Consider the following 144,179-nt stretch of genomic DNA (forward strand, 5'->3'; position numbering starts at 1 on the left):
TATCATTGTCATAAAATAAAAGTAAAAAATCATCATTTGTTTAAATTGTTTAATTCGTCTCATAATAACAAATAAGTTATGTGCCAATTATGTATTTTGACATTTTTAATGAGTTATGGGCAATATCTAAATTGAGGAAGCATAAATGCTTTTATATTTCTTTGTTAGAGTTTTTTTTTTATATTTAATATTGTATGTGTGTGTGTGTGGGGGGGGGGGGGGGGGTGTGGTGGGTGGGGAGGAGGGGGTTATGTGGTTCATTTCAAATAAACATAAATAAGTTGCTATTTTTAAAATAAAAAATTCTATTTCGTAATATAATCATAAAATAACAATGTATTTTGAAAGTACATTGTCAAACGTTGGATTATACTTGCGTAGACCCGTTTTGCGCATTGTTAACTATATGTTGCTGTTTCCGGTGTCACAGGTAAAAAAGGTTTAAATGTACTTTGTGGCGATGAAGGTCGTTCAACTAATAAAACAAAAAATATTGTCTACAAAGAGGTCCTTCAACGACTATATATATTTACCAACCTCAGTGTATTTTATACACATTTCAATAATATCAATAATCCTAATTTTTTTATAATTATTCTGCAATATCTATATACATTTATATTTTATTTATGCGTTTCTGCGTTTAACGCGGGTCGTAATCTAGTTTTGTCTTTGATAAAAAAAAATAAAAGGGTTATTTCGAGAAAAGAGATAGACAAGCAGGAAAAAAAACGCAAGGCAGCAGCAAATAGCTGTTGGGATCGATGGAGCCAGCAGCGCCGCCGTGGGTGGCTGCAGATGGCAGTGGTTGCGGCGGCGGCTGGCAGAGGTCATTGGTGGCCGGGATGATCAGAAACGACCGCATAACTCTCCAATTTCAGTTTTGAAACCAAATTGTGAAGGTAACATCTAAACCCTAGTAAAGATTGTGAAATTGTTGGAGTTTTTGTGATGCATTCACAGTTTGGTAAAGATTTGTATCTTAAAACGTCACTAGAAACTTGAATTATTGGAAGAATATTATATACGGCATTGACTTAATATTTAAATTGACAGATTTGACTTTTCTGTGGTCAAGCTTTAATTTGGATTTTTTTACGTTGTGTTAAAGTAATGGTTGTAAGATGATCATTTGTTGGGATTTTAGCTAAAACAAGACATAGAACTAAGTTAGAAGAAAGCTGAGTTGAGACTTGAGATAGTGTTTAGTGACCTAATTTTGTCAATTCCGGGTTAAATTGGGGAATGGTGATTAAATTGAATTAGATAATGTTAGTTAATAAAAATGGAAATATTATATATATACATATGCTAAAACTATGGAATGATGTTAAATCAAGTAAAAAATCAACCAAATGATAGCTGGAACAAGGTTTTGATTACATAGGGAACATATTGGAGGGGCTATACGACCTTGTAATATATTATTATCAGATATTGATGACTGTTGATAGGAAAGTGGGTTGAGGCATACTTGTTGGGTATTTTATAAACTGATATATAATTAATTAATTAATATTGATGTTACATATTACTTATATATACATACTGATTACTAGACAAAATGTTTATTTTGATGACTATAAATATAATTCAAGAATGATCTAATCTCTTCTCCAATCTCTCTATATGTAGTCAGACTAGTAACTGTATGGCTGTGTAACTAACCCATGAGCTACATTCTAACAACTTACTTCTGTTGACTTTGGACTCCAGCTTTGACTTTTGTTTGACTAATTTGTTTACTTTTCTTCTGGTATATGTATATACTATATAGTAGAGTATTGTTAAAAACAACCAACTTAGTATTGAATTGTGAAATATTATGCAAATTTAGGATATATGGTATACTACTTCTAGCTTAATTAAGAAGGACAACTGGGGATTGTTTATACTTTATACTTTATAGTTATGGCAAGAGTGTATGTACTATGTAGTGAGGGGTATATATGTTTGAAATTGAACTTGCTTATATAGTTTTGTCTTGACTTCAAAGTCGTTGAATGAAAACTTTCAAGGTAGCTCTTCATTCAATGTTGTATTCCTATAACACTATTAGTTACCAAAATGTAAACATATCTAGAATGTAAGACAAGAGAATAAAAAGAATAGCATCAATTATATTCCAAACCATGTTACAGGTCATTTTTTTTTAACTCGAGTGGGTGATTTTTTCTATGTGAACCTCATAATAGTTGAAAAACACCATGTCTTGTATACACCACACTTTAATAAAATAATCAAATAAACAAACCGAATGTTTCCTGTAATTTAGGGAACCCAAGTGTCAGAGATATAACATAAACTTTGGGGGCTACTTTGTGGACTTTAAGAATCATATGTGAGGTCTACCGTGAAACTATTTAGAACTATTATGTACTATTGACCTGCTAACATATTCACAAGTTCGTGTATCATTTCCCACTTAAATATGTTGAAATAATAATGTAGTTTTTTAAACTCACAAGTTCATGTATCATTCTTGACTTCAATATATAAAAATAATAATAAAGTTTTTAAATAATGTGATTCAGGAGATTGTAAGTATTAGATTACACTTTGAATAAGTTTTAAAATAAAAAAAATATATTTTAGGTATTTCTGTAAATCATTAAATTTCAAAATCAAGTTTATAATCTTTAATTATGATAAGTCTTAAAACCATCATATATATCGTTTTTGTGGGCAAATGCATTTACGTGTGACATGGGGAATAGATTTAGCCAAAAATCACTTTCATTGACTGAGAGAATTAAAAAGAAAAATAGTCCATGTCCAAAGTAATACAATTTTGTGGATACAAATCAAACATTGATTTCCATGTCTTGTTTTGGTCAAAGGAAAAGTAAATATAGATAGACTATAAGCATGCAGTCTTGTCTTGTGGATACAAATTTTTAATTGACTTCCAAGTCTCCCATGACAATAACTTGTTTGACACATCACATGCATGGGCTACATAGTCATCATATTTGTAACTTGTAAATTTTCTGTTATAAATTAAAATTTATTTTCATATAAACTCCACAAAATGCAATGTCAAGTCTTGTACCCTTCTCCAGCATACTATTAAGAAAATAAAAAAAAAATGTAAAACCTCCATAAAGACATCACCTGACAAGGAAAATAAGAATCACATGGCAAGACTCTGCCTGAACATTGTAATTTATATAACATGGTGTTTTATCAAGTTTTATATATATTGATCTCAAAGGATTACCCAGAAGGGTATAAATACAATAAACAAGGAAAGCTATAAAAACGCAGACAATCATGCTATACAGAATGTAGATAAGCATAAAAGATATTATCCGAATGTAAATAGATTTCCTTTACTTGACACATTAACCTTGTTACATCAAATAATAACAAAAAGAACTTATTCTGCTATATCTAGTTTTTTAAATCGTTCAACCTAAAAGTCAACTTTATAATTTAGAACAATAATTTACAAAATTTTATAAACTATTTTCGATTTCTCAAACACATAAATGCTTGTTTGTCAATATATAGGTTTCAATTCATAAATTGTTAAAGACTTGTGACCAAGTAATTACGTGTGCTATGGGGAATAAACTTGAACCAAAACCACTTATTTTGATTAACAGAAAATTAAAAGTGAACCTGGACCAAAAGAATACAAGTTTGTGGATACAAATTGTCCATTGACTTCCATGTTGACTTCAAAGTCTTATGTATCATTTTCTTGTGAACAAATTCCCAAGTAAATGTATCATTTCTACTTAAATATATTAAAACAATAATATTGTTTTTCAATTCACAAATTTGTGTATTTTAATCTATAAACATAATAAAATAGTTTTTATAAATAATGTGATTCAAGAGATTGGAAAATATTAGCTCATGAGCAAAAAATAAAATTTGGTGGATACAAATTAAACATTGATTTCCATGCCTATTTTGGGGGAAAAGTAAATATAGACAAAGACCAAAAGCATGTGGATAAACTTGTTTCATCACATTTTCTAGAACGCTTGAATACTGTAGTAATGAATGATATACTGCTTAGTTTGCAACTTATAATATTGTTGTGATGAATTAAAATTATTATTTTCATATAATAAAATAAGACGAATAAACAAACTGAATATTGCATGTAATTTAGGAGGCCAAGGTCTGATACCAGTATTTTCAAAAAATAATAATAAAACTAAATGAACTTTCTTATGTATCATAAAGTGTGAACATATTGATTAGTAATCTTAAACACTGTTTTTTTTTATTTAGACTTAATAATAATATCAAAATAATAACATGATTTCTAAATAATGTGATTTAGAAGCTTGTTAGCATTAGATTTCCACTCATTTGACATGTTCAACCCATCTAACAGTTTCATATTTAGCCACGGTTTTAAATTCCCAGCTTATAATTGTAACTATCACTTAAAAATATTTATAATGTATCTATGATTTATTGAAATGGAAATGCATATTTGTCAAATACTGCATTTTATTCAATTCTGCTAATTTGTTAAAAGATTGTGGTGAAATAGAATTGCATGTGCTGTGTGGAATAGTCTTGTCCCGTAAACCACTTTTTGTGATCGAGATAAAGGGCGTGTTTGGCACGGAGCTTTTGGAAACGTTTGGGAGCTTCTAGCTTTTGGATTTTGATAAAACACTCTAGTTTAAACAAAAAGCTTCGTTTGGCAGTACGAGCGTTTAGCTTTTAGTTTTAACAAAACGCTCCGATTCTAAAAGCTACTTCATGTAGCGTTTAACAAACCGCTCCTGAGCTTTTGAAATCAATTTTCATAACTACCCTCAAAAATATATTTATATATTTATTTATTTTTAATCAATTGTCCTTTTATGTAATTTTATATATTTCAAAAGCTTCCAGCTACTTTTGCCAAACATTCATATAACAAATAAAAGCTACAGCTTCCCGCTACCAGCTACCTGCTAACAGCTACTTTTACCAAACACGCCCAAAGAAAACTTGCATAAGCATATAAGTTTGTGGTTACAAATTTTTAATTGACTTCCAAGTCTTCCAATATTGCAACAAGTTATTCTTCATTAATTTATGGCTTTATAAATGTACTAGTTACTTCATCATAAGAACCCATCACTTCATCATCACAACTCATCTGCTTGCTTCAATTTTCTTCTAAACCAAAATTAAGTTAGGGTTGATAATGGGGAGTTGGAGGGGTTTGGGTTTCCATCTCATTTTCGTATGTGTGTTTTTGTTTGCAGCCACATATTCTTGTTTGGGGGTTGGAAATGTTAGTGTCATTTGCTCTGAGCAAGAGCGAGTTGCTCTCCTCAAGTTCAAACAGAGTGTTGAAGATCCTTTTGGAATGTTGTCATCATGGGTTGGAAATGAGTGTTGCATGTGGGAACGAATCCAGTGTGATGGTGTCACTGGAAATGTTCAACGCCTTCATCTCAAAGGAGATGACTATTGCCTCTTAGTCGGTAAAAAGGTGAGCTCTTCTTTGGCAGAGTTGAGGCATCTCAAATACCTCGACTTGAGTCAGAATTATTTCCAAAGAAGTCGGATCCCTGAGTTTATTGGATCCTTGAAACACCTGAGTTACCTGAATCTCTCTTATGCTGGTTTTGAAGGTATCATTCCTCCTCACATTGGAAATCTTTCTAATTTAAAGGTTCTTGATCTCAGTTCAAACTATTATGAAAACTTTCTGAAGGCAGATGATATGGCGTGGGCTTTTAGCCTTTCGTCACTCGAGCTTCTCTACTTGAGTGCAGTGGATCTTAGTGGAGCACAAAACTGGGACATGATGCTTCACATGATTCCCTCCTTAAAAGAGTTAAGTTTGTCACATTGTAGACTTTCCAATGTTAATCTTGGTCCTTTTCTTAATTCCAGTAGAATACTTCCTAATATAAAACACCTCGATCTTGGCTACAATTCTTTCAAAGGTCCACTCCCTGGCCTTCTTCAAAACATGACATCCCTAACATTCCTCAGTCTTTCTGGATTTAATCATAGTTTGGCATGGAACTTTCCAAAACTACTAAGCATGATCCCTTCTTTGTCAGAGCTTCATTTGTCAGGTTGTGGGCTGGATAAGACGCATCTATCTTCTCCACATCTTAATTACAGTACACTTTCTAACATCCAGCACCTCGATCTTAGCAATAATCCACTTGGAGGTATATTTCCATCTGTATTGACAAACATGAGCTCCCTAGAAGTCCTTGACCTTTCATATAACATGTTGAATTCATCTCTTCCTACTATGCCTAAACTTCTAGAGCTTCATCTTTCTGGTAACAAGTTTAAGCAGATTGAGGATGTTGGAATCTGGAGACAGTGCCACCTGAAACAATTGCGTGTGACAAATAATGTGTTCCGTATGGAAATGACTGACCCACCAACAAACGCATCAGAATGCTCCATATATGCTTTGGAGTTGCTGAAATTAAGTGGGAGTTTAAAAGGTAGAATTCCAGAAACACTTGGAGGACTGGCAAACTTAAGAGACCTTGATCTATCATACAACAAACTGACTGGTTCAATCCCTGAATCTGTAACAGGATTAAGATTTTTACAAGTACTATATCTATATGAAAACCAGTTGACTGGTCCCATTCCAGAATTCCTTGGGAATCTTACCCAACTTGCCCTTTCTTCTAACCAATTGAATGGTTCAATTCCAGAATCCCTTGGAAAATTAGCATCTTTAACAGATTTGGATCTAGGATCTAATTTGTTGGATGGGACCATTCCAGTTTCAATTGGGCAACTTGCCAAACTACGTACTCTCTCTATCTCTAACAATTCTTTAGAAGGAGCGGTTACCGAAGCCCATTTTGCTAATCTTTCAGTGTTGAAGCTCTTGGATGCTTCTTCTAACAGTAAGCTGACATTCAATGTTTCACATGGGGGGATACCTCCATTCCAGTTGAGATATCTTTATCTCAGCTCTTGCAATATCGGGAATGGATTTCCGCAGTGGCTTCGACATCAGAGGAAACTTAAGAGGTTAGAGTTGTCCAATGCTACACTTTCGGGGCCGCTGCCCACATGGCTGCGGAAGATGCCCATCATCAATTTCTTAGATCTCTCTCACAACAAACTCAGCGGATCTTTGAAAAACCTTCCTAATGCGAAAAATGATGATGTATATGGGTTTTTTGTTCTATTACTTCTGGAATATAACCTTTTCAGTGGGTCAATTCCAAGGTCATTATGCAGAAGAACAGATTTGGAAGTGCTTGATCTTTCAAGAAACATGTTAAGTGGGAAAATTCCCAACTGTATGGGGAATCTGCAGGGTTTGGTTATCATGAGTATAAGCTCAAATCAGCTCTCTGGTGCCATTCCTAGCTCAATTGCTCTTTTTTCATCATTATTTTGGTTAAATTTGAACAAAAATAACTTTACTGGTGAAGTTCCTCCAGAATTAGGGAATCTACAAGGTTTGGAAGTCTTAGATTTGGGTGACAATAAATTATATGGAAATATACCCAATTGGATAGGGGAAAAACTTACATCTTTGGTAGTTTTGAGTTTACACAAAAACAACTTCACTGGTAGAATTCCTCCATCTCTTTGCAAAAATTCAAATCTTCAAATTTTGGATCTTGCATACAACAACTTAACTGGAACCATCCCTCGTTGTGTAGGAAACTTAAATGGCATGGTTGTGAGTCATCGGATGAATGAGAGTTATTTTGATCTCGATGATGATAAGAATGTGATTCAGGTCATGAAAGGTGTTGATCTTGAATATACAACAACTTGGGATATAGTGTTTAACATGGACCTTTCAAGCAATAAACTTGTGGGAGAAATACCGGTTGAGCTAACTGCACTTTCTTTGTTGGTGGGTCTGAATCTGTCTAATAATCATCTCAGAGGGGGTATTCCAGAGAGCATTGGAAAGATGAAGAAGTTGGAAACTCTTGATTTCTCAAAAAACAAGTTGAGCGGGAGCATCCCTCCAAGCATGGCAGCTTTGACTTTTTTGAGCCATTTGAATTTGTCACACAACAACTTGTCAGGACAAATTCCAACAGGAAATCAACTGCAGACGCTTATTGATGATCCATCAATATATGCTGGGAACAAACATCTATGTGGACCTCCATTGCAAAACACTTCCTCAAATCATCAAGATCCAACAACAACAACAAGCAAGAAGAAACACAAAGCAGCTGATGAGAAGATGGAGGTATGGTTGTTTTATGTGGATATAATGAGTGGTTTTGGAACAGGGTTTTGGGGTGTTATTGGAGTTCTGATGTTCAAGAAGCAGTGGAGACACAAACTTTTCATGTTTGCTGAGGAAACCATGGATAAGATATACGTTGCAGTTGTGGTAAGAGTTGCCAAGTTCAAGAGAGGAAGAGAATAGCTGCATAGATCATGTGGAATGCAAGTAGTTCTTGAATGCATGTTATCAGTGATAGTTTTGCTTTTGAGATATGCTTATTCTAATGTATTACTATTTGGATTTTGTATTTGTATGGCCTTTGTGATATCAGTGTTGTTTAGAGGTGCTAATTTACAAAATTTCCTTTGGATTTGGTATTTATACATGATCAAGTTGTAGATTTAGATTACTATGTATTTGAGTTGTAGATTTTTTTTTCTTTTTAATTCTCGACCTTCTGCTGCTGCTCTCACTCCCAACATGCTGTTGCATCCCTCGGTTTTCATCTGCATTGGTCCAAGTAAGTAAGAACCATGTAATTGACTCATTATTTATTTTCTTCATTTGTAAAATTTCTAGTTTTTCATGTATAGAAAGAGGATGTTTGGGTGAAAGGTGGAGTTTTTTTTTGTTGGATTTGGTATTTAGATAAGACTATGGTCTAGTATGAATCTGCAATGGTAGTGATCTTGGTTGATTGTTTGATTGTATTCTCATGAGTCTGCAACTTATGAGATTAGATTAGGGTTAATCTCATATTTTTGTGTTTGTTTGTATGGTGTTCAGTCTATTCAGACAATCACTCTGACTAACATGAAGTTGTATTGTATGTATTTGCTGCATTAAACTGGTGGTCCATTTTGCCCTTCCTGAAGAGTAAGTTGGTTTTGGATAGGATAGGATAACTATGTTTTTCTCATCATCATCTATGTATGTAATCCTCCACAAGGCATATCATCATTGACAATAGATGTAAAGAGGGTCATAAAGTCACTTCTGATACTATATTATTTCTAAGTTTATGATATTTTGTCGGTTTTTTTGATTTTGGATTTTTCTTGACCCATCCCCCTTTCTACTTATGTGTTTTAAGTTTTTCATATATTGTATCATGCGTAACCTTTTTCTTTACTTTATACATTTTGTTTCTTAATTTAGATCATTTTGAGTTCATCATCGCATGGCTCTTCATGATTGCTCCTCTCCTCCATTAAACCATGTTAATTACTGGTGAGTTTTGTTGTGTACTTTGAATTGCTTCAAGTGGATAAAATATTTTGCCTGAACCATATAATTTTAAAACACATTGTCTAATATATACCACAGCCTGATTAAATAATAAACACAAACAAATAAATAAAATGAATGTTGCATTCAGTTAAAGTAGCCCAACGTTTAAGGTTTAATACAGTGTGAAAAAATAATAATAGAACAAATATGTGAACTTTGGGGGCTACTTTATCGACTTCAAATTCATATGTGAGGTCTACCGTGAAAGTAAATAGATTTGACTAGTTATCCTCAAAAAAGCATTTTTGTTCCAAAACAATAAAAGAATTTGTTGCAATTTTGGTGGTTATTTTGATGTTTTATAGCCATTTTGGTCATGTTCCAAGTAAAGTTACCATCTTACCCTTTATCTAAAAATATTGTAAGTTCATATATATTAAAATACCTTTGAGCATTCTTTTAATTAAATTTGTTGGCAATTTTGTTTATATTTTTAATGGAACAATAAATTATTAAATTTGTCTATTGTATCAGGTGAAAATTACCAATTGTGTTTGGAATCTGCATGAGATTAAGCTCAAATCAGCTCTCTAGTAGCATTCCATGTTCAATTGCTCGTAATTCATTATTATATTGCTTAAATTATGAACAACAATAGCTTTATCGGTAAACTTCCTCGGGAATTAGGGAATCTACAAGTTTTGGAAGTCATAGATTTGGGTGACAATAAACTCGGTGGAAATATTCCCAAATGTATCGGGAAAAAACTTACATATTTGGTAGTTTTGAGGTTCAAAAAAAACAACTTCACTGGTAGAATTCCTTGATCTCTTTGCAAAGATGGGATCTTGATTTCAATGTACAACGTCCAAAAGCTTACCTTGAACTTGGGTGGGTAATAAATTCAATTATGGATAATATTCTGTTCTTCCCTTTCTGAAATAAATTCGTGATTTTTCTTCACGAAAATCATTTGATTTTGGAATAACTAACAAATTAGCAAATGGGTGCTGTTTTACAAGAAGCAATTGGTCATTACAAGGCCCTTATGACCCAACATCATGAAGAACTAGGTATGTATTGTATACTAATTCTTGTAAGAAAAGCATGGTGGTTGTTTTGTGAATCCAACCATGAAGTTTGAAGATTTCCATTTTTCAATCAATAATTGGTACTATATTCATACTTTATGAAGGTGCTTCAACGCCCATGATTACATCTACTTCAAGGTCCTTGTGAGTTTTTATGTTCTTTCGATCTTTTACTCAGATTATACATAAACCGCCATACTGGTGTTTATGGGTAATGTATTTTTAGGTTGATGTTAATATATATATATATATATATATATATATATATATATATATATATATATATATATATATATATATATCATGTGTAAACCTTAATATGCTCAATAATTTGCAATTATTGATGAAATAATCAAGAATCGACCCAAAATCATGCATTGATCGGTGATATTCTACACCATGTTTAGCTATGGTCGTTAATTTTATAATTGACCCAAAATCATGCATTGATTGGCTTGATTCTTTGTTTTGCAGCTTGTCGATCTGTGTGTGAATGCTAACTCAGGTGATGCCTTCATTTGATTCAACTTAGTGTGTTTAGTCTTAAAGAGAAATATTATATACTCCCTCTGTTTTAATGAAATTGTTTTAGGTTATGTATCTTTCATCTTATGACTTATATTTCATCTCACATCTGTTTTAAGGTTGCTAGAAGTTACATTTCTGGTATAAAGGGTGTCCCTCGTTGTACTTGCATACTTTGTTAGTCGGTATTAGATACACACCATATATAGGTTATGTTGTAATTTAGTTGCTATCTACAGTCAAAGTCAAACCATTCTTGTTCCATTCATATATGTTTTTTTACAATTAAGTTTCATCACGTGCATTGTAGCAATTATTCTAATAAACGTTTATGGGTTGTTTTCTTTAATGCTTTCTGATCTCGAAGTGGTGGTTCGATGGACTCACAAAGTGGGAAACGAAAGGAAGAACAAACGAAGAGACCGATAAGGGTAACAAAGTGGGCGTGATAAACTCATTAGGACATCGCTTTATTTATATAAGGGGGTGTCCAATCTTGGGGAACAAGGGTTGACCGTGGACCAGAGTCAATTGCCACATCAGCTGTGACTAGGCAGCCACCTCACCGTTTTTTTTTACTGATTTGTCATAGAAACTTTTTATTACAGGTCAAGGGACCATTTCAATTGGTCAATGTATATGTCGTTCCCTTAATGTACAAAAAAGATTAATTGGGTGACCTTTTAAAACAAACTTGACAAGTTCGTTAGGATAAGATGACATTTTCCCTTTTCCTATTAACAAATCCACAAGTTCGTGTATCTCATTTCCGACTTAGATATATCAAAATCATAATATCGGTATTTAAATTTACAATTTCGTGTATCATTTCAAGAGATTGTAAGTATTAGATTACACTTTGGATAAGTTTCAACGTGCTCCCAACTTGTTTGTTTCATTGTCACTTTAGCCCAACCAATTTATCGTTTTATTTTAAAAAGTTTGTCATCTTATTATTTATTTATTTATATATTTTGCATATGAAGGGAACCAACTTGTGTTTTACCGCTAATTTATGTAACAAACCCATTATAATCGGTTAGTTTGTTATTTGCCTTTTTTATTTGGCTAGAAAGTGTTGACATGTAGCTTCGTCATTCTAATTTCTTCCCATCTGTCAAACTTTCATCTACATATCAATCATATGGCGGTTGGTTTAGTGATAAACCGATAACAATTAAAAAGTCTTCCCATATGTGGAGATAAAGGCAAGAGAAAGGCGCGCACAAACAACACATACACATTGCTCAGTTTCATCCCCTGCCTCCCCATTACCAAAACTCTAGTGCATACAAAGAAGATCAATGGAGAAGTACTTAGGAAACAAGTACACAGGAGACGCATGTGTTTATACACATCTCTTTCCTTTTCAATTTCAGTTATTTCTAACATTTTTCTCAATTTCTCGACGCCTTCCTTCGATTGTGTGTTTTGTCCGTTTAGTTTCTCATCGAACATAATAACTCTATTTCTATTTTAGGTATAAACAAATTGAGATTTTCTATTAGGGATTTTGATCATCAAATTTTACAGAAATGTTTTTCGTTTCATGTTTTAGAGTCCCATGGAAATTTAACTTGAAGTTCGATATATAAAAAGAATCGCTTGATATAAATTATGTGTTCTTTCTGCTTGTCAGTTTTCAAGATGAATTTGGGAATGGTTTCTGGTCGGTGGTCAACCAACTTCAGGAAAATTGATTATCATGTTCAGAACCGTCAGAGCTCCTCCCATGTGTGTTACTTGAAGGAGGTTAATGTTGTCCAAACACGGTGGCGATGGCGATTGAGTTGAGTTACACACAACGGTGATAAACAACCCCTACAAAGAATCTGAATCTGGTAACTCCACCCTATACTAGGCTTTTGTAATCGTAGGAGGTGGTGGTTAGATCAGAGGGCGACATCAATGGGGGTTGTTGGAGATGATAACAAGGAGACATTGTTTTTTGAGAAGATTGATCACAAGCAAAGCAATTTCGAGTAGTTGATGATCTACAACGAGTATTTTGGTCTCAGAGTGTGTGAGAATGGTTGTTGACAGTGCAGAGGACATATCTGGTCATCACAATAGCAAAATAAAGTTCTTACATCGTCGGAACATTTGGTGTCAGCGTTGCTACCTGCAGTGGCAGCCAGGATACAAAGAATCATTGTGGTTCTCGTGTAAAGAACAATATGCAGAGGAGTAAGATGTTGGTGATTTTAGTTTCACCATTCATTTTATGTAACTTGAATTATCATGTGAGCTAAGGGGCATCTTAATTTGTTTTCTAATATGTGTACGGGTTGGTACGGAGTGCACGCATGTATAAGATCAACTTAATAGCCGGTTCGACGACTAGTCGGGGGTCTAGAGGCAGCGCCCCTGGGTCCGGGGTTTCCAAAGGGGCAACACCCCTTTGGCGGGGTCTAGGGGCAGCGCCCCTAGCGGGATCCAAGGGGCATAGCCCTTGGCTGGTGTCCCGCTAGTGTGATATTTCGATTCTTGAGAGTGATTATGGTAAACCTAACGAAACTCGTTAGTTTTGGTAACCCTAAATCCTCATTAAAATCCGGATTACCCTAACTTCCTTCCAAAGGAATTTATAGCGGCCCAACCCTAATGAAACCCTAATATCGTTTATTATATAAACGACTCTTCTTTTCAGAAAAATGGGACGATCTTAAGCTCTCGTTTTCATCATACTTTCAAAAATTCTCTAGCATACTGGCTTACGATTTCTGTGCCTAGAATCGTAAGTGTCCACTATGATTATCCTAGGATGAATTTCTTGTAACCTAGGCATAGGGTAGAAATATCAGTTCGGAAAGTGATATTACGATCCAAGTTGGTATCCAGATCTCCACCATAAACCCTAAATTTCCCAACATTCAAACTGATATTTACTATTCTTGGAGATGGGTGACTTAATCCGCGAGATGACCACCAAGTTTGCAAAGCTGGAGAAGTTCGAAGGCGTCGACTTCAGGAGCTGGAAGAAGAAGATGCACTTCATGCTGACAACTCTGAAAGCAGCATACGTGCTGGTACTCCAAGACCAGCAGAGCCAGAGGAAGGTGTTGTTGAGACTATTGAAGAGATAAGAAGGAGATAGAAGTGGGACAACAATGACTACATCTGTAAAGGTCACATTCTTAACGGTATGTCTGATGCTTTATTTGATATCCATAGTGAAGCCTTGTGTGCCAAGGAGTTGTGGGGCACCCTTGAGTTGAAGTATATCACCGAGGATTCTTCTAGCAAGAAGTTTCTGGTAAGTAACTTTAACAATTATAAGATGGACGACTCAAGGTCTGTTACTGAACAATTCAATGAACTCCTTGCCATATACAGTTACTTTAAACTGCACCATATGAATATGGATGAGTCCATTGTTGTGTCAACCATCATTGACAAACTGCATCCATCCTGGAAAGACTTCAAACACAACTTGAAACTGATGGGTTTATACAAACAATCCTATGTGTGCATGCAACCCTAGAGTTGGATCTATGTTTTCACTATTAGTTATACAACTTTATGAACACAAAAAGAAAACTGGCATGCTACTATTATTTTTGAAATCCATATAAAAGAATAGAATACATACCTTTTGTTGTTATATAGTAATAACAACTAGTTCCTTGAATTTCCTTAGCTCTTAAAAGCAAGTACCACAATTATAGTACCTCTAATGGCTCACAAACACACTAGGTGAAAGGATGAATATTGTTGAGAGGAGAAAAGGGTATCTTGCCCTAGATTTCGTCCCATTTAGGGTTTCCCAAAGCTTGGACGAAATCTTAGTGCCTTAGGGTGCTATTTATACTTAAGGCTAACTAGGGTTTCCAGGTGTAAACCCTAATCCCTTAGCTTAGGGCCTAAGCAAGTCCATGGACTCCTTTCCTTAAGCCCTTGGACGACAACTCCTAGATCCTTCTAGTATTTTCGTTCAAGCCTTAATAAAGGTGATCCAATGGCCCAAAGCCTCAACTATTGAATAATTACAAAATGGCCCCTACACTTTCAGTCAGTTCCTTTAATCCCAAAATTAATTCCTAATTAATTTCTGATTAAATACTAATTAATAATATGATTCCAAATTAATATATTAATCATATAATATATTAACAAATCATATTTATACCCTAATTTATTATTCTTAACAATAAACCAGCCTCTCTCCTCAACAATCATCTTGTCTAGTCACCGGTGTGAAGGCAACCCAAAAGGACCATGCACCATCGGGTCAAGTACATACCAAAATAGTTATGGACTTAGACACTAATCCAACAGTCTCCCACTTGGATAAGTCTAATAACTATTCTGCATATGACTTCAGATCCTGGTCTGCAATCGTAGCTTTCAAAAGCCGCTGTCAACTCTGATCTTATCAGAAGCATGTCCTTTAGATAAGGGATCATATATTCCTCCATTCTAGATATCGTATAGACTGAGACATGGATTTAAACCATTCCTTTCTATACTGTTCCCCGATTTATGACAAATGATAACAGACTACAATTGAACACATCAAATTAGTCTCAGTTTGGCCAAGCGCTTATGTGCCATCACTAAATCATCGAGGGGCCACAGATATCGCTTTCATCCTACTTTGGATAAAAGGAACGGATAAACTTTGATTCAGTGCTTGCTTGCACTCACTTACCGAATCACACACAACAATATGTTTTATAACACCAAGTTACTGGTGCGTTTACATATTATCAATGTGTATCCGACTCGCAAGATACAACTCACACATCTCGGTTTCAAGAATATAAGATGTTATCGTCTCACCAATCACTCATGATACAATTCATGAAGTGATCCAAGTGAGCGTGGGTTTAATCCAATGCTCAAATCATATTCATAAGCACTCATGAACATTGCAGCACACATTTGCTTATGTCTAATACACTTTAGACAATCCACACACCAATTCACGACAGTCTTCATTCATACCTACTTCCAAAATATGAACCACTGTGGTCCGTTCGAATAATTTGAATATTCTGAAATAATTAATTATTCAGGAAGTCAAAACATGCAAAGTGAAACACAAGAATAATACTAATCCCATATGGCCCCAAACTCTGGGTATAAATAAAAACATTTTATTTAATCACCATATTGATTACTCATTATTTGTTGTTTCGGGTAATCAACTTCTTTCTTGAATTATTACTACACTTGTCCCATGCTCTTAGCATGCACACAATGTTTACTTATGGTCCTTACTTTGTGAAACAGATCAAATGAACACATTTCCAATCATACTCATTTCACAACTCCCAATCCTTATCACAAATGTAAGAATATCAAATTCTTGCCACTTATAGAATATGCTAGATTCTAACATTTTATGCAATGATCCTTTCGTAAAATTATATCTCAAAATCATCAAGACTTGGCCAATCTCTATGATGTCTCTCACTCAAAGTACATTCCTTTGAACATCCTTCTTGCATAAAAGTTTCTAATCTAGACATAGATTCTCAATATTCAACTCCCAATATGGAAACATTTCCATATTTGCCATATGACAACTCATTCTTAATAGAATCTTATCTATTCATAATAATGTCGATATGGTCCATCCAATACCATACTTCCAGCTACTCACAAGCGACCAATTCTCAGCGAGCTTTGGATCGTCCTTTGATAGTTGTTTAATTATCTTAGTCAAAATGGATTCTTGTCCTTTTTCCCTCTTAATGCGCTAGACATTTGGAAAATTTTAGAATGGTCAAATATTATAGCATTTGCAATCGATCCTATACCCGAAGCGTATGAGACACGATGCATAATGTCTTACATAAAGATACGATACTTTATTAATCTGCTGCCATAATATCTTATGTGTCACGTTCTTATAATTCGAATTATGAAGAGGGATGCCATAATCATAATCGAAATTTTGAGAACGCACTATGTATCGTTGACTAAATTTATTAACATTCCACAATCTAAGCCTTTAGATTTGAAATGAAGCATAATATTCTCTCCCTTAATTATAGCAAAACAACTATTCAACCCTTACGACTTTGCAAAGTATAACTCTTGTTTTCTATAACTAATATTGTTAACTTGCAATACTTGCCTTAATAATCATACAATCACAACATTTATGCTCCCACTATCATGATGATTATTATCATATAAGCATAACACTTATGCTCCCACTAGCTTTGACGTGTATTCAGAAACCAACTTAACTTCCAGAAAAACAATACCTATTGAATTTCTTAAGTTCATATTTATAATACCTAATGCTTTGATAATCCTTTATCTAAGCTTCTTAATCTTATACACCTTTGCCTTAGATAGCTCATATGTGTGTCTAAACAATTCAGACTAATTGCCAAATCTCACAATTCAAATCATGGAAAGGGATACCGTAACCATAATCGAATTTAAGAATGCAATTTTCATAATCACTATCTTCTTAAAATCTCTCTTAGTGAAAGCATTTCCTCACAGTCATTTTCATGAAGGAGGGAATCTTATGACACTTAGATTTTAATGGTGTATATGTTCCTATCCATGCGAATTTGTCAATACCAAAGTTTGCGCAAATCCAAACTCATATGAACCGAACTTTCTCAATCTTGATTTCTTGCCTTATGGTAACACGAGTGCCCATCATGTCTTCCAAGTAGTTAAGCAACTCACCCTTTCCTATCAATGTACTTTTCATTGATCAAGGTGCTTGCCTTTTATGCGTATAATTGAGAACTCATAGAACTCACATGCATAATTAACTCAATTGGAATGGCATAGAAACAAAATAATGTCAACACGATAGGTTATAAACCTCAAATTGTGTGCTAGTGATGACCGATAAGGTTTATTCTTGATTTGTTCTTGAGACCTTTCAAGACCATTGAGACTCCCACTGACTCCTTGACATATAAGATTCTCTTGTCAATAAACATTTCTCGACAAACAAATATTCAAGAGTTAGTGTAGCTTTTATCAAGACAAAACACTTCACAAAATTGGTCCTAGTTGGTCTTTGTCTTCTCCAAGACATCACAACTTTCCAATTTCAAATGTGCAAGAATAAGAAAACCTTTTCAAATTCCACATTTGATGAATGTTATAAACCTTCTTAAGACTTGTCACTCAATGTCACAATCTTAACTCTAAGACTTGTTTTTGGAACGAAGTATGATTGACTTCTTGATTTAACCATTTCTTCAATTCTTGATTCCTCTTCTCAGACATACAATTGTACTAAGATTCATTTAGAGGATCAATTGAGATACGGTTCTTAATCATAAAGACCTATCATAAAACATAATAAAAGGTACTCTCCCTTCTTCTTAGAATAGAGAAACTTTTATCTTTCTGCCTACTTGATTCTTCTTATCCGTTCTGCTATTGATTGAAACTCTTTCAATCAATTCAGAATTACACTTAATCTTATAAGTATAATCATATTTACTAAACCTTTAGTAAATCATGACGAATATCTTTGTCACTCTTGTGGTGGACTTGATCAACACACAACTATGTGTACTTGATCTCATAGTCCTTCACTTGACACTTTGTCAACGAATTAGTCTAATTTCCAAATATGAAATTTCTCATTAATCATGCAACCAAGTTGCATGATTCCAAGTTTCTGTCCAATTGAAACTTGGGCGATGAGAAACTCTCCCTATTTGGTAAATTCTTGACATTTCCACAAATAACATAATCCATTATTGCTAATAACTGAAACATTCAAACATCAATTTTTCATACACGCCATTGCAAGGATAAATAAATAATATAAAATCAAAATTTATTTTATTGCGGAAAAATTTGTCCTTACAATGCAATTCAATTGAAAACTATGTTAATACATATTTCATAGCAATCTATTCTAACTCCAAGTAGTAGCTCAAAATTCTAATCTTCAAGCAATGCAATCGAAATCCATTTCTTCACGATTAGATTCAGCTCGCGTCTTCCCTTAAGCTTCCTCTATTTTCTTCAATTCTATAAAACATCAAAATGTAATCTTATCACATCATGTATTAAGAATCTAGAATAAGAACTTAAAAGAGTTAGTTAATGGATTTCTAACTACACTAAAAATTCACAAAACTATCAAAAAAAAACATATACATATGACAATTCACTTGCAATAACATACTATGAAATGCTAAGGTACAACCTTAAGATGCATCGTAAATAAGTTTTATAACATAAATCATATTTATATCACAATTGTCTAACATATTCACATAATACTTGCACTTGCATCAAAAATCATTTGGCTACAAATATAAATTATGAAAACCAACTGTACAGCCTTACAAATGGCAAATGTACAACTTGAAGATGCATCAGAAAATCTGTTTACTACAAATATAATGCATGAAAACCAAATATATAGCCTCACAATGCACGATTTATGCATCATGTACTTGTATAATCACATATCTGCAATATACTAACAATACCAAGGCTACCGATGCATCAAAACCACAATGCTACTTATGAAATGCTCTAAATATCGGATATAACTTATACATCTACGAAAATCAGAAAGGCAACACCTTCGATTTATGTTTTTTCGTACTTTTTATGAATAAGTCGTAAACAAACATACCCTAAACATGATAAATGATGATTATAACACCAAAATAGTAAAGATCTTACCATGTTTTCAGGAGAGTACATACGATCGTCTATAGCTTCCTCTAAGAGACTTGAGAGAGTTTCCCAAACAAAAGTGAAGAAAAATGAGGGTTCTAAAAAAAATTTAGGAATTTATATTCTTAAAAAGAGAAAATTGCAGATGGTCGCAGATGGACATGGTTAATCTACGAACATACAACTTACAATGCACGCCTATGCTTTAAGCGCTTATATATTCAAAGATGAGAAGACAAAATCGCAGATTACCCTAATCCATCTGCGATTTTAGTGGCTATCTTACATACTTATAAAGCTTGCATTTTCCCTTGAATCTCATGCATTTGAAACCCCCCACAATAATTTGCTAAAACCTCATGCATTTGAAACCCCGAAACCTTTTCACCTTCTTAATAATTAATCACACATAATCAATGGTAATTCATATGAGATAATAATTTGCTAAAACCTCATGCATTTGTATGGTATTAGAACATGTTTGAGTTTTTGGGTTTTAGACTTTAGTAAATGGGTAATCCGTTTGATACGTTGGATTTGAACCTATCTTATTTGAATTACCCAAACTCTTATTTTCCTTATTCAAATGTTACATCAATGCCAAACAAAAGATAAATTAATAATATATGCTCATGCATGTTTTGTACAAGCCCCAATCAAAATACAAAATATCATGATCATACAATTAAGTGTGTCTTTTATTCCATTTTTGGCTTTATAACAAAAGTTTGTTTATGTGTCGAAGAAAGAAAACTTGAAGATGAATATTTAGGTTGGATGTTTATATAAGATTTGTTTTAAATATATAATAAGCAACGATTATAAATAATAAAATCAAATTACATGGATATGTCATATTATCCATCCAAGTCTTTTTTGAAATGCAAATTGTCTATCTTATCACTTTATTATTTAGTGTATGTTTCAAATTTTAATAATAATATTAAGTGTTTCTTAAAAGTCTTATTTAACTTATTATTAATAATAAGTGGTTTAAAATTAATGAATAACAAATTTAAATGATAATAACATCAAATTATAAACTACATTTAGCTATAAATAAATTGTATTTTAAATGAACATCATTATTGAAATTAAAAAATGATCGCATAAGTAAAAATATAACTAATCAATAATAATAATTGTTAAAAATAATATTAAATAGATAATTATATTTAATTATATTAATAAGGAATGTGGGTTGATGTCAATTAATATTATTGTTCAAAATAATTATATATATATATATATATATATATATATATATATATATATATATTAGTGTAAAAATATTATCTCAAAGTTAATGTCAATAACATAACCATTTTAAACATATATCTTTTAATATTTTAACAATATATTTTTAAACTTCGTTGCGCAACGCACGAGAATTCGTCTAGTTTTTATAATTATAGGTTATTTTTAGCTATTTTCTGCAAAGGGATTAGAAATTTTGTTATATCTATAATTCAAAACCACCGATTAATTTTAACATAGTCCGTTTTAGCAATCTCTAAATATTATTAAAAGAGAACCTTTATTAAAAGAGAACCTTTAATTCACCAATGAAGCAATCAAGGCCCTTGATTGTATTTCAATCATAGGATTTTCACCATTAGATCAAATTGATGACATCATCTTCTCAAAATAGAATTCAAACATCTAATTATAGAATCTTTAAATTTACCAATTACATTTCAAACACAATTACATTAAATTATGGAATCCTTAATTATAGAATCTACTCATATTTAATTATAGAATCTATTCATACTTTCGAAAATATATTTCACAATTCAAGCATAATTACATTTAATTGTAGAATCTTTAAATTCAGCAATTATGTTATCAATTAAAGCATATCATTCTATTTATATATGAGACATCGGTTTCTCCATAAATCTGGCCAAAAACATGAATAACCGCCTCCATCTTTCTCCTCTATTTTTCTCTTAAACCAGAATTCCCTAATCCTCTTCTTCTTCATGTCAATGGTTGTGCTTCAATTGATGTTTTGTGTGTTCATAACAGAATGTAGCACCATAAGGTGGTTCCTTTTTCTCATGGATTCTTAGAATTTGCGTATTGCCTCTTCCTTGCATCTCCAATTATCACACCTCTGTTTTGGCTTCACACAAATCTCTACAAACTAAAGCAAGCATCTCCTTCAAGACATCTTTTGACGATCTATGTCATCATTAACCCTAATTAATATTGTTCATAATTTAATTCCATTATTTATAGTTTTTGGCTTCAAAATTTAAACCTGATTAGTTTTTTCTTTAAAAAAAAAAACTCATTAAATAAGCATATCAATAATTATGTTATCTTTAATATATATTAAAACAAAAATCTTATGATATCATCTGAAACAATCTAGGTCATTGATTGCATTTCAATCTTATGTTTTCCACCCTTAGATCAAATTGGTGACATCATCTTCCCTAAATGGAATGTATTTAATTCTAATAAAAGCTTTCCAATTGTCAAACAAAATTAACTTAAATCCATTGAAATAGAATGTATTTAATTTTAATAAATTTCCCCTATTTTAAATCTTGAATTTTCGGTTATAAAGGTTTTAAAATAGTCAACTTTAAAAACATATTACTGAAAACCATTTCAATTAAGACATTAAATATCAACCATTAATATAAATCTGTTTATATTAGCAAACCATTAATATAAAATCCATTTTTATTAGGAAACCATTAATTTCTAAATATTATTAAAAGAGAACCTTTAATTCACCAATGAAGCAATCAAGGCCATTGATTGTATTTCAATCATATGATTTTCACCATTAGATCAAATTGATGACATCATCTTCTCAAAATAGAATTTAAACATCTAATTATAGAATCTTTAAATTTATCAATTACATTTCATACACAATTACATTAAATTATGGTATCTTTAATTATAGAATCTACTCATATTTAATTATAGAATCTATTCATACTTTCGAAAATATATTTCATAATTCGGGCATAATTACATTTAATTGTAGAATCTTTAAAATCAATAATTATGTTATCAATTAAAGCATATCATTCTATTTATATATGAGACATCGGTTTCTCCATAAATCTGGCCAAAAACATGAATAATGTAACAGCCCAAAATCTCAAGTATTGTTAAATTGCATTTTAGGGTATTTTAAAGGAGGGACTCGGCGAGTTGGAGCCAGACTCGCCGAGTAGGGTCGCAGATTTGGTCGCGGGTTCGCGACTGGACTCGACGAGTCCAGGTATGGACTCGGCGAGTCGACGCTGTTCAGCAGAAAACCCTAGCGGTTTCGTATTGGGTCGTATTTAAGGGTTGCATGTCGTCATTTCACGTCTTTTGGCCGATTGTGGAGAACCCTAGACGACTGTGGCATTTGGAGCAAAACTTGAAGGCCATTATTGACTTTGAAGGAATTGTGGTGCAAGAAGAGGGAGGATTTTGGCCAAAGGAAGAGCAAGGGGGTCGAGTTCTGAGGTTTGGGGACACAGAGAGTATGTTTTCAGGTAAGGTTTCGGATCATTCCTGTTATTTTGATGTGTACTTGAATTTAGGGTTTATGAAACCCATTTAGAGATTTGATGGAGTATTGTGTTGTTATACAAAGGTTTCTACCCTAGTAATAGGATGATTAGAGGTCCAGAAGTCCCCATGAGTGTGTATCTCGGGAAAAACGTACCTCAGGAAGCAGTTGGATCGACTGCATGGCGTGGACTCGCCGAGTCGGATGATCAGACTCGGCGAGTAGCTTGAAGATTCACTGGGACTCGCCGAGTTGTTCTTCAGACTCGGCGAGTAGCTTGAAGATCTACTGGAACTCGTCGAGTCGTTCTTCAGACTCGGCGAGTGGTGTCAGGATGCTTATACTCGTCGAGTTACCCTTTGCACTCGACGAGTCCAGTCAGGATTGACCGTTGACCTGTATATATATTAGAGGGGTCAGTTGCCTTGTTTGATAAGATCATTAACTAAGGCTGTGGTATTATAGGGAACCTGCGGAACTAGCGGATTGTGTGCGAGTAGCTCGAAGAGGTTATAGCCTGCGTACTACGAGGTGAGTCTTCTCACTATACCTCACCCGGAAGGGTTTGATTGTGTGACCGGAAGGTCAAGTATGTTATGTGTTATGGTTATATGCTATGAATGGAAAGTTAGCTGCTACGTGTGATATACATGCTTATATATGGGCCGGAAGGCAAGGTATTATGTGACAGAAAGGTCAGGTATGTTGTGTGTTATGTTTATATGCTATGAATGGGAAGTTAGCTGCTACGTGTGATATACATGCTTATATATGGGCCGGAAGGCAAGGTATTATGTGACAGAAAGGTCAGGTATGATATGTGATATATGTGCTTTATGTGTTAGAGTATTTGTATTATGTGTTATATATGTGTACGGGCCGGAAGGCGATTATCTTGTGGACCGAAAGGTCCGGGCCGGAAGGCAATGTTATGTGGATCGAAAGATCCGGGCCGGAAGGCGATATTATGTGGATCGAAAGATCCGGGCCGGAAGGCGATACTATGTGGATCGAAAGATCCGGGCCGGAAGGCAATGTTATGTGGACCGAACGGTCCGGGCCGGATGGCGTATGTGCGTAAGGTATATTGGGGAACTCACTAAGCTTCGTGCTTACGTTGTTTATGTTACGTTGTTTCAGGTTCTTACAGTAACGCGGGATGGCAACGGTTCGATTGTACACACCGAAGAAAGAGTTGAGTTTTGGAGGATCCTGGTCTTCTTTTATAATGAAAATGAAACTACGTTTTGTAATTTGAATGTGAATAAGATTTTAAACAAGTGTTTTTAATATTAAAGTGATTAATTAAATGAAAATTTTATTTTTGGAAATTTGGGTGTTACAAATAACCGCCTACATATTTCTCCTCTATTTTTCTCTTAAACCAGAATTCCCTAATCCTCTTCTTCTTCTTCTTCTTCTTCTTCATGTCAATGGTTGTGCTCCAATTGATGTTTTGTGTGTTCATTACAGAATGTAGCACCATAAGGTGATTCCTTTCTCATGGATTCTTAGAATTTGCGTATTGCCTCTTCCTTGCATCTCCAATTATCACACCTCTTTTTTGGCTTCACACAAATCTCTACAAACTAAAGCAAGCATCTCCTTCAAAACACCTTTTGACGATCTATGTCATCATTAACCCTAATTAATATCGTTCATAATTTAATTCCATTATTTATAGTTTTTGGCTTCAAAATTTAAACCCGATTAGTATCAAGAAATGAGAAATTGCAACTAACTTCTAAAAACTATCAAGAATGTATAATATATGATGATAATAATGCTTAAAAACACCGAGTTTGGTCTGATTTGAAAAAAGTAATTTTATATGAAAGTAGGATTGCAGTAATACTAAAAGAACCTATATGTTTTTTATCTGATGCAAAAGTGGTCGAAACATACTTCTAAATTGGTAAGAAATAGCAATGACCTTTTAATTCATTTTGAATAACCATTTAATAGATATATTTGAAAGATATGAATACTCAGTAGTTAAGACCATAGACCTTACTCAAACGTCCGCAAATGTCTTGAAGTAAGCATTCATTTTTCAATTATTTTATCATTGTCATAAAATAAAAGTAAAAAATCATCATTTGTTTAAATTGTTTAATTCGTCTCATAATAACAAGTAAGTTCTGTGCCAATTATGTATTTTGATATTTTTAATGAGTTATGGGCAATATCTAAATTGAGGAAGCATAAATGTTTTTATATTTCTTTGTTAGAGTTTTTTTTTTTTTTTTTTTTTTTTTTTTTATATTTAATATTGTATGTGTGTGTGTGGGGGGGTGGGGGTGGGTGGGTGGGTGGGGAGGAGGGGGTTATGTGGTTCATTTCAAATAAACATAAATAAGTTGCTATTTTTAAAATAAAAAATTCTATTTCGCAATATAACCATAAAAGAACAATGTATTTTGAAAGTACATTGTCAAACGTTGGATTATACTTGCGTAGACCCGTTTTGCGCATTGTTAACTATATGTTGCTGTTTCCGGTGTCACAGGTAAAAAAGGTTTGAAGGTACTTTGTGGCGATGAAGGTCGCTCAACTAATAAAACAAAAAATATTGTCTATAAAGAGGTCCTTCAACGATTATATATATTTACCAACCTCAGTGTATTTTATACACATTTCAATAATATCAATAATCCTAATTTTTTTATAATTATTCTGCAATATCTATATACATTTATATTTTATTTATGCATTTCCCGTGTTTAACGCGGGTATAATCTAGTTTTGTCTTTAATAAAAAAAAATAAAAGGGTTATTTCGAGAAAAGAGATAGACAAGCCGGAAAAAAAAACGCAAGGCAGCAGCAAATAGCTGTTGGGATCGATGGAGCCAGCAGCGCCGCCGTGGGTGGCTGCAGATGGCAGTGGTTGCGGCGGCGGCCGGCAGAGGTCATTGGTGGCTGGGATGATCAGAAACGACCGCATAACTCTCCAATTTCAGTTTTGAAACCAAATTGTGAAGGTAACATCTAAACCCTAGTAAAGATTGTGAAATTGTTGGAGTTATTGTGATGCATTCACAGCTTGGTATAGATTTGTATCTTAAAACGTCACTAGAAACTTGAATTATTGGAAGAATATTATATACGGCATTGACTTAATATTTAAATTGACAGATTTGACTTTTCTGTGGTCAAGCTTTAATTTGGATTTTTTTTACGTTGTGTTAAAGTAATGGTTGTAAGATGATCATTTGTTGGGGTTTTAGCTAAAACAAGACATAGAACTAAGTTAGAAGAAAGCTGAGTTGAGACTTGAGATAGTGTTTAGGGACCTAATTTTGTCAATTCTGGGTTAAATTGGGGAATGGTGATTAAATTGAATTAGATAATGTTAGTTAATAAAAATGAAAATATTATATATATATATATATATATATATATATATACATATGCTAAAACTATGGAATGATGTTAAATCAAGTAAAAAATCAACCAAATGATAGCTGGAACAAGGTTTTGATTACATAGGGAACATATTGGAGGGGCTATACGACCTTGTAATATATTATTATCAGATATTGATGACTGCTGATAGGAAAGTGGGTTGAGGCATACTTGTTGGGTATTTTATAAACTGATATATAATTAATTAATTAATATTGATGTTACATATTACTTATATATACATCCCGATTACTAGACAAAATGTTTATTTTGATGACTATAAATATAATTCAAGAATGATCTAATCTCTTCTCCAATCTCTCTATATGTAGTCAGACTAGTAACTGTATGGCTGTGTAACTAACCCATGAGCTACATTCTAACAACTTACTTCTGTTGACTTTGGACTCCAGCTTTGACTTTTGTTTGACTAATTTGTTTACTTTTCTTCTGGTATATGTATATACTATATAGTAGAGTATTGTTAAAAACAACCAACTTAGTATTGAATTGTGGAATATTATGCAAATTTAGGATATATGGTATACTACTTCTAGCTTAATTAAGAAGGACAACTGGGGATTGTTTATACTTTATACTTTATAGTTATGGCAAGAGTGTATGTACTATGTAGTGAGGGGTATATATGTTTGAAATTGAACTTGCTTATATAGTTTTGTCTTGACTTCAAAGTCGTTGAATGAAAACTTTCAAGGTAGCTCTTCATTCAATGTTGTATTCCTATAACACTATTAGTTACCAAAATGTAAACATATCTAGAATGTAAGACAAGAGAATAAAAAGAATAGCATCAATTAGTAGAAATGCCGTATATAATTATAATGTTGCTGCTCGAGATGAGATTGAATTCAATACCTAGACAATGCCTCTGTAGTACATACATTAAGTTTCAATTTGGTTTAGGAAAGGGATCGGGCTTGAATTGAGATACACTTTCAGATGGATTAGTCTACAATCATAAGTCTTTATTGGAATGTCTTTGAGTATTCTTTTTGTTTTATTAATTAAGTAGCTTATATTATAAAACAGAGCAACAAATTAAATTTGTCAATTAATTTATCAGGTGAAAACATTGCAAATAGGCATCTGGCGAATGTCAAAGATTTGGTCATAGCTTCAAGAATGCAAAATCCATTTTAATTGGAAAGGTAATTTCTTGCAAGATATTATTACTCTTTTTAAATCTGCTGACTAGTGGGCTTTCAAAAGTTCTACATGTTGTTAATTACTTACTTTAATGTAGGTTATACATGCATTTTAGCTATCCAAAACATTCTCATTTTGTAGGTTTTTTTTTATCATTATATTAATGTTGGTTGAACCCACAGAGCATGAAAAAGATTTTATGTATTCATTACCTCTTGTGTTATGATGCTTTCCTTGTTTCTTTAATTTTACTTTTTTCTTGCAGGGTAACCCCTTTTTAATTTTATTATGTGTTTTGAGGGTTTTATTGTATATATAGATAAGGACTAACCTTGCCCTTTACTTTATTTGATTTGTTTCTTTAGGTCATTGAAGATGCATCATATATTATACTCATAACCATGTTACAGGTCAGTTTTTTCTAACTCAAGTGGGTGAGTTATCTATGTGAACCTTGTAATAGTTGAAAAACACCATGTCTTATATACACCACACTTTAATAAAATAATCAAATAAACAAACCGAATGTTTCCTGTAATTTAGGGAACCCAAGTGTCAAAGATATAACATAAACTTTGGGGGCTACTTTGTGGACTTTAAGAATCATATGTGAGGTCTACTACTATTTAGAACTATTATGTACTATTGGCCTGCTAACATGTTCACAAATTCGTGTATCATTTCCCACTTAAATATATTGAAATAATAATGTAGTTTTTTAAATTCACAAGTTCCTGTATCATTCCTGACTTTAATACATAAAAATAGCAATATAGTTTTAAAATAATGTGATTCAGGAGATTGTAAGTATTAGATTACACTTTGAATAAGTTTTAAAATAAAAAAAATATATTTTAGGTATTTCTGTAAATCATTAAATTTCAAAATCAAGTTTATAATCTTTAATTATGATAAGTCTTAAAACCATCATATATATCGTTTTTGTGGGCAAATGCATTTACGTGTGACATGGGGAATAGATTTAGCCAAAAATCACTTTCATTGACTGAGAGAATTAAAAAGAAAAATAGTCCATGTCCAAAGTAATAAAATTTTGTGGATCAAGTAATACAATTTTGTGGATACAAATCAAACATTGATTTCCATGTCTTGTTTTGGTCAAAGGAAAAGTAAATATAGATAGACTAAGCATGTAGTCTTGTGGATACAAATTTTTAATTGACTTCCAAGTCTCCCATGACAATAACTTGTTTGAGACATCACATGCATGGGCTACATAGTCATCATATTTGTAACTTGTAAATTTTCTGTTATAAATTAAAATTTATTTTCATATAAACTCCACAAAAAAAAATGTAAAACCTCACAAGGAAAATAAGAATCACATGGCAAGACTCTGCCTGAACATTGTAATTTATATAACATGGTGTTTTATCAGGTTTTATATATATTGATCTCAAAGGATTACCCAGAAGGGTATAAATACAATAAACAAGGAAAGCTATAAAAACGCAGACAATCATGCTATACAGTATGTAGATAAGCATAAAAGATATTATCCGAATGTAAATAGATTTCCTTTACTTGACACATTAACCTTGTTACATCAAATAATAATAAAAAGAACTTATTCTGCTATATCTAGTTTTTTAAATCGTTAAACCTAAAAGTCAACTTTATAATTTAGAACAATAATTTACAAAATTTTATAAACTATTTTCGATTTCTCAAACACATAAATGCTTGTTTGTCAATACTGTGTTAAGACTTGTGACCAAATAATTACATGTGCTATGCGGAATATACTTTGGACCAAAACCACTTATTTTGATTAAGAGAAAATTAAAAATGAACCAGGCCCAAAAGAATACAATTTCGTGGATACAAATTGTCCATTGACTTCCATGTTGGCTTCAAAGTATGTGTATCATTTCCGACTTAAATATATTAAAACAATACTATAGTTTTTAAACTCACAAGTTCGTGTATTTTAATATATAAAAATAATGATATTTTTTTTTAATAATGTGATTCAAGAGATTGTATGTATTAGCTCATGAACAAAACAATACAATTTTGTGAATACAAAATCATGTGGATACAAAATTTCCATTGACTTCCAAGTCTTCCATCACAATAACTTGTTTCATCACAACTTTTCTTGACCACCAGAGTACTGTAGCAGTGAATGATGTACTGCTTAGTTTGCAACTTGTAATTTTATTTATTGTCATATACACTCCACGAAGTGCAATGTCAAGTTTTGTCCCCTTCTCTAGCATACTGTTAAGAACATGCTAAAAAACCAAAAATTAAAATAGGTTTCCTTTACTTGACACATTAACCTTGTTACATCAAATAATACTAAAAACAACTCATTCTGTTGTATCTAGTTTTTTAAATCGTTAAAACTAAGAATCAACTTTATAACATAGAACAATGATTTAAAAAAAATTATAAACTATCTTTGATTTCTCAAACACATAAATGCTTGTTTGTCAATATATAGGTTTCAATTCATAAATTGTTAAAGACTTGTGACCAAGTAATTACGTGTGCTATGGGGAATAAACTTGAACCAAAACCACTTATTTTGATTAACATAAAATTAAAAGTGAACCTGGACCAAAACAATACAAGTTTGTGGATACAAATTGTCCATTGACTTCCATGTTGACTTCAAAGTCTTATGTATCATTTTCTTGTGAACAAATTCCCAAGTGAATGTATCATTTCTACTTAAATATATTAAAACAATAATATTGTTTTTCAATTCACAAGTTTGTGTATTTTAATCTGTAAACATAATAATATAGTTTTTATAAATAATGTGATTCAAGAGATTGGAAAATATTAGCTCATGAGCAAAAAATAAAATTTGGTGGATACAAATTAAACATTGATTTCCATGCCTATTTTGGCGGAAAAGTAAATATAGACAAAGACCAAAAGCATGTGGATAAACTTGTTTCATCACATTTTCTAGAACGCTTGAATACTGTAGTAATGAATGATATACTGCTTAGTTTGCAACTTATAATATTGTTGTGATGAATTAAAATTATTATTTTCATATAATAAAATAAGACGAATAAACAAACTGAATATTGCATGTAATTTAGGAGGCCAAGGTCTGATACCAGTATTTTCAAAAAATAATAATAAAACTAAATGAACTTTCTTATGTATCATAAAGTGTGAACATATTGATTAGTAATCTTAAACACTGGTTTTTTTTTTTTATTTAGACTTAATAATAATATCAAAATAATAACATGATTTCTAAAAAATGTGATTTAGAAGCTTGTTAGCATTAGATTTCCACTCATTTGACATGTTCAACCCATCTCACAGTTTCATATTTAGCCACGGTTTTAAATTCCCAGCTTATAATTGTAACTATCACTTAAAAATATTTATAATGTATCTATGATTTATTGAAATGGAAATGCGTATTTGTCAAATACTGCATTTTATTCAATTCTAATTTGTTAAAAGATTGTGGTGAAATAGAATTGCATGTGCTGTGTGGAATAGTCTTGTCCCGTAAACCACTTTTTGTGATCGAGATAAAGGGCGTGTTTGGCACGGAGCTTTTGGAAACGTTTGGGAGCTTCTAGCTTTTGGCTTTTGATAAAACAGTCTAGTTTAAACAAAAAGCTTCGTTTGACTGTACGAGTGTTTAGCTTTTAGTTTTAACAAAACGCTCCGACTCTAAAAGCTACTTCATGTAGCGTTTAACAAACCGCTCCTGAGCTTTTGAAATCAATTTCCATAATTACCCTAAAAAATATATTTATATATTTATTTATTTTTAATCAATTGTCATTTTATGTAATTTTATATATTTCAAAAGCTTCCAGCTACTTTTGCCAAACATTCATATAACAAATAAAAGCTACAGCTTCCCGCTACCAGCTACCTGCTACACGCTTCCAGTTACCCACTACCAGTTAACCGCTAGCCGCTACCCGCTTCCAGCTAACAGCTACTTTTACCAAACACGCCCAAAGAAAACTTGCATAAGCATATAAGTTTGTGGTTACAAATTTTTAATTGACTTCCAAGTCTTCCAATATTGCAACAAGTTATTCTTCATTAATTTATGGCTTTATAAATGTACTAGTTACTTCATCATAAGAACCCATCACTTCATCATCACAACTCATCTGCTTGCTTCAATTTTCTTCTAAACTAAAATTAAGTTAGGGTTGATAATGGGGAATTGGAGGGGTTTGGGTTTCCATCTCATTTTCGTATGTGTGTTTTTGTTTGCAGCCACATATTCTTGTTTGGGGTTGGAAATGTTAGTGTCATTTGCTCTGAGCAAGAGCGAGTTGCTCTCCTCAAGTTCAAACAGAGTGTTGAAGATCCTTTTGGAATGTTGTCATCATGGGTTGGAAATGAGTGTTGCATGTGGGAACGAATCCAGTGTGATGGTGTCACTGGAAATGTTCAACGCCTTCATCTCAAAGGAGATGACTATTGCCTCTTAGTCGGTAAAAAGGTGAGCTCTTCTTTGGCAGAGTTGAGGCATCTCAAATACCTCGACTTGAGTCAGAATTATTTTCAAGGAAGTCGGATCCCTGAGTTCATTGGATCATTGAAACAGCTGACCTACCTCAATCTCTCTGATGCTAATTTTGATGGTATTATTCCTCCTCACATTGGAAATCTTTCTAATTTAAAGGTTCTTGATCTCAGTTCAAACTATTATGAAAACTTTCTGAAGGCAGATGATATGGCGTGGGCTTTTAGCCTTTCGTCACTCGAGCTTCTCTACTTGAGTGCAGTGGATCTTAGTGGAGCACAAAACTGGGACATGATGCTTCACATGATTCCCTCCTTAAAAGAGTTAAGTTTGTCACATTGTAGACTTTCCAATGTTAATCTTGGTCCTTTTCCTAATTCCAGTAGAATACTTCCTAATATAAAACACCTCGATCTTGGCTACAATTCTTTCAAAGGTCCACTCCCTGGCCTTCTTCAAAACATGACATCCCTAACATTCCTCAGTCTTTCTGGATTTAATCTTAGTTTGGCATGGAACTTTCCAAACCTACTAAGCATGATCCCTTCTTTGTCAGAGCTTCATTTGTCAGGTTGTAGGCTGGATAAGATGCATCTATCTTCTCCACATCTTAATTACAGTACACTTTCTAACATCCAGCACCTCGATCTTAGCAATAATCCACTTGGAGGTATATTTCCATCTGTATTGACAAACATGAGCTCCCTAGAAGTCCTTGACCTTTCAGATACCATGTTGAATTCATCGCTTCCTATTATGCCTAAACTTCTAGAGCTTCATCTTTCTTCTAACAAGTTTAAAGAGATTGAGGATGTTGGAATCTGGAGACAGTGCCACCTGAAACAATTGCGTGTGACAAATAATTTGTTCCGTATGGAAATGACTGACCCACCAAAAAACGCATCAGAATGCTCCCAATATTTTTTGGAGTTGCTGGAATTAAGTCAGAGTTTAAATGGTAGAATTCCAGAAACACTTGGAAGACTGGTGAATTTAAGACACCTTGATCTATCGTACAACAAAGTGACTGGTTCAATCCCTGAATCTGTAAGAGGATTAAGATTTTTACAAGTACTTGATCTATCTGAAAACCAGTTGACTGGTCCCATTCTAGAATTCCTTGGGAATCTTACCCAACTTGCCCTTTCTTCTAACCAATTGAATGGTTCAATTCCAGAATCCCTTGGAAAATTAGTAGCTTTAACAAAATTGTATCTACGTTCTAATTTATTAGACGGGACTATTCCAGTTTCGATTGGGCAACTTGCCAAACTCAGTCATCTCTTTATCTCTAACAATTCTTTAGAAGGAGCGGTTACCGAAGCCCATTTTGCTAATCTTTCAGTGTTGAAGGAATTGGATGCTTCTTCTAATACTAAGCTGACATTCAATGTTTCACGTGGGTGGATACCTCCATTCCAGTTGATATATCTTTCTCTCAGCTCTTGCAATATCGGGAATGGATTTCCGCAGTGGCTTCAACATCAGAGGAAACTTAAGAGGTTAGAGTTGTCCAATGCTACACTTTCGGGGCCGCTGCCCACATGGCTGCGGAAGATGCCCATCATTAATTTCTTAGATCTCTCTCATAACAAACTCAGTGGATCTTTGAAAAACCTTCCTAATGCAGGAAATGGTGATGTATATGGGCCTTTTCCTGCATTACTTCTGGAATATAACCTTTTCAATGGGTCGATTCCAAGGTCATTATGCAGAAGAACAGATTTGGAAGGGCTTGATCTTTCAAGAAACATGTTAAGTGGGAAAATTCCCAACTGTATGGGGAATCTGCAGGGTTTGGCTATCATGAGTATAAGCTCAAATCAGCTCTCTGGTGCCATTCCTAGCTCAATTGCTCTTATTTCATCATTATTTTGGTTAAATTTGAACAAAAATAACTTTACTGGTGAAGTTCCTCCAGAATTAGGGAATCTACAAGGTTTGCGAGTCTTTGATTTGGGTGACAATAAATTATATGGAAATATACCCAATTGGATAGGGAAAAAACTTACATCTTTGGTAGTTCTGAGTTTAGACAAAAACAACTTCACTGGTAGAATTCCTCCATCTCTTTGCAAAAGTTCAAATCTTCAAATTTTGGATCTTGCATACAACAACTTAACCGGAACCATCCCTCCGTGTGTAGGAAACTTAAATGGCATGGTTGTGAGTCACTCGATATATGAGCATTATCCAGATTTCGATTCTGATAAGAATGTGATTCAGGTCATGAAAGGTGTTGATCTTGAATATACAACAACTTGGAGTATGGTTTATAACATGGACCTTTCAAGCAATAAACTTGTGGGAGAAATACCTGTTGAGCTCACTGCACTTTCCATGTTGGTGGGTCTGAATCTGTCTAATAATCATCTGAGAGGGGGTATTCCAGAGAGCATTGGAAAGATGATGAAGTTGGAAACTCTTGATTTCTCAAAAAACGAGTTGAGCGGGAGGATCCCTTCAAGCATGGCGGCTTTGACTTTTTTGAGCCATTTGAATTTGTCACACAACAACTTGTCGGGTCAAATTCCAACAGGAAATCAACTGTAGACGCTTATTGATGATCCATCAATATATGCTGGGAACAAACATCTATGTGGACCTCCATTGCAAAACACTTGCTCAAATCATCAAGATTCAACAACAACAAGCAAGAAGAAACACAAAGCAGCTGATGAGAAGATGGAGGTATGGTTGTTTTATGTGGATATAATGAGTGGTTTTGGAACAGGGTTTTGGGGTGTTATTGGAGTTCTGATGTTCAAGAAGCAGTGGAGACACAAACTTTTCATGTTTGCTGAGGAAACCATGGATAAGATATACGTTGCAGTTGTGGTAAGAGTTGCCAAGTTCAAGAGAGGAAGAGAATAGCTGCATAGATCATGTGGAATGCAAGTAGTTCTTGAATGCATGTTATCAGTGATGGTTTTGCTTTTGAGATATGCTTATTCTAATGTATTACTATTTGGATTTTGTATTTGTATGGCCTTTGTGATATGAGTGTTGTTTAGAGGTGCTAATTTACAAAATTTCTTTTGGATTTGGTATTTATACATGATCAAGTTGTAGATTTAGATTACTATGTATTTGAGTTGTAGATCTTTTTTTTATTTTTAATTCTCGACCTTCTTCTGCTGCTCTCACTCCCAACATGCTGTTGCATCCCTCAGTTTTCATCTGCATTGGTCCAAGTAAGTAATTGACTCATTATTTATTTTCTTCATTTGTAAAATTTCTAGTTTTTCATGTATAGAAAGAGGATGTTTGGGTGAAAGGTGGAGTTTTTTTTTTGTTGGATTTGGTATTTAGATAAGACTATGGTCTAGTATGAATCTGCAATGGTAGTGATCTTGGTTGATTGTTTGATTATATTCTCATGAGTCTGCAAGTTATGAGATTAGATTAGGGTTAATCTCATATTTTTGTGTTTGTTTGTATGGTGTTCAGTCTAATTAAACAATCACTCTGATTGACATGAAGTTGTATTGTTGGTATTTGTTACAGAAAACTGTTGGTTTTGGATAGGATAGGATAGCTATGTTATGTAATCCTCAACAAGGCATATCATCATTGACAATAGATGTAAGTCACTTCTGATACTATATTATTTCTAAGTTTATGATATTTTGTCAGTTTTTTTGATTTTGGATTTTTCTTGACCCATTCCCCTTTCTACTTATGTGTTTTAAGTTTTTCATATATTGTTATCATGCGTAACCTTGTTCTCTACTTTATAAAATTTGTTTCTTAATTTAGATCATTTTGAGTACATCATCGCATGGCTCTTCATGATTGCTCCTCTCCTCCATTAAACCATGTTAATTACTGGTGAGTTTTGTTGTGTATTTTGAATTGCTTCAAGTGGATAAAATATTTTGCCTGAACCATATAATTTGAAAACACGTTGTTTAATATATACGACAGCCTGATTAAATAATAAACACAAACAAATAAATAAAATGAATGTTGCATTCAGTTAAAGTAGCCCAACGTTTAAGGTTTAATACAGTGTGAAAAAAATAATAATAGAACAAATATGTGAACTTTGGGGGCTACTTTATGGACTTTAAATTCATATGTGAGGTCTACCGTGAAAGTAATTAGACTTCTTATGAATAGATTTGACTAGTTATCCTCAAAAAAGCATTTTTGTTCCAAAACAATAAAAGAATTTGTTGCAATTTTGGTAGTTATTTTGATGTTTTATAGCAATTTTGGTCATGTTCCAAGTAAAGTTACCATCTTACCGTTTATCTAAAAATATTGTAAGTTCATATATATTAAAATGCCTTTAAACATTCTTTTTATTAAATTTGTTTGCAGTTTTGGTTATATTTTTAATGGAACAATAAATTATTAAATTTGTCTATTGTATCAGGTGAAAATTACCAATTGTGTTTGGAATCTACCATGAGATTAAGCTCAAATCAACTCTCTAGTATCATTCCGTGTTCAATTGCTCGTAGTTCATTATTATATTGTTTAAACTAGGTGTGAGACCCGTGTATTACATAAGTTTATTAAAAATAAAAATTTAATATCAATATTTAATCATTAAATATTTTATAAAGTAATACTTTTACATAACATAATATAATCTTTTGTAATATTTATAAAAGAAATCAAATATTCTTTAAAGCATTTATTAGACTTTATTATCAAATTAATAGAATGATTCTCTTTCTTTATATGAAATTTAATTTTAAAAAAATGAAAATTCCTAAAAAATAACAAGTGGAAAATAATAATTCTAAAACTCCCATAAAATTACAAGTGGCAAAACTCTTGAGAATTTGACAAGTGGCAAAAAAACCTTCATTTATTAGAGAGGATTATGAACAACAATAGCTTTATTGGTAAACTTCCTTGGGAATTAGGGAATCTACAAGTTTTGGAAGTCATAGATTTGGGTGACAATAAACTCGGTTGATATATTCTCAAATGTATCGGGAAAAAACTTACATATTTGGTAGTTTTGAAGTTCACCAAAAACAACTTCACCGGTAGAATTCCTTGATCTCTTTGCAAAGATGGGATCTTGATTTCAATGTACAACGTCCAAAAGCTTACCTTGAACATGGGTGGGTAATAAATTCAATTATGGATAACATTCTGTTCTTCCCTTTCTGAAGTAAATTCGTGATTTTTCTTCACGAAAATCATTTGATTTTGGAATAACTAACAAATTAGCAAATGGGTGCTGTTTTACAAGAAGCAATCGGTCATTACAAGGCCCTTATGACCCAATTAACATCATGAAGAACTAGGTTAGTATTGTATACTAATTCTTGTAAAAAAAAAAGCATGGTGGTTGTTTTGTGAATCCAACCATGAAGTTTGAAAATTTCCATTTTTCAATCAATAATTGGTACTATATTCATCTTTATGAAGGTGCTTCAACGCCGATGATTACATCTACTTCAAGGTCCTTGCGAGTTTTTATGTTCTGTCGATCTTTTACTCAGATACATAAACCGACATACTGGTGTTTATCGGTAATGGATTTTTAGGTTGATGTTAATTGTATCATGTGTAAACCATAATATGCTCAATAACTTGCAATTATTGATGAAATAATCAAGAATTGACCCAAAATCATGCATTGATTGGTGATATTCTACACCATGTTTATCTATAGTCGTTAATTTTATAATTGACCCAAAATCATGCATTGATTGGCTTGATTCTTTGTTTTGCAGCTTCTCTATATGTGTGTGAATGCTAACTCAGGTGATGCCTTCATTTGATCAAGTTAGTGTGTTTAGTCTTAAAGAGAAATATTATATACTCCCTCTATTTTAATGAAATTGTTTTAGGTTATGTATCTTTCATCTCACATCTGTTTTAAGGTTGCTAGAAGTTACATTTCTGGTATAAAAGGGTGTCCCTGGTTGTACTTGCATACTTTGTTAGTTAGTATTAGATACATACCATATATAGGTTATGTTGTAATTTAGTTGCTACCTACAGTCAAAGTCAAACCATTCTTTTTCCATTCATATATGTTTTTTTTACAATTAAGTTTCATCACGTGCATTGTAGCAATTATTCTAATAAACGTTTATGGGTTGTGTTCTTTAATGCTTGCAGATCTCGAAGTGGTGGTTCGATGGACTCACAAAGTGGGAAACGAAAGGAAGAACAAACGAAGAGACCGATAAGGGTAACAAAGTGGGTGTGATAAACTCATTAGGACATTGCTTTATTTATATAAGGGGGACCAGTAACGATGTGTCCAATCTTGGGGACCAAGGGTTGACTGTGGACCAGAGTCAATTGCCACATAAGCTGAGACTAGGCAGCCACCTCACCGGTTTTTTACTTCTTTGTTATGGAAACTTTTTATTATAGGTCAAGGGACCATTTCATCCGGTCAATTTATATGTCGTTCCCTTAATGTACAAAAAAGATTAATTGGGTGACCTTTTAAAACAAACTTGACAAGTTCGTTAGGATAACATGACATTTTCGCTTTTCCTATTAACAAATCCACATGTTCGTGTATCTCATTTCCGACTTAGATATATCGAAATCATAATATCGGTATTTAAATTTATAATTTCGTGTATCATTTCAAGAGATTGTAAGTATTAGATTACACTTTGGATAAGTTTCAACGTGCTCCCAACCTGTTTGTTTCTTTTTCACTTTAGCCCAACCAATTTATCACTTTTATTTTAAAAAGTTTGTCATCTTATTATTATTATTTTTTGCATATGAAGGGAACCAACTTGTGTTTTACCGGCTAATTAAGGTAACAAACCCATTATAACCGGTTAGGTTTGTTACTTGGCTTTTTTATTTGGCTAGAAGGTGTTGACATGTAGCTTCGTCATTCTAATTTCTTCCCATCTGTCAAACTTTCATCTACATATCAATCATATGGCGGTTGGTTTAGTGATAAACTGATAACAATTATAAAGTCTTCCCATATGTGGAGATAAAGGCAAGAGAAAGGCGCGCACACACACACACATACACATTGCTCAGTTTCATCCCCTGCCTCCCCCATTACCAAAACTCTAGTGCATACAGAGAAGATCAATGGAGAAGTACTTAGGAAACGCGTACAGAGGAGGCGCATGTGTTCATACACATCTCCTTCCTTTTCAATTTCAGTTATTTCTAACATTTTCCTCAATTTCTCGATGCCTTCCTTCGATTGTGTGTTTTGTCCGTTTAGTTTCTCATCGAACATAATCACTCTATTTCTATTTTAGGTATAAACAAATTGAGATTTTCTATTAGGGATTTTGATCATCAAATTTTACAAAAAAAATTTTCGTTCCATGTTTTAGAGTCCCATGGAAATTTGACTTGAAGTTCAATATATAAAAAGAATCGCTTGATATAAATTTTGTGTTCTTTTTGCTCGTTAGTTTTCAGGAAGAATTTGGGAATGGTTTCTGGTCAGTGGTCAACCAACTTCAGGAAAATTGATTATCATGTTCAGAACCGTCAAAGCTCCTCCCATGTGTGTTACCTGAAGGAGGTCAATGTTGTCCAAACACGGTGGCGATTGAGTTGAGTTACACACAACGGTGATAAACGACCCCTACAAAGAATCTGGTAACTCCACCTTATACTAGGCTTTTGTAATCGTAGGAGGCGGCGGTTAGATCAGAAGGCGACATCGATGGGGGTTGTTGGAGATGATAACAAGGAGACATTGATTTTTGAGAAGATTGATCACAAGAAAAGCAATTTCGAGTAGTTGATGATCTACAACGAGTATTTTGGTCTCAGAGTGTGTGAGAACGGTTGTTGACAGTGCAGAGGACATATCTGGTCATCAGAACAGCAAAATAAAGTTCTTACATCGTCGGAACATTTGGTGTCAGCGTTTCTACCTGCAGTGGCAGCCAGGATACAAAGAATCATTGTGGTGCTCGTGTAAAGAACAATATGTAGAGGAGTAAGATGTTGGTGATTTTAGTGTCACCATGTCATTTTGTGTAACTTGAATTAGCATGTGAGCTAAGGGGCTTCTTAATTTGTTTTCTAATATGTGTACGGGTTGGTACGGAGTGCACGCATGTATAAGATCAAATTAGTAGCCGGTTCGATGACTAGTCGGGGGTCTGGGGGCAGTGCCCTTGGGTCCGGGGTTTCCAAAGGGGCAGCGCCCCTTTGGTGGGGTCTAGGGGCAGCACCCCTGGGGTCCCGCTAGTGTGATATTTCGATTCTTGAGGGTGATTATGGTAAAACTAACGAAACTCGTTAGTTTTGGTAACCCTAAATCCCCATTAAAATCTGGATTACCCTAACTTGCTTCTAAAGGAATCCATAGCGGCCCAACCCTAATGAAACCCTAATATCGTTTATTATATAAACGACTCTTCTTTTCAGAAAAATAGGACGATCTTAAGCACTCGTTTTCATCATACTTTCAAAAATCCTCTAGCATATTGGCTTACAATTTCTTTGCCTAGAATCGTAAGTGTCCACTATGATTATCCTAGGATGAATTTCTTGTAACTCAGGCATAGGGTAGAAATATCAGTTCGGAAAGTGATATTACGATCCAAGTTGGTATCCAGATCTCCACCATAAACCCTAAATTTCCCAACATTCAAACTAATATTTACTATTCTTGGAGATGGGTGACTCAAACCACTAAGTTTGCAAAGCTGGAGAAGTTCGAAGGTGTCGACTTCAGGAGGTGGAAGAAGAAGATGCACTTCATGCTGACTACTCTGAAAGCAGCATATATGCTGACTACTCCAAGACCAGCGGAGCCAGAGGAAGGTGTTGTTGAGACTATTGAAGAGATAAGAAGAGACAGAAGTGGGACAACAATGACTACACCTGCAAACATCACATTCTGAACGGTATGTATGATGCTTTATTTGATATCCATAGTGAAGCCTTGTGTGCCAAGGAGTTATGGGACACCCTTGAGTTGAAGTATATCATCGAGGATGCTTCTAGCAAGAAGTTTCTGGTCAGTGACTTTAACAATTATAAGATGGATGACTCAAGGTCTGTTACTGAACAATTCAATGAACTCCTTGGCTTATACGGTCGGTTTAAACTGCACCGTATGAATATGTATGAGTCCATTGTTGTGTTAACCATCATTGACAAACTGCATCCATCCTGGAAAGACTTCAAACACAAGTTGAAAAATCAAAAGGAGGAACTGTCTTTGGTTCAACTTGCTAGTCACATTCGTATTGAAGAATCTCTTCGTGCGAAGGAAAGTGACAAATCTGAAAAACCCAAAGGAAAAATTGAGCCTGGACAACCCTCGGTTCATATGGTTGAAAACAAACCAAGGAACCAGAACCACAAAGGACATGACATACGTAAGGAGGAACATGTCCCAAGCAACTCCAACAAAAAGAGAAAGGATCTGCTTTGTTGGAGGTGCAATCAGGCTGGGCATTGCAAGCATGGCTGTCGTGTGAATTTGGGCAACAATGGTGCTGGAAACAGTGGAGTTAATGGGAAAGTGAACGGGTCTTCGGCCAAAGTTAAAGGAGGTCAGTTTTTGACTAACTTTGATAATTCTAATCAAAATTATGTTTATTATGTTTTCATTTATCCCTGAATCATTCTATGTGCAGGATGATGATGTTGCTTGGTGGATCGACTCCGGAGCAAAGAACCATGTATGCAAGGATAAACGGATGTTTGAATCATCAACTCCGCTTGAAGATGGGTTGGTGTTGAAAATGGGAGACGATTCTTTTATTCCTATTTGTGGTTTAGATGTCGTGTGTCTTGAATTTACGTCTGGAAATACAATTAAGTTATTTGATGTTTTGTTTGTTCCCAAGATTCACATGAATCTTGTTAGTTCTAGTTGTTTGAATTCTGCTGATTTTAAACAAGTTATTGAGTCGGATAAGTTTGTTTTGTCTAAGGGTGGAATGTTTATTTGCTTTGGATATTTAAATAATATAATGTTTCGTTTAAATCTTGTTGACAAATCATTACCTGTTCAAAATTTTGCATTTTTGTATCTTTTGTTTCTAATGTTGATAAATCTATGTTTTGGCATGTAAGATTAGGTTATGTCAACTTTAGAAGGATGCATGAGATGTCAAAAGATGGATTAATTCTAGCCTTTGATATGGCATCTAATAAATGTAAAACATGCATGCTTACAAAAGTGACAAAACATCCCTTTCCTAGTGTCACTAGAAATCCAGCTATTTTGGAACTTATACACAATGACCTGTGTGATTTTCACTCCACTCCTTCTTTGGGAAAGTACTTTGTGATCAAATGAACACATTTCCAATCATACTCATTTCACAACTCCCAATCCTTATCACAAGTGTAAGAATATCAATTTCTTGCCACTTATAGAATATGCTAGATTCTAACATTTTATGCAATGATCCTTTCGTAAAGTCATAGCTCAAAATCATCAAGACTTGGCCAATATCTATGATGTCTCTCACTCAAAGTACATTCCTTTAAACATCCTTCTTGCATAAAAGTTTCTAATCTAGACATAGATTCTCAATATTCAGCTCCCAATATGGAACCATTTCCATATTTGCCATATGACAACTCATTCTTAATAGAATCTTATCTATTCATAATAATGTCGATATGGTCCATCCAATATCATATTTCCAACTACTCACAAGCGACCAATCCTCAACGAGCTTTGGATCGTCCTTTGATAGTTGTTTAATTATCTTAGTCAAAACGAATTCTTGTCCTTTTTCCCTCTTAATGCGTTAGACATTTGGAAAATTTTAGAATGGTCAAATATTAGAGCATTTTCAATCGATCCTATACCCGAAGTGTATGAGACACGATGCATAATGTCTTACATAAAGATACGATACTTTATCAATCTTCTGCCATAATATGTTATGTGTCACGTTCTTATAATTCGAATTATGAAGAGGGATGCCATAATCATAATCGAAATTTTGAGAACGCACTATGTATCGTTGACTAAATTTATTAACATTCCACAATCTAAGCCTTTAGATTTGAAATGAAGCATAATATTCTCTCCCTTAATTATAGCAAAACAATTATTCAACCCTTACGACTTTGCAAAGTATAACTCTTGTTTTCTATAATTAATATTGCTAATTTGCAATACTTGCTTGAATAATCATACAAGCACAACATTTATGCTCCCACTATCATGATGATTATTATCATATAAGCATAACACTTATGCTCCCACTAGCTTTGACATGTATTCAGAAACCAACTTAACTTCCAGAAAAACAATACCTATTAAATTTCTTAAGTTCATATTTCTAATACCTAATGCTTTGATAATCCTTTATCTAAGCTTCTTAATCTTATACACCTTTGCCTTAGATAGCTCATATGTGTGTCTAAACAATTCAGACGAATTGCCAAATCTCACAATTCGAATCATGGAAAGGGATACCGTAACCATAATCGAATTTAAGAATGCAATTTTCACAATCACTATCTTCTTAAAATCTCTCTTAGTGAAAGCATTTCCTCACAGTCATTTTCATGAAGGAGGGAATCTTATGACACTTAGATTTTAATGGTGTATGTGTTCCTATCTATGCGAATTTGTCAAAACCAAAGTTTGCGACAAATCCAAACTCATATGAACCGAACTTTCTCAATCTTGATTTCTTGCCTTATGGTAACACGAGTGCCCACCATGTCTTCCAAGTAGTTAAGCAACTCACCCTTTCCTATCAATGTACTTTTCATTGATCAAGGTGCTTGCCTTTTATGTGTTCAATTTAGAACTCATAGAACTCACATGCATAATTAACTCAATTGGAATGGCACAGAAACAAAATAATGTCAACACGATAGGTTATAAACCTCAAATTGTGTGCTAGTGATGATCGATAAGGTTTATTCTTGATTTGTTCTTGAGACCTTTCAAGACCATTGAGACTCCCACTGGCTCCTTGACATGTAAGATTCTCTTGTCAATAAACATTTCTCGACAAACAAATATTCAAGAGTTGGTGTAGCTTTTATCAAGACAAAACACTTCACAAAATTGGTCCTAGTTGGTCTTTGTCTTCTTCAAGACATCACAACTTTCCAATTTCAAATGTGCAAGAATAAGAAAACCTTTTCAAATTCCACATTTGATGAATGTTATAAACCTTCTTAAGACTTGTCACTCAATGTCACAATCTTAACTCTAAGACTTGTTTTTGGAACGAAGTATGATTGACTTCTTGATTTAACCATTTCTTCAATTCTTGATTCCTCTTCTCAGACATACAATTGTACTAAGATTCATTTAGAGGATCAATTGAGATACAATTCTTAATCATAAAGACCTATCATAAAACATAATAAAAGGTACTCTCCCTTCTTCTTAGAATAGAGAAACTTTTATCTTTCTGCCTACTTGATTCTTCTGCTATTTATTGAAACTCTTTCAATCAATTCAGAATTACACTTAATCTTATAAGTATAATCATATTTACTAAACCTTTAGTAAATCATGATGAATATCTTTGTCACTCTTGTGGCGGACTTGATCAACACACAACTTTGTGTACTTGATCTCATAGTCCTTCACTTGACACTTTGTCAACGAATTAGTCTAATTTCCAAATATGAAATTTTTCATTCATCATGCAACCAAGTTGCATGATTCCAAGTTTCTGTCCAATTGAAACTTGGGCGATGAGAAACTCTCCCTATTTGGTAAATTCTTGACATTTCCACAAATAACATAATCCATTATTGCTAATAACTGAAACATTCAAACATCAATTTTTCATACACGCCATTGCAAGGATAAATAAATAATATAAAATCAAAATTTATTTTATTGCGGAAAAATTTGTCCTTACAATGCAATTCAATTGGAAACTATGTTAATACATATTTCATAGCAATCTATTCTAACTCCAAGTAGTAGCTCAAAATTCTAATCTTCAAGTAATGCGATCGAAATCCATTTCTTCACGATTAGATTCAGCTCGCGTCTTCCCTTAAGCTTCCTTTCTTTTCTTCGATTCTATAAAACATTTCATTTATAAATATAGTATGATAGTATGATATAATATGATATAGATATAGATACTTATTTTGATTTATTTTGATTAAGAGAAAATTAAAAAGGAACCACGACCAAAAGAATACACGATCGTTGATACAAATTGTCCATTGACTTCCATGTTGACTTTAAAGTCATGCGGGGCATACAAAGAAACTACTTGGATCTCTTATGTATCATTTTCCTGTGAACAAATTCACGAGTTCTGTGTATCATTTCCGACTTAAATCTATTAAAATAATAATATATCTTTTCTAAATTCATACAAGTTTATGCATTTCAATATATAAAAATAATACTATAGTTTTTAAATAATGTGATTCAAGAGATTATTGCAAGTATTAGATTACGATATAGTTTTTTCATCCACATGAAAAGAAAAATAGCCTATGGCCAAAAAAAAAAATTTGTGGATACAAATCAAACGTCAACTTCCATGTATATTACGTTTGTCATTGGAAAAATAAATATAGATAAAGGCCAAATGCATATGGATACAAAATTCCCATTGACTTTCAAGTCTCCCATCACAATGTTTGATTGATGTACTCATTAGTTTGTAACTTGTAACTTTAGTGTGATAAATTAAAATTATTGTTTTCATATTATAAAATAAGACAAATAAAATAACCAAATGAGACAAATAAACAAAGTGAATGTTGCATGTGATTTGGAGAGACTGATGTCTCAAATGTGAGGTCTACATTGAACATCTTGGTTAAATATCTTGAAATTTTTTTTAGAGTAAATTACAGAAATGGTCACTGCTATTTTTTAATCAACAACAGTGTTTTCAATTGTAACCCACCGCCATTATGATTTGATTTGGTTTTGGTTAGGCTATGCTCCCTAACAAATATTAAGTGATTAAATTGCCCCTAACATATTATTAATTTTTTTTTCTAAATTATTCTTTTTATTTTTTATTTTAGGGTAAATTACAGAAAGAGTACCTGTGGTTATACAATAATTTTGGATTGGGTCCTTGAAAGATTTTTATTGCTGATTTGATCCCTAGGGTTTTAATTTATTTTGAATCAAGTCCCAATCATTAGCATTGTTTATTTTCTTCCGTTAAATACTTTTAAATTACTATTTCACCCTTGATGTATTATTCACAAACCCATGTCTGCCCACCAGCCCTTTTAGATCTCTTGTCGTCGGTTTCTCACACCCATAACAAAAAACAAGGGTATTCATTTATTTGGAATTTTTGTTCATGAAAGGAAAAATGTTTCATTTATAAGTTTACTAGACGAATTCACGTACGTTGCACAACATATATATTGTTAAAATATTGAAAAATATATGTTTAAAATGGTTATGTTGTTAACATTAACTTTGACATAATATTTTGAACAATATTATTCATTGACATCAACCCACATTCCTCATTAATAAAATTAAATACAATTACCAATTTAATATTATTTTTAACAACTGTTATGATTGGTTAATTTAAATTTTTTACTTAAGTGATTATTTTCTAATTTAAATAATGATGTTCATTTAAAATACAATTTATTTGTTGTTAACGTTATGTAATTTATAAATTGATGTTATTAGCATTTAAAATTATTGTTCTTTAGTTTTAAACCACTTATTACTATTATTAAGTTAAAGAATATTTTTAAGAAACACTTAATACTACTATTAAAATGTTAAACACACACTAAATAATAAATTAATAAGATAGACAATTTGCATTCAAAAGAGACCTACATGGATAATATGACATATCCATGATTTTTATAATTTGATTTTATTATTTATAATTATTGTTATTAGTTTTAAAACCACTTATTATTAATAATAAATAAAAGAAAACTTTTAAAAGACACTTATTATTATAATTAAAATGTTAAACATGTACTAAAATATAAAGTAATAAGATAGACAATTTGCATTTTAAAAGAGACTTACATGGATACTATGGATAATATTGCATATCCACGATTTTTAATTAATTATTACTTTGAAACAACACAAACATACAAACATATATACAATATTTAATTAAATATTATCTATATAACTTTCTATAACATATGATCGATAACATGAATCTAATCTAATTTACATTAAAGTTTCAACCACAACATGACTGTTTTAAAAGAATACTTAAACCAAGAAAAATATAAAATAAGAATTAATATATAACAAACTTACAAACTAAATCTTTAAAATAATAACATGGCTCGAAAAATGGTCCAAAGCCTTGAAACCAACACAAAACCTTTAAACTTATTTTCTTTGTAAATTATGCATGTGATTTGTATTTGTGTGTCTACTCAAATAGAATGACATTTTTATAGTAGACTGTATCTCATAGGTTTAACTGTGATGATAGTGGTCCGGTCGATTTATTTTATGTTTTCTTTCATCCATTGTTTAGACTTTATTGGGTCTATAGGATTTTCTGAGCAAACTTTTTTAAGTAAACTTTCAATTTTTGAAAAAATTTCTTGGTTAAGTAAAAAATTTGAACTCTTCCTCATTCTCCCACATTTTAAAAGACAAGGTTTCTTCAATTTTTCTTTGAGAGATGTTGACAGGTTCTGGTTTTTTAAATTTTGTATTATTTTTCATTGATTCTAAAAATCCATGTTTTCCACTTCTATAAGCGTTTGTGATTTTATCAACAATGATTTGAACACCATTGTTGTGGAAAGTAACTCTTTTGAAATTTTGTACAAATGGTCTATACAAAAGCATAAGTTATTTTCTAGGATGAAATTTATTCCACATTCTTGTTGGTATATAGAGGGGATATGGAATATTTCTCCAGCAAGTCTTATCTGTAAATCAACACATTTTTTGTTGATAATTACAGTTTCTTTTGCTATAGAAACCTTTATAGGTTTTGGAGTGTTAATCCAATGTTCTTTTGGAATAACATATTTACTTGCGATACAAAGACTGGCTCCTATATCAATATAACAATTTAAATCAATTTGTTTGTATCCGACGAATCTAAATTGTAACGACGTAAATTTTCAAAACAATTTTTCATTTTTCAAACAACATAATTATCATTTAAACATTCTCAAATCTCATGTTCAACAATTGTCATCAAATAAAAACATATCCCACGATCACAAATAAGGTCTTCTGTCTGTGTGTACGGATCATGTCGGCGCCTTCCCGCGATCGTCACTAGTACCTGAAACACATAACACATAACACTGTAAGCATAAATGCTTAGTGAGTTCCCCAAAATACCACATATAACACATATTAGCCACTCGAGGCTATAACTCTGTTTGACCCCCTGGTCAATATGTCTCAGTGGGACCCTCCAGTCCTATAACTCAGTGGGCCCTCTGGCCCTAACTCTGTGGACCTTCTGGTCCTAACTCTGTAAACTCTGGATCATACATAACACAAATCATATAAAATCATATCATATAGATAGCATACAAGATACTCTGTCACATAGCTCTAATTACCACTCTAGGTAAAGTACAGTGAGAAGACTCACCTCAGGTAACTCGGTAAATCTTGAACTCGGTAATACTGGTCTAGCCTCCCCTTAATTACATGGAATCATTACTCTAATCAATACAACTCTCAAGGCTAGACTAATCCCTCTCTAAGTTCTCCTAGAAGGTTAAAAGACCATTTTACCCCTCTCATGGCTCAAAGACCCAAACATTGACTAAACCCTAAAAGTCAACAAAAGTCAACTCTCCGGGTTACGCTGCGCGTGCCAAACCTGTAAGCTGGGTGTACCCGGCCACCTCACAGAATCGGGGAACGTGACCCCCTACGTTGCGCATACTGGGATTACGCCCCGCGTAAGTCCCAGTTTCATACTCCTTTGATTTTGGGTCTTAAACGGTTAAGACACACGTCTAACTTTCAGATCTGACTGTCCCTAAGCCTCTTAATCCATAAAGTCGGTGACTTTAAGCCTTTCCATGGCTGTAAAAGTCACCAACACCCAAATCATTCCATTTCCAATACTTTAAAGCCCATAACTCAAGCATGACTCCATAATGACGACCAAGTTGGGATTTTTATGGATCTGCAACACATATATCACTGAAATGGGACAGATCTAGGTCCATGAAGTCCCTTTTGCTCATAAAGTCTCCACCTTTGGAACTTAAACCCTAATAGATAAAGATATAGATATAGATATTAATATAGATACTTATTTTGATTAAGAGAAAATTAAAAAGGAACAAAGACCAAAAGAATACACGATCGTTGATACAAATTGTCCATTGACTTCCATGTTGACTTTAAAGTCATGCGGGGCATACAAAGAAACTACTTGGATCTCTTATGTATCATTTTCCTGTGAACAAATTCACGAGTTCTGTGTATCATTTCCGACTTAAATCTATTAAAATAATAATATATCTTTTCTAAATTCATACAGGTTTATGCATTTCAATATATAAAAATAATACTATAGTTTTTAAATATTGTGATTCAAGAGATTATTGCAAGTATTAGATTACGATATAGTTTTTTCATCCACATGAAAAGAAAAATAGCCAATGGCCAAAAAAAAAAAATTAATTTTGTGGATACAAATCAAACGTCAACTTCCATGTATATTACGTTTGTCATTGGAAAAATAAATATAGATAAAGGCCAAATGCATATGGATACAAAATTCCCATTGACTTTCAAGTCTCCCATCACAATGTTTGATTGATGTACTCATTAGTTTGTAACTTGTAACTTTAGTGTGATAAATTAAAATTATTGTTTTCATATTATAAAATAAGACAAATAAAACAACCAAATGAGACAAATAAACAAAGTGAATGTTGCATGTGATTTGGAGAGACTGATGTCTCAAATGTGAGGTCTACGTTGAACATCTTGGTTAAATATCTTGAACAATTTTTTAGAGTAAATTACAAAAATGGTCACTGCTATTTTTTAATCAACTAAAGTGTTTTCAATTGTAACCAACCGCCGTTATGATTTGATTTGGTTTTGGTTAGGCTATGCTCCCTAACAAATATTATATGATTAAATTGTCCGTAACATATTATTAATTTTTTTTCTAAATTATTCTTTTTATTTTTTATTTTAGGGTAAATTACAGAAATAGTACGTGTGGTTATACAATAATTTTGGATTGGGTCCTTGAAAGATTTTTATTGCTGATTTGATCCCTAGGGTTTTAATTTATTTTGAATCAAGTCCCAATCATTAACATTGTTTATTTTCTTCCGTTAAATACTTTTAAATTACTATGTCACCCTTGATGTCCGCCCACCAGCCCTTTTAGATCTCTTGTCGTCGGTTTCTCACACCCATCATCACATTGTCTGTCACTACAACATCGACCCTCTGTCGTCACTCACCACCCCACTCAACCCCTAACCTAAGCACCCTTACCAGGTAGTTCTATTCCTTCTGTTCCCTCTCGTTCTTCTCTATTTGCGGATATCTGGAGGTAGAAGACGAACGCGTCGAAGCCATTAAAGTTGTTGTGGTTTTTTGTAAATCAATTTATGATTTTTTTTTTTTGGTTTCTTGTTCATTGATATCTAGGGTGCGCAATCGATTTCTGGATTTCTTGTTCAGGAATTATTTTTTTTTTGGTTAAACGAGTGTACTTGCGTTTTTTATTCATCGATTTGCACAGCCCAAAAACCCCATTCCCCAATCCAGGTTCTAAAATTTCGACCACAGCGGATGGTGCGCCAAAGCTCGTATCAGGAAGGAACAAAAAACAAGGGTATTCATTTATTTGGAATTTTTGTTCATGAAATGCATATGGGTCTTTTGTTAATTAATGGTTTGTATTAGAAAGTAACACAAAAAGAGTGACGCCGGAACCTTTTGAAGATTTATGGACTGCATGTAAGATTAATATTGATGGATTTCCTGGAGAAGATGAAGTTGTGGTCTTGTGGGTGGTTTCCCGGAGAAGAAGATGGTGAGGGGTGGGTTGGGTAGAGGAGTAATGGGGTTAATATTTGGTTTATAGAATCGATTTGAAGGTTGTCATGAATGTGCAGGTTTTTGAAAGGCTAATATGTAGGTCTGATGCTTGGCAATTGGTATCAATTTGCATATTTTATAAGGGATATTATTGAGCTTTTCATTTGGAATTGATTTGCAGGTCCAATGCTTGGGATCGATTTGCATTTATCCGGTGGATATGAAGATGTGGAGGAGAGGTAAGGCTATATAAGTAAATTCACATACTTTTAACATTTATGAACTAAACGGTGTTAATAATAGGTGACTTAACTCAAAATGAATTGAAAACCTAGGAATGAAATCAGCACTAAAAATCTTTTAGGGACCTAATCCAAAATTTTCATATAACTGCAGGGACGATTTCTGTAATTTATCCTTTATTTTAAAAAGAGTTGGCCGGCCAAATTTTCATCTGAGTTGTGGATACAAATTCTCCATTGACTCAGTCTTCCAATATTGCAACAAGTTATTCTTCATTTATGTCTTTATAAATGTACTCGTTACTTGATCATAATAATCCATTCTTACATCATCACAACTCATCTTTCAGTTTAAACTTTCTTCTAAACTAAAATTGAGTTAGGGTTCATAATGGAAAAGCGGAGGGGTTTGGGGCTCCATCTCATTTTCGTATGTGTTTTTTTGTTTGCAACCACATATACTTGTTTGGGGATTGGAAATGTTAGTGTCATCTGCTCTGAGCACGAGCGACTTGCTCTTCTCAACTTCAAACACAGTATCCAAGATCCTTTTGAAATGTTGTCATCATGGGTTGGAAATGAGTGTTGCATGTGGGAAGGAATCCAGTGTGATGCTGTCACTGGAAATGTTCAACGCCTTAAACTTAATGCAGATTCCTACTACGACTTCTTTACTCGTAATAAGGTGAGCTCTTCTTTGGCAGAGTTGAGGCATCTCAAATACCTTGACTTGAGTGGGAATGGTTTTTTTCTAGGAAGTCAGATCCCTGAGTTCATTGGATCCTTTAAACAGCTGACCTACCTCAATCTATTTGATGCTGGTTTTGAAGGTATTATTCCTCCTCAAATTGGAAATCTTTCTAATTTAAAGGTTCTTAATCTTCGTTCAAACTTTTTAAAGGCAGATGATATGGCATGGGTTTCTCGCCTTCCGTCACTCGAGCTTCTCGACTTGAGTTCAGTGGATCTTAGTGGAGCACAAAACTGGGATCAAACTTTGCTTCACATGACTCCCTTGTTGAAAGAGTTAAGTTTGTCGAATTGTCTACTTTCCAATGTTGAACTTGGTGCTTTTCTTAATTTGAGTAGAATACTTCCCAACATCAAACACCTCGATCTTGGCTTCAATTCTTTCGAAGGTCCACTCCCCACCTTTTTTCAAAACATGACCTCCCTCACATTCCTCGATCTTTCTGGATTTAATGTTAGTTTGGCATGGAACTTTCCAGACCTACTAAGCATGATCCCTTCTTTGTCAGAGCTTCATTTGTCAGTTTGTGGGCTGGATAAGATGCATCTATCTTCTCCACATCTTAATTACAGTACACTTTCTAACATCCAAGACCTCGATCTTAGCTTTAATCCACTTGGAGGCATATTTCTGTCCTTTTTGACTAACATGAGCTCCCTAAGAGTCCTTGACCTTTCGGATACCATGTTGAATTCATCCCTTCCTATTATGCCTAAACTTCTAGAGCTTCATCTTTCTTATAACAAGTTTAAGCAGATTGAGCATGTTGGAATCTGGAGACAGTGCCACCTGCAACAGTTGAGAGTGACAAATAATGAATTTGGTATGGAAATGATTGACTCACCAAAAAACGCATCAGAATGCTCCCAGGATTCTTTGGCGAATTTAAGAGTTCTTGATCTATCGTACAACAGACTGGTTGGTTCAATCCCTGAATCTCTGAGTAGATTAAGATTTTTAGATGTGCTAGATCTATCTCAAAATCACTTGACTGGTCCTGTTCCAGAGTTCCCTGGTAACCTTACCAAACTTGACCTTTCTTCTAACCAATTGACTGGTTCAATTCCAAAGTCCCTTGGAACATTATCAGCTTTAACAGATTTGAATCTAAGTTCTAATTTGTTAAATGGGTCTATTCCTCTTTCAATAGGGAAACTTGCCAAACTCCGTTCTCTTGTTCTCTCCAACAATTCTTTAGAAGGAGTAGTTACCGAAGCCCATTTCTCCAACCTTTCCATGTTGAAGGACTTGGATACTTCTTTTAACACTAAGTTGACATTCAATGTTTCACACCGGTGGATACCTCCATTCCAGTTAAAATCTCTTAATCTCAGTTCTTGCAATATCAATAATGGATTCCCGCAGTGGCTTCGTAATCAACGGAAACTTCAAATCTTAGTGTTGTCAAATGCTACACTTTCAGGACCTCTGCCCGCATGGTTGCGGAAGATGCCCATCATTCCTGTCTTAGATCTCTCTCACAACAAATTCAGCGGACCTCTGACAAACCTTCCCAATGGTGGAAATGATAAAGTGTATACATATTCTCCTGAGCCTGCATTACTTCTCGAATATAACCTTTTCAATGGGTCGATTCCAAGGTCATTGTGCAGAAGAACATATTTAGTAGGACTTGATCTTTCCAAAAATATGTTAAGTGGGAAAATTCCCAACTGTTTGGGGAATCTGAAGGATTTGACTAACATGATATTAAGCTCAAATCGGCTCTCCGGTGTCATTCCAAGTTCAATATGTCTTAATTCATCGTTATTTTGGTTAAGTTTGAATGACAATAACTTTATTGGTGAACTTCCACGAGAATTGGCAAATCTACAACTTTTGCAAGTCTTAGATTTGGGTGATAATAAGTTCTCTGGAAATATACCAAAATGGATTGGAGAAAAATTTATAGATTTGGTAGTTTTGAGGTTACACAAAAACAACTTCACCGGTAGAATTCGTCGATCTCTGTGCAAAATTTCAACTCTTCAAATTTTGGATCTTGCATACAACAAATTAACAGGGACCATCCCCCGTTGTGTAGGAAAGTTAAATGGCATGGTTGAGAGTCACTCAATACCTTTGTATCATTCCGCTTCCGATTATGATAAGAATGTGATTCAGGGCATGAAAGGTGTTGATCTTGAATATACAACAATTTGGGGTATGGTTTATAACATGGATCTTTCAAGCAATAAGCTTGTGGGAGAAATACCGGTCGAGCTAACTGCACTTTCTAAGTTAGTGGGTCTCAATTTGTCTAATAATCATCTCAGTGGGGAGATTCCACACAACATTGGAAAGATGACAGAGTTATTTTCTCTTCAAGCATGGCAGCTTTGCACTTTTTGAGCCATTTGAATTTGTCATACAACAACTTGTCGGGTCAAATTCCAATAGGAAATCAACTGCAAACGCTTAATGATCCTTCAATATATGCTGGGAACAAACATCTATGTGGGCCTCCATTGCCAAACACTTGCTCAAATCATCAAGATCCAACAACAACAAGAAGCAAGAAGAAACACAAAGCAACTGATGAGTGGATGAAGGTATGGTTGTTTTACGGGGACATAATGAGTGGTTTTGTAACAGGGTTTTGGGGTGTTATTGGAGTTCTGTTGTTCAAGAAGCAGTGGAGACAGAAGCTTTTCATGTTTGCTGAGGTAATGGTAGACAAGATATATGTTGCAGTCATGGTAAGAGTTTCCAAAATCAGGAGAGGAAGAGAAGCTGCATAGATCCTCTGGAATGCAAGTAGGTCTCCAGTATATATTATCAATGATTGTTTTTCTTTTTAGAAATGCTATTGTGCTTATTATTATATAATAGTTTTTTGTATGACTTTTGTAATATATATGGTGTTGTTTAGAGGTGGCAATTTACAAAATTTATATTGTATTGGGTATTTATACATGATCAAGTTGTAGATTAGACTACTATGGATTTGAGTTGTAGGATTTTTTTTTTCCTTTTAATTCTGCTATCTTGCTTCCGACCTTCTGTTGCTGCTCTTGCCCTTGACATGCTGTTGATCCATCAACTTTCATCCACATTGGTCCAGATAAGTAAGAACCAAGTAATCTACTCATTATTTATTTCTTCATTTGTAAATTTTCTAGTTTTTCTAGTGAAGAAGGATGTGTGGGTGAAAGGTGGAAATTTTTTGTTGGATTTGGTATTTATAAAAGATTAAGGTCTGCTTGTATGAATACACAATGGTAGTGGTCTTGGTTGATTATTTGGTTCTACTGCTCTCGTGAGTTTGCATGAAAGTTATGAGATTAGATGAAAGGTTAATCAGTATGTAAAATGTCATCCTTTTTTTGTTTGTATGCATCTAGCTCTTTTTCCTTACAAATTTTCCATGTATCTGTAATTTCTGATTTTTAACATCATTGTAATATTTCATCTCTTTTTTTTTTTGTCCTACATGATTGATACGAACATGTAGGAGTTTGTGCATGAACGATTCTTAAAAAAGAAGAGGTAGATTTTATAACATTTAGTCAAATATATTTCCGCAAATATCCTTGTACATTTCCTCTGAATTTAAATTGTCTGTGCAGTGAAAACAAACCCGAACATATTGCTTGAGTTTTTTTTTCATCACGTATTTTTTTGATTTGACAAAGATAGTTGTGTTATTACCATTTCATCGGGTGTTCAAGCCCTTGATGTGTATTTGAGCAATTTCTTGATGTTCCTTTTTAGTTTGTCAATGTGCATAGATTGACATGACTCATGAGTCCATGTCAATGATATAATGAATATTTGATTGAAAACTTGTTTTATTAGAGAATGGACATTTAGTTTGTCAATGTACACAGGCTTCATATCCTTTTTGTTCACTTCTTTTAGATGTAAGTAATGAGTCATTGAAGCATGCATAGTCTTTTGTTTGATAGAGTTGTTGTTCATCTCTACTATCTTGCTTCCTTGTTTCTTTTGAACCATCTCATCATTTTACTCAATTTTCTCGTCACTTATGATGCATATTTATCATCTTTTGAGGCATAAAGTGAGTTACTTTTGAATGCTCCCCCTTTAATCATCCTTCTTCCTTGTAAACAGTTTCTGTTCAAAATTTTACAAAGACAATTGCTTCTTCAATAGTAGCAAATTTGTATTGTCCTGTAAAGATCTTAATGCTACTCACTACTAGTTTTCAAGAATCAATATCATGAAAAGTGTTGATCAAGAAAATGGAAGAAGTTGGTATATAGTTTGAACATGTACCTTTCAAGCAATAAACTTGTGGGAGAAATATTGGTTGAGCTAACTGTACTTTCTATGTTTATAATATAGCTTAAGATAACATTTTATATTATCTTTTTATTAATTTATTATCGAGGGAACCAAGCTATTTGTCAAAATTTGCATTTTTACAAATAAATAAAGTTGTAGCGTTTTTTTTCGTAAATGGAATAAACATACAATTATTGAAGTAAATATAGAAACATGTTATATATATATATATATATATATATATATATATATATATATATATATATATATATATATATATATATATATATATATATATATATATATATATATATATATATATTAAGAAACATGAATGTTGTAATATTTTCTTGGAAAAAATAAATCGACCGGTAGTCTTAATTACAAGATGAGGGTGAAAGTGGGAGATATGCATACGGAAATGTCATTTAATGATAAACACAATCATTGTGTACGATTTCAGGATTGAAGGTCCTGCTGAAAGCTTCTACCAACCTTTGGCTGTTCCAATGGTCACTATCTCTGTGCGGCAATACTTTTTCAGTTTTCCAACGATGAAAACTGGATCAGTGTCCCCAGTGACAGTCAGTGTCTTGTCTCTCACGCCGAAAGTTATGGACTCAACCCCTGTATGTATATATTTCAAAACCAGCTTTAGTCAAACATATGGTTTCACATGAAAATACAAGGAAAACAAAACAAACATAATATATTATTAACCTGAAAGGCTGGAAACTGCCTTCATAACTTTCCGTTTTCCTTTATCATCGTGTACATCCACTTTGACAACCACTTTCTGCAATTGAATACAAAGTAATAACAACCAACCATGAAAGTCAATCTCCAGAATGAATTTAAACGAGGCTAAAAAGAGTAAGTTTGGTTTTATTTTTGCAGCATGGTTTTAGGCTTTCTTCTGCAGATATAGACAACATATCCATGTTCTCATCTGTAATAGCTAGCTAGGTTCAGCAGCAATTTTATTTTATCTTTCCTAATTTCTTACTTCATTTTTTGGACCATAGGTATATATATGATTCCACGAGTCAACAATCTTTTCAATGAAATATCCCATTGAAAATGTAGAGAATTAATTCACAAAAGTATTATATATGCTGGAATGATATTTTACAAGAATCATTTCTTTTATTTATTTATTTATTTTTAAGTATTTATGCAGTTTCTGTAAAAAAAATCAATTTTCAGGAAAGTAATTTAACAATTTTTATAATTATCTAAAATGATTAATGAAACAGATAAGATAATTACTTATGCAGTTCCTGTGACAAATTCTGAATCCCACAACCGAAACTCCCCCTAAAGAGGTAAATGACGGTAGAAGAAACTGCCGACAGGAAATTAATAAGCCTTAAAACAAAAATAGCAAAACAATCATACAAAGAGAAAAAACCACTACAGTAGAAGGCAAAGTAGGGGGAAATTCCATAATGGTGAAGTAAGGGAATACTGAGAGTAATAATCACATTTACCTAATCATAATGGTAGAATCAGGAGGAAAGTGGGAGACAGATGGAAATACTATTTTGTAGACTTTGGTTTTCAAAAACACACATTACCACTGACTATCAAATGAGAACATGCAAAAGAAGAAGTTTCAGAAAGTGAGTTAAGTCCACAGACCTGTGTGTAGTAAGGCCGCCATAAGATCTCAATCGAAGACTTTGAATCATGTTGTCGGATTGTAAATGTGTTTGAACCATCTTCATTTTCCTTGTCCCAAAATAATTCCGAGCAATCTGTTGTTTTCACCTCATCACCTTTACTTCCCCAAGGAAGAAGCTCACCTCCAACATAACTGTTAGCTGCTAAACCACTCAGATGCCCTCCGTCTATGGAAAATGATATCATATTGTATGAAGAATTTAACAATGATGTGTGCCTCAGTGAACTAAAGGAAACATATCCTATGATTGACACACTTCCATCATATTTAGGATCTGCTGGTGCTTCACTAGACCCTTGCCAAAGCACGGAGAGAATATCTTCATCTACCTCCTGCCTGATGATTATATTTATACGCGGATGACTTGCTTTGGTAACAATGCATATTAAGAACCCAGAAAAGTCATTGTACCAATCATATGGAAGACTCAATGTAAATTTTGTTCCCTTAAACAGCCTAGCAACAAACCCCCTTGGAATCATCTTATATCCAAGATTGACACTGATAAAGCGATCTTCAAGAGCATTTCCCTGCCATGGAAAACACGTTCAATTATTCTGCTTTTTGGGTTTTATATAAAGAGTGAAATTCCAAACGTAAAGGTAAAGTAAACCTGGAGCATGGAGTCTAGTAATATGTCACCAACAAGTGGACCAAGTTTGTTGCCCCCACACAATGAGACTTTCCACAACCACTTACAGTTTGAAATATCTCCGAAGCTTTCAAGTGAGAAACAATAATCCGCTATAACAACAGCTATACTTGATGGCAGATCCCACAATTCTACAAGTAATTGGCACCATGACACGTCCAGCCATTTGAGCTGAGGAAGTCGCCATCGACTAAAACTTAGTCGTGAAAAATGATTTCCTTTTAGATTGAGTTCTTCCAAGTTGGGAAACTCCCAAACAGCAGACTCAATGTCTTTATCTCCCAGATTGCAGTACCGGAGATTTAACTTTCTTAACCCTCTGGGAAAAAACCGTAACACTGTATTGTTGTTGCGAGGTAAACAAGGCTCCTCTAAACAACATTCTTCTACATCAATCAGGTCCTCTACTGGGTTTCTAATTTTTGTGTCACCACACGTCCAACAAGTAACGACAAAGTTTGAAGAATACTTTTTGTAGGATGCAACTTCTTTCCCACTAATATTCGAATGAAGATGCAGTAGACCGTTCATTTTCTGTTGGATCCCCAAGAGCTTAAAAAGTTTGGGGCAATCTGATAATGAAAGGGTCTCGAGTTTCCTTAGTCGCTTAATTGGTGGAAATATCTTAAGACCAGAACAAAACTCTATACATAGGAAAATGAGCCTTTCCAAGTTTCCAATCGATGGATGAATCTTTTTTAAACGCTGGCATCCACGAAGAATGAGTCTTTCAAGATTTGGAATTCTATCAAAATCTGGTGTCATGATTAGTTTATTCAATCTAACAAGTTCCAAGATCTTCAGATTTGGAAGATGCTGTTCCATACAAGTGCAAACAAGTCAAAGTATATCAAGGTAATAAGAGCTTAAAGTAAATTAAAAAATATATACACGTGAAACAAGCCAAAACATATGAAATATATACTAAAAAAATTATACTATTTGCAAAAGTTTGGGCTTCGGCCGGCCCCTATTAAAAATGGGTACTGATGCATACACAACAAAAAATTTCCATACAAAAACATTCGACAACTCCATAAAACATAAATTGTTGTGTATGGAGAAAAATTGTTGGGTGCGAATCACTTCCCATTAAAAATATATAAAACTGGGACTAAAACATCCGACAAGCTATTTATTTGGTTTCACCCGAAAATCAAAGAACAACACAATCCAAATACCCAGTTTAACAAATGAACTGGACAGGTTATAGTTGACCTGAATCATGAACACTTCTAACTTGACGAAGGGAGATTCGTACCTTACATAATGTGGATCTTTTTTAACAAGCCTTTGATATGTTTTGGTCGTGTTTATCACCACCACAAATGAAGAGGGTTATCTTTTATATTTAATTAAGATTAGTATTTCCTTAATAGTTATCAATTTAATTTTGGTAAGTAGGGTTCGACAAACATTATAAGTATGACGGAATTGAAGAATCGATTGTTGGAACGCTTTCGACCATCTAATGACGGAACTATGATACAACTGGTCGTTTCGGTCATGTTTATCAGCGCCCAAATAAAGAGGGTTATATATATATATATATATATATATATATATATATATATATATATATATATATATATATATATATGGGTAAAGTGAATATACCTAACAACCTTATATAAGCTTAGGTACCTAACTCCATAATACTACATCGGTTTGTATCATATTTACATTGTAATTTCGTAAGGTTCTTAAACTTCAACCCCATAACTTGATTACTTCCAAAATCTTTGGACTTTCAAGAATATATCTTTCTTTTACATCACGTTTTTTCTATCGAATACCACCTGATGGGCTTCATATACTACCGCTACAAATGAAAAGATATAGGAGAAATATAATGATGAATTTCCAAAATTTTTTGAAGTAAATCAAGTTTAGGGATGAATTTTAAGAACTTTGGATGATTGCAATGACAATTTAATGCAAAATAACGTAGTTTGATGAGGTTAGGTACTTAAGCTTATATAAGATTATTAGGTATATTCACTTTACCCTATATATATATATATATATATATATATATATATATATATATATATATATATATATATAGAGAGAGAGAGAGAGAGAGAGAGAGAGGAAGGATCATTTGAGAACCTATAGTTTCCCGAGAACCCGAGAATTAAAAGTGGACCACTAGATCAAAAAACTGAACGGTCAAGATCAAAGATGGCAATATGGTAAATAAACATAGCTTCAACGGTATATGTGGTTTTTTAACAAAAAATTATAGGGGTAAATTAGGTGTATAGATTTTCTGAATTCCTAAAATCAAAACTACTAATTTATCATCACCATCCATACCTGTCGCCACCTCCTTTCCTTCTCCAGCAACGATGCCTGCTCCTCCTTCTCCTTCGCCGGAGACGATTGATGCTTCGCCGGATCTAGATACTCATGCCACTCATTCACCTTCCGATAGCAGCTCCGCCAGAGATCTCTCTTTTTCTTCCTGTTGTTTAGCCTTGAGAAAATCGACGCTAAATCCTCCATCTCCGCCTCACATTTTCTCATCCTCACCGGCAATAAATCTTCGTCTCGTCTTTGATTGTCGATTCGCATCTCTGCTATAAGCTTCGATTGTTGAGCCTTGCTCTATTTGTAAGGTTTGCTTATCTCTCATAAGATTCGATCTTTTATGTTCTAATCTCGCTTAGCTGAATCCTTTTTTTCTGGCCTTTTAATCTTCTCTCGTCTCCTTGAATTTCATATGTTGTACTACCATTGATGAAGAGCAGCAGAGTTCCTATCGAGCTCTGAACCAAATTTTTATAGTTCATGGAAGTGGTTTTGACTTTTAACCTAAGTTTGATCTTACTCTGCTTTTCAATTGAAATCATTACACTTAATTTAACTGTTTAATAGGTGAATGTGATGCTAAAAAAAGCTAGTTTTCTAATCCATTATGATGATTTTGTTGCTGGCTCCAAGAATACCTGATAAGCATATATCTGGAATGGTTGATGAATCAACAAAACTTGCAAAGGTTGTTTTGCTTTGACTAAAATAAAGAGACACAGTAGGTGCATAAGAAAAAAAAGACTAGGAATCAAAATAAAATATTGCTCCTCTGTCTCTTTTTACTTTGGATTTAAAGTGACTAAATGAAAAACACATCCTAAAAACACAGTTTAATTTGGAAAGAAATCTAAAATGGATAAGAAGGAAAAAGTAATTTGAGCAAATTTAATTTCCTTTATAATTATTTACATCAAAATTAGTTGATACATGTACTAGTAAAGTTTCCCCATCGTTATGGAACTTGAATAAGGTTGATTCCCTTAATTTAGTGTAATTATCCTATTGGTTGTATAGCTTTTTAAGATTTCAAAACATTCACAATATGAATTCAATTGCACACAAATAGAAATATATGTTGATATTTAGGCACCAAGTTGGCTACCATGGCTTGTGTTTTTGTTTCTAAATCCTTGATGAAAACGAACTATAACTCATTTGTTTTTTCTTTGATTTTTCTATTTAGGCAATGCCTCCGATTACTCTAATGACATTAGGAAGAAACATATGGGTTACTGTTTTTGCACAAAGCTAAGAGATTAGTGGCATTGATTACATTATATTTTCATTTTCACCATTAAAATTGCCATAACTTTCTTTTTTTCATAACTGAGTTTTCTTTTGGAACCTTATTGCAGGTTGCAAAAAGGGGATTACATATTGTTGCATAACATGGGTGAGTTATGCTACATTTATGATTAACTGTATATCGTATTTGTGTTTCTTAAATAATTACTAATTTCCATATTTTCCATTTAGATTTTAGATTAAAATTAAAACTAGTGATCTTTGCAAGTGATCAATCTATTCAAAATGATTTTTCTGATGAGAAATTCAGGAAGCACAAGCACTTGTTGCTGCTGCAGCTGAAACTGTTGCAAGCAAAAAAGAGGTAACTTTTTTTTCTTTTTTTTTCATATTTTTTTTATAAATGGTAAAAAAAAAATAGAGATCAATTAACTTTTCTAGTAATATCCATGAATTATTATTTTATATGAAACAAGAAAGACAAAAAAAAAAAAAAAAAGGACGACCATTAGAAGCTAAGAATGCTAAGCCAGCCCAATCTGTTGCAGAAGCTGCTAGTCAACTTTTCACCAACAAGGTTTGTTCTTTTTATATGGATATGTGTGAGGGTAATTTTGGAAATATCAACATATAAAAATTGTTGCTATGTTGCTTATTATGACTGTATATCTTTTTGCATATTTGTGCAGAAACTAAGTTCAAAATCAATTATGATGCAATGAACAGACTCTTTGATGATGAGGTACTCTTTCTTCTAATTAAAAGTGGCTTATAATTAATTAGATCATAACATGTATCATGATATGGGAATAATTATCTTTATAAGATTAAAAATCTTTTTTAATTTAATTATTCATCATCTTCGTTATAGAAAAAACATAAAGAAAAAGTAGTTTATAAATTCATTTTTTTTTGTCCTTTGTTTCCAGTGAATTGAACTTGGAATTCTTTTCTTGAAACCAGTTCAAAAGATTTCACCAATGTGGAACAAACTTTCATTGCCATGACTGCTTCCATCAAAGGTACTCAATATTTTTATTTTTTCTTTTTTAATAAAAGACCAAAATGCTCCCATTACATATACTGAAATAAATAAAAATAGAAAGCTTAGTTTTATGCATTTATAATAAATAAAAAATATTTAAATATAAATAAAGATTTCATTTTTATTATTGAATTCCATTCCAGCCAACCAAAATTTCACATTCCGATTTCAATTCTAAATCCAATCTTGAATTTACATATCCACATTTGTAGTATTCCAATCATAACAACTTTCCACTCTTTAATTTACATATTTACCACCTTTAAATTCACATGTAAATCACATGGAATCATGTATGAATTATATGTAAATCACAATTGAATCACATATGAGTTACATGTTATTCATATGTAATTTACATATGAATCACATGTAATTCACAAGTAAATCACAAGTGATTCACATATGGATTACATATGATTCACATGTAAATCACATGCAAATCACAAGTGAATCACATATGAGTTACATGTGATTCATATGTAAGTTATATATGAATCACATATAATTCACAAGTAAATCACAAGTGATTTACATATGAATTACATGTGATTCACATGTAAATCACATATAAATCACAAGTGAATCCCATATGAGTTACATGTGATTCATATGTAATTTACATATGAATCACATGTAATTCACAAGTAATTCACAAGTGATTCACATATGAATTACATGTGATTCATATGTAATTAACACGTAAATCTCATATGAATTACATGTGATTTACATACAAATCACAAGTGAATAACATATGAATCACGTCTATATGCACATATGTATTTTTTGTGAGTTTTCTTGCATTAATCAATTTTTTTTTTCATTTTCTTGTAGATTTGGAAGAATTTCTGGAAAATATTGAAGAGGTGAAAAGTGATGAATTAAAGAAAATATGGAAATCTTGACACGAAGACATAAAAACATTTTGAAATTTTGTAGTATTTTTTGTTTTTTGATATTTTATTTTGTATCGAATAAAATACTTGTATTATTGTGCTTATAGATTATTAAAAAAAAATGGATTTTTATATATGATTACTTATGAATATTATAGTATAAGAAAGATGCATATATGTAATTGAAAAATATGCATATATGCACCTAAAACTTTGATTTTTTTGGTTAAAAAATTATAGTTTTTTTTTACAAATATTGCAGTTTTTTTTTTTAATTTATTGATTTTTCAAAATTTACTGTTTTTAAAAGGTCCAAGCAGTTTTTAAAAATAATATTTTTTCAATTTTTTAAAAATCTAAATTTTTTCAAAAAAAAATTAAAAAATCTGTATTTTTTAAAAAATCTAAAATTTTTATTTAAAAAAAAATATGAAATTTTGTATTTATTATGTTAATTTTAATACTTTTTTAATAATATTTCCAATAACACAAAAAATTGAACACTAAATGAGATTGTTTAGATGACGATCACACCCTTAATGAGTTTACTTTGATCTAACGCTCCACCTTTAATTGTCAGGTTCTCGGGAAACTATGAGTTGTCAACGGATCTCATATATATATATATATATATATATATATATATATATATATATATATATATATATAGTCAAGATCAAATAAGAAGGAAATTTTTGATAGGAAGGTAAGAAGTTTTTTTTCTACATTTTTTTTTGCGAATAAACAAAATGAATCATTAGATGATTCACAAGAAAAAATTCTCAAAAAAACATCTCGATGATTTATTTATATAATGATTTTGTTGTTATTCACTAAAATTATCATAAAAATGAATTTTTTCTTAATTTACTTAAAAATGAATCATAAAGATGTTTTCTGGGAATTTTTTTCTTCTGAATCATCTTACAAATGAATCATCTAGTGATTCATTTATTTTGTTCGTAAAAAAAATATGTAGAAAAAATTCTTACCTTCCTACCAAAAAAAATTTCGTACCGGATATATATATATATATATATATATATATACACACACACACACACACACACACACACACACGGGACGGTTCACTTGAGATTAAAAAAATAGAGATCTTAAGATTCAACCTCAACCACATATTTCTCATTTGCCGCTCTAACGATGTAGTGTACCGATAGCCGTCTATTCACAGACTCACAGACTGAGTAATCATATATGATTATGACAGTGGTAGAAGAGGTGGTTGCAACGAAGTTGGCGGCGGTATAAGTGACAGAGGTAACAGTGGTGGGGTCGACTGGTGTCAGAGATGGTGGTAATGGTGGTGGCGGTTGTGCTGGTGGGGATGGTGGCAAAGGAGAAAGGAATGGGTGGCGATATATAATCATTTATGGTTATAACAGGCCTACCGCGCCGGTACGCCGGAGGGTTAGATTAAGATTAAAAATAAAATAAAAATATTGATATTCAACCTCAGCCACATAGATTAAAATATGTATGTTAAGCCCTACTTACCAAAATTAAAAACATACCAAAATAAAGTGATATTGCTTAATGAAACCAATGACGAGTGACATAACTATGTGCTCATAGCCGTATAACTACTTATAATTTCATCTCTGAATTAGGCAAGTAAGGTCTATAATTCTTCATCCACTTTGTTTTAATTTGTTATTTAGATAGAGTATAAGAATTACCTTATAACCCCTCCAAAGTCGTTTCTGCGAGATGTCATCCAATATCAGACAACAAAGGTTCTTTGGTGGAAAGTTAGTAGGAAATGGACTTGCAAGATCACCTCTCCAATCAATCCACCGGAGGTTTTTCAGGTTTGCAACCGAAGGAAGTTCTACTAGATCATAGCTATTGCATTCAAATCTTACTGCTTTAACCATGTCAAGTTCCTGTAATAGATGCAAAATGATATCAGGATTCTAGAACATCTTCCTTCTTCCAAACTATACATATATAACATGCATAGATAGCTTAATCATTACCTTCGTCGCATCCATAGCACAAATTTTTAGAACATCTTCCTTCTTCCAAACTCTACTATGTTTTTCTGGATTCTCAGGGTGTTCCCCTCTAACAATGTAGCGTCCCATTTCTTGCAACAGATCATGCATATCAAACCTTCCATCTGAAATTGTTATGAGCGCCTTTTCTAACAACACCTTTATGCCTATAACAGGGTAAAAACCACAAGCATCAAGCATTGCCATTATCCCTTCATTTTTATACCGACCTCTGAAGAAGCATGCAATATCAAGAAACAACTCTTTCTCAACCGGTGTAAGTCCATCAAAGCTGATCTGTAGCTTTTCCACAATATTTGTATCTGGGATCTCTTTCAATCTGGCTATTGCACTCCTCCACTCATTAATGTCTTTTCCACATAGAAAACAACCAAGAACTGTAAGTGCTAATGGGAGTCCACCAGCATAAGAAACCACACTTTTTGAAAGCAGCTCATAATCTTTTTTATGTTTGTGACCACATGGTGCATGCTTGCAAAAGAGCTCCATAGCCTCATCATCGTTTAACAAGCTAATATTGTGTATCTCATCTACTCTGGGCGCAGTAGTTGATATTACATGTACATCTCTTGTTGTGATTATTATTCGGCTTCCTTCACCGAACCAATCATGTGATCCAGCTAAAGCTTTTAATTGGTCAAGCTGATCAACATCATCAAGAACAATCAGCACCTTTCTACAGCATAACCTATGTTTTATCATGTGTTTTCCTTCCTCAACTCTCTCTACCTGCACTATCTTCTCTCTCAAAACACCATAAAGAATTTTTTGTTGCAATTCTTCTAACCCTTTCTTACTTGATTCCTCCCGGATATTTTCTAGAAAGCAACAACCATCAAACTTTCTAGATATTTCCTCATAAACAGAAGATGCAAGAGTAGTCTTACCACCACCTCCAACCCCCCATATTCCAATCATCCGCACACCACCTGAACCGATTTGTAACTTCAATTTCAAACTTTGCACACGAGATGCTATTCCAATAAGGTTGGCATTTGCGCTTGGACTTACTAGCTGCAACCTCTGTGAAAATTTTTCAACAATTTCTATGATAACCTTTGATTCATGCCTACATGTTGAAATTTGGACATACAACAATAATTAAAACATGCTCACATTACAATAGAGGTAAATTTGCTTTATGCTCCATGCTCCATTAAAATGAAGAAAAGGAGTATTAATCACCCTTTATATTTCTTAGAAGTTGTAAAGTCAATAGCACAAGTAGTTTGTAACTATTTTCTTAGGAAAAGCAAATGATATCAAATAGTTAAAATTATAGCAAGATGGCTTTGTTGTTGTAAATTGAAGCAAGGGATTAAATACAGAATTAAAATTAGAATTAGAACTCAATTAAGTCTATAACAGTTCAGGTAGACCAGGATATGCTGGAGTTTTGGTTGAGGTTGCTGCTGATAGAGCACACATGATTTAAGCATAAACAGTGCAGAAAGAGAAAGAAGATTACCCGTTGGCAATGTGCTTTGGTTCCCATCCAGAAATGTTACTTGCATCCACAAGTGCTTTTCTCCATGATTCAACCTTGGTTTTGTTCTCCAACTCATGCTTAACAAATGCTTCTCCATATTTTAGTTTCTGTTTTCGAACTTCAGATGGATCAACGCCATAAAATATGGGTATAACTATTTGGCCTCTCGTATCTTTGCATTTCTTGATATGTGCAAGTTCATCTAAGCACCATGAAGAATCTGCATAGTTTTCAGAGAATATGATGATGCCAATCTGTGACTCTTCTATAGCCTTCATAAGAGATGGATTGATCAATTCGCCCCGAGGAAGTGTCTCGTCATCTTTGTAAGTGTATATCCCTTTTTGTACAAGAGTTGTGTAGAGATGATCCACAAACGTCTTGCGAGTATCTTCTCCTCTAAAACTTAGGAAAACATCATGATTCCATGATTGAGAAGAAAAGGCCGGAGATGATGATGAAGATGCCATTGGTATGTTGATTTGTTGTGAGAGAATGTATGCAGTTCCAGCACCTCAATGAAACAAACTATGTCTGTAGAAAGAGAGAGAGATGAGTTTCCAAGAAATTTCCAATTAATGAAAGCTCAAGAAATATCTCACCACTTGACATGTTGACTTGTTGAGATAGCTATAATATATACAAACACACACACACACACATATGGAGAGAGAGAGAGAGAGAGAGAGAGAGATTTGAGTTTCCAAAAGAATTCCAATTTCCCAAAAGCTTTAAAAAAAAAAAAAAGATGAATCGAGTTGATTTCAGATGGATGATATGCCAATATAAGCAAGGCACTTTATTTATTATCCACATTAGCAAAAACTTACATTTTATTCACCAAAATTACCCAATTTGTAATCTAAAACCTTATAAGATGATATTTGGCCCAAGTTGTTGTCATTTCATCCTCCACGTCATTTTCTAAGTATACAAAACATGATGAGGAATAAAGTTCTACAATTCAAATTATATTAAAGTTATTAGCATTATTATTGTTATTATGACTAATAATAAAAGGGTTAGATACTTATTTATGCAACGATGTTTTAACTTTTTTAGACCTCATGCAACATTGTTAATTTTAATACAAAATAGACAATAAAGTTTCATGTTGGTGCCAAAACATGCGTTATGATCTTCTAAATCGGTTACTTTTAATTTTTTGGCTCGTAAAAGAAATCCACCTCTCTATCTCTCTATCAAGGAAACGGTGCCATAAAAGTGTTCTTAAATTTAGTAGGAGGATTCATGGTGGGGAAACAAATAGTTGGTGGTACTAATTGATAGCAGGGCATCCCATAACTTTACTTTAATGAAATTTTAGTGGAAAAGGAGGGATTAGCAATCTCGAGTACCCTCCAATGGGAGTGGCGAGACGGTAGAAGGCGAAGGCGTGTGTAAATCCATAAAACTTTGGATGAAAGGGATCAAAATGCTAAACGATTTCTTCCCTTGTTGCTCGTTGGGTTGCATTGTCATGGTGATTCAATAGTTGGCTTCATTAGGTTCGATTCAAGTAAAATGGAAAACATAGGGAATGAAGTTCGAGTGGAGAAGTGAACATGTAACTTTGAGAGAGAGCACGTCGTTAAGGAGATCCTTGGTCTCATAAAAAAGTTTATGGAGGGACACTATGAAGAAACGATAGTATGTTCTAAGAGATCGGGGGTATTGGACGCATTTGATGAAGTATTTCAAATCCGCAAAGGGTTACCATCCGATCACGGACGTAAACATGGAATTGTATTGAAGGACATAAAAGAACCATTAAATATGCGTCCGTATTGATATCCTAATTTCAAAAATATGATGTAGAAAGATTAAAAGAAAGGCTGGTAACAGAGTTGTAAGAGGCGGAATGATTAAGTATAGATGGGGTGCTTTCTCGAGCCCATTTTTGCTAGTGAAAAAGAAGGATGGGTTTGGAGATTTTGCATCAATTATCCTTCTTTAAATAAATAGGTTCCCAATTCATATAATCGATGGATCATGCATTCATTATTTTCCTTTTGTACCACATCAAATAGATGATAATTGAGGAGGTGGTGACACTTGGTTTAGGCCTGAACAGTGAAAGTGAGTGTCAGTTTCAGCTTTTTTCGGGTTTGTTAGGAGTGCTGAGATGTGTGTGTGTATACAGATTAGAGAGGGGACGACCACTTTTTTTGTAAGAAACTTTTGGTGGGAGATAGAGAGTCAACCTCTCAGAAAGTTGACAAGTTCTTAGATACAACTAATTTCCTTCTTTTATCCGTTCTTATTCTTTTATCAATTTCTTTCTGCAATTTGCAATCAAATTGTATCAGACTCTTTACCTATATATACCAGCGTCATAATCCAGCATGTTTGTAGTTATCTATCAATTCCAACAAAGAACATCATCATGTGAATAATAAACAATTTCCTATAACTTACTATCATTATTCAACTAACGATGCCTAGAGTTTCAATTTGAAACACCCTATCATTCAACATATGTTAACAACAATCTATCATGTGCCTATGGTTTAGATATTATTTATGTTTTTGAAATAAGACTTGCATCATATCCCAATCCAAAAAGAGTATCTTTGATCTGATTACAATGTTATGCACTAATGATATAATCCCCAATTATCTGGTGCTTAATCCCTCCAATTACATACCCTTATAACATACAAATCAGCATATTAACTTCATTTAATTTAATCATCTAACAATAGAAATTAAAAACTTCACAACGTTTGACTAATTTGGGCCAAAATACGCTTCTCACATTCCAGATCGACATTTTTTAACTCGTTGATAATTTAATTAATACCTCATATAAAATTCATTAACACTTCAATTTCATTACCGATGACTTAAACTTCATCAAGTTATCAGTTTGAGGAACGTACCTCAAATTCTCAGCAATACCTAGTAGACTCCTTTTCTGCAGTCAACTTATTGGCAAGCTTATACGTACTTCAATTTTCATAGCGTTCTTCGTCTAGTTTTGGATCGATACCTTTCCTCTAGCGTTGACTTCTTTCTCTCAATTCTCTAGATCAGTTATCGAGGGGGTTAAATTAATGAGAAAGTAGTTATAATTTCCTTTATGTATTTACTCAAGTTATGGACTTTCAATATCTAGTCCCTAGATTTCTGTATTCAACGTTCTCGCCACCAGAACCTTAAAATTTGATAATATATCCTTAAAATTTTGTTTTGCCCTATCTATTGTGCTAATTTGTAAAATTATTTATCCTTATATTTACACCTCCAAATTTCATTATTTACTCCGGCTCCGAATTTTATAAAAACCAGTATAATTTGGAACCTTTTTTATTTAACTAGGAAAATTTTATGTTTTAGTTATCAGTTGAGACTTAATTTGTTTTATATCAAAATTTTATTTTTTTTATATAGTGCTTGATGTAATATGTAGTTTTGGTTCCTTTTGTTTACCAAAATTCTAAATTTTGATCCCAGTGTTGGCTTTTTTGCTATTAATGGTTCAGGATTTTTGGTAACACTAGCACGGTCATTCCAATTTTGCTATTAATGGTTCAGGAATTTTTTGTTATATATAGTCCTTCTACTTTAATTTTGTACATATTAGGCCCAAAACTATACAAATTTTGGCCATGGACCTCCCTGTTCATCGATTTTTATACATATTATACTTCCGGTCCCCCCAAATCAAATGTTGAAGCTCCGCCCCTGCAAAAAACAATTGAACGTGTATGCACATAAAAGAAACTTAAATGAACGAGCATAAATGAAAATAAACGAACAACACAAATGAACGTTTATGAATATAATTAAACGAACGAGACCATTGTTCATGTTCGTTCGTTTAACTAAACAAACGATAATTTTTGTTCAAATTATCATTTGTTTAGTTAAACGAACGAAAATGAACAATTGTCTCGTTCGTTTAATTATATTCATAAACGTTCATTTGTGTTGTTCATTTATTTTCATTTATGCTCGTTCATTTAAGTTTTTTTTATGTGCATACATGGTCAATTGTTTTTTATTACATTACTCTATTATATGTTTGTTTATGTTATATATGTTCAATTATGTTTGTTTGTTTCTGTTTGGTTATGTTTGTTTAGTATGTTCACAAACATGAACAAGAAAACATGTTCGTTTGTTCGGCTAACTTAAATGAACATGACCATGAACAAACCCTCATTTGTATTTGTTCAATTCGTTTACAGTACTAAACACCGTTAGTGACCTTTGAGACTATTACCATCCGTTAAGCTTAATTACTAACATTATGAAAAGACTAAAATGCCCTCAAGCTGTAACACCGTAAATTTCAAACAATTTTTCGCATTTTATAAAAACCATAATTCATTCAATATTCATAAAACATCAAAGTTTGAAACTCAATTTATGCCATATAAAAATCCCAAGATCTCATAACATAAAAATCCCGTGTGTGTGTACTGATCAAGTCGGCGCCTTCCCACGGTCATCACTAGTACCTGAAACAAATAACACCATACACTGTAAGCACAAAGCTTAGTGAGTTCCCCAAAATACCACATATAACACATATTAGCCACTCGAGACTATAACTTTGTGGGTCCGTGCACCCAAACTCTGTGAACCCTCAGGTTCTAACTCTGTAAACATGCACAACATAAATCACATAGAATAATGCAGTGCAACACATAACACATATATAGCATACAAACAGTGCATCACATAACTCTAGTTACCTACTCAAGGTAAAGTATAGTGAGAAGACTCACCTCGCGTATCTCGATAACTCGCAAATCCTTGAAATCACTCGTGCTCGATCCCCCGAGCTATAATCCTCCTATAATACAATATATCTCTAATTAACACTTTCACAACTAAGGTTGACTAACCCTATCAATTCAACACTGGTCGACTCTGGTCAACGGTCAACTTTGACCGGACTCGGCGAGTGCACCAAAGCGACTCGGCGAGTCTATACGTGTTCACTGACTCCCTCAGATCCTCTCTTGACACGTCGAGTACTTCCCTAACTCGACGAGTTCCACCTGGCATGAATCGCGAGGCCACCACGACTCAACTCGCCGAGTCTCAAGAACAACTCGACGAGTTCCGGCTTGACTCAGCCCCATACTGACTCTCCTGACTCACTGGGCCATCCCCCAACCCGGCGAGTCTACTCGCTGAACACTTTACGTGAAACCCCAACCCTACTCGCCGAGTCTCAAGAACAACTCGGTGAGTTCATGCCATGCACAAACTCTATTGACCTTTTGAGGTCAGATCTGCTTTCCCAAACCATAGATCTGGCCTTCCCAAGCATGAATGTCACGTAAAGTTTGAAACTTGATGCTTGTATAACCCCCCACAAGGCATCAAAAGGAGATTTGGTCCCAAAAATAACCACCTAGGTCCAATGACTCCATAATAACCCAAAAAGCTCCAAGGGTTAGGGTCTCTGGACCTCTTTGAGTCCAGATCCAAGGCACAAACTCGAAGAGGGACCATTTGCTTCACATAATCACTCTCTAAAGGGGTTATAAAACCCTAACTCTAAAGATCAACTCTAAAATTGAAGGAGATTCGAATCATTACCTCAAAATGAAGCCTCTGGACTCTGGATCTGCTGGAATCCCACCTCCTCCTTGCTCTTGCCACCTTCTTCTTGCTAAACAAGGAATACAAAGGCCCAAAAGTGACTTCCTCTCTCCCAAAACGAATTAGCTCTCTTAGGGTTCTCTCAAGGGACTGGTAGCCGCAATGCGAGGCTATAAGTGCCCTTAAATAGGCTCCAAACCCGAGGAATTAGGGTTTCATTAAACAGCATGGACTCGCCGAGTCCACTCCTTGGACTCGCCGAGTCCAGACGCGAACTCACGTCCAAAACCGCGATCCTACTCGGCGAGTTTGAGCTCCAATTCGCCGAGTCTCCTCACAAAATACCAAAAAAAAAACATAAGAATGAATAATACCTGGGAATCCGGGCTGTTACACAAGCTATATTATGGAAGAAGGTAGATATTGTTTTCTTCTTCCTAACAACATTCATTCACACCTCTCAACACCACCATAGGATTTGATCATTTCCTTTATTATCCACCTCTCGGTTAAGCTCCACTAAAGGCATGTCGACATCACCACTAACATGCCAACCTCTTTCGTCGATATCAACAACGGTCACTGCTGCGCCATCTATGACTCAACATGGTCTTCACCAAAACCAAACTTGTCGACCCCAATCACCTTCTCCATGTTTTCAATCGATCGATTCATCAAATTGATACTACTCAAACCCTAAAATCTTTCTTTATTCTCACTACGCTTCTCTATAACTCCAGTTAGTCAAGACATGATAGTATTATGTTGTGGAAAATGATTAGAACCAAGGTTCTAAAAGGTGTGAGGTGTGGCGTGGCGGCAAGGCCGAGCCTCAAGCTTAACGAGTTACGGCGAGCCATGGCGTTTTTCAAGGCGTGATGTAAGGCGGCGATTTTGTATTAATTTATAATTATATTACCACATATATATATATATATATATATATATATATATCAAATATAACAAGTTTTTAGAAGTGTTACATCAACAAATAATAACCAAAAGTTAACAAAAACACAATACTTGTATGTCCGATTAGAAAAGGTATAAAAAAAGAGCAAAAAAAGTGTCTCAAACGAAAAAACATGCGACATAACACGATCTTTGGTGTTGGGCACTTGATGGCCATGTAAGATCATAAAATTGGAAACTTTATGGTCAACGACATCATTGTGGACTTAGATTTTGAAATTGGACTTAAGGGCTTAAGGATTAAGCTCTTAATGAGTGGATTGGCAGTCAGTTGTGTACGTTGGGCGTACAAGGCGTACGACGTGCGTACACAATCAACAAGCATGTGCCTGGTCAACCATTGAGTACGCTAGACATACAGATGAGTACGCTGGGCATACTCAGTTGGGTTGACTTAGTTGACTTTTTGGAATTTTGAGTTTTACCTGAATTTGAACAAGTTTGATCTAAGGGGATTTTGGGTATTTTGGATTATGTTTAAGAATTGGTCATTCGGATGGATAGGTGACCTATAGAGGGGTGTTCTCAACCAACCTTGGGCTTTAACTTTTGTTGACTCCGTTGACCGTCGACTTTTGACCAAGTTTGACTTTAGGTCAAACTTGAGGGTTTTAACTGGTGAATAAGATTTTATATGGTTCTGATGTTAGTGGATCTGTGGGAGCAAGCAGTGTATCAGGGAGCGTATCACAATGTTCTCCGGTTCCTTCATTTCAGGTGAGCTTCACCTCATTGTACCGTAGGTCGAAGGCACCAATGTCAACCCACTAGTTCTGGTTATATGTTAATAGAAGGATGCCTTACGGACTGTATATAGTCATGTAGGATAGACTGAGGACTCTTGGTCTAGGCTCTCTCACATGTTCCTTGTTTCGTTGTGGTTCTAGAGTAGGACCACATGTCCGGGTGGCTATCTTACCTCTGAGTATATATGGTTATCTATTCTTGGTGCGGTAATATTTAGTATGTTGCTATGTTGTAGTGACCTGCTAGATCTGTATCCTTGTATCGAGTATGTTACTATACTGTAGTGATCTGTTAGATCTATATCTTGGTGTGTAGGATGTTGTTATGTTGTAGTGATATGTTAAATCTGTATCCTAGTATGTAGGATGTTCCTATGCTGAAGTGATCTGTTAAATTGGTATCCTAGTATGTAAGATGCTGCTATGCTATAGTAATCTGTTAGATCTGTATCCTGATATATATGATGTTGTTATGCTGAAGTGATCTGCTCGTTTGCTATGCTAAAAGACTATTATTTAAATAGGAAAAAATGGTGAGGTAGGTAAGGTAAGGTGAGGGGGTGGGGTTGGGGGTGTATTTATTTAAGTAAATAAAAAAAATCATGGGCAAAATAGTCTTTTTAGGTAAGACATGGATCAAACACGTAAAAAAAAAAAACAAACAGTAGGGACCTTTCGAGCTAAAAAACAAGTTAGGGACCAAACACGCAAATTACCCTAAACCATAGGGACCATTGGTGTAATTTACTCTAAAATTAATTTTCGGTGATTTTCGATTCGATCTTCAACGATAGATGATTTTAGTAGCTTGAGACATTCTGAAAGTAATTATGAATATGATATCTTTAATATACATTATAAACATAAGATTACACACAATTGGTCCTTAATACATAGCGGTTCGTGGTGGTTTGACCATCGAACACTTACTAATTTTTACCAATTGTTACAACAGCTGCCACACAGTGGCAACCCTTGCCCACGTCGTGGCGGTCCAATAAAATATATGTGCTTTTATTTAATCCCACACTGTGGGCATCCTTGCACCATGTCGTGCCACAGGTTTTCCCCCAAAACTCCATCTTTACCTCCTAAAAATACAAAGCTAAACTAGTCTTGAACACGGGTGGTATAAAGGTCATGATTTCTGATCAATATACTTACACAACACTCATAGATGGGCTATCCAAAGCAAAGAGATTGGAAGATTCAAATATGGTTTTAGAAGATATGTATATTACTTTTTTTGTGGCAGATTTTTGTGATGATTAGGAAATTTGTGAGGTAGTGCTGGTTGTGATCGTGGCAAAAAGAGCAATACGGTGGTGGTGTATGGCTACATGATGGGGATTTGGAGACCCTAAAAGCGTTTCAGGTAGCTTCTATTTAAATAATCAATGAACCAGATAACTGTCTTATTTGAAATAATATTATTTTATGTTCAAATCATGGTTTCTACATGTCTCCTACTCAACTATAAATAGAACCTTATACTTTGGAATTTTCAAGTACTCTTTTTTTAGATACTAGATCCAAAAATTGATCCGCTCTCGCCTCTCTCCTAATCTTTCTATGGTTCTTGTGTTGTGGGTGTGAACCATTAGAGGCTCGCACACAAATAGAGCTTGTTTTCAAAGATAATTCTAGATTGCTTTGTTGGAATCAAAGATTTGTTTACAATAACAAATAAAAGGTATGCAATTTTGTGAATTTTGCTTTCCATTAGGGTTTAGAAGATTTGATGTTCAATAATATGTTGCTTAAATAGTGTTATGACCTAGATCAAAGTAGGTTGCACGTACCCTTAAGAATATAATGATTTTTCCGTATTATTACATGTAAAACCTATCAATATCTTATATAAGTTAACAATGACAAAAATATGATTAAAGTCACCAGATACATTCCTCGTTTGATATGGTCCTAAAACATAAGATTTCATGAATATAGCATATAACATCCTAAAAGGAAACCTATTATAACTTTTCAGATGGTAAAAGTAATATGATTATTTGTTACATGTTTTTTATTCATTTGGTGATGATATTACTAGCTTATTAAAAAAATCTATTATCACAATGTTTTTTCAATCTTATTCATACAACAAGGAACAATGCCCAAATTATTCATAAATAAATTTCATTAAAGTATATTTCTGGTATACCCGAAAATACCCAACCCGAATCATCAACCCGGATACCCGAACTATAAGACCCGAATTGTAAATAGTTCATGTTTCGGTTCATATTATTTTATGAAAAAACTCAAATTACCCGAAGCTCGAAAATTACCCAATCAATAGACCTAATTAGCAGTAGTGATTAGTAGTAGATACTAGATAATAAGCAATAAAGAAAAGATAAAACAAGGGAAAATTAGTCCTATGCTAAAAGCATAACATCTAAACTGTTAGATTTAACAATGCAGGGACCACCGGTGGTAACAAAACCCTCCATAGGGATCACTAATTCACCCATGACAAAAAGCGAATAGTAGGACCAAAAGCGCTATTTGGCAAAACTATAAGGACCAAAAATGTGTTTTACTCTAAAATGAATTAAATATATATTAAATAACGGAAATATGACCAGATCTCGTAAAAACGAGCAAGTTCAAGTAAAGCGAAAGATGGAAGAAGGAGAATTCATGAAGTAAATCAGTGAATTGAAAATCATAGTACAGTCGATTTAAGTATATGACTTGTAATATTGAGGAGAAATCATTCTGGGTTGAACTGGGAGCCGATTTATTAGTCGAGGTACGTTGATTATATATGTAAAGTTTGCTTAAGTTGTGTTAAATTAATGGTTGTAAGATGTTTAGTTGTTGGGATGTAAGCTAAATCAAGACATAGAACTAACTTAGAAGAAAGTTGAGTTGAGATTGTGTTTCCTGACCTAATTTTGTCAATTTCTCGATTAAAATGGGTAATGGTGATTTGAGTGAATTAGGCAATGTTAAGTAATGAAATTGAGAATATTATATATTATGCTAAAACTATGGGATGATGTCAACTTAAGTAAAAAAGAATCAACTAAATGATGAGGTGACGTATTGTGTTGCAGGTTTTCCATATCTCAGTTACTTGCAACAATATAATTTCTTCCTTTAATTTGATAACATCAAAAAGATTGGCGTCCCACATTGACACAAGCTCACCAGATCTTTCAATTGCCTCAGCTACTGCATAATTGCGGGTTCTTTTTCCCCAGCAAAAGTAACCTGATTTTTAAGCACCATATTTCTAACCCAAGCTCTCTTAAAATCCTTCTCCACTCCATTTATATTGATAGATAAGCACTTTAACATTGTTTCTTAAAGACAGCATTCTTTTTCATTTATATTGGATTCAGTGAGTTTTGATCCCCAGACACTTCAAATACTCTTTCTTTTACTTGCCCTGAAAACATCTCCTGCTTACACTTTTTTCCTTTGAGGTTGTGAATGTTCTTCATTTTGCTTTCCTTATTTTACAAACTTTTCTGTTTGGACCAACTTTATCTTTTTTGCTCATAATTAGACAGGTTATTGTAATTACTTTTAAAAACAAGTAAGAAAGCATTGAGTCAATATTAGTAACATAATCAACCATTCAATGTTACATTCCTATAACACTATTAGTTACCAAAATATAAGCATATCTAGTAAGTAAGACAAGAGAATAAAAGAATGGCATCAATTAGTAGAAATGCTATATATAGTTATAATGTTTTGCTGGAGATGAGATTGAATTCAATACCTAGACAATGCCTCTGTAGTACGTACATTAAGTTTCAATTTGGCTTAAGAAAGGGAGGGCTTGAATTGAGATACACTTTCAGATGGATTAGTCTTTAGTGGAATGTCTTTGAGCATTCTTTTTGTTATAATTAAGTAGGTTATATTATAAAACAGAGCAACAAATGAAAATTTTCAATTCATGTATCAGGTGAAAACATTGCAAATAGGCATCTGGCGAATGTCAAAGATTTGGTGATAGCTTCAAGAATGAAAAATCCATTTTAATTGGGAAGGTAATTTCTTGCAAGATATATCATGGTTATTAATTTTTAAATATGCTGACCACTGGGCTTTGAAAATTCTTCATGTTAAATACTTTACTGTAGGTTATACACACATTTTAGCTATCCAAAACATTCTAATTTTGTAGGGTTTTTTTTATCATTATATTTATGTTGGTCCAACCTACAGAACGTGAAAAAGCTTTTATGTATTCATTATCTCTTGTGTTATGATGCTTTCCTTGTTTCTGTAATTTTAGTTTTTCCCTTGGTCCAACCCTTTTGTATTATGTGTTTTGAGGGTATATATATATATATATATATATATATATATATATATATATATATATATATATATATATATATATAATGACTAACCTTGCCCTTTACTTTATTTGATTTGTTTGTTTAGGTCATTGAAGATGCATCATTATATTCCAAACCATGTTACAGGTCATTTTTTTTTAACTCGAGTGGGTGAGTTTTTCTATGTGAACCTTGTAAAATTGAAAAACACCATGTCTTGTATACACCACACTTTAATAAAATAATCAAATAAACAAACCGAATGTTTCCTGTAATTTAGGGAACCCAAGTGTCAAAGATATAACATAAACTTTGGGGGCTACTTTGTGGACTTTAAGAATCATATGTGAGGTAACATATTCACAAGTTCATGTATCATTTAATGTAGTTTTTTAAATTCACAAGTTCCTGTATCATTCCTGACTTTAATACATAAAAATAGTAATATAGTTTTAAAATAATGTGATTCAGGAGATTGTAAGTATTAGATTACACTTTGAATAAGTTTTAAAATAAAAAAATATATATATTTTAGGTATTTCTGTAAATCATTAAATTTCAAAATCAAGTTTATAATCTTTAATTATGATAAGTCTTAAAACCATCATATATATTGTTTTTGTGGGCAAATGCATTTACGTGTGACATGGGGAATTGATTTAGCCAAAAATCACTTTCTTTGATTGAGAGAATTAAAAAGAAAAATAGCCCATGACCAAATCAATACAATTATGTGGATACAAATCAAACATTGACTTCCATGTCTTATTTTGGTCAATGGAAAAGTAAATATAAATAGACTATAAGCATGCAGTCTTGTCTTGTGGAAACAAATTTTCAATTGACTTCCAAGTCTCCCATCACAATAACTTGTTTCATCACATCACATGCATGGGCAACTTAGTCATCATATTTGTAACTTGTAAATTTTCTGTAATAAATTAAAATTTTATTTTCATAAACACTCCACAAAATGCAATGTCAAGTCTTGTACCCTTCTCCAGCATACTGTTAGGAACAAGCTAAAAAATCAAAAATTAAAATATGTTTCCTTTCCTTGACACATTAACATTGTTACATCAAATAATACTAAAAACAACTTGTTCTGTCGTATCTAGTTTTTTAAATCGTTGAAACCAAAAATCATTTTTATAATATAGAACAATAATTTACAAAAATTTATAATCTATCTTTGATTTCTCAAACACATAAATGCTTGTTTGTCAATATATATTGTGCTTTTTTCAATTCATAAATTGTTAAAGACTTGTGACCAAGTAATTACGTGTGCTATGGGGAATAAACTTGAACCAAAACCACTTATTTTGATTAAGAGAAAATTAAAAGTGAAACTGGACCAAAACAATACAAGTTTGTGGATACAAATTGTCCTTTGACTTCCATGTTGACTTCAAAGTCTTATGTATCATTTTCTTGTGAACAAATTCCCAAATACATGTATCATTTCTAACTTAAATATATTAAAACAGTAATATAGTTTTTAAATTCACAAGTTTGTGTATTTTAATTTATAAAAATAATAATATAGTTTTTTTATAAATAATGTGATTCAAGAGATTGGAAGTATTAGCTCATGACCTAAAAATACAATTTTGTGGATACAAATTAAACATTGATTTCCATGCCTATTTTGGGGAAAAGTAGATATAGACAAAGACCAAAAGCATGTGGATAAACTTGTTTCATCACATTTTTTAAAACACTTGAATACTGTAGTAGTGAATGATATACTGCTTAGTTTGCAACTTGTAATTTTGTTGTGATAAATTAAAGTTATTATTTTCATATAATAACATAAGACAAATAAAGAAACTGAATATTGCATGTGATTTAGGGAGGCCGAGGTCTGATACAAGTAATGTCAAAAATAATAATAAAACTAAATGGACCTCTTGTGTATCATAAATGTGAACATATTGATTAGTAATCTTGAACACTGTTTTTATTTAGACTTAATAATAATATCAAAATAATAACATGATTTCTAAATAATGTGATTAGAAGCTTGTAAGCATTAGACTTCCACTCATTTGACCTGCTCAGCCCATCTAGCAGTTTCATATTTAGCCACGGTTTTAAATTCCCAGTTTATAATTGTAACCATCACTTAAAAATATTTATAATATATCTATGATTTATCAAAATGGAGATGCTTGTTTGTCAAATACTGCGTTTTATTCAATTCATATTTTGTTAAAAATTTGTGGCGAAATAGAATTCCATGTGCTGTGTGGAATAGTCTTGTCCCACAAACCACTTTTTTTGATTGACAGACAAAAAAAAAAAAAAAAATAGCATAAGAATATAAGGTTGTGGATACAAATTCTCCTTTGACTTCCAAGTCTTCCAATATTCATTTATGGCTTTATAAAAGTACTCGTTGCTTAATCATAAAACCCATCACTTCTTCATCACAACCCATCTTTCTACTTCAACTTTCCTCTAAACTAAAACTGAGTTAAGGTTGATAATGGGGATCCATCTCATTTTCATATGTGTGTTTTTGTTTGCAGCCACATATACTTGTTTGGGGGTTGGAAATGTTAGTGTCCTTTGCTCTGAGCAAGAGCAACTTGCTCTTCTCAACTTCAAACACAGTATTGTCGAAGATGACTCAGGAATGATGTCATCATGGGTTGGAAATGAGTGTTGCCTGTGGGAAGGAATCCAGTGTGACGGTGTCACTGGAAATGTTCAACGCCTTCATCTCAAAGGAGATTGGCCCTACCCCTACAATCACTTAGCTGGTAACAAGGTGAGTTCTTCTTTGGCAGAGTTGAGGCATCTCAAATACCTCGACTTGAGTGGGAATAATTTCCATGGAAGTCGGATCCCTGAGTTTATTGGATCCTTGAAACACCTGAGTTACCTGAATCTCTCTGATGCTAATTTTGATGGTATTATTCCTCCTCACATTGGAAATCTTTCTAATTTAAGGGTTCTTGATCTTAGTTCAAATTATAATGAACTCAAGGCAGATGATATGGCATGGGCTTTTGGCCTTTCGTCACTCGAGCTTCTCTACTTGAGTGCAGTGGATCTTAGTGGAGCACAAAACTGGGACATGATGCTTCACATGATTCCCTCCTTAAAAGAGTTAAGTTTGTCACATTGTAGACTTTCCAATGTTAATCTTGGTCCTTTTCTTAATTCCAGTAGAATACTTCCTAATATAAAACACCTCGATCTTGGCTACAATTCTTTCAAAGGTCCACTCCCTGGCCTTCTTCAAAACATGACATCCCTAACATTCCTCAGTCTTTCTGGATTTAATCATAGTTTGGCATGGAACTTTCCAAACCTACTAAGCATGATCCCTTCTTTGTCAGAGCTTCATTTGTCAGGTTGTGGGCTGGATAAGACGCATCTATCTTCTCCACATCTTAATTACAGTACACTTTCTAACATCCAGCACCTCGATCTTAGCAATAATCCACTTGGAGGTATATTTCCATCTGTATTGACAAACATGAGCTCCCTAGAAGTCCTTGACCTTTCATATACCATGTTGAATTCATCGCTTCCTATTATGCCTAAACTTCTAGAGCTTCATCTTTCTGGTAACAAGTTTAAGCAGATTGAGGATGTTGGAATCTGGAGACAGTGCCACCTGAAACAATTGCGTGTGACAAATAATGTGTTCCGTATGGAAATGACTGACCCACCAACAAACGCATCAGAATGCTCCCAATATTCTTTGGAGTTGCTGGAATTAAGTCGGAGTTTAAAAGGTAGAATTCCAGAAACACTTGGAGGACTGGCAAACTTAAGAGACCTTGATCTATCGCAGAATGGACTGACTGGTTCAATCCCTGAATCTGTAACAGGATTAAGATTTTTACAAGTACTTGATCTATCTGAAAACCAGTTGACTGGTCCAATTCCAGAATCCCTTGGAAAATTAGCAGCTTTAACAAAATTGTATCTACATTCTAATTTATTAGACGGGACTATTCCAGTTTCGATTGGGCAACTTGCCAAACTCCGTACTCTATTTATCTCTAACAATTCTTTGGAAGGAGCAGTTTCTGAAGCCCATTTTGCTAACCCTTCGATGTTGAAGAAATTGGATGCTTCTTCTAACAGTAAGTTGACATTCAATGTTTCACGTGGGTGGATACCTCCATTCCAGTTGATATCTCTTAGTCTCAGCTCTTGCAATATCGGGAATGGATTTCCGCAGTGGCTTCGACATCAGAGGAAACTTAAGAGCTTAGAGTTGTCCAATGCTACACTTTCGGGGCCGCTGCCCACATGGCTGCGGAAGATGCCCATCATTTCTTGGTTAGATCTCTCTCACAACAAACTCAGCGGATCTTTGAAAAACCTTCCTAATGCGAAAAATGATGATGTATATTGGTATTTACCTGTATTACTTCTGGAATATAACCTTTTCAGTGGGTCAATTCCAAGGTCATTATGCAGAAGAACAGATTTGGAAGGGCTTGATCTTTCAAGAAACATGTTAAGTGGGAAAATTCCCAACTGTATGGGGAATCTGCAGGGTTTGGTTATCATGAGTATAAGCTCAAATCAGCTCTCTGGTGCCATTCCTAGCTCAATTGCTCTTATTTCATCATTATTTTGGTTAAATTTGAACAAAAATAACTTTACTGGTGAAGTTCCTCCAGAATTAGGGAATCTACAAGGTTTGGGAGTCTTAGATTTGGGTGACAATAAATTATATGGAAATATACCCAATTGGATAGGGAAAAAACTTACATCTTTGGTAGTTTTGAGTTTACACAAAAACAACTTCACTGGTAGAATTCCTCCATCTCTTTGCAAAAGTTCAAATCTTCAAATTTTGGATCTTTCATACAACAACTTAACCGGAACCATCCCTCGTTGTGTAGGAAACTTAAATGGCATGGTTGTGGGTCACTTGATGAATCTAGATTATACACTTATCGATGATGATATGAATGTGATTCAGGTCATGAAAGGTGTTGATCTTGAATATACAACAACTTGGAGAATGGTTTATAACATGGACCTTTCAAGCAATAAACTTGAGGGAGAAATACCGGTCGAGCTAACTACACTTTCTATGTTGGTGGGTCTGAATCTGTCTAATAATCATCTGAGAGGGGGTATTCCAGAGAGCATTGGAAAGATGAAGAAGTTGGAAACTCTTGATTTCTCAAAAAACAAGTTGAGCGGGAGCATCCCTCCAAGCATGGCAGCTTTGACTTTTTTGAGCCATTTGAATTTGTCACACAACAACTTGTCGGGTCAAATTCCAACAGGAAATCAACTGCAGACGCTTATTGATGATCCATCAATATATGCTGGGAACAAACATCTATGTGGACCTCCATTGCCAAACACTTGCTCAAATCATCAAGATTCAACAACAACAACAAGCAAGAAGAAACACAAAGCAGCTGATGAGAAGATGGAGGTATGGTTGTTTTATGTGGATATAATGAGTGGTTTTGGGACAGGGTTTTGGGGTGTTATTGGAGTTCTGATGTTCAAGAAGCAGTGGAGACACAAACTTTTCATGTTTGCTGAGGAAACCATGGATAAGATATACGTTGCAGTTGTGGTAAGAGTTGCCAAGTTCAAGAGAGGAAGAGAATAGCTGCATAGATCATGTGGAATGCAAGTAGTTCTTGAATGCATGTTATCAGTGATAGTTTTGCTTTTGAGATATGCTTATTCTAATGTATTACTATTTGGATTTTGTATTTGTATGACCTTTGTCATATCAGTGTTGTTGAGAGGTGCTAATTTACAAAATTTCTTTTGGATTTGGTATTTATACATGATCAAGTTGTAGATTTAGATTACTATGTATTTGAGTTGTAGATTTTTTTTTCTTTTTAATTCTCGACCTTCTGCTGCTGCTCTCACTCCCAACATGCGGTTGCATCCCTCAGTTTTCCTCTACATTGGTCCAAGTAAGTAAGAACCATGTAACTGACTCATTATTTATTTCTTCATTTGTAAAATCTCTAGTTTTTCATGTTTAGAAAGAGGATGTTTGGGTGAAAGGTGGAGTTTTTTTTTGTTGGATTTGGTATTTAGATAAGACTATGGTCTAGTATGAATCTGCAATGGTAGTGATCTTGGTTGATTGTTTGATTATATTCTCATGAGTCTGCAAGTTATGAGATTAGATTAGGGTTAATCTCATCATCATTTATGTTATGTAATCCTCCACAAGGCATATCATCAATGACAATAGATGTAAAGAGGGTCATAAAGTCACTTCTGATACTATACTATTTCTAAGATTATGATATTTTGTCAGTTTTTTTGATTTTGGATTTTTCTTGACCCATCCCCCTTTCTACTTATGTGTTTTAAGTTTTTCATATATTATCTCATGCTTACCCTTGTTGTTTACTTTATACATTTTGTTTCTTAATTTAGATCATTTTGAGTGCATCATCGCATGGCTCTTCATGATTGCTCCTCTCCTCCATTAAACCATGTTAATTACTGGTGAGTTTTGTTGTGTACTTTGAATTGCTTCAAGTGGATAAAATATTTTGCCTGAACCATATAATTTGAAAACACATTGTCTAATATATACCACAACCTGATTAAATAATAAACACAAACAAATAAATAAAATGAATGTTGCATTCAGTTAAAGTAGCCCAACGTTTAAGGTTTAATATAGTGTGAAAAAATAATAATAGAACAAATATGTGAACTTTGGGGGCTACTTTATCGACTTCAAATTCATATGTGAGGTCTACCGTGAAAGTAATTAGACTTCTTATGAATAGATTTGACTAGTTATCCTCAAAAAAGCATTTTTGTTCCAAAACAATAAAAGAATTTATTGCAGTTTTGGTGGTTATTTTGATGTTTTATAGCAATTTTGGTCATGTTCCAAGTAAAGTTACCATCTTACCCTTTATCTAAAAATATTGTAAGTTCATATATATTAAAATGCCTTTGAACATTCTTTTTATTAAATTTGTTTGCAGTTTTGGTTATATTTTTAATGGAACAATAAATTATTAAATTTGTCTATTGTATCAGGAGAAAATTACCAATTGTGTTTGGAATCTACCATGAGATTAAGCTCAAATCAGCTCTCTAGTATTATTCCATGTTCAATTGCTCGTAATTCATTATTATATAGCTTAAACTAGGTGTGAGACCCGTGTATTACACGAGTTTATTAAAAATAAAAATTTAATATCAATATTTAATCATTAAATATTTTATAAAATAATACTTTTACATAACATAATATAATCTTTTGTAATATTTATAAAAGAAATCAAATATTCTTTAAAGCATTTATTAGACTTTATTATCAAATTAATAGAATGATTCTCTTTCCTTATATGAAATTTTATTTTAAAAAAAATGAAAATTCCTAAAAAAATAACAAGTGGAAAATAATAATTCTAAAACTCCCATAAAATTACAAGTGGCAAAACTCTTGAGAATTTGACAAGTGGCAAAAAAACCTTACATATTTGGTAGTTTTGAGGTTCAACAAAAACAACTTCACTGGTAGAATTCCTTGATCTCTTTGCAAAGATGGGATCTTGATTTCAATGTACAACATCCAAAAGCTTACCTTGAACATGGGTGGGTAATAAATTCAATTATGGATAATATTCTGTTCTTCCCTTTCTGAAGTAAATTCGTGATTTTTCTTCACGAAAATCATTTGATTTTGGAATAACTAACAAATTAGCAAATGGGTGTTGTTTTACATGAAGCAATCGGTCATTACAAGGCCCTTATGACCCAATTAACATCATGAAGAACTAGGTAAGTATTGTATACTAATTCTTGTAAAAAAAAGCATGGTGGTTGTTTTGTGAATCCAACCATGAAGTTTGAAAATTTCCATTTTTCAATCAATAATTGGTACTATATTCATCTTTATGAAGGTGCTTCAACGCCCATGATTACATCTACTTCAAGGTCCTTGTGAGTTTTTATGTTCTTTCGATCTTTTACTCAGATTATACATAAACCGCCATACCGGTGTTTATGGGTAATGGATTTTTAGGTTGATGTTAATATACATATATCATGTGTAAACCTTAATATGCTCAATAATTTGCAATTATTGATGAAATAATCAAGAATCGACCCAAAATCATGCATTGATTGGTGATATTCTACACCATGTTTAGCTATGGTCGTTAATTTTATAATTGACCCAAAATCATGCATTGATTGGCTTGATTCTTTGTTTTGCAGCTTGTCGATCTGTGTGTGAATGCTAACTCAGGTGATGCCTTCATTTGATTCAACTTAGTGTGTTTAGTCTTAAAGAGAAATATTATATACTCCCTCTGTTTTAATGAAATTGCTTTAGGTTATGTATCTTTCATCTTATGACTTATATTTCATCTCACATCTGTTTTAAGGTTGCTAGAAGTTACATTTCTGGTATAAAGGGTGTCCCTGGTTGTACTTACATACTTTGTTAGTCGGTATTAGATACACACCATATATAGGTTATGTTGTAATTTAGTTGCTATCTACAGTCAAAGTCAAACCATTCTTGTTCCATTCATATATGTTTTTTTACAATTAAGTTTCATCACGTGCATTGTAGCAATTATTCTAATAAACGTTTATGGGTTGTGTTCTTTAATGCTTGCTGATCTCGAAGTGGTGGTTCGATGGACTCACAAAGTGGGAAACAAAAGGAAGAACAAACGAAGAGACCGATAAGGGTAACAAAGTGGGCATGATAAACTCATTAGGACATCGCTTTATTTATATAAGGGGGTGTCCAATCTTGGGGAACAAGGGTTGACTATGGACCAGAGTCAATTGCCACATCAGCTATGACTAGGCAGCCACCTCACCGTTTTTTTTTACTGATTTGTCATAGAAACTTTTTATTACATGTCAAGGGACCATTTCAACCGGTCAATGTATATGTCGTTCCCTTAATGTACAAAAAAGATTAATTGGGTGACCTTTTAAAAACAAACTTGACAAATTCGTTAGGATAAGATGACATTTTCCCTTTTCCTATTAACAAATCCACAAGTTCGTGTATCTCATTTCCGACTTAGATATATCGAAATCATAATATCGGTATTTAAATTTACAATTTCGTGTATCATTTCAAGAGATTGCAAGTATTAGATTACACTTTGGATAAGTTTCAATGTGCTCCCAACTTGTTTGTTTCATTGTCACTTTAGCCCAACCAATTTATCAGTTTTATTTTAAAAAGTTTGTCATCTTATTATTTATTTATTTATATATTTTGCATATGAAGGGAACCAACTTGTGTTTTACCGCTAATTTATGTAACAAACCCATTATAATCGGATAGTTTGTTATTCGCCTTTTTTATTTGGCTAGAAAGTGTTGACATGTAGCTTCGTCATTCTAATTTCTTCCCATCTGTCAAACTTTCATCTACATATCAATCATATGGCGGTTGGTTTAGTGATAAACCGATAACAATTAAAAAGTCTTCCCATATGTGGAGATAAAGGCAAGAGAAAGGCGCGCACAAACACACATACACATTGCTCAGTTTCATCCCCTGCATCCCCATTACAAGAACTCTAGTGCATACAAAGAAGATCAATGGAGAAGTACTTAGGAAACGAATACACAGGAGACGCATGTGTTTATACACATCTCTTTCCTTTTCAATTTCAGTTATTTCTCAATTTCTCGACGCCTTCCTTCGATTGTGTGTTTTGTCCGTTTAGTTTCTCATCGAACATAATCACTCTATTTCTATTTTAGGTATAAACAAATTGAGATTTTCTATTAGGGATTCTGATCATCAAATTTTACAGAAATGTTTTTCGTTTCATGTTTTAGAGTCCCATGGAAATTTAACTTGAAGTTCGATATATAAAAAGAATCGCTTGATATAAATTATGTGTTCTTTCTGCTTGTCAGTTTTCAAGATGAATTTGGGAATGGTTTCTGGTCGGTGGTCAGCCAACTTCAGGAAAATTGATTATCATGTTCAGAACCGTCAGAGCTCCTCCCATGTGTGTTACTTGAAGGAGGTAATGTTGTCCAAACACGATGGCGATTGAGTTGAGTTACACACAACAGTGATAAACGACCCCTACAAAGAATCTGGTAACTCCACCCTATACTAGGCTTTTGTAATCGTAGGAGGTGGTGGTTAGATCAGAGGGTGACATCGATGGGGGTTGTCAGAGATGATAACAAGGAGACATTGTTTTTTGAGAAGATTGATCACAAGCAAAGCAATTTCGAGTAGTTGATGATCTACAACGAGTATTTTGGTCTCAGGGTGTGTGAGAACGGTTGTTGACAGTGCAGAGGACATATCTGGTCATCAGAACAGCAAAATAAAGTTCTTACATCGTCGGAACATTTGGTGTCAGCGTTGCTACCTGCAGTGGCAGCCAGGATACAAAGAATCATTGTGGTTCTCGTGTAAAGAACAATATGCAGAGGAGTAAGATGTTGGTGATTTTAGTTTCACCATATCATTTTATGTAACTTGAATTATCATGTGAGCTAAGGGGGTTCTTAATTTGTTTTCTAATATGTGTACGGGTTAGTACGGAGTGCACGGATGTATAAGATCAACTTAGTAGCCGGTTCGACGACTAGTCGGGGGTCTAGAGGCAGCGCCTTGGGTCCGAGGTTTCCAAAGGGGCAACATCCCTTTGGCGGGGTCTAGGGGCAGCGCCCCTAGCGGGGTCCAAGGGGCATAGCCCTTGGCTGGTGTCCCGCTAGTGTGATATTTCGATTCTTGAGAGTGATTATGGTAAAACTAACGAAACTCGTTAGTTTTGGTAACCCTAAATCCTCATTAAAATCCGGATTACCCAAACTTCCTTCCAAAGGAATCCATAGCGGCCCAACCCTAATGAAACCCTAATATCGTTTATTATATAAACGACTCTTCTTTTAAGAAAAATGGGACAATCTTAAGCTCTCGTTTTCATCATACTTTCAAAAATCCTCTAGCATACTGGCTTACGATTTCTGTGCCTAGAATCGTAAGTGTCCACTATGATTATCCTAGGATGAATTTCTTGTAACCCAGACATAGGGTAGAAATATCAGTTCGGAAAGTGATATTACGATCCAAGTTGATATCCAGATCTCCACCGTAAACCCTAAATTTCCCACCATTCAAACTGATATTTACTATTCTTGGAGATGGGTGACTCAATCCGCGAGATGACCACCAAGTTTGCAAAGCTGGAGAAGTTCGAAGGCGTCGACTTCAGGAGCTGGAAGAAGAAGATGCACTTCATGCTAACAACTCTGAAAGCAGCATAGGTGCTGGTACTCCAAGACCAGCAGAGCCAGAGGAAGGTGTTGTTGAGACTATTGAAGAGATAAGAAGGAGACAGAAGTGGGACAATAATGACTACATCTGCAAAGGTCACATTCTTAACGGTATGTATGATGCTTTATTTGATATCCATAGTGAAGCCTTGTGTGCCAAGGAGTTGTGGGGCACCCTTGAGTTGAAGTATATCACCGAGGATGCTTCTAGCAAGAAGTTTCTAGTAAGTAACTTTAACAATTATAAGATGGACGACTCAAGGTCTGTTACTGAACAATTCAATGAACTCCTTGACATATACAGTTACTTTAAACTGCACCATATGAATATGGATGAGTCCATTGTTGTGTCAACCATCATTGACAAACTGCATCCATCCTGGAAAGACTTCAAACACAACTTGAAACTGATGGGTTTATACAAACAATCCTATGTGTGCATGCAACCCTAGAGTTGGATCTATGTTTTCATTATTAGTTATACAACTTTATGAACACAAAAAGAAACATGGCATGCTACTATTATTTTCGAAATCCATATAAAAGAATAGAATACATACCTTTTGTTGTTATATAGTAATAACAACTAGTTCCTTGAATTTCCTTAGCTCTTAAAAGCAAGTACCACAATTATAGTACGTCTAATGGCTCACAAACACACTAGGTGAAAGGATGAATATTGTTGAGAGGAGAAAAGGGTATCTTGCCCTAGATTTTGTCCCATTTAGGGTTTCCCAAAGCTTCGACGAAATCTTAGTGCCTTAGGGTGCTATTTATACTTAAGGCTAACTAGGGTTTCCAAGTGTAAACCCTAATCCCTTAGCTTAGGGCCTAAGCAAGTCCATGGACTCCTTTCTTTAAGCCCTTGGACGAAAACTCCTAGATCCTTCTAGTATTTTCGTTCAAGCCTTAATAAAGGTGATCCAATGGCCCAAAGCCTCAACTATTGAATAATTACAAAATGGCCCCTACACTTTCAGTCAGTTCCTTTAATCCCAAAATTAATTCCTAATTAATTTCTGATTAAATACTAATTAATAATATGATTCCAAATTAATATATTAATCATATAATATATTAAAAAATCATATTTATACCCCAATTTATTATTCTTAACAATAAACCAGCCTCTCTCCTCAACAATCATCCTGTCTAGTCACCGGTGTGAAGGCAACCCAAAAGTACCATGCACCATCGGGTCAAGTACATACCAAAATAGTTATAGACTTAGACACTAATCCAACATTCTCCCACTTGGATAAGTCTAATAACTATTCTGCGTATGACTTCAGATCCTGGTCTGCAATCGTAGCTTTCAAAAGTCGTTGTCAACTCTGATCTTATCAGAAGCATGTCCTTTAGATAAGGGATCATATATTCCTCCATTCTAGATATCGTATAGACTGAGACATGGATTTAAACCATTCTCTCTATATTGTTCCCTGATTTATGACAACTGATAACAAACTACAATTGAACACATCAAATTAGTCTCAGTTTGGCCAAGCGCTTACGTGCCATCACTAAATCATCGAGGGGCCCATAGATATCGCTTTCATCCTACTTTGGATAAAATGAACGGATAAACTTTGATTCAATGCTTGCTTGCACTCACTTACCGAATCACACACAACAATATGTTTTATAACACCAAGTTACTGGTGCGTTTACATATTATCAATGTGTATCCGACTCGCAAGATACAACTCACACATCTCGGTTTCAAGAATATAAGATGTTATCGTCTCACCAATCACTCATGATACAATTCATGAAGTGATCCAAGTGAGCGTGGGTTTAATCCAATGCTCAAATTATATTCATAAGCACTCATGAACGTTGCAGCAAACATTTGCTTATGTCTAATACACTTTAGACAATCCACACACACCAATTCACGACAGTCTTCATTCATACCTACTTCCAACATATGAACCATTGTGGTCCGTTCGAATAATTTAAATATTCTGAAATAATTAATTATTCAGGAAGTCAAAACATGCAAAGTGAAACACAAGAATAATACTAATCTCATATGGCCCCAAACTTTGGGTATAAATAAAAACATTTTATTTAATAACCATATTGATTACTCATTATTTGTTGTTTCGGGTAATCAACTTCTTTCTTGAATTATTACTACACTTGTCCCATGCTCTCAGCATGCACACAATGTTTACTTATGGTCCTTACTTTGTGAAACAGATCAAATGAACACGTTTCCAATCATAGTCATTTCACAACTCCCAATCCTTATAACAAATGTAAGAATATCAAATTCTTGCCACTTATAGAATATGCTAGATTCTAACATTTTATGCAATGATCCTTTCGTAAAGTCATATCTTAAAATCATCAAGACTTGGCCAATCTCTATGATGTCTCTCACTCAAAGTACATTCCTTTGAACATCCTTCTTGCATAAAAGTTTGTAATCTAGACATAGATTCTCAATATTCAGCTCCCAATATGGAAACATTTCCATATTTTCCATATGACAACTCATTCTTAATAGAATCTTATCTATTTATAATAATGTCGATATGGTCCATCCAATACCATACTTCCAACTACTCACAAGCGACCAATCCTCAGCGAGCTTTGGATCGTCATTTGATAGTTGTTTAATTATCTTAGTCAAAACGGATTATTGTCCTTTTCCCCTCTTAATGCGCTAGACATTTGGAAACTTTTAGAATGGTCAAATATTATATCATTTGCAATCGATCCTATACCCGAAGCGTATGAGACACGATGCATAATGTCTTACATAAAGATACGATACTTTATTAATCTGCTGCCATAATATCTTATGTGTCACGTTCTTATAATTCGAATTATGAAGAGGGATGCCATAATCATAATCGAAATTTTGAGAACGCACTATGTATCGTTGACTAAATTTATTAACATTCCACAATCTAAGCCTTTAGATTTGAAATGAAGCATAATATTCTCTCCCTTAATTATAGCAAAACAACTATTCAACCCTTACGACTTTGCAAAGTATAACTCTTGTTTTCTATAATTAATATTGCTAACTTGCAATACTTGCCTTAATAATCATACAATCACAACATTTATGCTCCCACTATCATGATGATTATTATCATATAAGCATAACACTTATGCTCCCACTAGCTTTGACGTGTATTCAGAAACCAACTTAACTTCCAGAAAAACAATACCTATTGAATTTCTTAAGTTCATATTTCTAATACCTAATGATTTGATAATCCTTTATCTAAGCTTCTTAATCTTATACACCTTTGCCTTAGATAGCTCATATGTGTGTCTAAACAATTCATACTAATTGCCAAATCTCACAATTCGAATCATGGAAAGGGATACCGTAACCATAATCGAATTTAAGAATGCAATTTTCACAATCACTATCTTCTTAAAATCTCTCTTAATGAAAGCATTTCCTCACAATCATTTTCATGAAGGAGGGAATCTTATGACACTTAGATTTTAATGGTGTATATGTTCCTATCCATGTGAATTTGTCAAAACCAAAGTTTGCGCAAATCCAAACTCATATGAACCGAACTTTCTCAATCTTGATTTCTTGCCTTATGGTAACACGAGTGCCCACCATGTCTTCCAAGTAGTTAAGCAGCTCACCCTTTCCTATCAATGTACTTTTCATCGATCAAGGTGCTTGCCTTTTATGCGTTCAATTGAGAACTCATAGAACTCACATGCATAATTAACTCAATTGGAATGGCATAGAAACAAAATAATGTCAACACGATAGGTTATAAACCTCAAATTGTGTGCTAGTGATGATCGATAAGGTTTATTCTTGATTTGTTCTTGAGACCTTTCAAGACCATTGAGACTCCCACTGACTCCTTGACATATAAGATTCTCTTGTCAATAAACATTTCTCGACAAAACAAATATTCAAGAGTTAGTGTAGCTTTTATCAAGACAAAACACTTCACAAAATTGGTCCTAGTTGGTCTTTGTCTTCTACAAGACATCACAACTTTCCAATTTCAAATGGGCAATAATAAGAAAACCTTTTCAAATTCCACATTTGATGAATGTTATAAACCTTCTTAAGACTTGTCACTCAATGTCACAATCTTAACTCTAAGACTTGTTTTTGGAACGAAGAATGATTGACTTCTTGATTTAACCATTTCTTCAATTCTTGATTCCTCTTCTCAGACATACAATTGTACTAAGATTCATTTAGAGGATCAATTGAGATACGGTTCTTAATCATAAAGACCTATCATAAAACATAATAAAATGTACTCTCCCTTCTTCTTAGAATAGAGAAACTTTTATCTTTCTGCCTACTTGATTCTTCTTATCCGTTCTGCTATTGATTGAAACTCTTTCAATTAATTCAGAATTACACTTAATCTTATAAGTATAATCATATTTACTAAACCTTTAGTAAACCATGACGAATATCTTTGTCACTCTTGTGGTGGACTTGATCAACACACAACTTTGTGTACTTGATCTCATAGTCCTTCACTTGACACTTTGTCAATGAATTAGTCTAATTTCCAAATATGAAATTTCTCATTAATCATGCAACCAAGTTGCATGATTCCAAGTTTCTGTCCAATTGAAACTTGGGCGATGAGAAACTCTCCCTATTTGGTAAATTCTTGACATTTCCACAAATAACATAATCCATTATTGCTAATAACTGAAACATTCAAACATCAATTTTTCATACACGCCATTGCAAGGATAAATAAATAGTATAAAATCAAAATTTATTTTATTGCGGAAAAATTTGTCCTTACAATGCAATTCAATTGAAAACTATGTTAATACATATTTCATAGCAATCTATTCTAACTCCAAGTAGTAGCTCAAAATTCTAATCTTCAAGCAATGCAATCGAAATCCATTTCTTCACGATTAGATTCAGCTCGCGTCTTCCCTTAAGCTTCCTCTCTTTTCTTCAATTCTATAAAACATCAAAATGTAATCTTATCATATCATGTATTAAGAATCTAGAATAAGAACTTAAAAGAGTTAGTTAATGGATTTCTAACTATACTAAAAATTCACAAAACTATCAAAAAAACATATACATAGGACAATTCACTTGCAATAACATACTATGAAATGCTAAGGTGCAACCTTAAGATGCATCGTAAATAAGTTTTATAACATAAATCATATTTATATCACAATTGTCTAACATATTCACATAATACTTGCACTTGCATCAAAAATCATTTGGCTACAAATATAAATTATGAAAACCAACTATACAGCCTTACAAATGGCAAATGTACAACTTGAAGATGCATCAGAAAATCTGTTTACTACAAATATAATGCATGAAAACCAAATATACAGCCTCACAATGCACGATTTATGCATCATGTACTTGTACAATCACATATCTGCAATATACTAACAATACCAAGGCTACCAACGCATCAAAACCACAATGCTACTTATGAAATGCTCTAAATATCGGATATAACTTATACATCTACGAAAATCAGAAAGGCAACACCTTCGATTTATGTTTTTTTTTTCGCACTTTTTATGAATAAGTCGTAAACAAACATACCCTAAACATGATAAATGATGATTATAACACCAAAATAGTAAAGATCTTACCATGTTTTCAGGAGAGTACATACGATCGTCTATAGCTTCCTCTGAGAGACTTGAGAGAGTTTCCCAAACAAAAGTGAAGAAAATTGAGGGTTCTAAAAAAAATTTAGGAATTTATATTCTTAAAAAGAGAAAATTGCAGATGGTCGCAGATGGACAGGGTTAATCTACGAACATACAACTTACAATGCACGCCTATGCTTTAAGCGCTTATACATTCGCAGATGAGAAGACAAAATCGCAGATTACCCTAATCCATCTGCGATTTTAGTGGCTATCTTACATACTTATAAAGCTTGCATTTTCCCTTGAATCTCATGCATTTGAAACCCCCCACAATAATTTGCTAAAACCTCATGCATTTGAAACCCCCAAACCTTTTCACCTTCTTAATAATTAATCACACATAATCAATGGTAATTCATATGAGATAATAATTTGCTAAAACGTCATGCATTTGTATGGTATTAGAACATGTTTGAGTTTTTGGGTTTTAGACTTTAGTAAATGGGTAATCCGTTTGATACGTTGGATTTGAACCTATCTTATTTGAATTACCCAAACTCTTATTTTCCTTATTCAAATGTTACATCAATGCCAAACAAAAGATAAATTAATAATATATGCTCATGCATGTTTTGTACAAGCCCCAATCAAAATACAAAATATCATGATCATACAATTAAGTGTGTCTTTTATTCCATTTTTGGCTTTATAACAAAAGTTTGTTTACGTGGCGAAGAAAGAAAACTTGAAGATGAATATTTAGGTTGGATGTTTATATAAGATTTGTTTTAAATATATAATAAGCAACGATTATAAATAATAAAATCAAATTACATGGATATGTCATATTATCCATGCAAGTCTTTTTTGAAATGCAAATTGTCTATCTTATCACTTTATTATTTAGTGTATGTTTCAAATTTTAATAATAATATTAAGTGTTTCTTAAAAGTCTTATTTAACTTATTATTAATAATAAGTGGTTTAAAATTAATGAATAACAAATTTAAATGATAATAACATCAAATTATAAACTACATTTAGCTATAAATAAATTGTATTTTAAATGAACATCATTATTGAAATTAAAAAATGATCGCATAAGTAAAAATATAATTAATCAATACTAATAATTGTTAAAAATAATACTAAATAGATAATTATATTTAATTATATTAATAAGGAATGTGGGTTGATGTCAATTAATATTATTGTTCAAAATAATTATATATATATATATATATATATATATATATATATATATATATATATATAGTGTAAAAATATTATCTCAAAGTTAATGTCAATAACATAACCATTTTAAACATATATCTTTTAATATTTTAACAATATATTTTTAATCTTCGCTGCGCAACGCACGAGAATTCGTCTAGTTTCTATAATTATAAGTTATTTTTAGCTATTTTCTGCAAAGGGATTAGAAAATTTGTTATATTTGTAATTCAAAACCACCGATTAATTTTAACATAGTCCGTTTTAGCAATCTCTAAATATTATTAAAAGAGGATCTTTAATTCACCAATGAAGCAATCAAGGCCCTTGATTGTATTTCAATCATAGGATTTTCACCATTAGATCAAATTGATGACATCATCTTCTCAAAATAGAATTCAAACATCTAATTGTAGAATCTTTAAATTTACCAATTACATTTTAAACACAATTACATTAAATTATGGAATCCTTAATTATAGAATCTACTCATATTTAATTATAGAATCTATTCATACTTTCGAAAATATATTTCACAATTCAAGCATAATTACATTTAATTGTAGAATCTTTAAATTCAGCAATTATGTTATCAATTAAAGCATATCATTCTATTTATATATGAGACATCGGTTTCTCCATAAATCTGGCCAAAAACATGAATAACCGCCTCCTCTATTTTTCTCTTAAACCAGAATTCCCTAATCCTCTTCTTCTTCATGTCAATGGTTGTACTTCAATTGATGTTTTGTGTGTTCATAACAGAATGTAGCACCATAAGGTGGTTCCTTTTTCTCATGGATTCTTAGAATTTGCGTATTGCCTCTTCCTTGCATCTCCAATTATCACACCTATGTTTTGGCTTCACACAAATCTCTACAAACTAAAGCAAGCATCTCCTTCAAGACATCTTTTGACGATCTATGTCATCATTAACCCTAATTAATATTGTTAATAATTTAATTCCATTATTTATAGTTTTTGGCTTCAAAATTTAAACCTGATTAGTTTTTTCTTTAAAAAAAACTCATTAAATAAGCATATCAATAATTATGTTATCTTTAATATATATTAAAACAAAAATCTTATGATATCATCTGAAACAATCTAGGTCATTGATTGCATTTCAATCTTATGTTTTCCACCCTTAGATCAAATTGGTGACATCATCTTCTCTATATGGAATGTATTTAATTCTAATAAAAGCTTTCCAATTGTCAAACAAAATTAACTTAAATCCATTGAAATCGAATGTATTTAATTTTAATAAATTTCCCCTATTTTAAATCTTGAATTTTCGGTTATAAAGGTTTTAAAATAATCAACTTTAAAAACATATTACTGAAAACCATTTCAATTAAGACATTAAATATCAACTATTAATATAAATCTGTTTATATTAGCAAACCATTAATATAAGAGAAAATGACAAAAATAGCCAATTACACTAATTGCATTACAAAAATAGCCAAAAAAAAATCGGGATTACATATTTAGCCACCCATTTCGCAGATGAGAAGGCCCCATCTGCGAAATGGGCATCTCATCTGCGAAAGTACAAGTGCCTGAAGCACAACTGTGCTTCAGGCACTTGTACTTTCGCAGATGAGATGCCCATTTCGCAGATGGGGCCTTCTCATCTGCGAAATGGGTGATTTTTAGGTATAAAAACGTTTTTTTTTTTTTTTTTTTTTTTTTTTTTTCATTTTCACCATTCTCTACACAAAAACTCTCTCTAACTTTGGGCTTCTCTCGGAATTTTGGCTAGTTTTTGAAGAAAATGGAAGATTATGTCAACAATCCCGCAAATATGGTTAGATTTTAACTCTTATAATGTTTAAAGTTATTTTTTTTTATCAATTGTTGTATTATTTAGTGTTAAAAAAGGGTAATTTTGTTGTGTTTGATTGATAGTTTTAGTATATTTTTAGTATACTTGAAGTTTAAATGCAAGTAGAGACAAGTAGAGACTGCGTAGATAATGTTTACAATTTGTTATTTTTGTAGTTTTTTTAGTTGTTGTATAACCTGAAATCTTGTAAATTTTTATCCTATAATTGTTTATATAAACTGCAAAATAGTTGTTTGTTTGTATATATATTTGTCGTATAACATTTGTATAAGTTGAAAATTTGTCGTATATATATTGTTAGAAATTGTTTTTATTTGTCGTATAAGTTGAAAATTTTGTATAAAGTAGTCGTATAACTTGCAAAATTGTTAGTTTGGTTGTCGTTTTATTTTTAAATTTTTTTGTTTATATGGTTATATAATGTTAGTTTTAATTAGAAAGATAAAAATTGTTTATATATTTGTCGTTTAAGTTGAAAATTTGTTTAAGTTGAAAATATGTTTAAGTTGAAAATATTTATGTAATTATGTATGATATTGTTTTCTATCGTAAATATATTTGTTGTATAACTTGGAAAATTGTTTATATATGTGTATGTTATTGTTTTTTATCGGGGAAATATATATATTAGTAATTAAGAAAGTATTTGCAGTTCGTAATCATATATTTAAAAAAAATATATTTTTTAGTTATCTAATTTGTTTTTGTGTTTTTTTTTGCAGCATGATTTTAGTTTAATGAATACGAAAGCCTTTGCGAACCTAAAAGGCTCTGGCGGTAACATATGGGAAGTCTTTGAAGTTTTAGATGATGCCCGACGTGCTATTTTCAGAAATACCGTCTTAGGCTATTTTATTGATGTCCCTCGTTTACAAGGGGACGCTTTATTGTTTCATAAAATGTTCCTTCATCAGATCCGGCCGGACCCTGTTTTATCTCCAGATGGAATAAAACGTTTATATTTTCGAGTAGGCAATACCAAAATGGTTTATGGGCCGGAAGAGTTTTGTTTGATTACCGGCTTCAATTTTGGGGAGTATCCAAAAAACATTGGGAGAAAAGGGTCGGAAAAATTAATAAGCAGTAAAAAAAGATGTTTACTGCGTGAACGGCTATTTCCGGACCATACTAATAGTTCGGTGAAAATCGGTGACCTGAAAAGTTTAATTTTAAATCAAACATTCCTAGCACTTGACAACCTTGATGCAGTTAGAGTATGTTTGATATACATTTTGTGTGAAGGTTTTTTGGGCAAAGAAGTTAACGATCGGGTGCCACAAGATTGGTTTTTTTTGGCTGAGAATTTGGATCTCTGGAATAGGTATATTTTCTTTACGTTAAAAGTTCTATTTTATTAAAGTTATAATTTATATAATAATCAATTTTTTTTTTTTGTTTTGTTAGCTTCTCTTGGGGTAGCTATCTATGGGATTTTACTTTTGTTGACCTTGAGGATACGCGGAATAAGATACATCATTATTTATCACTTCCTCAGCGTGGTCAAACTTTAAAGTATTCCGTCTCAGGATTTACGGCTCCAATTAGGGTATAAAAATTTTCTTATATTTAAATTGTTTTATTGTTATATTTTTTATTTTAATTTTAACTTTTATTACTGCTATTGTACAAAATTGTAGATATGGATATATGAGATGATTCCGGCTGTTCGTGCATGTGGATTTGCATTGAGAAAAAATAAAGACTTGCCTCGGATGAAAAGATGGAGCGGAACAAAAAAATTGAAATGGGTTGACGTGAACAAGATTTGGTCAAAGATGCAGGTTTAAAAATATTTCGTTTATTATTAATAAAGTTGATTATTATAGTTTTATATGCATTTTTAATATGTTTAATTTTTTAGGAGGGGCTACCACCAAGACAAAACATGTTACCGGGTGATGGTGAGATGACATCTTTTTATTATATGTCATTTCAAGAGTATGTATATGGTGAAGGGAAAGCAGTTCCATCCCCAGTACGGGACCATTTTAGGAGACAAGACGAATCTTCGTCTAGTATGTCGTCCAGTGGTCGCTCTCATGGTAGAGGTCGGGGCAGTGGGAAACACAAGCTAGACGAGTTGTTGAAACGGGTACATGCACTGGAGCAACATGTGTTTATGAATCAACAAAAACCTATAGAGGTTTTTTTTGAAGAAGTGAATAATGAACAATTTTGGAACGACATTATTTTTGAGGAACCGACAGTGTCACAAAGAAATTATGATGAACAGGTTAGTTATACGCTACATTATTTATTAAATTTTATTAACATATATGAATACCTGTGTTCATATTTTATATTTGAAAATATAGGTTGTGCAAGATGAAGTGATGAATAAAAACAATACAACTCAAAATGTTTTTGGTGATACTCAAGACGACAAGGTTGTTATAGATGTTACCTTTACGATTTTTTTTTTAATAATTACTTTTTAATAAAGTGTATTTTGTTATTAAGTAAAAAGTTATATTTTTAATGTAGGTGTTGGAGGAGAGTACTCAGTATGCGGGGAACAAATTTGATGATGATGTGTGTGATGTAAACGATTATAGTGAAGTTAAAGAGGTTATTATATAGTTACATTAATATTAATATTTTGTTTATTTAGATATTATTGCTTATTAAATTATGTGTATTTCGTTATTAAGTATAAAGTATTATCTTTAATGTAGGAGTAGGAGGAGAGGAATGACAATGCAGGGAACAAATTTGATGATGATGTGCCGGATGATGACGAACTTATAATAATGGGAAATGTAGATTATTTTCATGATGATGATGATGACAAAGAAGTTACACCCGATAAACCTAGGAGTCGAAAACCATCACAATTTTTATGCACTCCTTACACCGAGGTATTCGTTTTATTTATAAACTGTTGATTTTATGTTTATGTGAATTATCTGAAAGATATACATTTAAACATTTGAATATTGTTTTTAGTTGCACACGACACCGAAACAAAAAAGAAGAACAAAAAAGAAGGTTGGTATGAAATCAACAAGCCCCGTTCCTCCTCCAGTTTTTGGTGTTGCTCATGACTTCTCCAGGTTGCGCCTGCAACCTTACGTAGCAGGCGGTGAGGATGTCATCCAAAATTATGTATTGCATTCATACGATGTGCAGCATCGTTTGTTTAATTTCGTGTTAGATAGAGATTTTTGGAGCTCATTGTTTGGGCATACACACGACGGATGGTTGGAGTCAGCGGTAAATAAATTGTTAATTAATTCTTTTAAAAGTTAATTGTTTTTTAGTCAATAACAAAAGTATCATGTGTGCAGCATATAACCATTTGGTACCGACTTTTGATGGAGAGACGGTTTGAGAGCGACCGACATACAATAATGCCTCCAAATTTTTTTGTTTCTCATGCTTTGGAAGAAGCACAGGACTGGAGGGTGTTTATGGCTGGTATTGCTACATACCCCAACTTCATGGTTGCTTGGTGGGATGTTGATACGGTAAACTTAATAGTTTATATTGAAAATAATATCGTTTTTTTGTTATGTTTTTGTATTGTGATGTTTTTGTATTGTGATGTAAATAAACATAATTTTATTTTCTGATCCTTATACAGGTCTTATTGCCGATTCATTCATCCCCTAATCATTGGCTATTTGGGGAACTACGATTAGCGTCAATGGAAGTGCATATTTATGACAGTCTTGGTAGAGGTGCTTATGAAAAATTCCAATCCGAAGGAATCTTTTCCAAATTTGAACGTCGGGTGGCAAATTATTTGGACAAGATTAAGTATTGGACGCGGAGGAACATCCCAAGGATTCCATTGAATATGCAATTCATTTATGAAGAAAACGTTCCCCAACAAAGTAGTCATTTGGGAGATTGAGGTGTTTTTCTTTGTATGTTTATGGAGCAATTGGTTTCAGGTCAACCAATACGTGTTCTTATTGACCCAAAGAACGCAGCTTTAGAGTTCCGTCTCCGGATGGCAAAAATTATTTGGGGGTCTAGTCTTGCTCCTCTGTAGTTGGATTATATAAATGTATATACAAATTAATGTTGGATTTCATTATTAGTTTATCTTTAGTGTTTACTCAACGGATGACAAAAAATATAACGTTACGACAATTACAACAATTTAATGACCTACTAATTACTTATCAATAAATTCAACATAAGAACGACCACAACATTTGTTTTAACGTTACAAATACAACAATTTATTGACCTAACAACTTCAAAACCATAAAAACAATATTGAAAAGCTTACAACTTGTAAACAAGAACTGCCAAGAACAACACCCAACTACAAACCAGCGCTATCTTTAACTTCTTATTTTCTGATTGAAAGAGCTTATTAGAGTTAGCTACTTTAGCTATTACCATAGAAGATTGGTCCTTCTCTTCATCAACCCAACTGATAAACCCGCATTTTGGTCCCTGTTAAATTTAATATCCACAGTAAGAAAATAAATTTGTGTCATGTAAACACGAGGGTTTAAATTTGAATGACGGTAAGAACATGATACCAAATACGGGCAAGCGTAGAACAATCTTCCTGGGTTTTTAGCTGTACCCGAAATCCTAACGATACGTTCTCCTCCACAATTGCAGTATGCCATTAGCCTTCTTATTCTTTTAAATCGGAGTTACTTTCTCAGTTAAATTTTTTCATAATGAGTGACACCCATTTATAGAATAAATCATATTACGGACAATTCTTTTTTACTATGAAATAAACTGGTTTGACTATGAATTCAAAAAGTTCAACTATGGAATGCAGACAAGTACATTCTGTAGTATTGTCATGTCGGTCAGTGAAATTTGACTATGAAATGAACTGGTTTGACTATGAATTCAAAAAGTTCAACTATGGAATGCAGACAAGTACATTCTGTAGTATTGTCATGTCGGTCAGTGAAATTTGACTATGAAATGAACTGGTTTGACTATGAATTCAAAAAGTTCAACTATGGAATGCAGACAAGTACATTCTGTAGTATTGTCATGTCGGTCAGTGAAATTTAACTATGAAATGAACTGGTTTGACTATGAATTCAAAAAGGTCAACTATGAAATGCAGACAAGTACATTCTGTAGTATTGTCATGTCGATCAGTGAAATTTGACTATGAAATGAACTGGTTTGACTATGAATTCAAAATGTTCAACTACGAATTTAAAGGGTTAAACTATGAATTTTGATCAGTAGAGATACAATATCTTCTATTTATAATTCCAATTGTGTGATCATTGTAGAGCACAATTATCGGTATTGAAAATGAGTAGTCACAGCCAAAGAACCTTTTCTCAACTACCAATTTTCTTGCATAACCTTCAAAGAACAAATCCTAATACCTTCACAGCCATTAAGAAAACCGATAACAACCGCTTTCAATTCTGTTTTGTGGCTTTAGGTTGCGTGGTATAACATACTTGTTTTATTGAGTTATACAATATTTCATGGTAATGTATGTCGATTAGTTCTTACATAACACTAATATGTCTTCGTTTTTATGTAGATTTGTACCTTCCTTAGGTGCATGATACCGCTGATATATGTGGGTTATTTACCCCTTCTTGGGAGCTTTCTGACAACAATGTACTTCGCAGTGGCTTTAGATGGAAATCATGAGCCACTACTCTTAGCACTTGGTTTGGGAACCTTACAGTGTGAAGAATCATGGAGATGGTTCATGATGAGGTTAAGAGATTGTTTAGGTGAGGACACAGAGGTTGGTTTCATAAGCAACATGTGTGATAACATAGACTTTGGTGTTGACAGTGCCTACCCGGATTCCTATCATGGATATTGTCCTAAAGATATAGCTCGAAAGATACGTGAGTCTATCGGACATAACAATACGGAAGTCGAATCGTTGTTTTGGAAGTCATGCAATGCATATAGCGTTGATGATTTTTACTTGTGTTTCGAAAGGTTGCAAAGTACATGTAGGCAACCACCTTTCTGCACCTTGCTTATGAGTCCAATTTACTGGCTTGACGATATACCGATTTCAAAATGGACAAGAGCATTTTCCCAAAAATACGTTACAATGCTAAATCGATTGACGTCCCTGAAATTTTGCAAATTATATCCTCACGTGAGTTTCCTATAACAACGATAATTGAGTTAACCACCACGTCGATAAAATCAAAGTATGCTGAACGGGCCGAACTGGCTGGTAAGGGAGATTGTTATATTTTGTTTTTTTTATTGTGCTGCTATTTTTATTAAAATATCAAATTTTACAGGGAGGTTGTCTGGTGGGTTGACCCCTTACGTTGAGAGTAAGGTTCAAAAAAGTCTCAGCAAGTCTTACAATTGTAATGCAAAACGTTTGTATGGGGATACATTTGAAGTCCATGACACTTTTGCCACCAGCAACGTACAACTTGAACGAAGGGTATGTAGTTGTGGTAAATGGCAAAAAAGCGGTATACCATGTGGCCACGCTATAGCATGTCTAAGAACCCGTACATCTGAGTCCATTCGAGAATGGTTGAATACAAGTTCACTAATTATGTGTATCGAGTTGCATATGGATCTGAGTTGGTGAATGGTATACCATCATATGAGCATTGGGAAATACCAAATGAAACGGTGGTCCTGTTACCTCCCTCAATGCAGTAGTTATTCATGTAGCACATTTATGTTTTATGTAGTATTATGTATTAGTTTTTTATGTACTCCGTTTTTATTTTACTGCTGTGTTACGTATTAGTTATCCATGTACCCAGTTTATTTTTTATGTCGTATTATGTGTTAGTTATTTATGTACCCCGGTTTTATTTTATTGCTTTCTAAATATTGGCTATTGAGGGAACAACATACATTAAAAGAAATGGACGTTTATTAAATAGTAACGACTAGACACATACAACAACAAGCAACTTAAATAACGAAAAACAATTAACTTAACCAACATGCATATTAAAAATAAGGGACATTCTTTAAAACATTCCATGCATCTAAGTGGGTAAACTCGCTACCATCGTATTGAAAGCGGTATAGTTCCAAAGCCACCTGCCGTAGAATGTCTTCATCCGTATTTGCATGTTCGTTATCCAACTCGTTATAAATACGTTGAAATTGTTTCACCTTCATTTTCATATCCAGAAACTTCGCTTTGACATCTCTTCTTCTTCGATATTGAGTGTGGTTCATTAAATGGTGAAACAAATGACAGACACGAGACCAAAATGATCCAGCACGAACTTGTGGGGGACCCGGTGGAAAATCCACCTCTACAGTTGTAATCCAAGCTTGAACCAAAGCGACCTCCTCTGCGTTCCTCCATATATGTGGTGAGTCCATAATTGCAAGGAAGGAAGTAATATAATACAATTACAACAGATATTGAAATCTATTTATAACGACTCCTTACTTTCCTGGTGCAATGAGTTGTCAACTCAAACAGCAATGTATTGTGTTGTCATTCAACTGGGGATGAATTGTCAACTCGAACAGTGATCTGTTGTGTTATAAGTATAGTACACTGCATTCGTCAGTTAATTTTGACTATGAATTGCAGACATATTAGAAGTTTGAACTGCGATTTTGTGTAGAAACTACTATAAATTGACCCTAAGTTACATGCAAAACGTTATTAAATTAACCAATATAGTTGTTCAAATATTGTTTTTTAGATTCTACCCTCTTTGTTTCAATCCAAATGACTTCTATATCATGGAGCAATGAAGAGTTCTTGGTTCTTACACATGCTTATATTCATGTGTACGAGACAAGCAAGTTGAATGATCCAATGTTTTGGAGCCGTCTAACAAATATTTTCAATGCTGAAAACCGAATGGCTACAAGAAACGATCGTGACGAACTAGACATCTTAGCAAGATGGTATGAAATGAAAACCGAAGTTCTATTATTCAACGATCTTTATACCAAAATTGACGACACCCGTTTAAATGCTGCTGAGGATGTCATCTTGGAAGTTGCTAAGGAGGAATACAAGTCATTAAGTAACGGGTTGGAATTCCAGTTTGAAGCCCCTTGGAATATTTTGAAATATATCCCGTTTGTTTAAAATCTATTTTAGTTTATTATTTGAGTACTAGGTTATTTTCATGTACTAGGTTATTTTCATGTATTTCTTATGTATTTCGTATGTATTTCGTTTGTTTAAAATCTATTTTAGTTTATTATGTGAGTACTAAGTTATTTTCATGTATTTCGTATGTAATTCGTATGTATTTCATATGTTTAAAATATATTTTAGTTTAGTATGTGAGAAACTCGTATGATTAAGTTGAGTTAATATATATATTTTACTTTATTATGTGAGAAACTCGTATGATTAACTTGAGTTAATAAATGGCCATTGCATTAGTTATCAAAATATATTAGAATACATTAGTAACAAGATTCCATGAACCATTAAAACATCACAACAATTACATGAAAAAAACGACATAATACGAACAAAGCATTAACGTAAAACACAAGTCCATGGCTTATTCTTAACACAAATTAGAGCGGTCTACTTGAAATACTGTTTATCTCTAACAACCTTCCAAACTTCCTCATATTCGAAGTCTCTGCCTTCATGCTCAAAGATGTAAAACTCTGTAACAACTTCCAAGAACTCTTCTTCGTCACGACAACGAACATTGTTACGTTTCGCATAACTACATGCTCGATTGAACCATGTCACTTCCTCCTTTACATCCGTCCACTTAGTAACAACATCTGATTTTTCTCTTTTTTGCCCTTCTCCCATCTCATGGTTAAACAAAGATGTGATGCGACTCCATTCATCACCAATTAGGCAATGCGGGGGAGCAAGTAACGGTTCACCATCCTTAACACTTAGCCAGCACCGTGTTAGAACTAACACCTCGTTTGTCGTCCATGGCCTTTCAGAATTGGAACCAGGTAATTCATTCGAAGAACTTGCTGCATTCGACGACATTTCTAATAATGGGAATTCGTTTCGTTTAGGTGATTTGGGTGTTTGGTTTATAGATCTTAAACATCTATTTATATAAATAAATAGACTATGAAATAATACTTTGACTACGAAATGGTTATATTTGGACTACGAATTTCAGCTTTATGCAGTGTTTTGTCATGTCAAACTGTCATTTATCTCTTGTCACTTAAGGGACCCACTGGGATGTGCAGGTTACTACAGTGACTTGTCATTACTGTCTAGTCATTTCAAAGTTGGACTTCTCATTACTGTCTAGTATGTATAAATACCACTTATTGCTCCAGTTTAATACAACATCGATTTTATTATGAGTTCCTCACACAAATTCGAAATTTGCTCATGCAACGAAGTAGATTGTTACTACTGTGATTCGGTAGACCCTTTTTTTACACCCTCTTCAGTCGGGTCATATATGTCACATGAAAATTTTGAAGAATTAAAGAAGGCTGAAGCACAACAAGAAGAGGACAAAGAGTCATCCCGACTTCTCACTCAACTTGCTAATGATATAGGTTCGGAATGCAAACAAGCTGAAGAATGGATTGACCTCAATAAAAACAAAATCAAAGAGCATAAAGATTGGATAAAAAAGAGTAAGAAGGCAATCAAAACGATTGAAAAACGGCTTGCTGAGAAGGATGAGCAGTTGATACACATTATGGTAAAAAAGGATCGTTTCGAAGACAAAATGAGAATTAGGGATGACTATATAACAATGGAGAAAGAGAAGTACCCGTTGCAGTTTCCTGAGTTTAAAAATTAGTTATAAAGTTGTTGTAATATTATCATGAAACAGATTAGGTTGCCAAAGGATCGTTTGTTGTTTTTTTTTTAAATAACATGTTGTAACTGTTAAAATAAATCTGCAAACTATATTTTATAATATAAAGGCTTCATTCATTGTTATAATCAACAAACTTAACTAAAATATGAAAGCATAGCAATGTCTTGTAAGAGTTAATAAAAATATTACAATACATAATAAGCTAACAACTCGTCATTACTCTTAATTTCAAGGTTGTTTTATATCAAAATCAGCGTTATGGGTTTGTGAGCAACCCGCTGAACCACCAATATTATATGCCATTTCTGCAGTAGAAATTATGTGACCTGCTCTGCTACCAGACGCCCTTCCAGTATAATTATTTCTTGTGTGTCCTAGTTGACCACATGTAGAACACTCTTTTATAATTGGACCCTCGCCTTGGGATGGAATGCGGTCTGTGTTTCTTGGCCTGCCTGGCTGACGTTTATCCATTATAGGTGGCTTAACAATCATCAAATCATCGGGGATCTCCCATTCGGATGGCTTCGGCAGAGGGTTTATTGATTCCTCATATGTTTTCCTCAGTGTTTCGGTAAAGTAAGCATTTAATGCAAACCTCGAGCAGTCTTGGTAATTGTTCACTGTTAAACATCTTATGACATGACCACAAGGTATCCCATCAAGTTGCCAATGCCTACATGTACATGTCATATGTTGAAAATCAACAATCACATTTTGTGCCCCCTTTTTGACCTCGCATTTCGTATTTGAGATCATGCGAACATCCCATTTGGTAAAAATTTTCTTGTTTTCTTTTACAACTTCATCCGCCCAAGGGGTAAGTGTTGTTGTTGCTTCCGCTAAAAAAACAACCAAAATGAAGAAGTTAAAATCAATAACATCGAAACTAATAAAACATTAATATTACAAATTTACGTAATACCTGCAAAGTTACGTCTTTGAAACCACCATTGTTGCATTGTAGCACGAAAAAAATCAATCAACATAAGTATTGGCACCTTACGTGCGTGTCTAGATAATGCATTTATAGACTCCGCACTGTTGGACGACATAAGATTGTATCGGTTCCCTTTAAAATGTGCCCTTGACCAGGTTTCTGGATTTATACTTTTTAAGTACTCCCATACTGGTTCTTTTGTCTTTTTCATAACATCCATGGTAGCATCAAAAGCATCAACTGTGTACGCCCTACACGCCTCCCAAAAAATTCCTTTAACCGTCTTACTCTTGCCGAATCTAGATACTATGTTGAAATACAAATGGACACCACATATTCCATGATGAGCGTGAGGAAAAATGTTGGCAACGGATGTTGCTATAGATGGAGACCTATCAGATATAATTGTAAGCTCCTGCATATTTCCTATGCAATCACGTAGTTTTTGAAAAAACCATGTCCAAGAATCAGTACACTCATTTTTGCATATACCATATGCAACCGGTAATATTTGATTTTGTCCGTCCTTAGTAACTGCAAGTAGCATGGTACCTTTGAACTCGCCCTTTAGGTGAGCTCCATCTACTACTAGGGTCGGCTTACAAAAATTGACAAAAGCTCGTACCTACAATACATTGTATATCTATTCAAATACACCAAAATAAATATTAAAAAAAATTAGGACATGATAATACTAACCAAGCAACCGAGTGCGACGTACAAAAACTCAAACCGATCATCAGCATCTGTTTTAATATGTGTGACAGTACCCGGATTATGTTTGGCCAAGTTGTGACAATACGCCGGAAGTTTGGTAAAAGAATCCTCTTTCGTACCCCTTAACGACAACAATGCATATTGCTTCGCACGCCATGCCTGATGGTATGAGATATTGATATTCAATTGAGCATTCATATCATTAACAATTTCTTTTCCCCGATAAACTCTACTATAGTCTTCAGCCAAAACATCAGCAACATATTCACCCAAAACATATTTGTTTGCTTGTCGATGATTAGGTTGCAACAATGTTGAAGAACATGTGTGTACATCAACAAATTTATTCACTTGGAAAAGTCCATCAGTATTTTTAATTGCTTTTGCTCTTAGTAACCAAGAACAATTTTTCGAAACACACACAACTTCATACCTTGATTTGGTGGATCTACTTGTCCTCGTCTGGAAACCTTCTCGAAGACATTTTTTACCAATACACCGCTTTAAAAGTTCTTTGTTTTTAAATATACTCTCACATTGAATCTTTTGAAGATTAATGTCTACCATCTGTGTTGGGATATCTTCATTATTATCAACTGGCCATGCTGGTACAGGGGGCATACCGTAAAAAAGGTTATCGGGATACTTAGCTTTAACTTCATCACCCAACTCATCTCTATCGGAATTACTTTGTAGCTCGGTTATATCTAAACATACATCACCAACATCAACATAATGCCCGTAACATAATTTTTTTCATTTTTTTGAGTTGAATTTTTTTTCTTTTTAGTTTTATCTACCACACGCCTATTCATAAGTTTAACTTCTTGTTCGGCAACATCATCACAACGACCACCAACATGATTAAGATATGTACCAACATCATCATCACCAACATACTTGTAATTCTCGGGATCCACATATTGAATAGGTGAATAACTAACATTAACATTTTCAGCAACACTGTGAAACTGAGGTACACTAGGAGTATTGAAAGTACCTATCGGATCGTTGCTCCCTTTAAAACTGCATAAATTACCAACAACTTCGTTTCCAATTTCACCGCCCCCATTAACCTCCTCAACTTCATCAACCACCACAAACACTTTCACAGCCCTTCCTCCACTACATTTGATTACGTTTATCAACATTCTAACATCCACGTCTTCAACTATAGCTATATAATAATTTAATTCAGGATGGTGGAAACGAAGACTAATTCTATATTTGTCTAACAAACCAATTTTGCTTCTTACCATAGATACAAAATCACTATAACTAATATACTCAGAAAATATCAAAGCAAATTCAGAAATACCTCCCTGTGGACATATGTATTCCAGATTAGTTCCATTAACTTGCCATCTCCCACCGGTTACAAGACAAACCAAATATTCAATCATTTTTGAGCAAATTGTAGAGATAGAGAGTATTTCACAAACCAAATAACAACCAAAATGATATTTTTTCTACAAAAGTTTTTATATAGCAAAGCCCATTTCGTAGTCAAACCAATTCATTTCGTAGTCAACCTTAAAAAAAAAAAAAAAAAAAAAATTTCATCATTTCGCAGATAGGATCAGAGGATTTCGCAGATGGGACCTATTCCATCTGCGAAATTACCCCTATTTATACCAAAAAAATTTAAAAAAAAAAAAAAAATTCTCATCTGCGAAAGTACAAGTGCCTGAAGCACAGTTGTGCTTCAGGCACTTGTACTTTCGCAGATGAGATGCCCATTTCGCAGATGGGGCCTTCTCATCTGCGAAATGGGTGGCTAAATATGTAATCTCGATTTTTTTTGGCTATTTTTGTAATGCAATTAGTGTAATTGGCTATTTTTGTCATTTTCTCTTAATATAAAATCCATTTTTATTAGGAAACCATTAATTTCTAAATATTATTAAAAGAGAATCTTTAATTCACCAATGAAGCAATCAAGGCCATTGATTGTATTTCAATCATATGATTTTCATCATTAGATCAAATTGATGACATCATCTTCTCAAAATAGAATTCAAACATCTAATTATAGAATCTTTAAATTTACCAATTACATTTCATACACAATTACATTAAATTATGGTATCTTTAATTATAGAATCTACTCATATTTAATTATAGAATCTATTCATACTTTCGAAAATATATTTCATAATTCGGGCATAATTACATTTAATTGTAGAATCTTTAAGATCAACAATTATGTTATCAATTAAAGCATATCATTCTATTTATATATGAGACATCGGTTTCTCCATAAATCTGGCCAAAAACATGAATAACCGCCTCCATCTTTCTCCTCTATTTTTCTCTTAAACCAGAATTCCCTAATCCTCTTCTTCTTCTTCTTCTTCATGTCAATGGTTGTGCTCCAATTGATGTTTTGTGTGTTCATAATAAAATGTAGCACCAAGGTGATTCCTTTTTCTCATGGATTCTTAGAATTTGCGTATTGCCTCTTCCTTGCATCTCCAATTATCACACCTCTGTTTTGGCTTCACACAAATCTCTACAAACTAAAGCAAGCATCTCCTTCAAGACACCTTTTGACGATCTATGTCATCATTAACCCTAATTAATATTGCTCATAATTTAATTCCATTATTTATAGTTTTTGGCTTCAAAATTTAAACCCGATTAGTATCAAGAAATGAGAAATTGCAACTAACTTTTAAAACTATCAAGAATGTATAATATAGGATGATAATAATGCTTAAAAACACCGAGTTTGGTCTGATTTGAAAAAAGTAATTTTTTATGAAAGTAGGATTGCAGTAATACTAAAAGAACCTATATGTTTTTTATCTGATGCAAAAGTGGTCGAAACATACTTCTAAATTGGCAAGAAATAGCAATGAACGTTTAATTCATTTTGAATAACCATTTAATAGATATATGTGAAAGATATGAATACTCAGTAGTTAAGACCATAGACGTTACTCAAACGTCCGCAAATGTCTTGAAGTAAGCATTCATTTTTCAATTATTTTATCATTGTCATAAAATAAAAGTAAAAAATCATCATTTGTTTAAATTGTTTAATTCGTCTCATAATAACAAGTAAGTTCTGTGCCAATTATGTATTTTGACATTTTTAATGAGTTATGGACAATATCTAAATTGAGAAAGCATAAATGTTTTTATATTTCTTTGTTAGAGTTTTTTTTTTTTTTTTTTTTTTTTTATATATATTTAATATTGTATGTGTGTGTGTGTGTGTGGGGGGGGGGGGGGGGGGTTGGGTGGGTGGGGAGGAGGGGGTTATGTGGTTCATTTCAAATAAACATAAATAAGTTGCTATTTTTAAAATAAAAAATTCTATTTCGCAATATAACCATAAAATAACAATGTTTTTTGAAAGTACATTGCCAAACGTTGGATTATACTTGCGTAGACCCGTTTTGCGCATTGTTAACTATATGTTGCTGTTTTCGGTATCACAAGTAAAAAAGGTTTGAAGGTACTTTGTGGCGATGAAGGTTGTTCAATTAATAAAACAAAAAATATTATCTATAAAAGGTCCTTCAACGACTATATATATTTACCAACCTCAGTGTATTTTATACACATTTCAATAATATCAATAATTCTAATTTTTTTATAATTATTCTGCAATATCTATATACATTTATCTTTTATTAATCTAGTTTTGTCTTGGATAAAAAAAATAAAAGGGTTATTTCGAAAAAAGAGATAGACAAGCAGGAAAAAAAAAACGCAAGGCAGCAGCAAATAGCTGTTGGGATCGATGGAGCCAGCAGCGCCGCCGTGGGTGGCTGCAGATGGCAGTGGTTGCGGCGGCGGCCGGCAGAGGTCATTGGTGGCCGGGATGATCAGAAACGACCGCATAACTCTCCAATTTCAGTTTTGAAACCAAATTGTGAAGGTAACATCTAAACCCTAGTAAAGATTGTGAAATTGTTGGAGTTTTTGTGATGCATTCACAGTTTGGTAAAGATTTGTATCTTAAAACGTCACTAGAAACTTGAATTATTGGAAGAATACTATATAACGGCATTGACTTAAATATTTAATTTGACAGATTTGACTTTTCTGTGGTCAAGCTTTAATTTGGATTTTTTTACGTTGTGTTAAAGTAATGGTTGTAAGATGATCATTTGTTGGGATTTTAGCTAAAACAAGACATAGAACTAAGTTAGAAGAAAGCTGAGTTGAGACTTGAGATAGTGTTTAGTGACCTAATTTTGTCAATTCCGGGTTAAATTGGGGAATGGTGATTAAATTGAATTAGATAATGTTAGTTAATAAAAATGAAAATATTATATATATATATATACATATGCTAAAACTATGGAATGATGTTAAATCAAGTAAAAAATCAACCAAATGATAGCTGGAACAAGGTTTTGATTACATAGGGAACATATTGGAGGGGCTATACGACCTTGTAATATATTATTATCAGATATTGACGACTGTTGATAGGAAAGTGGGTTGAGGCATACTTGTTGGGTATTTTATAAACTGATATATAATTAATTAATTAATATTGATGTTACATATTACTTATATATACATCCCGATTACTAGACAAAATGTTTATTTTGATGACTATAAATATAATTCAAGAATGATCTAATCTCTTTTCCAATCTCTCTATATGTAGTCAGACTAGTAACTGTATGGCTGTGTAACTAACCCATGAGCTACATTCTAACAACTTACTTCTGTTGATTTTGGACTCCAGCTTTGACTTTTGTTTGACTAATTTGTTTACTTTTCTTCTGGTATATGTATATACTATATAGTAGAGTATTGTTAAAAACAACCAACTTAGTATTGAATTGTGGAATATTATGCAAATTTAGGATATATGGTATACTACTTCTAGCTTAATTAAGAAGGACAACTGGGGATTGTTTATACTTTATACTTTATAGTTATGGCAAGAGTGTATGTACTATGTAGTGAGGGGTATATATGTTTGAAATTGAACTTGCTTATATAGTTTTGTCTTGACTTCAAAGTCGTTGAATGAAAACTTTCAAGGTAGCTCTTCATTCAATGTTGTATTCCTATAACACTATTAGTTACCAAAATGTAAACATATCTAGAATGTAAGACAAGAGAATAAAAAGAATAGCATCAATTAGTAGAAATGCCGTATATAATTATAATGTTGCTGCTCGAGATGAGATTGAATTCAATTACCTAGACAATGCCTCTGTAGTACATACATTAAGTTTCAATTTGGTTTAGGAAAGAGATCGGGCTTGAATTGAGATACACTTTCAGATGGATTAGTCTACAATCATAAGTCTTTATTGGAATGTCTTTGAGTATTCTTTTTGTTTTATTAATTAAGTAGCTTATATTATAAAACAGAGAAACAAATTAAATTTGTCAATTAATTTATCAGGTGAAAACATTGCAAATAGGCATCTGGCGAATGTCAAAGATTTGGTCATAGCTTCAAGAATGCAAAATCCATTTTAATTGGAAAGGTAATTTCTTGCAAGATATTATTACTCTTTTTAAATCTGCTGACTAGTGGGCTTTCAAAAGTTCTACATGTCGTTAATTACTTACTTTAATGTAGGTTATACATGCATTTTAGCTATCCAAAACATTCTCATTTTGTAGGTTTTTTTTATCATTATATTAATGTTGGTTGAACCCACAGAGCATGAAAAAGATTTTATGTATTCATTACCTCCTGTGTTATGATGCTTTCCTTGTTTCTTTAATTTTACTTTTTTCTTGCAGGGTAACCCCTTTTTAATTTTATTATGTGTTTTGAGGGTTTTATTGTATATATAGATAAGGACTAACCTTGCCCTTTACTTTATTTGATTTGTTTCTTTAGGTCATTGAAGATGCATCATATATTATACTCATAACCATGTTACAGGTCAGTTTTTTCTAACTCGAGTGGGTGAGTTATCTATGTGAACCTTGTAATAGTTGAAAAACACCATGTCTTGTATACACCACACTTTAATAAAATAATCAATTAAACAAACCGAATGTTTCCTGTAATTTAGGGAACCCAAGTGTCAGAGATATAACATAAACTTTGGGGGCTACTTTGTGGACTTTAAGAATCATATGTGAGGTCTACCGTGAAACTATTTAGAACTATTATGTACTATTGGCCTGCTAACATATTCACAAGTTCGTGTATCATTTCCCACTTAAATATGTTGAAATAATAATGTAGTTTTTTAAACTCACAAGTTCATGTATCATTCTTGACTTCAATACATAAAAATAATAATAAAGTTTTTAAATAATGTGATTCAGGAGATTGTAAGTATTAGATTACACTTTGAATAAGTTTTAAAATAAAAAAAAAATATAGTTTAGGTATTTCTATATATCATTAAATTTCAAAATCAAGTTTATAATCTTTAGTTATGATAAGTCTTCAAACCATCATATATATTGTTCTTGTGGGCAAATGCATTTACCTGTGACATGGGGAATGGATTTAGCCAAAAATCACTTTCATTGACTGAGAGAATTAAAAAGAAAAATAGTCCATGTCCAAAGTAATACAATTTTGTGGATACAAATCAAACATTGATTTCCATGTCCTGTTTTGGTCAAAGGAAAAGTAAATATAGATAGACTAAGCATGTAGTCTTGTGGATACAAATTTTTAATTGACTTCCAAGTCTCCCATGACAATAACTTGTTTGACACATCACATGCATGGGCTACATAGTCATCATATTTGTAACTTGTAAATTTTCTGTTATAAATTAAAATTTATTTTCATATAAACTCCACAAAATGCAATGTCAAGTCTGGTACCCTTCTCCAGCATACTATTAAGAAAATAAAAAAAAAATGTAAAACCTCCATAAAGACATCACCTGACAAGGAAAATAAGAATCACATGGCAAGACTCTGCCTGAACATTGTAATTTATATAACATGGTGTTTTATCAGGTTTTATATATATATATATATATATATATATATATATATATATATATATATATATATATTGATCTCAAAGGATTACCCAGAAGGGTATAAATACAATAAACAAGGAAAGCTATAAAAAAGCAGACAATCATGCTATACAGAATGTAGATAAGCATAAAAGATATTATCCGAATGTAAATAGATTTCCTTTACTTGACACATTAACCTTGTTACATCAAATAATAACAAAAAGAACTTATTCTGCTATATCTAGTTTTTTAAATCGTTAAACCTAAAAGTCAACTTTATAATTTAGAACAATAATTTACAAAATTTTATAAACTATTTTCGATTTCTCAAACACATAAATGCTTGTTTGTCAATACTGTGTTAAGACTTGTGACCAAATAATTACATGTGCTATGCGGAATATACTTTGGACCAAAACCACTTATTTTGATTAAGAGAAAATTAAAAATGAACCAGGCCCAAAAGAATACTATTTCGTGGATACAAATTGTCCATTGACTTCCATGTTGACTTCAAAGTATGCGTATCATTTCCGACTCAAATATATTAAAACAATACTATAGTTTTTAAACTCACAAGTTCGTGTATTTTAATATATAAAAATAATGATATATTTTTTTAATAATGTGATTCAAGAGATTGTATGTATTAGCTCATGAACAAAACAATACAATTTTGTGAATACAAAATCATGTGGATACAAAATTTCCTTTGACTTCCAAGTCTTCCATCACAATAACTTGTTTCATCACAACTTTTCTTGACCACCAGAGTACTGTAGCAGTGAATGATGTACTGCTTAGTTTGCAACTTGTAATTTTATTTATTGTCATATACACTCCACAAAGTGCAATGTCAAGTTTTGTCCCCTTCTCTAGCATCCTGTTAAGAACATGCTAAAAAACCAAAAATTAAAATAGGTTTCCTTTACTTGACACATTAACCTTGTTACATCAAATAATACTAAAAACAACTCATTCTGTTGTATCTAGTTTTTTAAATCGTTAAAACTAAGAATCAACTTTATAATATAGAACAATGATTTAAAAAAAATTATAAACTATCTTTGATTTCTCAAACACATAAATGCTTGTTTGTCAATATATAGGTTTCAATTCATAAATTGTTAAAGACTTGTGACCAAGTAATTACGTGTGCTATGGGGAATAAACTTGAACCAAAACCACTTATTTTGATTAACAGAAAATTAAAAGTGAACCTGGACCAAAACAATACAAGTTTGTGGATACAAATTGTCCATTGACTTCCATGTTGACTTCAAAGTCTTATGTATCATTTTCTTGTGAACAAATTCCCAAGTAAATCTATCGTTTCTACTTAAATATATTAAAACAATAATATTGTTTTTCAATTCACAAGTTTGTGTATTTTAATCTGTAAACATAATAATATAGTTTTTATAAATAATGTGATTCAAGAGATTGGAAAATATTAGCTCATGAGCAAAAAATAAAATTTGGTGGATACAAATTAAACATTGATTTCCATGCCTATTTTGGGGGAAAAGTAAATATAGACAAAGACCAAAAGCATGTGGATAAACTTGTTTCATCACATTTTCTAGAACGCTTGAATACTGTAGTAATGAATGATATACTGCTTAGTTTGCAACTTATAATATTGTTGTGATGAATTAAAATTATTATTTTCATATAATAAAATAAGACAAATAAACAAACTGAATATTGCATGTAATTTAGGAGGCCAAGGTCTGATACCAGTATTTTCAAAAAATAATAATAAAACTAAATGAACTTTCTTATGTATCATAAAGTGTGAACATATCGATTAGTAATCTTAAACACTTTTTTTTATTTAGACTTAATAATAATATCAAAATAATAACATGATTTCTAAATAATGTGATTTAGAAGCTTGTAAGCATTAGATTTCCACTCATTTGACATGCTCAACCCATCTAACAGTTTCATATTTAGTCACGGTTTTAAATTCCCAGCTTATAATTGTAACTATCACTTAAAAATATTTATGATGTATCTATGATTTATTGAAATGGAAATGCTTATTTGTCAAATACTGCATTTTATTCAATTCTAATTTGTTAAAAGATTGTGGTGAAATAGAATTGCATGTGCTGTGTGGAATAGTCTTGTCCCGTAAACCACTTTTTGTGATTGAGATAAAGAAAACTTGCATAAGCATATAAGTTTGTGGTTACAAATTTTTAGGGAAAATGACTTACGAGGGTAATTATCTTTATCGCTTTGTTCACATTTAGGTAACTTCTTTATTTTTGTACACATTTGACCATTTAACTTGTTATATGTGTTTTACATATTGGCAATGTCACCGGCTATAGCAGGTGACAATGCTAATATGTGAACAAATTAACAAGTTAAATAGTTAAATGTGTACGAAAAAAGAAAATTGCCTAAATATGAACAAAACGAAAAGTTAATTACCCTGATAAGTCATTTTTTTCACTTTTAATAACGATTTTATTTTTCATATTTGTTTGTATTATTTTTTTCAAATGTTATATTTAAAATATCCATATTTTCCTAAATATTAATTAAATATTGACCAATTTTAAACTTTATTTTTTAATTAATAAATATGTTTTTGTTTTGTAAAATATTTTATATAGCCTCTTATAATTTTTTTCTTTTGTTTTAAGCATATACAATATTTTTAAAGTAAATAGTATCTAACAATAAAATTAAATAAATTAAATATTTAACAATAAGTATGGAGGGTCTTTTAAAAAAATAAAAACAAAATATTACTTAGCAAATAAAAATAAAAAAATCTATATATTGTAAATGTTTTAAAATTATTCCAACTTTTTAATAATTTTGAATTAGAAGTTTACAAATTTTTAAAAGAAAGTTTTTTAAAGGTGAACAATTGGAGTGCTCCATAAAGGTAGAATTCCAGAAACACTTGGAGGACTGGCAAACTTAAGAGACCTTGATCTATCATACAACAAACTGACTGGTTCAATCCCTGAATCTCTAGGAAGATTAAGATTTTTACAAGTACTATATCTATCTGAAAACCTATTGAATGGTTCAATTCCAGAATCCCTTGGAAAATTAGCATCTTTAACAGATTTGGATCTAGGATCTAATTTGTTGGATGGGACCATTCCAGTTTCAATAGGGCAACTTGCCAAACTCCGTACTCTATCTATCTCTAACAATTCTTTAGAAGGAGCAGTTACCGAAGCCCATTTTGCTAATCTTTCAGTGTTGAAGCTCTTGGATGCTTCTTCTAACACTAAGCTGACATTCAATGTTTCATGTGGGTGGATACCTCCATTCCAGTTGATATATCTTAGTCTCAGCTCTTGCAATATCGGGAATGGATTTCCGCAGTGGCTTCGACATCTGAGGAAACTTAAGATGTTAGAGTTGTTCAATGCTACACTTTCGGGGCCGCTGCCCACATGGCTGCGGAAGATGCCCATCATTAATTTCTTAGATCTCTCTCACAACAAACTCAGCGGATCTTTGAAAAACCTTCCTAATGCAGGAAATGGTGATGCATATTGGCCTTTTGATCTATTACTTCTGGAATATAACCTTTTCAATGGTTAAATTCCAAGGTCATTATGCAGAAGAACAGATTTGAAAGTGCTTGATCTTTCAAGAAACATGTTAAGTGGGAAAATTCCCAACTGTGTGGGGAATCTGCAGGGTTTGACTATCATGAGTATAAGCTCAAATCAGCTCTCTGGTGCCATTCCTAGCTCAATTGCTCTTATTTCATCATTATTTTGGTTAAATTTGAACAAAAATAACTTTACTGGTGAAGTTCCTCCAGAATTAGGGAATCTACAAGGTTTGGGAGTCTTAGATTTGGGTGACAATAAATTATATGGAAATATACCCAATTGGATAGGGAAAAAACTTACATCTTTGGTAGTTTTGAGTTTACACAAAAACAACTTCACTGGTAGAATTCCTCCATCTCTTTGCAAAAGTTCAAATCTTCAAATTTTGGATCTTGCATACAACAACTTAACCGGAACCATCCCTCCGTGTGTAGGAAACTTAAATGGCATGGTTGTGGGCCACTTGATGAATATGTATTATTCAGATATGGATCATGATAAGAATGTGATTCAGGTCATGAAAGGTGTTGATCTTGAATATACAACAACTTGGGAAATAGTTTATAACATGGACCTTTCAAGCAATAAACTTGTGGGAGAAATACCTGTTGAGCTCACTGCACTTTCCATGTTGGTGGGTCTGAATCTGTCTAATAATCATCTGAGAGGGGGTATTCCAGAGAGCTTTGACTTTTTTGAGCCATTTGAATTTGTCACACAACAATTTGTCGGGTCAAATTCCAACAGGAAATCAACTGCAGACGCTTATTGATGATCCATCAATTTATGCTGGGAACAAAGGTCTATGTGGACCTCCACTGCCAAATAGTTGCTCAAATCATCAAGATCCAACAACAACAAGCAAGAAGAAACACAAAGCAGCTGATGAGAAGATGGAGGTATGGTTGTTTTATGTGGATATAATGAGTGGTTTTGGAACAGGGTTTTGGGGTGTTATTGGAGTTCTGATGTTCAAGAAGCAGTGGAGACACAAACTTTTCATGTTTGCTGAGGAAACCATGGATAAGATATACGTTGCAGTTGTGGTAAGAGTTGCCAAGTTCAAGAGAGGAAGAGAATAGCTGCATAGATCATGTGGAATGCAAGTAGTTCTTGAATGCATGTTATCAGTGATGGTTTTGCTTTTGAGATATGCTTATTCTAATGTATTACTATTTGGATTTTGTATTTGTATGACCTTTGTGATATCAGTGTTGTTTAGAGGTGCTAATTTACAAAAGTTCTTTTGGATTTGGTATTTATACATGATCAAGTTGTAGATTTAGATTACTATGTATTTGAGTTGTAGATTTTTTTTTCTTTTTAATTCTCGACCTTCTGCTGCTGCTCTCACTCCCAACATGCTGTTGCATCCCTCGGTTTTCATCTGCATTGGTCCAAGTAAGTAAGAACCATGTAATTGACTCATTATTTATTTTCTTCATTTGTAAAATTTCTAGTTTTTTCATGTATAGAAAGAGGATGTTTGGGTGAAAGGTGGAGTTTTTTTTTTTTTGATGGATTTGGTATTTAGAGAGGACTATGGTCTAGTATGAATCTGCAATGGGAGTGATCTTGGTTGATTGTTTGATTATATTCTCATGAGTCTGCAAGTTATGAGATTAGATTAGGGTTAATCTCATATTTTTGTGTTTGTTTGTATGGTGTTCAGTCTAATTAAACAATCACTCTGATTGACATGAAGTTGTACTGTTGGTATTTTCTACAGAAAACTGGTGGTCCATTTTGCCCTTCCTGAAGAGTAAGATGGTTTTGGATAGGATAAGATAGCTATGTTTTTCTCATCATCATCTATGTTATGTAATCCTCCACAAGGCATATCATCATTGACAATAGATGTAAAGAGGGTCATAAAGTCACTTCTGATACTAAATTATTTCTAAGGTTATGATATTTTGTCAGTTTTTTTGATTTTGGATTTTTCTTGACTTTCTACTTATGTGTTTTAAGTTTTTCATATAGTGTATCACACGTAACCTTGTTCGTTACTTTATTAATTTTGTTTCTTAATTTAGATCATTTTGAGTGCATCATCGCATGGCTCTTCATGATTGCTCCTCTCCTCCATTAAACCATGTTAATTACTTGTGAGTTTTGTTGTGTACTTTGAATTGCTTCAAGTGGATAAAATATTTTGCCTGAACCATATAATTTGAAAACACATTGTCTAATATATACCACAGCCTGATTAAATTATAAACACAAACAAATAAATAAAATGAATGTTTCATTCAGTTAAAGTAGCCCAACGTTTAAGGTTTAATACAGTGTGAAAAAATAATAATAGAACAAATATGTGAATTTTGGGGGCTACTTTATCGACTTCAAATTCATATGTGAGGTCTACCGTGAAAGTAATTAGACTTCTTATGAATAGATTTGACTAGTTATCCTCAAAAAAGCATTTTTGTTTCAAAACAATAAAAGAATTTGTTGCAATTTTGGTGGTTATTTTGATGTTTTATAGCAAATTTGGTCATGTTCCAAGTAAAGTTACCATCTTACCCTTTATCTAAAAATATTGTAAGTTCATATATATTAAAATGCCTTTGAGCATTCTTTTAATTAAATTTATTGGCAATTTTGTTTATATTTTTAATGGAACAATAAATTATTAAATTTGTCTATTGTATCAGGTGAAAATTACCAATTGTGTTTGGAATCTGCTATGAGATTAAGCTCAAATCAGCTCTCTAGTAACATTCCATGTTCAATTGCTCGTAATTCATTATTATATTGCTTAAATTATGAACAACAATATCTTTATCGGTAAACTTCCTCGGGAATTAGGGAATCTACAAGTTTTGGAAGTCATAGATTTGGGTGACAATAAACTCGGTGGAAATATTCCCAAATGTATCGGGAAAAAACTTACATATTTGGTAGTTTTGAGGTTCCACAAAAACAACTTCACTGGTAGTATTCCATGATCTCTTTGCAAAGATGGGATCTTGATTTCAATGTACAACGTCCAAAAGCTTACCTTGAACATGGGTGGGTAATAAATTCAATTATGGATAATATTCTGTTCTTCCCTTTCTGAAATAAATTCGTGATTTTTCTTCACGAAAATCATTTGATTTTGGAATAACTAACAAATTAGCAAATGGGTGCTGTTTTACAAGAAGCAATCGGTCATTACAAGGCCCTTATGACCCAATTAACATCATGAAGAACTAGGTAAGTATTGTATACTAATTCTTGTAAAAAAAGCATGGTGGTTGTTTTGTGAATCCAACCATGAAGTTTCAAAATTTCCATTTTTCAATCAATAATTGGTACTATATTCATCTTTATGAAGGTGCTTCAACGCCGATGATTACATCTACTTCAAGGTCCTTGTGAGTTTTTATGTTCTTTCGATCTTTTACTCAGATTATACATAAACCGCCATACTAGTGTTTATGGGTAATGGATTTTTAGGTTGATGTTAATATATATCATGTGTAAACCATAATATGCTCAATAACTTGCAATTATTGATGAAATAATCAAGAATTGACCAAAAATCATGCATTGATTGGTGATATTCTACACCATGTTTAGCTATGGTCGTTAATTTTATAATTGACCCAAAATCATACATTGATTGGCTTGATTCTTTGTTTTGCAGCTTGTCGATCTGTGTGTGAATGCTAACTCAGGTGATGCCTTCATTTGATTCAACTTAGTGTGTTTAGTCTTAAAGAGAAATATTATATACTCCCTCTGTTTTAATGAAATTGTTTTAGGTTATGTATCTTTCATCTTATGACTTATATTTCATCTCACATCTGTTTTAAGGTTGCTAGAAGTTACATTTCTGGTATAAAGGGTGTCCCCTCATAAGAGGAGGATGCCAAGAGTTTCGCTCAACGGCCTAAGGACTACCTGACCTTCCTGCAATTCAATTCCCTAATGAAATCAACTACCTGTCTAAGTGCACTAGCTGACTTCTCTATTGCATAACGCTTCTCACCTGACTTCATAATCACAGCTAAGCTGCCTACTGTGAGGATCTAGCCGTTGCTTCATGCTCACCTTCCTTCATAAGAATAGGCTAGGATTAGTCCGGATCTAGCCTTAGTGTAGTAAAGACCATCAACAGGATGAACTCTATTTGAAGGAAGGCATCTATTCAAGTCTTTACTGAATTCGATATGCGTAGATTCGATTCGGAGAAGAGTAAACCTGAAGTGTTGCGAAAGACTGGGATGGGAAACAAAACGGAATGTACCGGATTTTTAGCACGTACAACCATCAAACCAGAGACTATCGAATCGTAGTCTAGAGCCAAATGAAACTGATTCCATACGAGTCAGTCTGTCAGTTGCAGCTAACAGATCTTGGTCACTGCATCAGCTCGATGTCAAAAAGGCCTTTCTTCATGGAGACCTCCACGAAGAGGTTTATATGAGTCCTCCACCAGGTTTTCGAGCTCAGGGGTAGAAATAAATACGGACTTAAAATAGTGGAGACTGAACCCTCTACGGAGATGATAGAAGATATGAACCGCTCAATCGATACGATAGAAGAGGAGCTCCGAAGGTTCCTCTCTTCACTCTTCTCGGATGATAAGTCGAGCTAACCTATTCATAAGGTGAGCTAACCTATCCCATAAGCCCCTAGAGTTAACTTCGCATCGACTTGAGAATTCTCATAGTCCTTTACTTCACCAGGATTTGAATAGTCCTCTCTATCCGGGTACGATCATAGCATAGCTTCATTCATTCGTTGAACCTTGGGGATAACCATTAGCATTGAGGTCAATCACCACACCACCTCTATCATACATACGACATTACACGACGCGAGAGTGCATGGCCAACACACACCTAAAGCGCCTACGTTCCGCTTGGAGCCAATACAACCACAACCTAACTTGCACGAGATTCAACAACCGAAGCTATTGGCACTGGACTGACATCTGGAAAGCTTATGACATGGTGAGATGGTGCTCTAAAGTTGAGCAACAACAACTTTCCTTCTAAGTTGATTGTATCTTCACATGCCTGATAACTACAAAGGTCCCTGGTTGTACTTGCATACTTTGTTAGTCAGTATTAGATAGATACCATATATAGGTTATGTTGTAATTTAGTTGCTACCTACAGTCAAAGTCAAACCATTCTTGTTCCATTCATATATGTTTTTTTACAATTAAGTTTCATCATGTGCATTGTAGCAATTATTCTAATAAACATTTATGGGTTGTGTTCTTTAATGCTTGCAGATCTCGAAGTGGTGGTTCGATGGACTCACAAAGTGGGAAACGAAAGGAAGAACAAACGAAGAGACCGATAAGGGTAACAAAGTGGGCGTGATAAACTCATTAGGACATCACTTTATTTATATAAGGGGGTGTCCAAACTTGGGGAACAAGGGTTGACTGTGGACCAGAGTCAATTGCCACATAAGCTGTGACTAGGCAGCCACCTCACCGGTTTTTTACTGCTTTGTTATGGAAACGTTTTATTACAGGTCAAGGGACCATTTCAACTGGTCAATTTATATGTCGTTCCCTTAATGTACAAAAAAGATTAATTGGGTGACCTTTTAAAACAAACTTGACAAGTTCGTTAGGATAACATGACATTTTCCCTTTTCCTATTAACAAATCCACATGTTCGTGTATCTCATTTCCGACTTAGATATATCGAAATCATAATATCGGTATTTAAATTTACAATTTCGTGTATCATTTCAAGAGATTGTAAGTATTAGATTACACTTTGGATAAGTTTCAACGTGCTCCCAACCTGTTTGTTTCTTTGTCACTTTAGCCCAACCAATTTATCACTTTTATTTTAAAAAGTTTGTCATCTTATTATTTTTTTTTTTTTTGCATATGAAGGGAACCAGCTTGTGTTTTACCGGCTAATTAAGGTAACAAACCCATTATAACCGGTTAGGTTTGTTATTTGGCTTTTTTATTTGGCTAGAAAGTGTTGACATGTAGCTTCGTCATTCTAATTTCTTCCCATCTGTCAAACTTTCATCTACATATCAATCATATGGCGGTTGGTTTAGTGATAAACTGATAACAATTATAAAGTCTTCCCATATGTGGAGATAAAGGCAAGAGAAAGGTGCGCGCACACACACACACATACACATTGCTCAGTTTCATCTCCTGCCTCCCCCATTACCAAAACTCTAGTGCATACAGAGAAGATCAATGGAGAAGTACTTAGGAAACACGTACAGAGGAGACGCATGTGTTCATACACATCTCCTTCCTTTTCAATTTCAGTTATTTCTAACATTTTCCTCAATTTCTCGATGCCTTCCTTCGATTGTGTGTTTTATCTGTTTAGTTTCTCATCGAACATAATCACTCTATTTCTATTTTAGGTATACACAAATTGAGATTTTCTATTAGGGATTCTGAGCATCAAATTTTACAGAAAATTTTTTCGTTCCATGTTTTAGAGTCCCATGGAAATTTGACTTGAAGTTCAATATATAAAAAGAATCGCTTGATATAAATTTTGTGTTCTTTTTGCTTGTTAGTTTTCAGTATGAATTTGGGAATGGTTTTTGGTCAGTGGTCAACCAACTTCAGGAAAATTGATTATCATGTTCAGAACCGTCAAAGCTCCTCCCATGTGTGTTACCTGAAGGAGGTCAATGTTGTGCAAACACGATGGCGAAGGAGGTCAATGTTGTCCAAACGCGGTGGCGATTGAGTTGAGTTACACACAACGGTGATAAACGACCCCAACAAAGAATCTGGTAACTCCACCTTATACTAGGCTTTTGTAATCGTAGGAGGCGGTGGTTAGATCAGAGGGCGACATCGATGCGGGTTGTTGGAGATGATAACAAGGAGACATTGATTTTTGAGAAGATTGATCACAAGAAAAGCAATTTCGAGTAGTTGATGATCTACAACGAGTATTTTGGTCTCAGAGTGTGTGAGAACGGTTGTTGACAGTGCAAAGGACATATCTGGTCATCAGAACAGCAAAATAAAGTTCTTACATCGTCGGAACATTTGGTGTCAGCGTTTCTACCTGCAGTGGCAGCCAGGATACAAAGAATCATTGTGGTGCTCGTGTAAAGAACAATATGTAGAGGAGTAAGATGTTGGTGATTTTAGTGTCACCAAGTCATTTTGAGTAACTTGAATTAGCATGTGAGCTAAGGGGCTTCTTAATTTGTTTTCTAATATGTGTACGGGTTGGTACGGAGTGCACGCATGTATAAGATCAAATTAGAAGCCGGTTCGATGACTAGTCGGGGGTCTGGGGGCAGCGCCCCTTTGGTGGGGTCTAGGGGCAGCGCCCCTGGGTCCCACTAGTGTGATATTTCGATTCTTGAGGGTGATTATGGTAAAACTAACGAAACTCGTTAGTTTTGGTAACCCTAAATCCCCATTAAAATCTGGATTACCCTAACTTGCTTCTAAAGGAATCCATAGCGGCCTAACCCTAATGAAACCCTAATATCGTTTATTATATAAACGACTCTTCTTTTCAGAAAAGTAGGACGATCTTAAGCTCTCGTTTTCATCATACTTTCAAAAATCCTCTAGCATATTGACTTACGATTTCTGTGCCTAGAATCGTAAGTGTCCACTATGATTATCCTAGGATGAATTTCTTGTAACTCAGGCATAGGGTAGAAATATTAGTTCAGAAAGTGATATTACGATCCAAGTTGTTATCCAGATCTCCACCATAAACCCTAAATTTCCCAACATTCAAACTGATATTTACTATTTTTGGAGATGGGTGACTCAAACCACTAAGTTTGCAAAGCTGGAGAAGTTCGAAGGTGTCGACTTTAGGAGCTTGAAGAAGAAGATGCACTTCATGCTGACTACTCTGAAAGCAGCATATGTGCTGAGTACTCCAAGACCAGCGGAGCCAGAGGAAGGTGTTGTTGAGACTATTAAAGAGATAAGCAGAGACAGAAGTAGGACAACGATGACTACATCTGCAAAAGTCACATTCTGAACGGTATGTATGATGCTTTATTTGATATCCATAGTGAAGCCTTGTGTGCCAAGGAGTTGTGGGACACCCTTGAGTTGAAGTATATCACCGAGGATGCTTCTAGCAAGAAGTTTCTAGTCAGTGACTTTAACAATTTTAAGATGGATGACTCAAGGTCTGTTACTGAACAATTCAATGAACTCCTTGGCATATACGGTCGGTTTAAACTGCACCATATGAATATGTATGAGTCCATTGTTGTGTCAACCATCATTGACAAACTGCATCCATCCTGGAAAGACTTCAAACACAAGTTGAAAAATCAAAAGGAGGAATTGTCTTTGGTTCAACTTGCTAGTCACATTCGTATTGAAGAATCGCTTCATGCGAAGGAAAGTGACAAATCTGAAAAACTCAAAGGAAAAATTGAGCCTGGACAACCCTCGGTTCATATGGTTGAAAACAAACCAAGGAACCAGAACCACAAAGGACATGACATACGTAAGCAGGAACATGTACCAAGCAACTCCAACAAAAAGAGAAAGGATTTGGTTTGTTGGAGGTGCAATCAGGCTGGGCATTGCAAGCATGACTGTCGTGTGAATTTGGGCAATAATGGTGCTGGAAACAGTGGAGTCAATGGGAAAGTGAACGGGTCTTCGGCCCAAGTTAAAGGAGGTCAGTTTTTGACTAACTTTGATAATTCTAATCAAAATTATGTTTATTATGTTTTCATTTATCCCTGAATCATTCTATGTGCAGGATGATGATGTTGCTTAGTGGATCGACTCCGGAGCAAAGAACCATGTATGCAAGGATAAACGGATGTTTGAATCATTAACTCCGCTTGAAGATGGGTTGGTGCTGAAAATGGGAGACAATTCTTTTATTCCTATTTGTGGTTTAGGTGTCGTGTGTCTTGAATTTACGTCTGGAAATACAATTAAGTTATTTGATGTTTTGTTTGTTCCCAAGATTCACATGAATCTTGTTAGTTCTAGTTGTTTGAATTCTGCTAATTTTAAACAAGTTATTGAGTCGGATAAGTTTGTTTTGTCTAAGGGTGGAATGTTTATTGGCTTTGGATATTTAAATAATATAATGTTTCGTTTAAATCTTGTTGACAAATCATTACCTGTTCAAAATTTTGCATTTTTGTATCTTTTGTTTCTAATGTTGATAAATCTATGTTTTGGCATCTAAGATTAGGTTATGTCAACTTTAGAAGGATGCATGAGATGTCAAAAGATGGATTAATTCTAGCCTTTGATATGGCATCTAATAAATGTAAAACATGCATGCTTACAAAAGTGACGAAACATCCTTTTCCTAGTGTCACTAGAAATCCAGCTATTTTGGAACTTATACACAGTGACCTGTGTGATTTTCACTCCACTCCTTCTTTGGGAAATAAAAAGTATGTAGTCACTTTTATTGATGACTATACTCATTTTTGCTATGTGTATTTGTTACATTCCAAGTATGAAGACTTAGATAAATTCAAAATATACAAAACCGAGGTGGAATTGCAGTTGGACATTCCGGTTAAATGTCTCAGGTAGGGGTGCAAATGAGCCAAGCTACTCGCGAGCTACTCGGGATCGGATCATTAAAATCTCGACTCGAAATCGATTTTAAACGAGCCCAAGCCAAGCTCGAGCTTAATATTAAGCTCATTTATTAAACGAGCTCGAGCTCGAGCCTATGTCATTAAGCTCAATTAGGCTCGCGAGCCTAAACGAGCCGTTATATAATATACTTTATTATTATTTATATATAATAAAAAAAACATATTAGCAGAATTATGGATTTAGGGTATTAGTAAACGAGCTTCTTAACGAGCTCGAGTCGAGCTTAAGCTTATTTAGGCACGTCAGATAAAAAACGAGTCGAGCCCGAGCCCGAGCCGAGCTTGTATAATTCTTTACGAGCTCAAGCCGAGCTCAGTATAAGAAAACTCGAATCGAGCCGAGCTCGAGCTCGAGCCTCATATAACTTAAACGAGCCCGAGCCGAGCCTGGCCAGGCTCGGGCTCGGCTCTGCTCGTCTGCACCCTAGTCTCAGGACTGATAGGGGAGGTGAATATATGGATCCCATATACTTCCAATCAGTGGCTATCATTCATGAGACCACGACACCTTACACGGCCCAACAGAATGATATTGTTGAACGTAAAAATCGAGTTTTAAAGGAAATGATAAACTCGATGTTGTCTTACTCGAGATTGAGTGAAGGATTATGGGGAGAGGCCATGTTAACGACCTGCTATTTATTAAATAGGGTTCTAAATAAAAGGAACAAAACAGTCCCATATGAACTTTGGTTCAAGAAAAATCTGAATCTAAGTTATTTTCGGGTTTGGGGATGTCGGGAAGTTGTAAAACTCACCGAGCCCAAAAACAAGAATTTGGGAGAACGTGGAATTGATTGTATATTCATTGGATATGTTGAACATTCTAAGGCATATAGGTTTTATGTAATAGAACCTAATGATTCGGTTTCGGTTAACACTGTTATTGAATCACAAGATGCAATTTTTGATGAGATGCGGTTTTCATCAATTCAAAGACCTAAGGATCTGACTTTTGGTGCTCATAAAGAGCAAAATTCAGAAAGTCAAGATGGTGGTAATATGACATATCCATGATTTTTATAATATGATTTTATTCTTTATAATTATTGTTTATTAGTTTTAAAACCACTTATTATTATTAATAAATGAAAGAAATTTTTTAAAAGACACTTATTATTATAATTAAAATGTTTAACATGTACTAAAATATAAAGTAATAAGATAGACAATTTTGCATTTAAAAAAGACATACATGGATACTATGAATAATATTGCATATCCACGATTTTTTTATTAATTAATACTTTGAAGCAACATAAACATATAGACATATATATATATATATATATATATATATATATATATATATATATATATAATATTTAATTAAATATTATCTATATAACTTTCCATAACATATGATCGATAACATGAATCTACTCTAATTTACATTAAAGTTTCAACCACAATATACAATGATTGTCTTAAAAAATACTTAAACCAAGAAAAATATAAAATAAAAATTAGTATATAACAAACTTACAAATTAAAAACTTTAAAATAATTACATGGCTCGAAAAATGGTTCAAAGCCCTCAAACCAACTCAAAACTTTTAAACTTATTTTCTTTGTAAATTGTGTATGTGATTTGTATTTGTATGTCTACTCAAATATAATGACATTTTTATAGTAGACTATCAATTAATTTCTTATTAAACATATTATATAAATTATAAAACCTTTTATGATGTGTGATTAATTATTTTGAAGGTGAAAATATATGAGGGTTTCAAATGCATGTGATGTTTGAATTTTTTGTGTGGGGGGTTTCAAATGAATGAGATAATAAAAAAATATCTCATTTATAAATATAGTATGATAGTATGATATAATATGATATAAATATAGATACTTATTTTGATTTATTTTGATTAAGAGAAAATTAAAAAGGAACCAAGACTAAAAGAATACACGATCGTTGATACAAATTGTCCATTGACTTCCATGTTGACTTTAAAGTCATGCGGGGCATACAAAGAAACTACTTGGATCTCTTATGTATCATTTTCCTGTGAACAAATTCACGAGTTCTGTGTATCATTTCCGACTTAAATCTATTAAAATAATAATATATCTTTTCTAAATTCATACAAGTTTATGCATTTCAATATATAAAAATAATACTATAGTTTTTAAATAATGTGATTCAAGATATTATTGCAAGTATTAGATTACGATATAGTTTTTTCATCCACATGAAAAGAAAAATAGCCTATGGCCAAAAAAAAAAAAAAATTTGTGGCTACAAATCAAACGTCAACTTCCATGTATATTACGTTTGTCATTGGAAAAATAAATATAGATAAAGGCCAAATGCATATGGATACAAAATTCCCATTGACTTTCAAGTCTCCCATCACAATGTTTGATTGATGTACTCATTAGTTTGTAACTTGTAACTTTAGTGTGATAAATTAAAATTATTGTTTTCATATTATAAAATAAGACAAATAAAATAACCAAATGAGACAAATAAACAAAGTGAATGTTGCATGTGATTTGGAGAGACTGATGTCTCAAATGTGAGGTCTACCTTGAACATTTTTGGTTAAATATCTTGAACAATTTTTTAGAGTAAATTATAGAAATGGTCACTGCTATTTTTTAATCAACTACAGTTAATTGTAACCCACCGCCGTTATGATTTGATTTGGTTTTGGTTAGGCTATGCTCCCTAACAAATATTATATGATTAAATTGCCCGTAACATATTATTAATTTTTTTTTCTAAATTATTCTTTTTATTTTTTATTTTAGGGTAAATTACAGAAATAGTACCTGTGGTTATACAATAATTTTGGATTGGGTCCTTGAAAGATTTGTATTGCTGATTTGATCCCTAGGGTTTTAATTTATTTTGAATCAAGTCCCAATCATTAACATTGTTTATTTTCTTCCGTTAAATACTTTTAAATTACTATTTCACCCTTGATGTCCGCCCACCAGCCCTTTTAGATCTCTTGTCGTCTGTTTCTCACACCCATCACATTGTCCGTCACTACAACATCGACCCTCTGTCGTCACTCGCCACCCCACTCAACCCCTAACCTAAGCACCCTTACCAGGTAGTTCTATTCCTTCTGTTCCCTCTCGTTCTTCTCTATTTGCGGATATCTGGAGGTAGAAGACGAACGCGTCGAAGCCATTAAAGTTGTTGTGGTTTTTTGTAAATCAATTTATGATTATTTTTTTTTTTTTGGTTTCTTGTTCATTGATATCTAGGGTGCGCAATCGATTTCTGGATTTCTTGTTCAGGAATTATTTTTTTTTGGTTAAACGAGTGTACTTGCGTTTTTTATTCATCGATTTGCACAGCCCAAAAACCCCATTCCCCAATCCAGGTTCTAAAATTTCGACCACAGCGGATGGTGCGCCAAAGCTCGTATCAGGAAGGAACAAAAAACAAGGGTATTCATTTATTTGGAATTTTTGTTCATGAAATGCATATAGGTCTTTTGTTAATTAATGGTTTGTAATAGAAAGTAACACAAAAAGAGTGACGCCGGAACCTTTTGAAGATAATTGGACTGCATGTAAGATGAATATTGATGGATTTCCTGGAGAAGATGAAGTTGTGGTCTTGTGGGTGGTTTCCCGGAGAAGAAGATGGTGAGGGGTGGGTTGGGTAGAGGAGTAATGGGGTTAATATTTGGTTTATAGAATCGATTTGAAGGTTGTCATGAATGTGCAGGTTTTTGAAAGGCTAATATGTAGGTCTGATGCTTGGCAATTGGTATCAATTTGCATATTTTATAAGGGATATTATTGAGCTTTTCATTTGGAATTGATTTGCAGGTCCAATGCTTGGGATCGATTTGCATTCATCCGGTGGATATGAAGATGTGGAGGAGTGGTAAGGCTATATAAGTAAATTCACATACTTTTAACATTTATGAACTAAACGGTGTTAATAATAGGTGACTTAACTCAAAATGAATTGAAAACCTAGGAATGAAATCAGCACTAAAAATCTTTTAGGGACCTAATCCAAAATTTTCATATAACTGCAGGGACGATTTCTGTAATTTATCCTTTATTTTAAAAAGAGTTGGCCGGCCAAATTTTCATTTGAGTTGTGGATACAGATTCTCCATTGACTCAGTCTTCCAATATTGCAACAAGTTATTCTTCATTTATGTCTTTATAAATGTACTCGTTACTTGATCATAATAATCCATTCTTACATCATCACAACTCATCTTTCAGTTTAAACTTTCTTCTAAACTAAAATTGAGTTAGGGTTCATAATGGAAAAGCGGAGGGGTTTGGGGCTCCATCTCATTTTCGTATGTGTTTTTTTGTTTGCAGCCACGTATACTTGTTTGGGGATTGGAAATGTTAGTGTAATCTGCTCTGAGCACGAGCGACTTGCTCTTCTCAACTTCAAACACAGTATCCAAGATCCTTTTGAAATGTTGTCCTCATGGGTTGGAAATGAGTGTTGCATGTGGGAAGGAATCCAGTGTGATGCTGTCACTGGAAATGTTCAACGCCTTAAACTTAATGCAGATTCCTACTACGACTTCTTTACTCGTAATAAGGTGAGCTCTTCTTTGGCAGAGTTGAGACATCTCAAATACCTCGACTTGAGTGGGAATGGTTTTTTTCTAGGAAGTCAGATCCCTGAGTTCATTGGATCCTTTAAACAGCTGACCTACCTCAATCTATTTGATGCTGGTTTTGAAGGTATTATTCCTCCTCAAATTGGAAATCTTTCTAATTTAAAGGTTCTTAATCTCGGTTCAAACTTTTTAAAGGCGGATGAAATTGCATGGATTTCTCGCCTTCCGTCACTCGAGCTTCTCGACTTGAGTTCAGTGGATCTTAGTGGAGCACAAAACTGGGATCAAACTTTGCTTCACATGACTCCCTTGTTGAAAGAGTTAAGTTTGTCGAATTGTCTACTTTCCAATGTTGACCTTGGTGCTTTTCTTAATTTGAGTAGAATACTTCCCAACATCAAACACCTCGATCTTGGCTTCAATTCTTTCGAAGGTCCACTCCCCACCTTTTTTCAAAACATGACCTCCCTCACATTCCTCGATCTTTCCGTCTTTAATCTTAGTTTGGCATGGAACTTTCCAGACCTACTAAGCATGATCCCTTCTCTATCAGAGCTGCATTTGTTTGATTGTGGGCTTGATAGGACACATCTATCTTCCCCTCGTCTTAATTTCAGTACACTTTCTAACATCCAACACCTCGATCTTAGCTTTAATCCACTTGGAGGCATATTTCTGTCCTTTTTGACTAACATGAGCTCCCTAAGAGTCCTTGACCTTTCGGATACCATGTTGAATTCATCCCTTCCTATTATGCCTAAACTTCTAGAGCTTCATCTTTCTTATAACAAGTTTAAGCAGATTGAGCATGTTGGAATCTGGAGACAGTGCCACCTGCAACAGTTGAGAGTGACAAATAATAAATTTGGTATGGAAATGATTGACTCACCAAAAAACGCATCAGAATGCTCCCAGGATTCTTTGGCGAATTTAAGAGTTCTTGATCTATCGTACAACAGACTGGTTGGTTCAATCCCTGAATCTCTGAGTAGATTAAGATTTTTAGATGTGCTAGATCTATCTCAAAATCACTTGACTGGTCCTGTTCCAGAGTTCCCTGGTAACCTTACCAAACTTGACCTTTCTTCTAACCAATTGACTGGTTCAATTCCAAAGTCCCTTGGAACATTAGCAGCTTTAACAGATTTGAATCTAAGTTCTAATTTGTTAAATGGGTCTATTCCTCTTTCAATAGGGAAACTTGCCAAACTCCGTTCTCTCGTTCTCTCTAACAATTCTTTAGAAGGAGTAGTTACCGAAGCCTATTTTGCCAACCTTTCCATGTTGAAGGACTTGGATGCTTCTTCTAACACTAAGTTGACGTTCAATGTTTCACGTGGGTGGATACCTCCATTCCAATTAAAATCTCTTAATCTCAGTTCTTGCAATATCGGTAATGGATTCCCACAGTGGCTTCGAAAACAACGGAAGCTTCAAATCTTAGTGTTGTCAAATGCTACACTTTCAGGACCTCTGCCCACATGGTTGCGGAAGATGCCCATCATTCCTGTCTTAGATCTCTCTCACAACAAATTCAGTGGACCTCTGACAAACCTTCCCAATGGTGGAAATGATAAAGTGTATACATATTCTCCTGAGCCCGCATTACTTCTGGAATATAACCTTTTCAATGGGTCGATTCCAAGGTCATTGTGCAGAAGAACATATTTAGTAGGACTTGATCTTTCCAAAAATATGTTAAGTGGGAAAATTCCCAACTGTTTGGGGAATCTGAAGGATTTGACTAACATGATATTAAGCTCAAATCGGCTCTCTGGTGTCATTCCAAGTTCAATAGCTCTTAATTCATCATTATTTTGGTTAAGTTTGAATGACAATAACTTTATTGGTGAACTTCCACGAGAATTGGCAAATCTACAACTTTTGCAAGTCTTAGATTTGGGTGATAATAAGTTCTCTGGAAATATACCAAAATGGATTGGAGAAAAATTTATAGATTTGGTAGTTTTGAGGTTACACAAAAACAACTTCACCGGTAGAATTCGTCGATCTCTGTGCAAAATTTCAACTCTTCAAATTTTGGATCTTGCATACAACAAATTAACAGGGACCATCCCCCGTTGTGTAGGAAAGTTAAATGGCATGGTTGAGAGTCACTCAATACCTTTGTATCATTCCGCTTCCGATTATGATAAGAATGTGATTCAGGGCATGAAAGGTGTTGATCTTGAATATACAACAATTTGGGGTATGGTTTATAACATGGATCTTTCAAGCAATAAGCTTGTGGGAGAAATACCGGTCGAGCTAACTGCACTTTCTAAGTTAGTGGGTCTCAATTTGTCTAATAATCATCTCAGTGGGGAGATTCCACACAACATTGGAAAGATGACAGAGTTATTTTCTCTTCAAGCATGGCAGCTTTGCACTTTTTGAGCCATTTGAATTTGTCATACAACAACTTGTCGGGTCAAATTCCAATAGGAAATCAACTGCAAACGCTTAATGATCCTTCAATATATGCTGGGAACAAACATCTATGTGGGCCTCCATTGCCAAACACTTGCTCAAATCATCAAGATCCAACAACAACAAGAAGCAAGAAGAAACACAAAGCAACTGATGAGTGGATGAAGGTATGGTTGTTTTACGGGGACATAATGAGTGGTTTTGTAACAGGGTTTTGGGGTGTTATTGGAGTTCTGTTGTTCAAGAAGCAGTGGAGACAGAAGCTTTTCATGTTTGCTGAGGTAATGGTAGACAAGATATATGTTGCAGTCATGCTAAGAGTTTCCAAAATCAAGAAAGGAAGAGAAGCTGCATAGATCCTCTGGAATGCAAGTAGGTCTCCAGTATATATTATCAATGATTGTTTTTCTTTTTAGAAATGCTATTGTGCTTATTATTATTATATAATAGTTTTTTGTATTTTGAATTTGTATGACTTTTGTAATATATATGGGTGTTGTTTAGAGGTGGCAATTTACAAAATTTATACTGTATTGGGTATTTATACATGATCAAGTTGTAGATTAGACTACTATGGATTTGAGTTGTAGGATTTTTTTTTCTTTTTAATTCTGCTATCTTGCTTCCGACCTTCTGTTGCTGCTTTCACCCCCGACATGCTGTTGCAGCCATCAGCTTTCATCTACATTGGTCCAGATAAGTAAGAACCAAGTAATCTACTCATTATTTATTTCTTCATTTGTAAATTTTCTAGTGAAGAAGGATGTGTGGGTGAAAGGTGGAAATTTTTTGTTGGATTTGGTATTTATAAAAGATTAAGGTCTGCTTGTATGAATACGCAATGGTAGTGGTCTTGGTTGATTATTTGGTTCTACTGCTCTCATGAGTTTGCATGAAAGTTATGAGATTAGATGAAAGGTTAATCAGTATGTAAAATGTCATCCTTTTTTTGTTTGTATGCATCTAGCTCTTTTTCCTTACAAATTTTCCATGTATCTGTAATTTCTGATTTTTAACATCATTGTAATATTTCATCTCTTTTTTTTTTGTCCTACATGATTGATACGAACATGTAGGAGTTTGTGCATGAACGATTCTTAAGAAAGAAGAGATAGATTTTATAACATTTAGTCAAATATATTTCCGCAAATATCCTTGTACATTTCCTCTGAGTTTAAATTGTCTGTGCAGTGAAAACAAACCCGAACATATTGCTTGAGTTTTTTTTTTTCATCACGTATTTTTTTGATTTGACAAAGATAGTTGTGTTATTACCATTTCATCGGGTGTTCAAGCCCTTGATGTGTATTTGAGCAATTTCTTGATGTTCCTTTTTAGTTTGTCAATGTGCATAGATTGACACGACTCATGAGTCCATGTCAATGATATAATGAATATTTGATTGAAAACTTGTTTTATTAGAAAATGGACATTTAGTTTGTCAATGTACACAGGCTTCATATCCTTTTTGTTCACTTCTTTTAGATGTAAGTAATGAGTCATTGAAGCATGCAGTCTTTTGTTTGATAGAGTTGTTGTTCATCTCTACTATCTTGCTTCCTTGTTTCTTTTGAACCATCTCATCATTTTACTCAATTTTCTCGTCACTTATGATGCATATTTATCATCTTTTGAGGCATAAAGTGAGTTACTTTTGAATGCTCCCCCTTTAATCATCCTTCTTCCTTGTAAACAGTTTCTGTTCAAAATTTTGCAAAGACAATTGCTTCTTCAATAGTAGCAAATTTGAATTGTCCTGTAAAGATCTTAATGCTATGCTCACAACTAATTTTCAAGAATTAATATCATGAAAACTGTTGATCAAGAAAATGGAAGAAGTTGGTATATAGTTTGAACGTGGACCTTTCAAGCAATAAACTTGTGGTAGAAATATTGTTTGAGCTAACTGTACTTTCTATGTTTATAATATAGCTTAAGATAACATTTTATATTATCTTTGAAACAACCCAAAAATACGACCCAAAAATTTCATTTTTCAATATAACTAAAAACCATAATCTGAGTGTCATATCATAAAACCATACGTGATATATCTCAAACATGATAAAAACACTGTGTGGAAAAACTGTCTCATATCTATGACATATCAAAATCAAGAACTAAATCAACTCCCAGGATAAAAGCTGAAGCTGTGGTGTGTGCGATTCCATCATCCCGAGCTCTTCCCTCTACTTGCGGAAGTACCTGAAACCAAAACTGAAACTGTAAGCACGAAGCTTAGTGAGCTCCCCCAAACTACCACATACCATACAATATATATAAAGCACATACTGGGCCTTGACCACTGCATCAGACCGAAGTCTGGAACTAGCTGCATCGGACCGAAGTCCGGAACTGACTGGGACCTTGTCCCCTGCATCGGACCAGAGTCCGGAACTAACTGCATTGGACCGAAGTCTGGAACTGACTGCATCGGACCGAAGTCCGGAACTGACTGCATCGGACCGAAGTCCGGAACTGACTGATCATGGCATAGCATAAAACATAACAACTATTATAATCACATATACTGCATACTACATTGGAACAGAGTCCGGAACACATAACACAAATATGCTTGAATCACAAAGACATCAAGCACTCTAGCTACTGCATCAGACCAAAGTCCGGGACTACTGCTAATTAAACGGGCCGGCATTGTGGCCGTAGACCCGTTCCTACTGAAAGAAAACTCACCTCGTGAACTGGCTGTTGTGTGTATGGCTCTGGAAGCTAACTGCTGTTGCTCCGGTATCTCCCCAGCTACAAGTCCATAAACACACTCAATCAAATACTAAACACTGCACTGGGTAAAATGACTCTTATACCCTTGGTCAAAGTCAACTCTAGGTCAAAGTCAACTCTTGGTCAAAGTCAACCCACAGTTGACCTGACTCGCCGAGTTGGGCCGCCAACTCGCCGAGTCTCTAATCTCACTTCTCAATCCTACGCGTTGCTACTCGCCGAGTATGGCATCGACTCGACGAGTACCCTCTCGATCCAAAAACTCAGAAAATCTTCATCCGACTCGCCGAGTCATATGAACAACTCGACGGGTTGTTCTTGAGCTTAAGAAGATTGCCTTGGACTCGCCGAGTTGTATGAACAACTCGCCGAGTCCCTCCATTATTGAGTCTACCCTCAAACTCGCTGAGTCCACTCCACTACTCACTGGTCCCACTCGACACCGCTCAAAAGGAAGAAATCGGGGACTCGCGACTCGACTCGCCGAGTCGTTCTTCCGACTCGCCGAGTCACGGCCATGCAACTATTCTACACTCGATTCTGCTCGAATCCAAAACATACAAATGATAGATTTGAGTCCAATAAGCTGATTTACCACGTAAAGTTTCCAACTTTACGTGTACAAACACATGAACAAGGGAGTAAAGGCTAAAAGATGCTTAAAAGGGGTAGATCTAGGGTTAATATGCAAAATAGCTCCATAAAGGCAATACATCTGGGCTCTACAACTCCTAAATGAACAGATCTAAAGATATCTCGGCATAATAGGGCTTCCATATCAACATAAGGCTTGAGAAAAGCATCAACTAGATCTAGAAAGGGTTTTAAAGCATAAAAGGGAAGGAAATCTGAAGAATACCTCAAAGAGATCTTGCTTTCCCTTGAATCTCTTCTCTACAATCCTTCTCCTTGCTCCCTTTCTTCTTCTCCTTCTTCAAGCCTTCACAAATGCACACAAGATCACTTAAAACACTCAAGATCGAATTAGGGTTTTCTCACAGCTTTTGAGGGTGAAGGAGACGAGATTGGGGGCTATAAGGTGGCTTAAATAGTGGGCAACCCGGGGATTTAGGGTTTCTCCCAGACGGACAGACTCGCCGAGTTGCCAGCTAACACGTGCTTGAAATCCCGACCCTACTCGACGAGTCAGGCTATGAACTCGCCGAGTCCCTCTTGCAAAACTTCAAAATAAATACCAAGGAATTATCATACCGGAGACAGGTCGTTACAATTCTCCCCCACTTATCTCAGACGAGATTGGTAGTGCTCTCTCATCTCCTCCTCAGCCTCCCACGTCCACTCAGACCCCTTCCGGTGCTGCCACTGCACCTTCACTAATTGAATTACCTTGTTCCTCAAGGTCTTGGTCTTCCGGTCTAGAATCGCGACCGGCCTCTCAATATAATTCAGGCTGCTATCAACCTGAATATCCTCTAGGGGAACGACTGCTGACTCATCCACCAAACACTTCCTCAATTGAGACACATGGAAAGTGTTGTGGATCTGACTAAGCTCCTCAGGAAGATCTAACCGATAAGCAACCCGACCCACCCGGGCCAAAACCCTGAAAGGACCAATAAATCTGGGGCCCAACTTGCCCCTCTTCCGGAACCTGATGACACCCTTCCAAGGTGAGACCTTCAGAAGGACCATATCTCCCACCTGGAACTCCAAGTCCGAATGCCTCCTGTTGGCGTAGCTCTTCTGCCGACTCTGCGCAGTCTGCAGTCTATTACGGACCTGCTGGATCAACTCAGTCGTCTTGAGCACCACTTCTGTGCTCCCGATGACCCGCTGACCGACCTCACCCCAACAAATCGGGGTCCTACACTTCCTCCCATACAGCATCTCAAAGGGAGGTCGATCAATGCTCGCATGATAACTGTTGTTATACGAGAATTCCGCTAACGGAAGATACGTATCCCAACTGCCACCGAAATCTAGAACACATGCCCTAAGCATGTCCTCGAGAGTCTGAATCGTCCTCTCGCTCTGCCCGTCCGTCTGAGGGTGGAAAGCGGTGCTGAAATGGAGACGAGTACCCATCTCGTCGTGGAACCGCTTCCAGAATCTGGATGTAAAACGGACATCTCGGTCTGACACCACCGATACCGGCACTCCATGACGTGCCACAATCTCCCGCACATAGATATCGGCTAACTTCTCCACCGATATACTCTCCTGGATCGGGATGAAATGGGCACTCTTCGTCAACCGATCCACTACTACCCATATCGAATCCACTCCTCGTGCGGTCCTGGGAAGCTTGGTGACAAAATCCATGGTGATGTCCTCCCATTTCCACACGGGAATGTCTAACGGCTGCATCTTGCCGTGAGGTCTCTGGTGCTCCGCCTTGACCTTCCGGCAGGTCAGGCATCTCTCAACGTACCAGGCGACGTCCCGCTTCATGCAGGGCCACCAATAATCAGGTCGAAGATCTCGATACATCTTCGTCGCCCCTGGGTGGATAGAGACTTATGAGCCTCGTCCATCAATACTTGCCGTACTCCACCCCAGTACGGTACCCACACCCTCCCGTGAAGCATCAGCAATCCCCGACTGTCATAATCAAACGAGGCTACTCGACCCACTATCCTCTCACACTTCTGCCTCTCCTCCTTGAGGCCCTCCACCTGAGCCTCCTTGATCCGCTCCAACAACGGAGTGATCACTGTCATCCTCAAACACAGATCTCTGATAGGGGCCGCCGACACTTTGCGGCTTAGGGCGTCGGCCACCACATTGGCCTTCCCTGGATGGTAAAGGATCTCACAATCATAATCCTTTAGCACATCCAACCATCTCCTCTGCCTCATGTTCAGACTCGGCTGATCCATAAGGTACCTCAAACTCTTGTGATCCGTGTAAATAGTACAACGACCCCATAAAGGTAATGCCTCCAAATCTTGAGGGCAAACACAACTGCCCCCAGCTCCAAATCATGGGTAGGATAATTAGCCTCGTGAGGCTTCAACTGTCTCGAGGCATAAGCTATCACATGGACTCGCTGCATCAATACTGCTCTTGTACCTGTGATCGAAGCATCACAGTAGACTACGAAGTCCTCTACTCCCTCTGGCAAGGTAAGGATCGGAGCCTTGCACAATCTCTGTCTGAGGGTCTCGAACGCTGCCTGCTGCTCAGGCCCCCAACGAAATACCACCGACTTCTTGGTCAGTCGGGTGAGCGGCACTGCTATCTTGGAGAAGTCCTGAATAAATCTCCGATAATACCCTGCCAACCCTAGGAAGCTCCGAATCTCAGATGGAGACTTCGGGACCTCCCACTGCATCACGGCCTCTATCTTGGCCAGATCTACCAAAATACCCTTTTGGTTGACGAGGTGACCAAGGAACTGCACCCCGCGCAACCAGAACTCACATTTGGAGAACTTTTCGTAAAGTCTCTCCCTCCTCAAAGCCTCCAGCACCTCCCGCAGGTGCTCCTCGTGCTTCTCCTGCATCTTGGAATATACCAAGATATCATCGATGAATACTATCACTGACCGATCCAGCATCGGCCTGCACACGCGATTCATGAGATCCATGAACGCGGCTGGAGCATTGGTGAGCCCAAATGGCATCACCACAAACACATAATGACCATACCTGGTCCTGAAAGCAGTCTTCTGTACATCCTCATCTCTAACCCGCAACTGATGATAACCGGAGCGTAGGTCGATCT

General features: G+C 33.9%; 7 protein-coding genes and 1 long non-coding RNA gene across 8 annotated transcripts; 6 read left to right on the top strand and 2 right to left on the bottom strand.

The window, feature by feature from the left end:
- The first annotated feature begins 5,164 nt into the window (after window positions 1-5,164).
- LOC128127751 (receptor-like protein EIX1) lies at window positions 5,165-8,356 on the top strand. The gene has a single exon (XM_052766434.1). The coding sequence runs from the start codon at window positions 5,165-5,167 to the stop codon at window positions 8,354-8,356; it is 3,192 nt and encodes a 1,063-aa protein (XP_052622394.1).
- A 5,566-nt stretch (window positions 8,357-13,922) lies between these two features.
- LOC128127752 (receptor-like protein EIX2) lies at window positions 13,923-35,100 on the top strand. Its single transcript, XM_052766435.1, has 5 exons — window positions 13,923-14,030; window positions 25,933-26,143; window positions 26,205-26,208; window positions 31,974-34,750; window positions 34,865-35,100. Exons 1-5 carry the CDS (start codon window positions 13,923-13,925, stop codon window positions 35,098-35,100), a joined length of 3,336 nt encoding a protein of 1,111 aa, XP_052622395.1.
- Window positions 35,101-56,735: 21,635 nt separating this feature from the next.
- LOC128128052 (uncharacterized) lies at window positions 56,736-58,622 on the bottom strand. The gene is made up of 3 exons (XM_052766859.1): window positions 58,019-58,622; window positions 57,098-57,173; window positions 56,736-57,004 (listed from the first exon to the last, which is right to left on the bottom strand). Exons 1-3 carry the CDS (start codon window positions 58,541-58,543, stop codon window positions 56,865-56,867), a joined length of 741 nt encoding a protein of 246 aa, XP_052622819.1. The 5' UTR covers window positions 58,544-58,622; the 3' UTR covers window positions 56,736-56,864.
- A 10-nt stretch (window positions 58,623-58,632) lies between these two features.
- Window positions 58,633-68,461, bottom strand: LOC128127753 (disease resistance protein Roq1-like). The gene is made up of 4 exons (XM_052766436.1): window positions 67,723-68,461; window positions 66,216-67,323; window positions 65,916-66,122; window positions 58,633-59,529 (listed from the first exon to the last, which is right to left on the bottom strand). Exons 1-4 carry the CDS (start codon window positions 68,211-68,213, stop codon window positions 58,633-58,635), a joined length of 2,703 nt encoding a protein of 900 aa, XP_052622396.1. The 5' UTR covers window positions 68,214-68,461.
- Window positions 68,462-77,632: 9,171 nt separating this feature from the next.
- Window positions 77,633-79,735, top strand: LOC128128058 (uncharacterized). Its single transcript, XR_008225659.1, has 3 exons — window positions 77,633-77,781; window positions 78,952-79,036; window positions 79,437-79,735. It is a non-coding gene; the product is annotated as an uncharacterized LOC128128058 (long non-coding RNA).
- Window positions 79,736-81,821: 2,086 nt separating this feature from the next.
- On the top strand, window positions 81,822-84,938 carry LOC128127754 (receptor-like protein EIX1). The gene has a single exon (XM_052766437.1). The coding sequence runs from the start codon at window positions 81,822-81,824 to the stop codon at window positions 84,936-84,938; it is 3,117 nt and encodes a 1,038-aa protein (XP_052622397.1).
- A 36,284-nt stretch (window positions 84,939-121,222) lies between these two features.
- Window positions 121,223-122,264, top strand: LOC111896104 (receptor-like protein EIX2). The gene is made up of 2 exons (XM_052766438.1): window positions 121,223-121,816; window positions 121,863-122,264. The coding sequence occupies exons 1-2, from the start codon at window positions 121,223-121,225 to the stop codon at window positions 122,262-122,264; spliced, it is 996 nt and encodes a 331-aa protein (XP_052622398.1).
- A 6,884-nt stretch (window positions 122,265-129,148) lies between these two features.
- On the top strand, window positions 129,149-138,103 carry LOC128127755 (receptor-like protein EIX2). Its single transcript, XM_052766439.1, has 7 exons — window positions 129,149-129,800; window positions 131,606-131,749; window positions 134,235-134,337; window positions 134,416-134,446; window positions 134,551-134,608; window positions 135,064-137,602; window positions 137,692-138,103. The coding sequence occupies exons 1-7, from the start codon at window positions 129,149-129,151 to the stop codon at window positions 138,101-138,103; spliced, it is 3,939 nt and encodes a 1,312-aa protein (XP_052622399.1).
- The last annotated feature ends 6,076 nt before the right edge of the window (window positions 138,104-144,179 follow it).

This window comes from Lactuca sativa, chromosome 8 (genome assembly GCF_002870075.4).
Source record: "Lactuca sativa cultivar Salinas chromosome 8, Lsat_Salinas_v11, whole genome shotgun sequence".
In the NCBI taxonomy this organism is placed as follows: domain Eukaryota; kingdom Viridiplantae; phylum Streptophyta; class Magnoliopsida; order Asterales; family Asteraceae; genus Lactuca; species Lactuca sativa.

Excerpts from the sequence above, each read along its gene's own strand:
- LOC111896104 (XM_052766438.1), top strand. The coding sequence starts at position 121,223 with ATGTTAAGTGGGAAAATTCCCAACTGTGTGGGGAATCTGCAGGGTTTG. Across the intron at positions 121,817-121,862 it reads TCACTGCACTTTCCATGTTG|AGAGCTTTGACTTTTTTGAG; the intron begins GTGGGTCTGAAT and ends GGGGTATTCCAG.
- LOC128127752 (XM_052766435.1), top strand. The coding sequence starts at position 13,923 with ATGACCACCAAGTTTGCAAAGCTGGAGAAGTTCGAAGGCGTCGACTTC. Across the intron at positions 14,031-25,932 it reads TGAAAGCAGCATACGTGCTG|GGTTATTTCGAGAAAAGAGA; the intron begins GTACTCCAAGAC and ends AAAAAATAAAAG. Across the intron at positions 34,751-34,864 it reads GTCACACAACAACTTGTCGG|ATTCAACAACAACAAGCAAG; the intron begins GTCAAATTCCAA and ends CAAATCATCAAG.
- LOC128127753 (XM_052766436.1), bottom strand. The coding sequence starts at position 68,213 with ATGGCATCTTCATCATCATCTCCGGCCTTTTCTTCTCAATCATGGAAT. Across the intron at positions 67,324-67,722 it reads CCAAAGCACATTGCCAACGG|GCATGAATCAAAGGTTATCA; the intron begins GTAATCTTCTTT and ends TTCAACATGTAG. Across the intron at positions 59,530-65,915 it reads GACTTTGGAGGGGTTATAAG|CATCTTCCAAATCTGAAGAT; the intron begins GTAATTCTTATA and ends TGTATGGAACAG.
- LOC128127751 (XM_052766434.1), top strand. The coding sequence starts at position 5,165 with ATGGGGAGTTGGAGGGGTTTGGGTTTCCATCTCATTTTCGTATGTGTG.
- LOC128128052 (XM_052766859.1), bottom strand. The coding sequence starts at position 58,543 with ATGATTCCAAGGGGGTTTGTTGCTAGGCTGTTTAAGGGAACAAAATTT. Across the intron at positions 57,174-58,018 it reads GGCGGCCTTACTACACACAG|AAAGTGGTTGTCAAAGTGGA; the intron begins GTCTGTGGACTT and ends ATTCAATTGCAG. Across the intron at positions 57,005-57,097 it reads GGCAGTTTCCAGCCTTTCAG|GGGTTGAGTCCATAACTTTC; the intron begins GTTAATAATATA and ends ATATACATACAG.
- LOC128127754 (XM_052766437.1), top strand. The coding sequence starts at position 81,822 with ATGGGGATCCATCTCATTTTCATATGTGTGTTTTTGTTTGCAGCCACA.
- LOC128127755 (XM_052766439.1), top strand. The coding sequence starts at position 129,149 with ATGTATGATGCTTTATTTGATATCCATAGTGAAGCCTTGTGTGCCAAG. Across the intron at positions 134,338-134,415 it reads GAAGATGAAGTTGTGGTCTT|AATCGATTTGAAGGTTGTCA; the intron begins GTGGGTGGTTTC and ends TTTGGTTTATAG. Across the intron at positions 134,609-135,063 it reads TATGAAGATGTGGAGGAGTG|CCACGTATACTTGTTTGGGG; the intron begins GTAAGGCTATAT and ends TTTTGTTTGCAG.